Source organism: Lontra canadensis, unplaced genomic scaffold (assembly GCF_010015895.1).
Source record: "Lontra canadensis isolate GAN:19392208 unplaced genomic scaffold, GSC_riverotter_1.0 scaffold28, whole genome shotgun sequence".
Taxonomy (NCBI): Eukaryota; Metazoa; Chordata; class Mammalia; order Carnivora; family Mustelidae; genus Lontra; species Lontra canadensis.
In genome coordinates, this window is record NW_022631022.1 from 8845161 (window position 1) to 8989339 (window position 144179).

Here is a 144179-nt window from a genome sequence, read left to right on the forward strand (position 1 = left end):
AACTTCACCAGCAGACGTCCCCTCAGGTCCATTGGTCAAGAATTATTGGATCCCATGCCAATGCCCTAGTTACAGGGAAGCTGGGGAGGTACCTTTCTGACACTGCAGCCTCTGAAATGAGAATCAGTTTTGCCAGCAGGAAAAAAATACGAGAAAATAGAATGGTTCTTGAGTAGACAAGAAATTGTGTCTACTATACTGTGTGTTTTCTGGTGAAAAGCATGTTTTCTTTACTTTTTAAAAAATATTTGGTCTTTTCGTATAGCTTCAAGTAAGCATTAAGTAAATCTGTCAGTGGCAATTCAATTGCTTCTGAATGTGTTAGGTTTATGAGACCGTGCTTCTATTACTTTGCAGCCATGAGGAGGATGTTTGTTCGTGTTCTCCTGTGTTTTTGATAGGCTGACCACAGACAGCTGTATTCCAGTACCTCTGGGCTGATAACATCCTGCATTGACTAAAGATAGCAGTAAGTTTTAAGATAAATGAATTTTGATGAATGAATGAATGAATGAGATACCAGACTTGTAGCAGAGGTGATATGATACTAAGTCATTGAAGTCCTATTTTTTATGATAATAACTAGCATTTGTATAACACTTTATAGTTAGAAAAGCCACTTATTCGTATATCTTTCTTACTATCCACATAAAGATTGTGTCCATTTACTTAAATGAGTGAGGACAATGGGAGAGGCTCTCTATCCGGCACTCCAGAAAGCCTGAGACTAGACAGGTAAGCACTCAGCCTCTGGAAACATTGTCAACAAGGAGCTGGGCCCCAGACACTGGCCTACAGCTCAGAACAGAGCTCCAGTCTCTGGGGGGAGGAACAAGAGCAGGATGAGACTTTAGTCCAAAGGGAAACTTCTCTAGTAGAAGATTAACAGATGAGGACTGGAATCAGGACGAAGGGAGAAATCTACAAATGAGATGTAAGACTCAGGGGTATACAATAAACCCAGAAGGTTCTAAGTAAACTTTGAGATGAATGGATAAATGAATTTTGATAAATGAATGAGTACCAAACTTGTAACAGAAGTGATCTGATACTAAGTCACTGCACATGGATCTAGAACCTAGTATTATTCCTGGGAACTGGGGGCTGACTGCATCTATAATGAGGGATCAAGTGCACCATTGGGGAATGAAAGGAGGAACAAAGCCAATTAATTCGGAGTTTGCTAAAAATATAAGTTACCTGGGAAGCTTCTTAATTACGCAAGTTTTCAGCCACCTTCTTAGAAATGGTGATTCAGGAGGTCTTGTTTCAGGCAGAGACATTTTTTTCCTTTTTTTTTTTTTAGACTTTATTTATTTGACAGACAGAGATCACAAGTAGGCAGAGGGGCAGACAGAGAGGAGGAAGCAAGCTCCCTGCTGAGCAGAGAGCCCAATGTGGGGCTCGATCCCAGGACCCCGGGATCATGACCTGAGCCGAAGGCAGAGGCTTTTTAACCCACTGAGCCACCCAGGCGCCCCAGGCAGAGACATTTTTAACAAGAATCCTAAAGTGGTTCTAATACTGTGGTCAATGGAATCATCTCATATTCCTAATTAAACAGTAAATTTAGGAGCCAACAGAATGCCTTATATTCCTTCTGTATCCCCCATAGATTTTAACTGTATGATGTAAATGTTCAGTATGCATGTCGATTGAAATCCCTAACAGTTTATTTTTCTTTTTTTTAAAAGATTTTATTTATTTATTTGACAGAGATCACAAGTAGGCAGAGAGAGAGGAGGAAGCAGGCTCCCCGCGGAGCAGAGAGCCCAATGCGGGGCTTGATCCCAGGACTCTGGGATCATGACCTGAGCCGAAGGCAGAGGCTTTAACCCACTGAGCCACCCAGGCGCCCCAAAAATCCCTAACAGTTTAAGTCACTTGGATTGACCATTTAGGATTATCGTAGAATCACCTGCTGAAGAAGTTAAAAGTACTCACTAGCTTAATGCTAATTGGTTACTCCCATCTTTAAGGTACTAGACATTATAGGGGAACAAGAGGTGAGTGGAACAGAGTCTGCATTTGAGATAGTTACAAAGTAATGGGGTACATGTGTAATTTAATACAAAGCAGAATTTGATGCATGTTATGATATGAATAAAAGTGCTGGGAGAGAGGAACAGTTAGGGAAGTTCAGCTATGCCTTGAAGAACAAAGAAAATTTCAGTAGATGATGGAAAAAAGAAAGGTCATTTCACACAAAGGTGTTCACTCATTCATTCATTCAACAAATGTTTACTGAGCCCCTGTCATGTGCCAAGCACTGTTCTAGGGGTTAGATATAGAGAAATGCACCATACCATGTCCCTGTTGATATTCTAGGAAGGATGGGAGATAGCCAGTAAACAAATAGTAATGAGCTAGTATGCTGTAGTTGATAAATACAGTCTATCTCTTGTGTATGGCAGCTATGTAAAAACTGAATTGAAAAAGAGAAAAGAAAGGTGGGTACAAGAGGGCCAGTTAGGAGACCAAAGAAGAGAGGAAGACATGATAAGAATCAGACATATTACATGACAGTAGAAATGGAAATAAATCAACTCAATGGAAAACCCGTAACACTAATAGGATAACAAGAAAAATAAATACGAGCAAGTTAAGGATTTGATGACCTACAGACCTACATCCTCACCCCCCATGCTGTCCATTTTCACCATCCTTAGAATATGGTCCCCAGAACTTCCCTGTCTTCCCCATGGCCTTCGAAATGATATGAAGGGATGACAGTAGATGCTCCTTTCTCTCCACTGGGCAATCTGCTTCTATGGGGCAGATCCCCTTGGATCCCTTTTCCCAATTATTTGTCTGTAAGGCAACATAGAGAGTATAGACCCAAGGCGCTGACTTCAAGAACTCATGTTGTATCAGGATAACCAATTATAAAACACAATGGCAGGGCACTATGGAAGCTAAGCAACTGATTAAACTGTTCTGTTTTCAACCCACAATATAGGTTTTTGGAAGAAGTATTGAGTCAAGTTGTTTTAATTGAACTATAAATGGCTATTACCTTTGTTTTCACTGTTATGCCCTAGATACTAACCATATATGAATGGAAAATGGAAGGAAAGGAAAGGAAAGAAATAGTTTTTTAGTAATTAAAGAGATTAAGTAATTAAGCTGAATTTTTATAAATGGAATCAATTTGAATACTCTTAGGGTGTTTGATGGAAACATGTCAGGTATAAAATAATGAGCAACCTCTAAAAAGACCAGAAATTCCATTTTCCTTCAATTACAAAATAAATGTTGTTCAACATTTTATAGAGTATAACAGACGTTCACATGTATCTCACATGTCCTGAAGTTTAGACTCCAAGTAACAACCTTGTGAAGTGGTCCCTGTTACCTCCCCATTTTTACAGATTGAGAAGCCATTCCATGAGGTCAAGTGACACAAGGTGACACTGCTAGGAGGTGATGGGCATGAACTCTGGGTTCTATATTTCACTCTTTTAAAGAGTCCCTCTTCCCTCCCTATTTCTATGAATATTAGATCTGAATTTGTATATATATTGAGTTTGCTTAAAGCTAGATACAACTAACTTTTAGATAGATAATTATCACCTCAGAAATATTAAAGGGCTTTCTTGACAAATATACAGCTTTCCATGTCGATAAGATGCCAAAAGGTTATGGACAAGTTAGTCAATAAACAATTTTTAAATTATTCAAGTGTACCTTACTTTATCCATGATTTTCTAAAACACATGAGAGAATTTTATTATGTAAAGAAACCCTCTTTTCCCTTCTTTCATGAATGATTTTTTTACCTAAAAACATAAAAAAAACATAATCACAGATCAGGCTTACAACTGCCGTTGCATTCATGAGGGTTTTAAGTGGTAATCAATCAAGACCAGTGCTGGCAATCTTAAGCAGAGAGATGATATTGGAAGGTTCTTGGTGGCTGACCAAATCAAACAGAAGGCTAGAGAATCATGCTTGAAAGCTAGGCTACAAGAGAGCCAGGTAAACCAAGGCCATCCCATGGATGCAGTGGCCTTTCACCACCCATAAGAATGATCTTGGCCTCCAAACTTCCCTTTGCTTGTGCCTCCACTCAGTCGGGATCCAAAGTCCCGGGAGCAAATGCCTTGACTGCCCAAGCCTACCATGGCACTACCAGAAAGTTAGTTGAGGAAGAACTGGGTCCCCTTAATTTCTGTTCATGTCCAGAAATGGACATGGACATGGAGAGGGGGGAGAGAACCCTAGGAATTGCCCTCTCACGAAGACTAGCTACAATGTTGAATTTGCCGGAAAGGGAGATCAAGACAGATACTGAAGGGGGAGGGTGGAGTGCTGCGTAATGGTTTGAAAAAAAAAAAAAAAATTTCAGTCCAAAATGTCATCACAGTATTGTGTATCATACTTAATGTGGTGAGAGGCATGAGAATATTTTCTGACAATAAGAGATTTAATTAAATAAATTATAGTTCAGTTTATATAATAGAATCCCCTAAAACTATGAAAATGATTTTAAGGAAAAATATTTAATGATCTGAGAAGATAGTTATTAAACAGTGTTAAGAGAAAAAAATAGATTATAAGACAATATTTAAAAGAGGATCCTATTTTGTAAATAAGAACAATGGAAGGAGACCTCCCCCCAAATTAATAGTAGTTATCTCTGGGTAATAGAATTAGGAATGCTTATCCCTGTCATACAATTGTATTGTTTTTAAATTATTAAAAGCTAGTTTAATGTGCATATTTTTTTCATTAAATAGCTACCTCAATTTCTTTTGTTTAAATATTCATATCCATTGTTTGTCTTAAATTGTGCATATTGTATATGTGCATAAATGTATATACACATATATAATACATACATATATATAGTATGAGGATGGGGACATATATATACATAGATCGATCAATTGATTGATAGGTTGATGTAGCTACACCCACTTCCTTTCAATATTTTACTAAAACTGCTCAAGTGTAAACTTCCTGAGGACAGTGGCCATGTCCTCACTCCTTCGAATCCTACACAGCACTCAGCACACACATTATACATATTAAGTACTTAGTTATTATTTATTATTGAGGAAAAATTTTACTGGCCAGTAAAAGAGCAATGTGGGGATTTTTTTTTTAAAGCACTAGTCATGTTTACATCCTGATTTCAGTGTTTAACAACTGTGTCCTGAGTGAGTCACTGCATTCTCTGAGCCCTTGTGTGTGAAATGGTCAGAGATAACCTGGAGGTGCCTATACTCTTTGACTAAGGTACTCCCGTTCTCAGAATTTATTGTACAGGTAAACTTGCATTCTTAAGAAATAATGTCTTTATAGGTTGCTTCATTGTAGCCTTGTTTGTAACCACAGAAGTTCTTGAATAATGTAAATGTCCATCAATAAGGAACTGATAGGATAAATTATGGTACATGTACAATAAATGTACAATGACATCATGAAAGGGACTGGAGAAGATCTATTTGTATTGATAGGGGAAAATCTCTAAGATATATCGTAAGTGCAGAACTGTGTGTATAGTATACTTGCATTTATCTTTAAAAGGGTAGGAAAGAAGGGCACCTGGATGGCTCGGTTAGTTAAGCAACGAACTCTTGATATTGGCTCAGGTCACGATCTTGGGGTCATGAGATGGAGCCCTGCGTCAGGTTCTGTACCAGGTGTTGAGCCTGCTTAAGATGCTCTCCCTGCCCCTCTCCCCCTCCGCTCCGCCCTCCCTCTCACTCTCTAAAATAAATGAAATAAACAAATAAATGAATAAGTAAAATTTAAAAAATAAAAGGGCAGAAAAGAATATATTCATTTACATTCATATGCATAAATTAGCTCTAAAGAAACTGATAACATTAAGTACCTGTGAAATATCACAAACAGCTGGTGACATTAGTTGTATGTGGGAGGGTAGCTGAGAGGCTGGGGGACAAATGTGGCCGGGAGAGGTTTTCACTCTATACTTTTATACTTTAAAAATTTTTGAAATTTATGAATATATTCTTATTAAAAAAATAAAGACTACGATTTAAACTGAAGGGATTAAAAATAATGAAACACTGTTATAAAATACCTTGCATGTGGCTGGCACTTAGATACCAGCGTCCAACAGATAAGCTACCTGCCATCTCCGTGAGTAGTAGTGATGTAAGGCTACTTGCTTTTTTTCCTCCCAACATTAACGTTGCTCTCTCTGGTGGAGATGCCAGGAATTGCAGAATAAAAATTGAAACCTCGAACTCATGATTAAAGAAGTAGATTGTATACCTACATTCGTCTCCCTGAACCACTCCAGTCCGTGACTTTCCAAGGTAGCTCTCAACCTGGGTAGTCTGGCGCCTGAATGCTTCCCATGGCACACAAAGAATGAATAATATAGGTGGTCACAGTGGCCCACGGTGCAGCTCAGTTTACACAGACCTGTGAGTGTATCTTATAAAACTTTCACATGGTATATTTTCAAATAGATAACCTAGAAATAAATGTCCAAATATTGTCCGATGATCGAGGCAACTCAGCTGCTGCTATACAGCCACAAGCGTGATTTGTAATGAAGATGACTAATTCTAACGGCTTCCACCATGTAAGATGTCAAAGACAGTCAGTTGTACCATTCTCTGTGAGTTGATGTTTGTGTTGCTGAAGGAGTGATATTCCATCTACGTCAGAATTCTTCCTAATGTGGACCCTGGTGAAGCCTCAGGAATTTTTAAATCCCATTAGCACTATCCCCACTGGCGGGGGAGCTGACTTAATTGGGAATCAACACACATTTTGCACCTCTTTGGGAGGGAAAAAAACTCAGGACTTGGGTATGATTAACAGAAAACACTCTGTATGGCACCATGAGGAATAATTAAGCTATAAATTTCATCTGTTTGCAAAATGAGAAACGCCTTTTCTTTAAAAAAAGAAAGAACGAAAGAAAGAGAAAAAGATCCACACTTTTCCCCCCAACTTTATCTGTCTAGGTAAATATAATTAGGTAATGGATGATGATTTGTTAGCATTTTATTTCCTGTGTTTGCAAGGGCATTAACAGTGATCAGAAAGTGCACAACAAATATGGTCAGTTTCTGATTTTCAGAGGCAAGAACGTGACTTTTGAGAATCAGATGGGCAAGAAGCAGGCATTCTTGCAAATTAACTCTTCCTGTATTCTGAACAGGATCAGAGAGACTTTTGTCTTAGCTGATTTGCATGCACTAATTGCTAGTGCTGAGTAAATGTGGAGTGATCACCTACACAATTACATTCATAAATTAATATTTTTACTTCGCAGTTATTTACACACAGGAAGAAAGAGTACAAATAATTTTAAGGCTGTGTCTACACTTACATAATGAAGTGGTTAATTAAAGTAATGAGCTAGTTAATGACAGGCCTAGAAATTTTTCATGAAATATCCATATAAGGGAGGAAGAAATGTCTTTGCCTGAATAATTCTCCTAATTGCCTCAACATTTGATTTCACTTTCTATGCACAGAGACAAGCCCTAAATGACACTTTGGTTATGAATCTGAATTATCCTTTGATTTCTTGTGGGCGGTGTAGATGCCGAGGCCACCTGCCAAGGTAACAGGACTAAACCTGAGGTGTCCCACAGAAAAGGACCCCACCCCGGAAGCTTTGGACCCAGGCTGATGCAGGCAAGCACATGGTGTCCTGAATGTTCAGAAATGGAAGCCTAGGCTGGGTCTAGAGGAAATCAGTCCTCAACTATCAATACCAAGGGATCACTTTATCACTCCCAGCCCAGTGTGATCCACTCCAATGTTAGAAGGACCCATCCTTACTTGGGAGCTCTGATCCCTTGGTCCAGTAGACCTCTAACCTCAGGACTTGGATATGATTAACAGAAAATACTCTGTATGGCACCACGAGGAATAACTAAGCTAAAAAATTCATCTCTGTTTGCCAAATGAGAAACACCTTTTCTTAAAAAAGAAAGAAAAAGAAAAAAGAAACCTAACCTCATTACTGGAGGCCAAATTACCACTGAATGCTTTCTTCACATCTGCACTTCGGTGCCTGCAACAAACCCTAATAACCTGGGTTTGGACAAGTGCCTCACTCCCTGGGAAAAAGAGGTAGCGTTTCTCCACTTGAGTGAACACACCCCATCCACCCTGCTGCTCATAGCAGAACTCTAGCAGTCATCCTTGATTCTCTGCTTTTCCTCCTGGTGATCTAAGCCACCATCATCTCTGACGTGGGTCAGTACAGCAGCCTCCTCACTGATCTCCTTGCCTCCCTCTGCTTCCCCCAGCTCCACCATGATCACCAAAGCCTATTCTCAAAGCAGCAGTGAGAACAGTTCTCTAGAATGTACATTGAATCATGTCAGTCCTCTGCTCAAAACCTTGCAAGGACAAGAGCTTATACTACGGAGTGCACTCCGGGTCTGGAAGCATGTAGAAGAGCTCAGTAGTTCGGCTTCTATGGAATACCAAAGAGTAAAGTACCCAAGAAGAAGTGGGGGACTGAAGCTCCTCTCACTGTGTGAAGCCATGACTGGGGTGCATCTCCTCCCCACTCCTCAAGCTCAAGAATGCATTGGCCCAGGGATATAGTTTAGAGGAAAATGAGACTCTAGGGAGGAGAAAGGACACAGACAAAATTTCTCGATCTAAACCTAATCCAATATTGTAATTTGTTAGTATTCCCCTTCCCTGGTGTACACACCTTGTCTAATAATTCCTACACTTGAGTGTTGATGGGATATCACAATCATAATTAGGTTATGTTTTATGGAAGAGTTTCCTCTAAGAAAAGTAGATTATTTTGGGTGGACATGACCTAATCTCATAAACCCTTAATTGGGATTAGGCTCTGTTTAGAAAGAAAGATTTGAGACAATGAGAAGGATTTGATGACAGGGAGACTTTCCATTGTTGCATTTGAAGATAAAAAGGCCACCTGTTGAGGAATAAGAGTGGCCCCGAGGAACTGAGAACATCTTCCAGTTGACAGCCAGTAAGAAATGGGAACCTGAGTCCTACAGCCACAAGGAATTGAACGGTGCCACATAAGCTCGGAAGAAGGCCCCAGATGGGAAAGCAGCTCAACCAAAACCTTGATTCCCACTTTGTGAGACCCTAAGCAGAGAACCCAATCATACTGTGTCTAGACTCCTGACCTACAGAACTGTGGACTAATAAGAGAGTATTCTTTTAAGCCACTAAATTTGTGGTAATTTGTTATATTAACAACAGAATACTGTTTTATGTAGATTAGTTTAATGGCCATAAGTAGGTCTGATCGTAGTAGAAAGAATCCAGAAGACACCACACCAGTTAGAAATTGCTACAGTAATCTAGGATGAGATGATAAGGCCTGGACTGAAGTGTTCACAGTCAAATGAGGAAGAAGAAACTAGTAACAGATTGTGAAGGAAGAGTCCAGTAGACCTGGTATCCACAGAAAAACATCCAGAAATGGTAAACTGTTATAGCAATGATTAACTGGACAATTTATTGGCAATCAATCATGAACCTCCTTCTGATATCTTTCTTGTGACTCTGTTGGATTACTACTGAAGTATTCCACTTGATTTTTGTGTGTGTTTGTATTAGGTTTTCAACTAGGAGACAAGATCCTTGTGGACAGAATCATTTGAACTTCACTGAACTGACCCATAGAATCCAATGTTAACAATATGAAAAGATTTCATTAAATTGTAAGGCACTTCACTGCATACCTGTCAGATTGGCTCAAATCAGAGCAGACTGACAATACCAAGAAGGGTGCAGAGCAACTGAAACTGACATGCATCGCAGGGGGAATGAAAGGTGGTGTAGCTACTTTGGAAAACAGCTTGGCAGTTTCTCATAAAGTTAAAAATAGACTTACCATACAACCCAGAAACCATTCTTGGGTATTTAACTCCTCCAAAATAAAGACATATATACATACAAAGCCCTGTACTTATATGTTAGTAGCAGCTTTATTCAAAATCACCAAAAAATGGAAACAACTCAAGTACCCATCAATTAATGGATAAATTATCGTATAGCCATACAATGGAATACTACTCAGCAATAAAACAGAACCAACTACTGATACATACAACAACATAGGTAAATCTCAAAAAGCATTGTGCTAGAAGAAAGAAGCCATACTCGAAAGACAACATGCTGTCTGCTACCATTTATATGACATTTTCAAATGGCAAAACTATTGGGACAAGATGTAGTAGGTCAATGGTTGCCAGGTGGTAGGGTAAGGTCAGGGAAAAGGGAACTTCTCAGGATAATATAAATAATCTATGTCTTGTTTGTGGTGGTATTTTCTTTCTTTCTTTCTTTCTTTCTTTCTTTCTTTCTTTCTTTCTTCCTTCCTTCCTTCCTTCCTTCCTTTCATCTTTTAAGATGTATGTATTTATTTTAGGGGCAGGGGGCAGAGAGAGAGGGAGACAGAATCCCAAGCCGACTTCCCACTGAGTGCAGAGTCCAATGTGGGGCTCAATCTCATGACCCTGAGATCATGACCAGAAACCAAGAGTCAGACACTCAACTATCTGCACCACCCAGGTGCCCCTGTGGTGGTATTTTCAAGTCTATATACATTTTTCGAAATGTATGGATCTATACATCTAAATGGGGTAAATTCTAATATGTGTAAATTATACCTTGATAAGTCTGACTTAAGGGAAAAAAGCAAGTGAAAATTACAATACACCAACAAGCACTCTATAATAGCTTTATTATCTGTCTCCTGAAATAGGACCAGAACTTTAGAGCTTTTTAAAGTCAGAGGCAAGGCACAGTATGTAATATCCTTTCTCTGAACTCTTACCCCAAATTCAGCAAGAAATACATATCTATTAAATTAAGAAAAATAAGTGATTTGTACACAAAAATCTGACCAAAACAGCAACAATGGTGGTACTACTGAGGAAAATAAGAGAAGAAAATACTTCAACAGCCCATGTTCTGTAAGGGCCTACTTAACCAGAGAGATTTCATCTCAGTTAAACAGTGATTTTGTTGTTTATGCAGTAAAACTTAAACTGACCCTGCACCCCCCCCCCCCGCCAGAGGAACTTACTTAAAAGCAAGTCCGGGAAACCGGATATAGTTGACCAGTCCCTCATATCAGAGCCCAGAATACAAGGATGAGTCAGGCCAGGTGGAGACATCCAAGCAGTAAATCGCACATACTATCTCCCTAGCTACCATAGAATGTGGGCCCCGCCTTTTGGGCGCCAATTCTGACCAAGGTGATAGGCTAGTTCAAATTGCTACTATGGGGTGAATTGTAATTCAGTTGGCCACCCGTGTGTGAGCATGACTATACAACTTTCTCTCTGTGTTACAATCTCATTGGCCACCTATGTGTGGCCATGCTCAACCACATGGCCTTTGCTCTATAGAAGTTAGTCTGTGAGGCTGGGAGGGGTCGCTCTCTCCATAAGGGACAGTCCCGACCGGTCAGTTTGATTCTCGGTGCTGGCGCGAAGTAAAGCTTTGCTTGACCTTTGCTTTGTATCAGTTTTGCTCCTTTGATCACAGACCCTAACAGTTCAGGATGATAAAGGGGTCTAAAAGCAAGGAGGACCTGCCAAACCCAGAGAGCATATTTATGCAAATGTACACCAGGGCTTCCAATCTGTTCTTAGCACCACGTGGTAGCATTCCTCCCTCCTCTACTCTCCCTGGTGCCATGTAGCAACAGCTGCTTAAACCCAGAAAGAGTTCAGCACTACTCCAAATACAGGACCCTGGGCGATGTTACCTCTACTTTCCATAACTCAGAGAGGTCTCTTTCTGCCTATAGGCATACACCGGTATCTGTGACAGGTCAAGTCTTAGGAAGGTCCGTGTAGCTTTCCCATGTTCATACTCCTACTGATTAAATGCAGACACAACTGGTAATTTCCTATCTTATTTGCCCTGACTTGAATGTAATTTCTGTATAAAGAGAGAGAGTAGATTATTCTAAAGTTCGTCTCCAATCTTAGGGAAAAGAAGGACTATTGACCTTGTTCTCTTCTTAACATTTCACACTCAAGCACACAAAACTTCTCCAGGTACCCAAGTGACACAGTGGAGGAAAGCATGTCAAATGAGATTGGTGTCAGGTTGGAGCAGAAAGGAACACTAGTACTAGTCTTAGCAAAAACATCAAAGCTAACAGGTTATTAGAAATGAAAGCAAGGGAGCCTGACTGCTTCTCGATAGAACATGTGACCCTTGATCTTGGGGTTGTAAGTTTGAGCCCCTACGCTGGGTGTAGAGACTACTTTAAAAAAATCTATTTTTTAAGAAAATAAAAGCAAGGGGCACCTGGGTGGCTCAGTGGGTTAAAGCCTCTGCCTTCGGTGCAGGTCATGATCCCAGGGTCCTGGGATTGAGCCCCACAGCGGGCTCCCTGCTCAGCAGGGAGCCTGCTTCCCCCTCTCTCTCTCCCTGCCTCCCTCTCTGCCTAATTGTGATCTCTGTCTGTCAAATAAATAAATAAATAAAATTTTAAAAAAGCAAAAAGAAAGAAAATAAAAGCAAAAGACTTCTATTTGAACATGTGGCACCTTACATGTTCAGAGAGAGGCAGGCATTTATTTCCCTTCTGCTATGTTGGTTGTCTTGGGTTTCATCTTTAAATTTAAGACAGGGGTATAATTTTTTTAAATGATTATACACTGTTCCCTTTGAGAATAAGAAATTTGAATTTAAAATTAACAATATTTCCAATATGTTAAAAATTAACTACTTCCCATGTTCAATATTTTCTTAAATAACGATTGTATGTAACAGGCCATTCTGAAGTGTAATAAACGATGTCTTCTAAATTCTACTAATGGCACGCATTACTTATGACCCTTTCTGTAGCAATAGCCAATAAAAAAGATCATATTTTCAGTATATACATATCATTTTGAAGACTCTAACATTCAGAAGTGAGTCAATTTATTTAATTTATGGGAAGATGAAAACCACTCTAGGAATAACATTTTATGAGTCTACCCTCATCAATATCTGATACCTTAAATTTTCTTTTTAAACATCTCCATTTTCCATTGTCATGTTTGAATTACTTTTATTATTGTATTTTACCTATTTCAATGTCTATTTCTTTTCTTCTATAAATGAATTCACCAGTTGAAGTCAAAATGAGCCTAGAAACCCTTGAGATTTAGAATACCCTTGAATTACCATAAATCATGCCATTAAGAAAAATCAGATACTGCTCTCTCTGATAAGAATTATGGTTACATTTTTCTTATCATTAAATTTGACTTACTAAAAATAATCTTTTAACAGCAATAAAAATGGAAGTAACATACTAAAAATGGGCTATTCTTATTTTATCAATTTAAAATTTCTAAACAATTTGAATGCTGGTATGACTGTATTTCCATCATTCCCTCTGCTTGTTTTGCTTGAGAAAAAAATATGCCCATTGGAAATATACATGGAACAGAATCTATACATAAATATATATAAAATGAAAATAAATATATATATGCATATCAGCAGGCAGAACTGTAAAATGACTCTGTAAGACCTATAGTACTGGAAATGCTTCAAATACCAGTGATTAGAAATTTATCAGAGTATTTTTTTTTAATTTAGAGAACAGCATAATTAATTTCAGATAAGTCTTTATCTGAAGGCTGGTCAATTAGTCTGGTCAATTAGTCCATGAAAACTTTCTTCTGGTTTTTCATTCATCAGTTATGCTGCCCCATTTGGCATTTTATAACAAATTAGAAGAATAAATCCAATTTGTTATGATCCAAGCATTGTGTTAACAGTGTCTAATTTAAACCCCAGATTGAAAGACCCACACATTTGCCTTCTATTTGAGTGGATGTTGAGAAAAAATGAGAAAAAGAAATATGACTTTATTTCATAAAAACTAAATATCATCTAAAAAGTTAGTTTATTATCTATGGTTAAATATTTGACCCTCATAAAGAAATTGCATGATATGCTTTTGAATCACTTTCTATCATTAATTACATTAAACCTTCAAGCTTTCACTCTCATAATTCTTTTCAATTCCCACTCATCCCCTTCAATGAATTTTCCCCTTTAACTAGTTCAGTTTAATTATCATGTACACTTTTCCCAAACTGAGTTGTGTACTCTTCATTATAAATTTTGTATTTCCATAGAATAAATAAAATTATTCTTGCCCTAGTAACCTAAATATGTTACAAGAGTAGATATTAAATGTGTTGCAGAATTTTTAGGATTAGACATCAAAGACAAGAATTGACACCAAGTTTTAAGAATTTTATGGTAAAGTTTTGTGATGCTATACTCTGGTCCCAATTCATGGCTGAGAAACTTAGAGCAAAATAACCCAGTATACAGATCAACAAATAAGTAACCAAGCCTGACATAAATGCCTTGTTTCTTATGAACATGTCTCACCTCACCTATAAGATGTTCAGCTTTTCTGGGACAGAGCCAAAGTAACTCGCCCCACATCTAGCATATGCCTAGTAAATATTAGGGAATAAATGTTTGAGTTGGTTTTTTAAAACCAATGAATCTTTGCCCCATATGTTTATTTAGCCCAGAATGTAGTGTTCTGCCATTAAAGATGTACCCCTACTAAGTTATGTGCACATCTTATGACTTCTACACAAGTCTCACTAATCAACTAACTTCAGGGGTGCCTCATTGGCTCAGTTGGTAGGGCATATGACTCGATCTTGGGGTTGTGGGTTTGAGCCCCATGGTGGGGATAGAGCCTACTTTAAAAAAATCAAAAAATAAAATCTTTAAAAACAAACCAATTAATTTCATTTTCTATTAAGCCCCTGAGTTTGTTTCTTCAATATACCTATCATGGGGGACTGAAAATGCTTTTGCTGCCCTTTTCTTAGATTTTATGTCAATCTTCACAATACAGTACAAAACAGAACATTTCTTTTAGAAAACTTTTGTGCCTGACTTACTCTTTTTGCTTTGACACGAAATTTCACGTTTTGTGCTTGTAGAAAGAAATAAAAATTATTTTAAATGTGCGAATGAAATGAAGACCAACAAAAACTGTTCTCTGCATTGGATAATAGAGTTTTAATGTATTTCTGCTGTCGGTTTGGTGTATTTGTGTGATAATTTTATGTGACAGTGTAATTAAATTGTAAAACAATTCCCATTTCCTATGTATTTTATCTATTTATCATCATTTATTTCTTTACCTTCTTTTTCTGCAATAAATATTATTGTAAGGAGAGTTAAATAAGTTAAACCAATGCAATTACTTTTACAGATTGAAATTAACTTCATATATCAATTTGTACACATTTATACAGAGTACCCTCAACTTGCCCAATATAAATAAATGTGTTTATTGCAGTATATTTATGATGTCACTGTGGTTTCCATGTTTGCCTTCCTTTTGAGTGATGATCTATATGTTTAAACTTGACATTTTAACAGTATTTTCAAACAATTTCATTCATTATCAAATAACCATTTATTACACTATGGCAATTTCATACAATTTACTGAACCCTTTAGACACTCCTAAACAATGATTTATCAACCAATATACAGATTTTAATGCTTATCACAGCAAATATAGAAAGTAACATTAAGTAGTGACTTGACAAGAGGTAACTAAATTATCTTTTTAAAAAAATCTTGATGAGTCATGTTTAGTAATAGCCTGTATGCTTTTATAGCTATACTAGAAATTAAGAGAATTATATTAGACTTTTTGTTCTTCATGCAGTAAGATGGTTAATTATAAAACCTGTATAGATGTCAATCTTACAACCTCATATGTTGATTTTAAAGGCAAAAAAGAAGGAAGGATATTTTAGAAGTTTTGGTTGCTGACCTGGTTGGTAGCTTCCTATATCTGGGCTTCCCCATAGAAGGGATAACATTGCTGCTCAGAAAAGGTGCCTCTGGGTGACAAATCTGGGGTGATCCAGATGGATCTTGTGTGAAACCAGGGGTTCCTTACAATAATCCCATCCACCTGCTGCACACAAAACGCATCCAGATCAGTCTTGTGAGGTCTGACCAGATCATCCTCCCTGGAGCAATCCCACAGAAGTTATGTTGTAAAATGTATTGAGGGGAAAATTCAATTTCTCCACCCAAAGGAACCAGGTAGAGGGCAGAATGTTGTCTTTGTAGGATCACGTAGTTGATTCAATGAAGGCTACCGTCCTCAAAGAAGCCAAGAGAAAGTTTAGGTTTAAAAACAATTAACAAGGACAGAAAGGGAGGAGAGAGAAACAAGACAAGCTTCCTTTTAAGTACGATCATTTACATGAAACATTAAACCTGATAAAGGTTTCTGTCAGTGTGTGGGAGGGTCTGTATTTCTTTAGTTATCCACATCCAGAATGAATTAATTTGACACTAATTGCAGAAGGATTAAATTTATTCAATCTCTATAGACTCCTCCTTGACTATTAAAATTAAATGAAGATAAAAATGAATTATTCTTTTCTAGATCAAAAATTAAACACCAAATCAATTTACGAGGATGTGGGGGACAATGGGCAGTGAAGACCACAACCTGTGACTTTTTGTTCTGAAATAAATTGAAATGAGAAGATTATTTTTTGATAGACTAATTTAACAAAAAGATCCCTTATTTCCAAGGCCCCTGGGACACCTTTGGAAAACATACTCTAGCTATAAGAACTTAAAACATATCCGTTTCTACTAATACTTTTAAAAACTATATAGCTGTGCCAAGAAATTAGCTTGCTAGAGAACGTCTTTTTTAATAGTCAAAACCCAAAAAGAATTATTACAATGAAAAAGCGGAACAAGCTTCAAGTTGTCTCCAGACAACTTCAAGACCACGGATGTCTGTCCCTCCACATCAGGTAAGAACTGAAGCAAAAACTATTAGGAGGAGACTGTCTCATAAACTAAACTGAAGGAACTCCTCATTTTCAGAATGCTCCTTAAACAAAAATGATCACCTCAGGGCAATGCCTGAGATTCCCCGAGACTATCATCTCTTTCTTCATCTGCCCTTGTCTCTCCTAGTCTTAGAAAAAACATAGAGCCTATGAGGTGTGGCAGGAAATCCTCAATGGTCGGGTTGGAATTGTAAAGGAAATTTGCTGACTCTGAACTCCTGAGTTCAGGGTGTTATCTATTGTATTTTGCAAACCTGCAAACTATAAATACCCATTTCCCTGGTAAATATTCCGATTCTTTAAAGTATCTTTCCTATCACCTGGCATGGATTTGATGTATGCATTTGGATTGGGGGTTTTTATGTCTTTTTTTTTTTAAGGCAAGACAATAATACGAAAGGTGTGTCATTTTCCTGTGTTTGTATTTAAACATCCAGGTGACATTTGAGTGAATTTCTAAAATGTAAGGAGAGGATAAACCCAGCTTTTGGCAAAATGCTCAAACCACGGTCAAATGAGTTTTTGGTGTACCATATGAATTAGGGACAAGGAAATTGAAGATAGGGAACTTGCCCAAGGTCACAGAGACTGTAGCCCGCTAAGGACTAGAATGCTGCTCCTAATCCTAGCCCAGTCCCTGGCCTTCCATTGTAGTGTAAAGTTTATGTGTTAAAACCTCTCTGAAAAATAATTGCATTTTAACGTCAATCAGTGTTGTAAGCTAATTGAAGAAAGACTAATAATGTAATTTCAGGCATTAGTCATCTTACTAATTCAGATTCGCCCCATACTCTCTCCTATTCCAAACCACACACAAAGCATACCAGATACAAATTTTAAATAGTGTTTGTCAGATGGAATAGCATCTCACATTTATATATATGGAAAGTCCCTCATATTAATGGGTGACCTGCTGAAGAGTTAGTACTCCAAAAGCAAAAAAAAAAAAAAAATCTAGAATTTTAGAGATTAAGGACCTTATAAAGATGATAATTCATGGTAAACTTCTGTCATTTCATGTCTCCCCATTCCATAAATACCTGAAACTGGAAAGTGTCCATCTTTTTCTCAGTAACTATAATTTGGTGCTTTAGCAATTATAAAGGGAAAAAAAGTGTTTGTCTTTAAGCATCATAAGGGAGCCATGTAAATGAAAAATAATGTTACAGTATTAATATTTCTCCTCAGTGGTACAGCCACTCATTAAAAAGAATTGGGTGGGGGGCGCCTGGGCGGCTCAGTGGGTTGAGCCTCTGCCTTCAGCTCAGGTCATGATCTCAGGGTCCTGGGATCGAACCCAACATCGGGCTCTCTGCTCAGCAGGGAGCCTGCTTCCCCCTCTCTCTCTCTGCCTGCCTCTCTGCCTGCTTGTGATCTCTGTCTGTCAAATAAATAAAATCTTAAAAAAAAAAAAGAATTGGGTTAGTACATTTTACATGAATTTTTACCCGTGCCATTTTAAAATATCAATAATGATCTGGATTCTCTCACTTGAGGTAGTTACTTTTAGGAAGTAAAATATTTTTGGAAATACATTTGTAGAACACCTAGCCTATTGCCATAGTGAATGAGATGACATCACCTTTTAATTTTTATATTTGTATTAAATTAAAGTGCATACATGTATGCATAATTGTTAGCACTTATTAAATAAAAATGCCTTATATAGAACCATGTTAGCACTTGGCTTTGTTAATTAGAATGTAATTCCCCAGTGACCCAACAATTGTGTATTTTGAAATACATCTGGGTTTTTGTTTTTGTTTTTGTTTTAAAGATTTTATTTATTTATTTGACAGACAGATCACAAGCAGGCAGAGAGGCAGGCGGTGGGCGGGGGGGGGGGGGAAGCAGGCTCCCCGCGGAGCAGAGAGCCCGATATGGGGCTTGATCCCAGGACCCTGAGATCATGACCTGAGCCGAAGGCAGAGGCTTTAACCCACTGAGCCACCCAGGCGCCCCTGGTTTTTGTTTTTTTGGTTTTTTTTTTTAAGATTTATTTATTTGTCAGAGAGAGAGAGAGGGAGGGAGAGCATGAACAGGAGGAGCAGCAGGCCGAGAAAGAAGCAGGTTCCCCACTGAGCAGGGAGCCTGAGGTGGGACTCAATCCCAGGACCCTGGGATCATGACCTGAGCTGAGGCAGATACTTAACTGACCAAGCCTCCCAAGTGTCCCGGAAATACACCTGTTTTCTTGAAACAAAAGATTGTATTTTGACTCTAAAAATGCAGAAGAAATGGTAACTGCTTTGGTGAATGACAGTATTATTATCTAATTTTGTATTCATCTGGTTGCAGGTGTTAATTATAAATGACTACAGAACAGTTCACCTTAGTAAAGTCTCACTTTTATTTATCCAGCTCAGGAAGAATTTCAGAAGCATTATCTCTGGTAAAAATCATCATCATCGTCAGTAGTCAATCAATCAAACTGCTTTTTTCTAATTGGAGGCTATCACTTATTTGTATGTTTCTAAATAGAGATGTCATACTGAGAGAAAGAAGAGTGAAATCTACTTCCCCCTTCAAAATTATCTCTATTTTAGTAATAAACCAAGCATGGGATACCATGTCTCAAGTACTTTTGCAAGAGCATTAATTAAGAAGGGGAGCGTTTTGTTTTGTTTTGTTTTTTGTAATGACCCCTATTCAGTGTAGATGGGTCTCTGCCATCTTCTTTCAAAATGTCAGCCATGATCTCCAATTTATTGTTGCTATGATATGGCCAAATTTTGTTTTTTTATATGACAAAGTATATACCCTCAGATACTTTAAAACTCATATTTGTTATTCCTTTTATGACATTGCAGAAACAGCTTCACAGAAGACTTGAATATGGACTCTAAGATTTGTTCACATTATTAGTTTTAATGAGTAATCTAAGGTAGGTTTAGACTCTTCTAACTTATGTTGAATAAAATGCACATCCTCTCTCATCTTCAACGAACATGGCTCACTCCAGATCTGAGCTCTTGCTCTCATGTGACTTCAACCCATAACCTATTTCCCTGAATGAGGCGAATACTTAAAGTCCCATGGACAAAAATTCTCTGGCAAATTAGCCTAGTTTTCCTCTTGAATGGCCATAATCTAATTCTGCATGTGGAAATATTTCTTAAAAATGTGTGCTGCTGTTTCCCTCTATGTGCTCTGTGAAATGTGGAAGTATCTTGCAACAGTGATGTGTAATATATGTGTGCAATCCAATTTGATTTTCTGAAATGAAGCACAAATTCTCTCTGGAATAATTTCTTTTACTGGTTCATTGTCGAAAAGAAACTTGTCACCAAGCCAAAGATAAAACTGCTGCTGGGTTTAGTTTCGAATTTTATAAAGTGAATAAGTGAAAAATATATATACATGCATTTCAGACTCGAGTTATGAATAATTAAATGAATATATAATTGTATCCAGTTTTACCCTCAAGCTCAACCAGCAAAGACATCTTCAGTCCATGTAAAAAGGATACTTCACATTTTTTTCAAAAATTATGAGCGAGCTGCCAAACAACACTGAATTTATATGCTCATAAGCAAGAATAACAATCTATCTATAAAATTATACAGTGGGGAGTGCAGCATTATTCAAGAGTTTTGTTTAATGTACATTCTGCCTTCTAAAATTTGAATTTACACAAGCATTTTCCTAGTGTTGTCTGAAATGTCTTCTTCATCATCTCTCACCCTACCTCTCTGATCCAACGTTGTAGTGGGGGTGAGAAGCAGGTAGACTCAGCACTCTCTAAGTCTGTTTTGGCTGAGCGCTTTTGTTTTGATGTATGAAGTATGCAAAGTAACGTGCATGATTTTAACACACATACCAAAGTATGTATTCAAATGCCTCCTTCAAAGTGGTTCTCTCAGAACTTGTCCTAATAATGCCATTATTGTGAGGGACATCTTTCAATCTCTTCTTTTGAAGCAGTTATAAACAAATAATTGATTGCGTTTCCATATTGTTCATTATATTGGCTCTGAATAAATTCTTAGCGTTAAAAAAATACCTCCCCCTTTCGTGTGGTCAGCTTATTTTTGATACTGGCCATTCACACCCATTTATCCTCCCACTGCGGGGGCTCCAGTCATTGGAGAAGAGGGGGCAGTTCCTAGAAGCCTCTGTGCATTTGCATATGCCATTCCCTCTGGCTGGAAGATCTTCGTTGTATTACTAAGCCAGAGATAACCTCCTTCAGAAAGTCTTCCTTGACAGGCCCCACTTCCCCCTGCTCCCCTGCCAGCTGTTTAGCTCCCTTCTATTTAGCTGCACTTGGGAAATTCAAATGTCACCTTAGTCCACCAAAGGGTTTTACCATGTTCCTTTGCCCTTCTCCTGACCTAGTCCGAGAGTCCCTTGCAAACAGACACTCTGTCTTTATTATCTGTACCCTTGGGGCCCAATAGCATTGACTCATAATATGTTCATTGCAAATTTGTTCACTGATGGTTTGTGAAGGAATACAAACGTTTGTCAGAATGTTTGTGAATGGATACTTGAATAACATCGGCCACCTGAGATGACCTCTTTGAAAGTAAACTTTCATTTGATTGAGTCCTCGTCAAGTTTAGGAATTACTGGATTATTCCGTGAATGATGTTAGGCAAACTAGTTTGTCAGTTTGGCAAAATCAGATTCCCTACCTCATATCATAAGCAGATAGACAAAATTCCGATTGAATTTAATGTTACTGGTTTTTGAAAAAATGAAACAATAGGGGCGCCTGCGTGGCTCAGTCTTTAAGCGTCTGCCTTTGGCTCAAGTCATGATCCTGGGGTCCTGGGCTCCCTGTTCAGCAGGAAGCCTGCTTCTGCCTCTCCCTCCCTCTCCTGCTTGTGTTCCCTCTCTCACAATGTCTCTCTCTACCAAATAAATAAATAAAATATTAAATTTAAAAAAATCTTAAAAAAAATCTTAAATAAAATCTAAGCAACTATAACTACTTGTCTAATTTTAGGATGAGGAGGGACTATTTAAACATAATGCTAAAGCCCAAAACCACAAGGAAGAGGTTGATGGTGGTTCTGAGCAAATGTATCACTTTATAGATGGTATGTTCTAAAGGCACATTTTTTCTTCTGAATTATTTTCCAACTTTTAGGATTCTGAATGTATGCCAATTCAAGGAGTCACACAGAAGAAAACAAGTGATTGTAAAAATATACTGAAGATTGTCCAAAAAATCTGTAAACACAGGGAAAACTTTTATTATCTTTTTTAAAAAAAAATTTTTTTAAGATTTTATTAATTTATTAATTTATTTGAGAGAGACCATGAAAGGGGAGAGGTCAGAGGGAGAAGCAGACTCCCCACCGATCAGGGAGCCTGATGTGGGACTTGATCCTGGGACTCCAGGATCATGACCTGAGCCGAAGGCAGGTGCTTAACCAACTGAGCCACCCAGGTGCACTTAAAAATTTTTTTTTTAAGATTTTATTTATTTATATGAGAGCAAGACAGTGAAAGAGAGCATGAGAGGGGAGAAGGTCAGAGGGAGAAGCAGACTCCCTGTGGAGCTGGGAGTCCGAAGTGGGACTCGATCCCAAAACTCTGAAATCATGATCTGAGCCAAAGGCAGTTGCCTAAACAATTGAGTCACCCAAGCACCCTAATTTTTTTTTATTATACTTTTTTCAGGCTAACAAATGCATCCATTGCTTACAGGTATTTCACCTAAAAGCTGAAAGAAAATATATGGAGCATATTATTTGAAAATATAACTAGTGTGTTGTTTGAAAAATCAGCCTTAGGTTTCTGACTTTTTGGTTTGTAAGTATGGTTTTTAACTATTAAAAAATGGAGCAACCTAAATGTTCAATAAGGAATTGTTAATACATAAATTATCCATAATAAAAATGATGGTGTTGAGGAGTTCAAGATATATTTTGACTGACCTGAAAAGGAGTTCAGGATATATTTTTATTTTTTTCATTTTTTATTTTATTATATTTTAAGTAGGCTCCACACACAGCATGGAGCCCAAGGCAGTGCTTGAATTCATGACCCTGAGATTAGACCCGAGTTGAGATCAAGAGTGGTAGGTTTAACTGAGCCACCCAGGCACCCCCACAGTATATTTTTAAATGGAAAAAAAAAAAAAAGATTATAAACTTTTAGGTACATTATTTCATTTTTATAAAATATATGCGTTATTTATATTGTTACATGTATACAAAAATCTGAAAGGATATACATAAACGTATTAGTTACTATCTTTTTTGCCTCATCTATAGTTTCAAACGTTTCAACAATAAATATGGGTAATTCATGAGATGGGGATAAAAAGACAAATCTGGAGTGGATTATTCATAACCAAAGCAAACACTGACCAAACTTACTAAACAATAAAATTTCTGAGATGAAAAAAAAAAAAAAAACAACAAAGATCGCAAGAAAAGAAAAAAAAAAAAAGACAACTATATATGATTTCAAATTATTTGCTGCCACCTTTTGAGGAATGCTCCTCATTGCAGGACAGAAACAAGCAAAATATGGAACTATGAAAATTCTGTAAGTGAAGATGAAATCGCTTACATATGCATGATCCAAGAAGTTGCTTAGCTAAAGCTCTGTTTATCAGTCGATCCGTTTTGTTTTCTCTGCCAGCTATTTATCAAAACTGCTAGAACAGGTGGAAAATAATATCAAACATACATGATTACAATGTGTCAAGCACAGTTCTAGTAGATAGCGCCTTATCTCACAAAAATCCTAGGAAACAGATATCATCTTTACCTGTTTTTATAGAGGAGACAGAGAGTTTCGCCCCCTGCCAACATTAGACAATGTTGCCAAAACGGTGTAAACCCGGGAGCTGCATTTCCGGTCAATGATTTAAATTCTTGAGCTTTCAGTTCCCCGTCAAGCACCCTCCCCCCCATTCTCAAATGCATTGAGCAGAGTTGACTGCTGCCTTTGTCGGGATTAGTGGATAAGAATTCCTAAGAATTCCGAGAGGGATTATTATGTTCTCCAAACTAATCTTAGTTCCTTAAAGCTGGGGAGCAGCATTGTTACTCCAAGTACACAGAGCTTGGTCCTTCTGTTACCAGTCCACGGCCAGGCAGGAACGGAAGTTGAGAGTAAGCATTTGGAAAACTTTTTGGTAACTTTACAGGTAATATATAGCTGTTGACTCTAAGGATAAAATGTTTCTAACATTTTTATCTTATCTTACCAGAGCATGGACCACAACTAACTGGTAATTCAAAAAATTAATCTGATAGCTCCCTACATATAGTCTGGGCAGCACTGTTGTATTCACCCTCGAGAATTTTCCAAAATTCTAAGGATTCTTCTGAGGTTTAGTTTTCCAAAATGAGGCTTCGGATATTTTCCCCTCCCATATCTTCACCCATTTTATCCTATAAAATTGTTTTAATGATCACTAAAGCCAACATTAATAATGTAAAAATATCTCTGAGTCTCAAAGGCCGAGTACCAAGGTAGAGAGGTACCCAGGTACCAAGTTACCCAGGTGGGATGCGGGGTTGCCCCCAGGCGCGTGCGCGGACGCGAGTCCGGGACGGTCAAGGGGGCGGGGCAGAGGCTAGGCGGCTCAGAGAAGCCACGCCTCCATCTCCGCGGGCCGCCGCGCCTGAAGAAGGCCGGGATACTGTCACTTCCGTCGGTGCCGCACTCTGCATCCGGGTCAGCTGCTGCCGCAGCAGCTGTAGACGGGGGACTGGGCCCGGGTCTCCGCTGCTGTCCGAGGGGAGCGGGCTCCTCTCGGCGCTATCTCCTGCGCCCTGGCCGTCAGTCCCACGTCGCCGGCCTGGAGCGGCGAAGAAGACGAGGGAGCCAAGGCTTCCTGCGGGGTGAGTGCGGCCGGGGAAGGCTGGGCACGGCGGGTCTGGGCTGAGAGCAGGCCTGGGGTGGGCGTCGGAGGGCTGAGTGCCCACCGGACAGCCTGAGAGAGGAAGCTCAGAGGGTTATCCGACGTAGGGGGCGCCCGGGAACCTGCTCGCGAGGCGCTTCCCGGATCCCCGCCCAGTTTAGGCCCCCGCCCTTGGCTCGGCTCCTGTTTGCCTTTGCTATCCTTGTCCGCCCCCCGGCCATCCCTTTTCCGTTTGTGCTGTTGTGCTCGGGATGGAACTTACCCCCGTCTCGGCCCCGCTGCACACACCCTGGTCTGGGTGCGGTGACCGGCCACTTTGGTCGCGAATGTAAAACCAGCGTCAGTTGTGGTACAGAACAAAGAAACTCGGACGTTTGATGTGCCCTGTACCCTCGGGGAATAGACACGGAAGCGACATTTGTAATGAAGGCTTTAGTAGACTTTTCCTACGTATAAAAGCCGAGTTCCCGCGTGGATTCAGACATAACTTTTTGCTTAATGGTTTGGGTTTTTTGGGTGTATCTGATGCAGATGCAGGTGTACTAGATCACCTCCTGTTAACTTTATTCGCGTCTACGACGTTGCTTTGAAACTTCCCTTGTCTGCCTGTTGCGGGAGCCCTTTGAGAGCACGGCTTTTGCCCTGTTCATCCTGGTAGTCCTAGTGCCTTCCTTACAGTTAATTGAATGAAGTGTGATTGCATTTTAGAGTTGCTTTTTTTCCAACCTCTCCTTTTTGATTAGGATCTCTATTTCTCTTAATGCCTAGTTTCTTAACTTTTTCAATGAAACATACTCTTTTTCTAAAATTTTATAAGAATTTCTCAACTTGTAAATAAGATAACGTTGATAACTGAAATTACCCAATTTAGTTACCTCCTATACTATCTTCTTGATGAACGCTCACTTCTTTTGCTTAGTTCTTGTCATTTTACATTTCTTCTAAACTATTCTCGTTCTTCATAATCTCTTTCTATCATAATCTCTTTCTATCGCAGCCTAACATTGTTGGGCTTATACAGGAAGTATGACCGGTCCACTTCTGCAAACACGAATCTTGAACTAGATCATAAGTCAGTGCCTTTGTGATCTTTAAGTGTTAGAGGACCTTTGAAGTTAAATGTAACCAAATCTGGCATTACAGGCTTACTCTGTATAATGTTCCCAGTGAACTGGAAACAGTGTGCTGTATTAGAAACAGTCATTTGCCTCATAATGTAAAACCGGGATAATAACACCAGTGTTTTTGTTGGAAAAACATTGTTTTTGATGTTTTGTTGATTAGAACATATAGGGATGATGAATGTGCAAGTGGTTAGTAAATGTGAAAAGGAAAGTGGTTCCCTTCATGGCCTCTGCAGCAAAGCCTGTAGGAGCAGCGATGGAGGAGGGCATCTAAAAAAGGAAGTATATATAGCCAGTTCTGAAATATTAACCGTGGCTGAAAATTATCTTAAGCTTACATTGTATAAAGCAGAATACTAGTACAATATGATGATAGTAGTATTCTACAATTACAATTTTATACTACAACAAATATGTATAACTACAATAAAGTGTCAGAGATCAATATTAGACTTTAATCTTCTTAAAGGTCTTAGAGCTTCTCCAGTATGTTCTGCATAGTGATCATAAAAGTACTGTTTGTAGGTGGCATAATTATCCTTTGCTTTATTTTCACAATTTTGAGAAAAGTCAGCAGCATTGTAATTTTTCTCGAATTTTTTGTGTTAACGTTTCAGGTAGAGTATCTCATTTTGTTCTTTTTTTAAATTGAGGTACAACTGGCATATAAAATTATATTAGTTTCAGGTGTACATAAAACAATGATTCGATATTTTTATATATTGGGAAATGATCACCACAATGAATGTATTTAACATTCATTGGCACACATTAAAATTTTTTTGTGATGAAAATTTTTAAGAATTATTTTTTTTAGCACCTTTCAGATATGTAACACAGTATTAGCTGTGATCACCGTGCTGTACATTACATACTTAGAATTTATTTTATAACTGGTAGTTTGTCCCTTTTGACCCCCTTCACCCATTCATCCAACCCCATTCCCTCTGGCAACCACCAGTCTGTTTTCTGCATCTTTGAACTTGGTGTGTGCGTGTGTGTGTGTTTTAAGATTCCATTTATAAGTGAGACCCATCTTGGCTATTGTAAATAATGCTGCAGTGAATATGGGGCTGCACATGTATCTTTTTGAGATAGTAATTTCTTTTCCTTTAGATAAATACCCAGAAGTGGAATTGCTGGATCATATGGTATTTCTGTTTTTAACTTTTTGAGGAACCTCCATACTGTTTTCCGTAGTGGCTTTACCAATTTAAATTCTTGTCAACAGTTCACAGGGGCTCCTTTTTCTCCACACCCCTGCCTACATTTGCTCTTCCTTGTCTATTCAAGAATGGTCATTCTAACAGACGTAAGGTGACATCACATTGTGTCATTGCATTCTTTTTTTAAAGATTTTTATTTATTTATTTGGCAGACAGAGATCACAAGCAGGCAGAGAGGCAGGCAGAGAGAGAGAGAGAGGAGGAAGCAGGCTCCCTGTTGGCAGAGAGCCCTATCCCAGGACCCTGAGATCATGACCTGAGCCGAAGACAGAGGCTTTAACCCACTGAGCCACCCAGGCGCCCCATGTCATTTCATTCTTAAAAACCCACATGACCCTGCTCTCAAGGAAACAGTGACAAGTATTTAAGATTTTTCTGGACGTGTTTTGGTGATCTTTGTAAACATATAGACTGGCCTAAAGTATTTTCCTATAGCACTTCCAGTGTTGCCAGCCTCATAGAGAAAAGCGAACATAAATATTTACAATGAAGCCCTTTTGTTTAAATGGAGAAGTGAAAGACTTGCCCGGGCATTTCCTTCTGCCAATAGTAAGTGATTTCAGCATAGATGGTGGTTATCAGCACCTATTCCAGCAGCACTATTAAACTACATAATAGTAAAGTTGCATGTAAGATTACAATTTATAATTTAGACAGTTGTAAATATGATTTTAATATTTAATTTTTGCTTCTATTGCTGAGTTGCATAGGGAAATCCTCTTCATCTTGGTTGAATTTACGACCACATTTTCCTACTGACCCAAGTTGTGTCAGTAGGTACTCCATTTTTCTTGATTATTAACCTCACTGAGGGATCAGCAAGTGTTCTGAATTTATCTGAATTGGTGTAAATAATCATGTGGTCTCAGAACCACAAGTATGTTGAGAAATCAAGTAATTCCTGTTGCATTAGGTGATTTTAACAAATGGCATCTTAAAGTGTTATTTCCCCATTCTAATTGACCAAATTTATGAACAAAAAATGGGAAACAACCACAGTTCATTGTGAGTCAGCATTGTCCTGATTTCCTTCTCAGTGGTTGTGCTTATATTGCTCCTTTCTTGTTTGCTTCCTGTTCTTACAGCTGCTGATGATTAAGCCCTTCCAAGAACAATACTCTCTCAACTGTTTGAACTTTTTGTCTACCTAGAGTACTTTTTGCCCTACCGTCTGTGCTGAGATGGTTAAGAGTGAATCTATCTGTATCTCTCCTAGGTTCTGTTTAACTAGCTTAAATAATTATCCCTGAACTAAATATCCATGTCCATGTGCTTTGTGTATTAAAATCACATGCTTCAATACGATTTTGAAATAAAAGTTTAATAAATCAGCTGACAGACCTGAAGGACTAGGGCTTTCTATGTTTAGAGGAGTTTTCAAGTGATAGACTTATTCAAATGGTGGAGGAACTAAAGGACATGGTTTGTCTTACAGAATTTCACAAGTTACGTACTTTGTCTTACAAATAACGAATGATTTTACCAACAGAAATTGATAATTGCATATGTGTGGATTGCCCTAAATATTTTCATTACACTTTTTGAGGGTAAAACAACAGGAAGCCTGTTGAATAAGAAAAATAAGCCTAAGGGGTAGAGCAAAACAAAGCCTGCTATCCAGTGCCCTACCTTACAATATTCAGATAACTAACATTTACAGGCTTATGTGCCAGACACCATGCAAGGCGTTGGGAATATAGTGATAGCAACTTTCAATCTCTGCCTTTAATTTTGAGATACTGAATATTTTTCTGAGTATGGGGGGTATTTTATTTTTTTTATTTTTTATTTTTTTAAAAATATTTTATTTATTTATTTGACAGAGACAGAGATCACAAATAGGCAGAGAGGCAGGCAGGGAGAGAGGAGGAAGCAGGCTCCCTGCTGAGCAGAGAGCCCGATGTGGGGCTCAATTTCAGGACCCTGGGATCATGACCTGAGCGGAAGGCAGAGGCTTTAACCCACTGAGCCACCCCAGGCACCTGGGGTATTTTTTTTTTATTTATTTTTTAAAAGATTTTATTTATTTATTTAACAGAGATCACAAGTACATAGAGAGGCAGGCGGGGGGTGGGGAGCAGGCTCCCCGCTGAGCAGAGAGCCGGACGCAGGGCTCGATCCCAGGACCCCAGAGATCGTGACTTGAGCTGAAGGCAGAGGCTTAACCCACTGAGCCACCCAGGTGCCCCCACCTGGGGTATTTTAAACAGACAACAAGAACATCTGATATTTTTCCAACACCTGCAAAAAGGCGAGACAAAATAACATAAACTTTTTCTGATTATTGAATTTAGGAAGTACATTAGTTTACTTTAGAGTGATTATAAAAGACTTAAGAAAAAAATTGAGAAGTACTGTGAATTAAAAATTTGGAAGAGACAGTTTTCAACCTTTAGTAATAGAGTGTTTCAGTCTCACAGGAGCATTAATTTCTAAGGGAATAAGCATGAAGTATTTGGGTTTGTTGGCCACAATTTGGGGGTCTTTATACTAGTTCTGTGTCCAAAATATAAGAGATTGGTAAGATAGGTATCTCTTTTTTGTTTATTTTCTTCTCTACAGAAGTTGCCATCAGAGAACAATCAATGATCAGTGAAGACTGTGTTGAGGTGTAGACTGTGTATTAGAAACAGAGAATGTGGTAAATTAAGTTAAGATCACTGTAATTTAGGTGTGTTTTCCAGTAATTTCTCAACATTGCCCGGCTCAGTGTTTTCCCAGAGAATTAAAAATGACTTACTCACATATATAAATACTGAGTTTTCCAAGCAAATATATTGGTGAGGAATAGAGCATTGGCCATTTTTTCTGCCCTTGAAAGTGGGTCCTCGAAAATTTAAACCTTTTGAGAATGTGTGAAACCGTTCCTTGAGTATAAGTAAGAATTCAAACTGAGAAGAGAGTCTCCCAGTCTTGGCAGAGATATAAAGTTAGTTTACTATGTAAAAATCTAACACTTTAGAAAATTATCAGTGTAATTTTGTTGTTGTTCTAAGCATAATGCTTTTTCTGTACAGCTTTGTACATCTTTTGAGCGTTGTAATGGCAGCAGATAAAGCAACTGTAAATCATGACCACATCTTTGTTTTATTTTTTAATTTGTTTATTCCAATATAATTAACAGTGTTGTATTAGTTTCAGGTGTACTGTGTAATGATTCAGCAATTCTGTGTGTTACTCAGTGCTCATGATAAGTGTACTCTTAACCTTCTTCACTCTTCCATTCATTTCCTACCCGCCTCCCCACCAGTTTGTTCTATGTATTTAAGTCTGTTTTTTATCTTTCTATTTTGTTCATGTTTTGTTTCTTAAATTCCACATATGTGTGAAATCATATGGTATTTGTCTTTCTCTGATTTTTTTCACTTAGCATTATAGCCTCTAGATCAATCCATGTTGTTGCAAATGGCAAGATTTCATTCTTTTTTATGGCTGAGTAATACTCCAGTGTGTGGTGGCATCATGTTTTTGTTTTACAAAACTAATTGAAGTGAATGGCTGGCACCATTTGTTTTATTTGAAAAGCATTTTTAAAGTTATATATACATGGTTTTAAAAGTCAGATAGGTTAGGATTCACTATGAAAAGTATCAGTCATTCTCCCCATCTCACTTTCTTCTTCCACTGGGACCAATCACTTCTTGCTTTGTTTTTAATACTTGTAGTGTTACTTTTTATCTCTTAAGAAACGCATGTTCTACTGCTTAAAAACAAACAAAAGAAAACAAAAAAAACCAACTTCAGTCATCTATTGACTTGCTCTAATGCAACTGAACTAAATATTAGCTCATTTGTACCTCTTGTGCCCTGAAGTTGTCACAGTTTTTGTGACATTAATCCGCTGATTTTTATGACTTCTTAAATGATATACTTAAACTTCCAGGTCTTATTCCATCAACCAAACCAATATCTGCATTCTTCACTTTGTAAAGTGAGAATGTCGGGACCAACACCCCTCCTTGGACAGACTGAAACTAAAACTGAATGGCCTAGGTGAGCATGTGTAATTGCATGAACAGAAATAGTCATTAAGTCCAGTGTCTGAAAACTTATGCTGAACTACATGGGAAAAGTTTAGTGTAGATACAAAGCAAATCAAAATGTAGCATTCATTTACTGGATAGTTACTGAGTAGCCTTTTTTCAGTGACTCTGGAATGATGGAATTGAAACTACAGAAATGGAAGTATAGAAAACAGTGCACATATTAACTATACTTCAGTTTAAAAGTGTTAATTATAGGGGCACCTGGGTGGCTCAGTGGGTTAAGCCTCTGTCTTTGGCTCAGGTCATGATCCCAGGGTCCTGTGATCAAGCCCCACATCAGGCTCCCTGCTCAATAGGAAGCCTGCTTCTCCCTCTCTCTCTCTGCCTTTTCCCCTGCTTGTGCTCACTCTCTCTCTGTGTCAAATAAATAAATAATATTTTTTAAAATGTTAATTATAGGGCACCTGGGTGGCTCAGTTGGTTAAGCAACTGCCTTCGGCTCAGGTCATGATCCTGGAGTCCCAGGATCCAGTTCCATCCACATCGGGCTCTCTGCTTGGTAGGGAGTCTGCTTCTACCTCTGACCTTCTCCCCTCTCATGCTCACTCTCTCTATCTCAAATAAATAAATAAAATCTTTTAAAAAATATTAATTATACGTCAGTTTTTAAAAGATGCAGCACACATACCATTTGGCTTTACTGAATCATGAATGGAAATGCAATTTGCTAGTGTTCAATTTCTAGGATCAGCTTCTATCCAGAGGACAGAAAATTTAATTATGGGTCCAGAGTAGAGAATATATTTACTTTTATTCCTTGTGCCTCACCCCCCCCCCCCACACACACACCTCAGATTCTTTCTACGTAATTCACAAAACTTAGTAAAATTTAAATCACAACCTGGGACACACATTCATATATATAACTGAAAGCAAATATTTTCACTACGCAATACCCTTACTACAAATAGTACTTACTTTACTAGAATATATATACCCTGGTTTTCATTCTAATTCTTTTTTTTTTTTTTAATGGTAGTTGCAACCCAGTAAATTGATTCCATGACCAGGGTGGAAATGTGAATGAACTAAGGTATAAGATTATTGCACCTTTTTAGCAGATAAAAAGGAACATGGAAAATATGTTGTCACAAATTTTCCTCTTTTCCCAGGGCATTGGCTCTCCGGATTATCAGGAGTTTGTAGTTGATATTGAATCTAAGCTGAGGATGGAAGGTGTGGAACTTAAAGAAGAATGGCAAGATGAAGATTTTCCAATGTGAGCAATGCTTTCAAATGAAAACAGATTTAAAACAAAACTTCAAAATGTCTTTACTAAGATGTCACTTATTAAGTGACTCTTGAGCTTCTTACAGAAATCCAGTGTCAAAAGGTGTTCATTTGATACTAGAAAATGGAAGTTCCTTTCCAGCAGTTAGACGAATTTTCCAATATTTTATTGTCCACCAGATATATATGTGGTCTTCCCATAATCTTTATTTTTGTTTTCAACATTTAAATGTAAAATGTTTGCTCTTATAAAAAATGCTTAAATGTGGTATTTCTTAAATGAGTCTGAGGGGTTCCTGGGAGAAGGGAGTCTTTAGATGTCTGTAAGAATTGTTAAATTTTATGCTTCTATTTTAAAAGAAAGCTTACTAAATAAGGGTTTTTTAGATTATCTGGCCAGCTACTTTGACACGTTTGCATTTGTAGTTGTTTTTGTATGGGTACCGTTAAGAGAAAAAGGGCAAAGGCAGACCATATTAAAATTGTGCTTTCATACCATCTTGGTCAGAAGACCATCTCAGAGCATAGGAAGGTCCCTTAACAGTGGGAATATGGACAGCTGGTGGAAGTACCAAGTCACTACATAGCACATGGTGATAATAGGAATAATACGGAAATGCTGAGCTCAAAAGAATTGTAGCCATCGTTGCCGTCCTCTCACGTGAGGGACCGTTTACCTTCACCACACATTGTATTGTATTTCACGTTAAGCTTATGCATTTGAGTTATATTTTTTTTAGGTTGTTTGTAATTTTTAGGTTTGTTTTGTAGTTGTATTTAAGAGCAGTTACATAAGGAAGTTATATCTGCTTTTATGTGTTACTTACATAAATATGTAAATCATCTGACAGTCTGAAAATTTTGTCTTTAAAAGTCGTTTGTAAATTACTGAAGCTTAAGAAACCACTTTATTCAGTTTTCCACATAATTGGTTCTATGAGATATTTTTAATATCTCTTTGAACTACAAAAAAGTTCTTTTAATTTGTGAATTAAAAATTTTGTCTGTATTTTCTAGACCTTTACCAGAGGATGATAGTATGGAAGCAGATGTATTAGCTGTAAGTGGACCAGAGAGCCAGCCTGGTAAGAACTTGGCACTTGAGTTTCAATGAAACGGTAGACTTTGTGCTATTTTTTTTAACACATTCTTTGTCAAGGGAAAAAAGTATACTAACTTTTTATTCTATTATATGGAGCCAAAGAGTAAGTGAATGTTTAAGAAAGCATTTTTTGAATGCTTTGGAAATTTAACATTACAAAAACATACCCTTGGGCTTGGGAAATTTCTACAGTAAAAGGTTGAGAGGAGATCATTTTTGGTGGTAAGCTGACTATAATGTTTGCCTCTATTACTTAAAAAGGTATATACTTGCTGGAATGTGTTGTCTTTCTATGATGTAGAAGCAATAACGATCAAAATCTAAGGTTTGTAAATTAATGCTTTGGGATTATGTTTGATTCATGTTATTTTTCTCAAGAATGAAGTGATTAGAATTTTTCTCTTATTCAGAGCACCTGGGTGGCTCAGTCAGTTAAGCATCCTACTCTTGATTTTGGCCCAGGTCATGAGATCAAACCACGGGTTGGGCTTTGTACAGGGTAGAGGGGGGCTGCCTAAGATTCTCCCTTTCTCTCTGCCCCTCCCCCTGCTCACATGCTCACACTCTCACTCTCTCAAAAAAATAAATATATTTTTAAGATTTTTATTTATTTACTTGAGAGAGAGGCAAAGAGTGTGAAAAAGGAGAGAGCTCATGAGCAGGGAGAGGGACGAGAATGGGGGAGAAGCAGACTGCTCACTGAGCAGGGAGCCTGATTCACCGCTGGATCCCAGGACCCTGAGATCATTACCTGAGCCAAAGGCAACTGCTTAACCGACTGAGCCATCCAGATGCCTTAAAAAAATAAATATTTTTAAAATATTCAACTTGAGCAAGTAAACATTCCTTCTAATCTGTTTTTCACTTTTTTTTTTTTTTAAACCCATTCCATGCTCGCTAGAAGTTAATGGAAATAAAGTAAGAAAGAAACTCATGGCTCCAGATATTAGCCTGACCCTGGATCCTAGCGATGGCTCTGTGCTGTCAGATGATTTGGATGAAAGTGGGGAGATTGACTTAGATGGCTTAGACACGCCATCAGAAAACAGTAATGAATTTGAGTGGGAAGGTAAATGTTTCAGTGTTTGATCTTTATTAATGAATGTTTGTCTCTCTATACGTATGTGTTTTGTGAATAGTAGTCTCATATTAGGATAATTGAAAAACTTAAAACTTGATCTTGAACCTAAAATCAATGATTAAGGGATTTTGTTGACATATGAAGTTACTCTTTTTTTAAAGTTCCTGCTATATTTTGTTACTAAGATGGGAAATTCTGCTGGCACTGAATATTCTCATGGCTTTCAAAACTGTTTTTAGTAGATTACATGGGTGGCTTTATTTTCTATCTTAATTGCCCAGTATTGTGAAGTTATGTTTTTTCATGCTGCTCCCAAAATATTGCTTGATTGTTATGGCATGTTCTTTATTTAGTCAATCAGCTAAGAAAAAAAGCTTTGAAGAGACATGTAACTTAGGAAATATGCTAAAAGTAGTTAGGGTTTGCAGAGAGGGAGCTTTGAAAGGAGTTTTTTTAGGGTGATTTTTTAATTAGGTTTGCCTGATAGTACTGCACTATGTGAACAACCATCTTGAATTAATGTGTACTCTTAGTCCCCAAACTTTATATTCCTTATTATTAGTTATTTAGAATTCAAAGGAATTGGCATCTGTTTTGCTTTGCATGTTTTCTTTAATTAGATAATTTCTGTGTATAGTATCTTTATATAGTTGTTGGTATATCCAATGATTTTTACTTGAAAGCAGTGTTTTAGCCCTATGTGTCTTATCTGCAGTAAAGAGTAAGATCCTTGATATACTGTATCTTTGTTCCTTTTCTCTTTCCTATTTTACTGGTTCAATGAGCAGTCCAGTAATAATATTTTAAAAAGATACTGAAATAGTTTTCTGCCTATGTGTTTTGTCTCTTCTTTCTTTAATGCTGCTGTAGTCATTTCCTGGAAGGATATTTTCCGTTAACAGCTTTATCTTGGAAACAAACAACTAACATGCCGTAGGTTTCCCTTCCCCCATCTTTTGGTAAGGACTACAATACTAAAATTTCGAAAATCATTACTGCATTTAAAATCTGCTAAAGTGCAGTCTTGAACTATAAATTACACCTAATCATTGGTGCTTCTGCTTTGGCTAATGTCAATTTAAAATAGACGTTTGCATGTACACATCAGAATATTATCAGTAAATTTCTGCTCAATAAACCTGATCAAATGAGAAATAATCATCGACTGGTTAACCACTTTCTATCTGGTATTACAGTGTTTGGGGAATAATTTATGTGCTCAAGAACAAAAAACCAATTTGCTCTTAGTTACTTTAAATAACCCATAGTGGTAACTACCAAGAACAGTGTTGTAAATAAAATCTGAACAGCATTGTAAGGCCAATGTACTAAGATTCTGATGGCCATATGAATTATCTTTTTTGAACTTATGCACATACATTGCGCTGTGAATTGCTTTCTGAATTAGCCAATACAAAAAAAGTTATTTCCAAAAACATAAAATGGCTTCATTATCAATAACAAGCCTTTTCCTCTGTTACAGAAGAAGTACTTAAAATTCCACGGAAGGTATAATGAAATATTCTCTGAACAATCTAATTAGATAGTAAAGTGGTTAACATGTAATTTGATTTTTACTGTACAAATAACAATTTGTGATTCAAAAACCTTTTATTTTGACAGATGATCTTCCAAAACCCAAAACTACTGAAGTTATTAGGAAAGGCTCAATTACTGAGTACACAACAGCAGAGGAAAAAGAAGATGGACGACGCTGGCGTATGTTCCGAATTGGAGAACAGGACCACAGGGTTGATATGAAGGCAATTGAACCCTATAAGAAAGTTATCAGCCATGGAGGTAAGAGCTGTCAAAGAGCATATTTTTTAGTGCAATATCAAAAATGTAAATGCCTAAAGAAACTCTATCTTGAGTAAAAAAATGTATATATAGTGAACATTTATCATGTCATTTTAGAAACAACAGGTTTGAAGTAAAAGGATAAAACTAAATTTAAAAATCATTAGTACATGCACACAGTATATTCAGAAGGTATAAGGATATACAGTGAAAACTGTTTTCCACCTGACCTCTAGACAACCCCCAAACTGAGACTTTCTCTCCTTTTTTATGCATTTATAATTTATATATATTGAAATGGTATAATCCTTTTTTGTAGCATTTGCAGTTTTTCCCCCAGCTTCATGACATGTAATTGACATATTGTTAACTTTAAGGTTAAAACGTGTTGATCTGATACAATACATACTGCATAATAATTACCATTTCTTTTTTGTGGTGAGAACATTTAGGATCTATTCTCTTAGCAACTTTACACAATACAGTATTACTGTGTAGAGTCGTTACGCTGCGCATTAGATCCCTACAACTTATTCATCATATAACTGTAAGTTTGTACCCTTGACCAACATATCTTCTTTCCCCCTAGACCCTGGTAAACACCATTTTAGTCTCTGTTTCTAAGTTTGGCATTTTTAGATTCTGCGTATAAGGGATACCATACAGTATTTGTTTTTCTTCTTTCTGACTTTTTCACTTCGAATCTGAAAGGTAGGATTCAGTGAGTTTTGACAGGTGCCCATATAACCATATCACCTACAGCTAGACATGTAAAACATCTTCATTGCCCCCCAAAATTCTCTCAGACTCCTTCCCAATGAATATCCCCCTCCAGTAACCACTATTCTAATATCCGCCCCCATGATTACTTTTGCCTGTTCTAGAATTTTGTTTAACTGGAATCATATAGTGTACCCTCTTTTGTTGACTTCTTTTTGCTCAGCATGTTTTTGACATTTATCCATGTTGTTGCTTGTGTCTGTTGTTCATTCCTTTTCATTACTAAGTAGTAGTTCATTGTATGGATAAACCACAATTGGCTTATTCATTTTTCTTTTGATGGACTTATGAGTTGTTTCCTATTTGGGCCATTATGATTAAAACTGCTTTGAACATTCTTGTACTTGTCTTTTTGTGGATATAAGTAAAACCTGGCATTTTAAACTATGACTCTTATTTTACATTAAAACCCTGAATAGGGATGCCTGGGTGATTCATTTGGTTAAGTGTCTGCCTTCTGCCTTTGGCTCAGGTTATGATCCAGGTGTCCTGGGATCTTGCCCCACATTGGGCTCCCTGCTCAGTGGGGAGCCTACTGCTCCCCCTGCTTGTGCTCTCTTTCTCTCTCTGGCAAATAAATAAATAAAGTCTTCAAAAAAAAAAAAATCAAACAATAAAACCCTGAATAAATCATTTAGTTTTACCATATAGTATAGAACTAGTCCATTCCACATTTTTATGGAGCACCAGATTTGCATATTTGTAGGATATCCAAAAATACAAGGCTTCGTTTCTTAAATTACAAGTCAGATAGGAAAAGCTATGGGAGTATGATTATAACTTCTAACCATCCTGACTGTGCCATGTATAGAAGTTTGCCTAGACACTGTAAATAGCGTCAGAACGTTAATGGTAGTCAAAATGCAAGTCACTCTCTAGAACATTTCTTTCTTTCTTTCTTTCTTTCTTTTTTTTTTTTTAAGATTTTATTTATTTATTTGACCGACAGAGATCACAAGTAGACAGAGAAGCAGACAGAGAGAGAGGAGGAAGCAGGCTCCTTGCTGAGCAGAGAGCCCAATGCAGGGCTCGATCCCAGGACCCTGGGACCATGACCTGAGCGGAAGGCAGAGGCTTTAACCCACTGAGCCACCCGGGCGCCCCTCTAGAACATTTCTTATTACACGAAATCCTAATGCAAGAAAGGGGACCACATAGGTTAAACAGATTGGGGTTTTTTTTGTTTTGTTTTGTTTTTTTAATGTAGAGTCCTTTCTACTTAATTAACTTTCTGCCAAATGCATTCCCGTCTGTATTTCTATAGTCTTCATTCATCTGAAAGCAAATCACTTGAATGTTTGCATTTACATTATTCCGCCTAATTTAATCCTATTCAGATGAAGAAAACAGGATAATCTGGATCAGGAAGTTCACAGTCTTGCATTAATTCAGCCAGTTCATAGGAAAAAAGTTGTGAGACCTGCCTCATGGTTTAAACCTAGTATCTTTCAAAAAGAGCGCTTTATTTATATTAGGGGGAAATAATTAGGACCATTTTATGCTATTGAATTATCACAATGTGTTTTGTGACTAAGAGATTGAGATAGATGCTAATGTACTTGAAGTGTTTAAACCTTTTCAGTGCATGTTTGTAAACAATGGAAATGAAAGTTAAAACAATGTTACTAGATACTAGAGATTATAATAAACATATACATTTTAACATTTTTCTTGAGTTAAAATTGTCCAAGATGTAATTGTAGTTTTCATTAATCTAGAATCTACAAAATGCTAGGCATATTTGAGTGTAAAAGTATTTTTTCAGAAGCATCCACTTTAACCATAACTTGCATAAGAGTGTTGCAGATGTTTTCGTATTACGCCTGCTTGGATTATATCACTTCTTTTGTCTATTTACTAAAGTAATACTGGCTTTCTGATTATGCTACTTTAAATGGGTTTCTGGTTTTTATGCCCACTATTTCCTCTTCAGATTTTATTCTCATTTTGAGAAGAGCGGATTTAAAGATCTATAAGGCTCTATAAGGTTAAAAACGAAACCATGTTTTTTGATCAAAAAATTTGTGGAACATGAACCACTATAATCTGTCAGCTGTACAGATTTCCTCTGGAAAAGTAAAATCATGCTGGTGATTTTATCTTTGACTTAATTTTCAGGATATTACGGGGATGGATTAAATGCCATTGTTGTGTTTGCTGTCTGTTTTATGCCCGAAAGTGGTCAGCCTAATTATAGATACCTGATGGACAATCTCTTTAAGTAAGTATACCTTCACAGAAAAATGTGGACAGAATTCTGGGCTAATTAGATCTCCAGTTTAAGGAAGTGAACTTTGCCTGGGAGAAGATTATAATTATCCCCATTCCAGTTCTTTAAGTCCTTATTCTTTGGCATTATAAAAGTATGCATTTTCCAACTCAACAGGAAAATTGTCAGTTTAAAACTGGAATGGATATTTCAGATTATCTGTTCTAACTTCTTTATTTTACATTAAATGTAAAGAAATTATTTTTATCTCAAAATCATATGGCTAAATGCATTTACTCCCAAAAAGCCAAATGTAACTGAACCGACTCAATTCTACTTCCACAGAGTCATTCTATTTCTTAAGTTAGTGGTGTTTTAAAAAAACTTACTGGGAAAATTTCAAACTTACATGAAGGTAAAAGAAGTGTATTGAGTATTTGTGTATGAATCAAACGCTTCCACAGTTAAAAGGTTTATACTTCATTCCCAAAATGTATACTCTTCCATTGTATAACTTAGAAACAAGTCCCAGAAATCATGTCAGTTCATCCATAGACTTTTAAACGTGTATTTCTAGAAGGTAACTCTCTTAGAGTTACATGTTCATAATACCAACTAATACAGTTCTGAAATTTTAATTGGTTTTGCTGTCATTGAAGGGAAGGAAGAGCATTATATAATTTGGATAATTTTCTTGGTTCTGCAAAGCAGTACTTAAGGCTTAAACTTAATTTGTCTTTATAGGTATGTTATTGGCACTTTGGAGCTATTAGTAGCAGAAAACTACATGATAGTTTATTTAAATGGTGCTACAACTCGAAGGAAAATGCCCAGTCTGGGATGGCTCAGGAAATGCTATCAGCAAATTGATAGAAGGTATTGTAAATACACATTGAAAGCTAGTCTGAATAATTTTTATAATAGCTTTATTCAATTTTATTTCCTGTGGTCACTTAAGAGCACTATAAATTATATTTGTAAATTTTATAACACGTTTCTGTTTTCTCAGTTCAGTATTTTAGAATATCATGAAGGAAATTAGTTTTGATCTGTTTAATAAAGAATAATTCCTTAAAACAAAACTATAAAATAGTCCTTTTTTTCTCCTTATTTGAACCACATTGAACATTTCCCTGTAACTTGTGTTTTGGGAAAGAATGGAGAACTTAATACATTTCCTATTTTAGTACATTCTGAATTTTGCCTAACTCATAGTGCTTAGCATATTTTATGGTTTTTAAGATGCTTAGCCATCATCTTACTTTGGAATGAGCTCTAGGGAGTGTATTCTCCTCAGAGTTAGTCATCAGTGCTAATGGAAGGAACTTAAAATCTCCAGTTGGTTTGATTTAAGCTATAGCTAACTTGAACTAGTTTAATGAACTCAGATTCATTAATAGGTTTCTCTAAATACCTAAACATGGCATGGGCTAGTTCTTACGATTAAAAAAAAAAAAAAATCCTTAATGGTCACTTTGCTTAAGTGTGGAATATGCATAATAAAACAGCAGGATTTTTTTGGTCAAAGTCATTCAGGGTAATGCCAGTAATTTTTATTCAGAATTTTAGACTCCCTAAGAATATGTTAGATCTGATTTACATTTCCTATTCTTGTGGCATAGTGCCTTTCATGGTGTTGATGAAATGAGTACCAGTTCCCCTCTCATCCTGAAAAATGAAATTTCGTATTCGGTATTGTCCTCTACCCCTGGTTGACAGAATTCTAAAGACAAGTGAATATATCCAGGAGACATTTAACGACAGGCTATACTGTGGACATAAATTTAGCCAAATGCAGTAAAGCTCATCTCGTAGCAGTAAAAAAGACCATCAGAATTCAAGAGTGTATTTCCTTGTCTTTAGGAATATCACATCTAAATGAACTTCTGGATGAGGAGTGTGTGTGTGTGTGTGTGTGTGTGTGTGTGTGTGTAAAGTTGCACATACTTAATGATGCCTTACCTTTTTTCCTAGCATTAGAATTTATAGAGCTTTAAAATTTTTGTTTCCTTTCCTTTTCTTTTTCTTTTTTTTTTTAACTCCAGGTTACGGAAAAACCTAAAATCACTAATCATTGTACATCCCTCATGGTTTATCAGAACACTTCTAGCTGTCACAAGACCCTTTATTAGGTAATTTTCTGAGAGTCATTGACTTTAAAAAAAAAAAAAGAAACAAAAACACCAGCTCCTTATGTGAATTTCTTGTCAGTTCTGTTGGTCAGAATATTGAGGTAATTATCTTTATTTTCTTCCATAGCTCAAAATTCAGCCAAAAAATTAGATACGTCTTTAATTTGGCAGAACTAGCGGAACTTGTCCCCATGGAATATGTTGGCATACCAGAATGCATAAAACAGTATGTTTTGTTTTATTTCTTTAATTGTATTGGATCTTTATATATTGATGTGCAAGAGGTAAATATTTTTCAGTACTCATCCGGATTTTTCACTTCCTGTATGATAAATATTTTGTAACTGCTCTTGTTTTTGTAACTAAGGAAAAGGGAAAGAAGCCATTTTCCAGCACCTTCCCCATACTGTTTTCTTCAGGCCATCACCTAAGGAAGCAGGAAGGATTATTTCTGGTTGTAGTTAATTTTTATTTTTAAAGACTATTTCTTTTTAAAGACTATTTACAATCTTAAGAGGTGGTTTCCTGATCAGTCAGTACTAAAGAACATTCTCCAAACTTGAACATGCTGTTCTCCAAATTTGAGTAAATTCATCCATGCGCTGAATAATCCTATTACTGGCGAAATATATTATTTATATCAGCCTAACCTTGGTTCATTTCAGTGGCTGAAATATGTTCTGTTTACTGAATTCACCTCCCATCTAATTTTTTAAAAGGATTTGGTAGAAGGCTGTTAACATAAATCCTTGAATATCGCTCTCCTGTAATGTCGAAAAAGTTTTTTGGTCTACTGGTCTGAGGTTTAGTCTGTTGAATGTGTCAAAGCGAGATTTCTTAGAACAATTTTGACTTTCTACATAGTGTGTTAATAGTTTTGGTTTTGCCTGCAGACTTATATGAGTTTATTGTTAGTGCCTTTTTTTCAAGTTTTGTTTATCTTCATAACATGTATATTTACTGAAATAACTCTTCCCTACCAAGGTATGAAGAAGAAAAGTTTAAAAAGAAACAAAAAAGGTATATGCACACCTTGACTGGGTTGCATCTAGACTAGTCCATTTGCATTGCACAGACTAACTCTTCCTTATTGGTTGGTTAGCTTGTGGACAAAGATAACAGCATTTGTAAATATAAACATACCCCAGAATTCAAATATAGAGTGAATCTGAAGTCCTGATGCTGAATATAGCTTGGATTCACCCTGTTCTAACATCATGTATTAATGCCCATTAGGAATTAAAGGTCATAGCCCCTCCTCACTCCTTCATGTTATATGTACTGATCGCAAAACCAAAGAAACTGCTAAGAAAACTATTTGGAAAACCAGTCACCTCTAAGACTTTTTTATTTGTTTCACCATATTACTTAAATGTCTAACTAGTGCTTTTGATAAATATATATGTACTCTTCTAAAGAAACAGTTTATTTCCCTGGGGTTTATGAGTATATTTGCAATGCACATATTCTTTGGCTAACCAACATTGATTTCCCTATACGCTTAAACAGCCTGCTAACCAGTCAAATTCTACATATGATAAAATACCTAAAATTCAGTAATATACCGTTAAATAGTTAAACACTCTGCTTTCCATCTTTAATTTTGAATACTTCTGCTTTGAGCATAACAAACTATTAGCTATTAATATCTTGGCATAGAAGATGAAAGGCAAGGTATAAAAGAGTTACCATTTTAAATAGCAGTTTAGAACAATGTAGGATTTGGAGCTGACTTGTTAATGGATTTTTTTTTTTTTTTAAATAATGACAAATTAGCAAAACAGCTTTAGAACAATCTTTCTTAAGGTGAGAGATTTGTATGTAGTTATTACCATTTTGACCATTCTAAGGAAACAATTATAAGGAACTAATTCTTTGAACACATTTTGACTGTGTTGATGAGCATGAATTCAGTTGACCATGTGATGGAACCATAGCTTTACATTTTTATAGGACACTTAACAGTTTAATGAACATTTTATTTTTCATAAAAATGAGAGAGATGTAGAGATGTGGATGGTAATTTTAGATATTGCTGATTTTTTTTTTCCCTTTCTAGGCACTGGTGTACACTTGCCAGACAGATAACTGAAATTAAAAATACAATCTGTAGCTGTATAATGAAGCCAACTGCTTCATGGATTTCAAAATGAATTGCCTTTGTTGATAAAATCCACTGTATTGTGCCTTTTTACAAAGTTCTTAGTATTTAGTTACCTGGAATTTAGGTATCAGAAAAATAGTGGAACTATACTTTTTATTTAATATATTGTTTGATACCTACCAATACTATTTTATCTTTTTTCTTTTTTTTTTTATTTTTGTCTTGTTTAACTGTAATAGAATCACTACGTATATCTTTCAGACACTTGTTAGTTTTGGCACAGTTTGTTAGTCTTAAAAAAAATAAATCCTTGTCAGCTTGAAGATGGTAACATTCAAGTTTTAAAAATAAAGGAGCATTTTTTTTTTTTTTTAAAGGAGCATATTTTTAAAAATGTAACAGAGACTGTGTGTGGAGGTGCTTACTTAAGGTGACATCTCTATGATGAGTACTGGGCATAAGGAGGATTCAAAACTCCGTGTGCACACACGGTAGTGTCAAATGTTGTAACTGTTTCTTTCAAACGGCTCAGTGCAAGTGTGGCCGGAGAGAGCGCAGCTGTTAAAGTGTTTGAATGTAGTTGAAAAATCAAGTAATTGTGAAAATAGTTTGTAAGAACTAATTTAACAGATTTCAGATGTTGAAAAGACCGGATGTATATTGCATGCCTTATTGAGACTATATACCTCTTACATTTTTGATACCAGCATAAAAAATGTTTTTAAATGTTATTAATTTGACTTTACACAGACCAAGACTTTTAGTTTCATTCACTAATGTTCAGGTGCTCCTAGTAATGGGTGGTGATGATCAAAAAATGGAAACAAATGTGAAGAGTATCTTCGTATATTGTACCAAGTTTTAAACTCCCCTCCATCAGTAATTCAGACTAGTACAAAGAGTAATAGACTGTTGTACATTATCTTTAAAGTGTTGTTTATAGTTGTGTTGTAATTACATAATTCTTCTAATCCCCACTTGCCTAAATTTTGATAGGTCTCTATGCAACCCATTCTAATTCAGTTCGATTTTTAACCACATCTAGATATTTCCAGTTATTTGATGGCTTCTTACTATCAAAATAAGTGAAAAGCATTTATATTCTACGTATACTAATAAATAATTTTGGAGAATCGTTTCTGTAAATATGCATTTTTGTCACTGAATTTAAAAACATGGATCATTTGGTGGCATTAGTGGCATTTTAGTATTTCAGTTAACGAAATCATTTTTGAGGGAGTTATCTTTCCTGCCACTCTCTAATCAGTTAGATCCCAGCCATGCTACAGTTTAAGATTTTAATATACCTGTTGCAATTTAACTTTTAATACAACTCTGAGCATTTGTATGTACAGTATTCAGTAATCTTCAAAGAAACAACAAGCACATTTCTTGCCAGTGTCCTCTTGTCTTTAAAAATTATCTTTCCTGGTTGGGGAAATGTTTGGTAACCTTTTTACTATGTCTGCTTCTTTGCAAAGCTTTGTTTTTAACAGAATAATATTCTATGCTAAAAGTAGTCACAATTTTTAGAAAGAAAATTGTTTAGTTGCTAGTGTCTTATTATCTCTATTGTTTTTCATTAAACAGAGTTGATCAAGAACTTAATGGAAAACAAGAAGAACCGAAAAGTGAACAGTAAGTTTGGTATCTAGTCCAAACAAGAATGAAGAATGTACTGATGAAGCAGTGCTCTTTTTTGCATTTAGAATGCATTTATTGGCCCTGATTTTTATGTAACCTGTTACAAAATTGACTCTTCCTTACTGGACTTTTGTATAAGGGACTGTTCACTGCTGTATTGGTTTGCAAATCTCTTGAATTTAGCTCCTTATTAGCTAATTATATTGTAACCATTTTGTATTTTATATTGCTAAATAGCAGAGAACCACACTTTATATAAAGCAGTTTTTGCATTTGTTTGTTGAATGATGCATCCTCTTCAGTAGACTATTTATATGCCTAAATGGTAAAGGAAAGAGATAATATATATTTTTGTTTCTGAGCAATATTTTTTAATGTATACCTGTCTTGTGGAAGAATATGTAGGTAAATAAGACCATGATTTGTAAAGTGCATGTTTGAATTTTTGTTTTTGTAAATGGTTAGATACATTTCCTGGGTAACTTAGAAAACAGAGTTGCTCATAAGGTGAGGGACAGTTTAAACTGGTTCTTATGAATACCCAAAGGTCATGTACATAATCTAAGTAGATTAATACTCTCCTAAGCTTTTTTCCCCCCTCATTTATTACTGTTTCTTAATTCAGAAGCACAGATACAAATGTATTGCATACATTTTCCTTTTTAAACTTTAAAGACAAGTCAAAAAGCCATTTTTAGAACTACACAATTTAAGAGGCTAAGCAGTGGGGTTTGTATATATTTTGTATATATGGAACGTTTTATCTTCTGGCCAAAAGTCAGAACTTTATAAAAATTTTAGGTCTGTTCACTAATGTGAAATAAGCTTGTGTGTCCCGGGTATCACTCTCCAGAATTTGTGAGTACAGTGTAGTGTTCAGAGAATGTGATGAGTTACTCACTGTCACCATTTTTCTGTAGAAAATAGGAGCTGCTTTTTAACTGCTCTCAGTGTGGGCACTTTACCAAAATACTTCTGTATCGGTTACTGAAACTTGATAGCAGAGGTAGGTGTTTGACCTTGTGGAATCATGTTGACAGTACTGTAAATTTAAGTTATTTTGTAAGTCTTAGAGCATCATTACATTATGCTGTTTTGGACAATATGGGATATAAGCATATAAACTTTTCGTTTAATTTGGTAAGTACCTTGACTCTACATTGAAATACATTGTACTGAGGTGCCCAAACAGAACTTAATAACCCACAAAATCATCCTAAAACAACAGATTGATCTGATAGTATCATTCGCTTGTGTGACTCATACACACGTGGAAAAATTAGTATCCTCCAAGTTTAAGGGTACTACCACACCCCAGCCCTTCCTGTAAGGTAATTTATAAAAGAATGTGCTAGAATAGCAAAATGAAGCAGATGAGAGCTAAGCTTTTAGGGTTTATTCTGTCCCAGACTGAACACACATGTGGCTTTTACCATTGCCATTTTTCATATAAAGTTTCTACTAAAAAAGAGAATTTTCCTTTACTTTTTGTCCTCTTTAGTTATAGACTTGGCATGCTAAACTAAGTCCAATTATAGGAGATGCTGGAGGATTCCCAGGATGAGGTGTTCCTCAGCAGTCTTCTGACTTAACTTGGATCCAACAGCCATAGGCAGATCCTAAACTGATGTTATTATATCAAATAAAGCCAAAACCATTATTGCTTGCTCAAACCTTAGAGAAAGTTTGTGTTGAAAAAGCAAACTAACAACAACAACTTAGGCATTCCTTCTGAATTTACCATGTGAGAATTATGAATAAAGGATCAATGAATTTAATTGTGATTAGAGTCTATATTCATAGAGCTCTTTAAGCAGTCCTTTCTCTATACATATTTATCCTGTTCAGAATTTGCTGAACTTCTTACATAGGTGGTTTTCCTCCACATAAAGTACACAGTTCTTCAGGGTCAACAATTTATTGCATTTACTCACTTTTGCTTTTGCAAGCATTGTCCCTAACTATAGATACAACTTGTTGCAAAAGTGGTGCATGTTCCTAAATATTTTTTTAAAGTACAAGTAACCTTTAATCTGTTAGAATATGAAAATTCAGAGGGAACAGTGGTAACACTTGGGATATAATGAAAGGCATGTGTTGTGAATCAGTGGATTAAAAGACACCTGCTCTACCGACACCTTAATGGAATCTGGTATAGGGACATGCCCCATAATAAATGTTTCATAACTGTAAGTAGGTATTGTAATTTATCACTATGTGACATTCCTCCCATAGCATTCAATTTTAATTTTCCATTGCTGATTGTAATGAAAGTACATAAAATTGTATTATCTGTCTTCTGGGGTCATGGATCTAACTTAACTGGTTTAATTTTATTTTTGCCACTATATTTTGTTATCCTTGCGCTCGAGTGTCTCTTTTTAATCCAAAGTTTCTCATACATATAATTTGCTTTTGTTCTGCTTGGTTATATTCCTAAGTAGCACCAAGAAAAATGCTACATTGGCCTCCTACTTGAAGCTTAATAGCCTTTAACTCAGTTGATGGCATGGAGAGGACAGGATCCTAAGGAGGGCCTAGTGGGGTAGTTTGAAAGGAAGATAACAAGGAAGTAAGAGAAAGAACTTCAGAGTTTAGAGTGGCTGTTACCTCAGATGGCACTGAATGTGTCACTGTTACGGGATGTACCGCGTATGATAGCTCTTTGCACCATCTAACAGGCTTTCTTGTGTCCAGCAGGAAAAGCTGCAGTCTTCACATAGAATATGTGAAATAAGACTGGAGTGAAGAGTGCAAAGGCTCACAATACCTCTAATGAGAATTTATATTTTCTCTGCTTTGTCTCTTCATACAGAAGCAAATTTGAACAGAGAGGGTCAACAATTACAGTGCTCAGATTAAAGTTTAGGGCTGGATTATTTTTCATATTTTATGAAACATAAGCATTAACATAGTCTTCCAAAATGAATAGCACTATTTGGTAACTGCACTGAATACTGAAATTTGCTGATTGTATATCAGTAGCTAGAATTTCTTCAACTACAACTTCAGAATTTAAAAAAGTCATGGATCTGCTTTTTGATAGAAACTTCTTGTAGATGATTATAGTGTTACTATTTGGCTGTTTTTATGTGAGTGCTCAGGGAATTTGGAAGTGTTTGATTTAGTGCAGAAGTGGCTTTTTTAGATTTCTTCAATTGAGAGGTAAATTAGCATTAGGGTGTTATTGGTTAGAACAGGCCAGTTTCTTGTTGAGATCAGTAAAGGTGTGTATATAAGGTGACAGTAGCTTCATTCTTTTCCCTGTGTTATATGTGGAAATGGCTAACATTGCTCAGTCAGAAGGGAGAAGATGGGCTGAAAGTAGAAATTTGCTAATCCATTCCATCATGTTTTCTTGCTTATTTTTTTTTCAAATATTTAGATATTTAAGAAATGGATCACAAACCTCAAAAGGAAGGAATAGAGGAGAGTTAATATGCTTATTAGTTAGATCAACTATTCTGTTAGAGTTTATCCTTGTCACAGGGAACAGGAATTGTGTGATTGGAGTCACTGGGAGAAAGCCTGAAGAATTTGGACTCGCCCGAGAAAGTCAGCTGGTAAGGGAAGTGGGAGATTTCCTACTCAGTGTTCTAATAGTACAGAAGAATTACCTGGGATCCTTTCACTCACCTTTACCCTGGTCGCAAGATTCTGAATGAATAAGAATCAGATCAGTTTCTTTTGAAGTTCTAAATGGTACTTGAAAATAAGAATTGTGTTGAACATGAGGAGTGACAATAAAATTTGAACGTAGCTGTTATTTTGTTGCAACTGTATATGATAGATCTATTTAATTTCTTATGTTTTGAGAATTACTTTTAAGAATGCTATGAAAAGTTCGCCTAAAGCACTTACACACCTGATGAAAATCAAGGGTTTAATTAAGGTTTCAGATCGATAAAGAATAATATTGAGCTGTTTGCTTCATATAGCTATCTGATTCTATCTTGTAAGACCTTCTACAGGAGATTAAAACATTTACATTTTGAATCTTTGTGCTTTCACAATCAGTGTGGCTAAGGAGGAACTTGGAAAATAATACCAATTAGCTATTCCACTGCACTTTTTATATACGAGCTTTCTAAAGTTACGTCCCTTAAACCATTTATTTACATACTAGCAAATGTTGGAGGTGTGTTCAGGGCCACTGACTTGCACAGTCCATAGGACACTATTCACATAGAACACAATTCAGAGTGAATTAGACGTCTACACACTTGGATACAGATTTCAAAAATTCAGGTATCTTTTTTAATATAAGTTCACATGCTGCCATTTAGACAGAGTGTGCTGTGATCATTTCACTACTATTCAGTTGATGTTGCCTAGCCTGGTGCTGTCATTTTACAGTGTGAGAAATTCAGTTCTGATGACTGTGCAAGATGTTGATGTGATTCCTGTAAGAAATAATAGGGTTGGTCGTGATTTACTAAGGAGATGTAATATTTTATTTTCCTTTGACTTGTTAGGAATATGGTAACTTGTGTCCTGATTTGTTGCACATCATATTTTTGCAACATTAATGAATTTAAATAAATTAATTGGAAAGTTTGTTTTTGACTCATTTTTATCACTTTTTTTTTTTTTTTTTTTTTTTTGGGGTCTTTTGTTTGTCTTTTAAATGTTTACACTGAATTATAAGCCTTTCAAATAGTTTAAGACTTTTTGTTTCTGTAGTCTGGGTGCTACTTCCTGTTCTTCAAGGGCATGAAGTATTCATCCTGTTTTAATTTTAAACGTTACCTTAATTATCACACTTTGTATTTTATAATTTAGAATCATTTTAGTAGTGGGTAATCCAACAATAAAAGTTCAATAAGAGGCTGAAAACATGCCATAAATGAGACTCCGTTCTGCTTATAGGCCTGCTCAGAGAGTGAGTCTATTTGGTAACACTTACGTATTTACTCCTTAATCACAGTTCAGCTACTTAATGGCAAACAGCTGTACACATATTGCTGCCTTTAATCCACATTTAGGATACCATTTGGATTTTTTAAAACCCAATATATATTGAAATGTTTGTCTTCCATTAGGTACAAATTTTAAATACAAATTCTCCCACATTAAAATTCTTCAGGAATCACAAGCGCTTGCTGGGCTAAGTGAATTGCAGCCCTGTTTTGAGTGGTAAGTCCTGCTCTAATCTTCACAATTTGTCTTCAATTTAGTATTGCAGCGTCTTCAACAGTATTACCTAGAACATACTTAAGGCATAAAGTGTGACTGCCCTAACATTCCTAATTGTGTATCTAACAGTGGATAAGATTAATCTCTCAAAGTTAGAATTCCCTTATGCATGATTTAGCAAACCTGGTGAATTACTCGGAAAGGAAGCAAGCTCACCTGTCTGGGGCTTGAAAGCCGCCGGCCCCACGCCCCTCCTCCCTCCACACCCCGCCCTCCCCAGGCAAGTCTGGAGTGGCGCGTCTGAGCGGGGCTGGGCGGGGCCTCCCGGCCCACTCTCCTGTTGTCACTTCCAGGTTCGGCGAGCACTTCCGGGTCGTTGGCACAGCTCTGCGGCTCCCGCGGCGGCCGAAGAGGTGGTCGGGAAGTGGGTGCTTCCTGCTGGACTGCTGGCTGCTCCGCTTCAGCCAGCTCCGCGGCGGGAAGCGCCTTCCCCACAGGTACTTGGTGAGCCGGGCCCGCGCTCCTTGCGGTCCCGAGAGGTGGGGCTGCGGTTGGTTGGGTCTTGGAGGGCTTCGCGGAGGGCAGGGGCCCAAGGTGGGCCCGTTACCGACTTCGCTGCCGGGTGGCCCCCGAGGCCGGTACCCGAGAATGAAAAGGGCGGGAGGCGGCGGGAGGCGGTGGCAGGCGGTGGCAGGCGGTGGCGTCCTCTGCCGGGAGGTTTGTGGTCGTCGGGGCGCCAGCCGAGCGGTCCTGGGGAAGGTCCTCAGCCCAAAGCGGGATTTTTAGCCAGGTGAATGTCTTTATGCATCTAGGGTTGTGTTGTGTTGTTTTTGTCAAATATCAGGAGAGCGCATTCCGTGAGTGTCTCATTCCTATGCTGCTTGGCTTATTTGAAATCTGCCTTAAACTTCAAGCCAGCTCCCTCAGGGTAATGAATTTAAACAGGACTAGGACTACAGAGTTAATTCCGAACGTGGAGCCCTTGTAATTTTCTCAACTGCAGAATGAAGGAGCACGAAATTGATGTGGCGGATACCAGATCTAACAGATTTGAGTATTGCATAAGAAATTTTTAAGAATCTAAGGTCATTAAAGCAAGTAACTTTAACAAATGTATAAATAACTTAGAGCTCCCTTTTTAAATTAGTATTTATTGAGGTATAATTGACACATTAGTTTCAGGTTCGTGTTTTCGTTTCCGTCTAATAAATAGGAGAAGCGGAATTGCTGGATCATTTGGTAGTTCTATTTTTAATTTTTGAGGAACCTCCATACTGTTTTCCACAGTGTTTGCAGCAGTTTGCAATCCCGCCAACAGTGCACAAGGGTCTCATTTTCTTCACCTTCTCGCCAGCGCTTATTTCCCGTCTTGTTAATAGTAGCCATTATAACAGGTGTGAGGTGATATCTCATTGTGGTTTTAATTTGCATTTTCGTGAGGATTCGTGGTTTTTGTTTTGTTTTGTTTTGTTTTGTTTTTTTAAGATTTTGTTTGTTTATGGGGCACCTGGGTGGCTCAGTGGGTTAAAGCCTCTGCCTTCGACTCAGGTCATGATCCCAGGGTCCTGGGATTGAGCCCCGCATCGCATCGGGCTCTCTGCTCGGCAGGGAGCCTGCTTCCCTTCCTCTCTCTCTGCCTGCCTTTCTGCCTACTTGTGATCTCTGTCTATCAGATAAATAAATAAAATCTTTAAAAAAAATTAAATAAAAAAGATTTTGTTTATTTGACAGAGATCACAAGTAGGCAGAGAGGCAGGCAGCTAGAAGGAGGGAAGCAGGCTCCCCGCTGAGCGGAGAGCCCAATGTGGGGCTCGACCCCAGGACCCTGAGATCATGACCCGAGCCGAAGACAGAGGCTCTATCCACGGAGCCACCCAGGCACCCCGAGGATTCGTGGTCTTAAACATCTTTTCATATGTCTGTTGTTGACCTGTATGTGTTCTTTGGGAAAATGTCTGTTTGGATCTTTTCTGCCCGTTTTTTAATCGGTGAGTTTGCTGTTGAGTTGTATGAATTCTTTATATATTTTGGATATTAGCTTCTTATTACATACATGATTTGCAGATAGTTTCTCCCATTCAGTATGTTGCCTTTTTTTTTAATGTACTATTATGTTTATTTATTATTACTTTGAACCTCTTTATTTGGCTGTATGACTTGTGTTCAAAATTCCAGTTTCACTTGTCCTCTCTCTTTAATATTTAACTCTTATATTGTGTATGTAGCATATATATAAAAGTCAGTATTTTGAATGATTCAAACCTTCTATGTCTGTTTTACATCAGCTCCCTCTACTATATTGTGTCCCCAGCCTTACAACTACCAATCTGTTCTCTGATTCTACATGCTTTTTTTTTTCCCCTTTCTGGTTTTCGATTCCACATGTATCCAGTATCATACCTATTTGCCTTTCTCTGTCTCACTTAACTTCATTTAATGATAATGCCCATTACATCTATAAATGGCACGATTTCATTCTTTTTATGGCGGAATAATATTCCATTGTGATATATTCCCCACGATTTCTTTACCCATTGATGGACACTTAGGTTGCTCCTGTAGCTTGGCTATTATAATGTTGCAGTGAACATATATATTTCTTTTCGAGTTAGTGTTTTCATTTTGGGGGGCTAAATACTCAGTAGCGGAATTGCTGTATCACATGGTGGTCATGTTTTTAATTTTCTGAAGAACATCCACACTGTTTTCCATAGTGGCTTTACCAATTTACATTCCCACCAGTAGTGCACAGGGGTTCCCTTTTCTCCATATCTTCACCAACGCTTGTTATTTCTTGTCTTTTTGATAATAGCCATTCTGACAGATGTGAGGTCATACCTCATTATGGTTTTGATTTGCATTTCCCTGATGATTAGTGATGTGGAGCATCTTTTCATGTGTCTGTTGGCCATCTGTATGTCTTCTTTGGAAAAATGTCTTTTAATATCTTCTGCCAATTTTTAAATTGAGTTGCTTGTTCTTTTGCTCTTGAGTTGTATGAATTATATATTTGGGATATTAATTTCTTATATGAATTGCAAATTTTTTTTCATTCAGTAGGTTGCCTTTTTGTTTTGTTGGTTTCCTTTGCTGTGCAGAAGCTTTTTAGCATGAGGTAGTCCTACGTTTGTTATTTTTGCTTTTTTTAAATTTGCTTCTGGTGTCAAATTTTAAAAATCATAGCACCAGTGTCAGGGAACTTACTGTAACTGTGTTTTCTCCTAGGAGTTTTATAGTTTCAGGTTTTACATTCAAGTCTTTAATCCGTTTTGAATTGATTATTGTGTATAGTGTATAAGTTAGTGGTCTGGTTTCATTCTTCTGCATGTGTTTGTGTAGTTATCTCAAGACCATTTATTGAAGATACTGTTCTTTCACCCAATAGATGGTCTTGACTTCTTCATTCATTGAGCATCTATGCATGGGTTCATTATGGGGTATTAGGTTCCGTTGATGTGTGTGTCTGTTTTGTGCAAGTACTATACTGTTTTGATTATTATAGCTTTCTGATATTGTGGGATCAGGGAGAATGATTCCTCCAGCTTTGTTCTTTCTCAAGATCACTTTGGCTATTGAGGGTTTGGTGGTTCCATACAAATTTTAGGATTGTTCTGTCTCTTTGAAAAATACCGTTGGGATTTTGATAGGGATTGCATTGAATCTGTAAATTGCTTTGGGTAATAAGAATATATTATTAATATTAATTCTTCTAACCCATGAGCATGGAATGTCTTTCCATTTATTTTGTCATCTTCAGTTTCTCTTCTAAATGTTTTGTAGTTTTCAACATACAGATATTTTCTCTCCTGGTTAGATTTATTTCTAGGTATTTTGTTCCTTTTGATGCAGTGGCAAATGTGATTGTTTTATTTCTCTGGTAGTTTTGTTATTTTACCTTTTCCTTTCCAGTTTGGATGGCTTTTATTCCAATTTCTTGCCTAATTGCTCTGGAAGGACTTCCAGTACTTTGTCAAATGTAATAATTGGGCAGGAATCTTGTCTCATGATCTCAGAGGCAAGGCTTTTAGCTTATCGCTATTGACTGTGGTGTTAGCTATGGGCTTGTCCTGTGTGGCCTTTATTATGTTGAAGTATGTTCCCTCTAAATCCACTGCATTGAGAGTTGCCATAAATGGATGTTGAATTTTGTCAGATGCTTTTTCTGCATGTATCGAGATAGTCGTAGGATTTTTATCCTTTATTTTGTTAATATGGTTTATCACATTGGCAGATTTGATGCCGTTGAACCATTTCTCTACCCTCAAATAAATCCCCCTTGATCATGGTGTATGATCCTTTTAATGTATTGTTGAATTCAGTTTGCTAATATTGAGGATTTTTGCATGTATATTCATCAAGGATGTTGGCCTGCAATTTTTTTTTCTTGTGGCATCCTTGTCTGGTTTTGGTTTCAGGGTAATACTGCACTCTTCAAATGCGTTTGGAAGAGTTTTCCTTTTCTATTCTTTTTTAATGATTTATGTATTTATTTGAGAGCGGGAGAGAGCATGTGACTAAGCGCCCAAGTTGGGGGAGGTGCAGAGGGAAAGAGTCTTCATTCAAGTAGACTCTCCACTGAGTGGGGAGCCCAATGTAGGGCTCAATCCCATGACCCTCCTCTTCTATTTTTTGAAAGAGTTTGAGAAGGACTGGTGCTAATTCTTCTTTGAATGTTAGGTAGAATTTATCAGTTAAGCCATCTGAACCCGGACTTGGATTTGTTGAAAGTTTTTGTTTACTGGTTAATTTGTTTACTGGTAATTGGTATATTCAGATTCTCTATTTCATCATTGTTCAGTTCTGTGCTTTAAGGAATTAATTTCTTGTAGGTTGTCCAGTTTATTAGCATATAATTGTTCATTGCAGTCTTTTAAGATCTATTTCTGTGATGTCAGTTGTAACATGTTTTTCATTTCTGATTTTATTTATTTGACTTTTTTCCAGGTGAATTTTACTAGAGCCTTGTCAGTTTTATCTTTTCAAAGAGCCAGCTCTTTTTATCATTTGGAATTGCTAGTTCTTTTAAATCTCTATTTCACCTCTTTTTTTTCTTCCTTCTGCTTATTTTGGGCTTCATTTATTTTGTGTGTGTTTTTAGTTCCTTGAGGTGTAAAATTAGATTGTTCGTGAGACTTTTCTTATTTCTCAAAGTAGACATTTATCAATATGAATTTCCTTCTTACAGCTGCTTTTGATGTAGCCAACAAGTTTTTCTTATGTCTCAAGGCATTTTTTATTTCTCTTTGATTTCTCCTTTGACCCATTGGTTATTTAGTAACATGTTGCGTAATCTTCACACATTGTGAATTTTCTAGGTTTCTTTGTGTAATTTCTAGTTTTGTGCCATTGTGGTCATATGAGATGTTTGATATGATTTCAGTCCACCTAAATTCATTGGCTAGTTTTGTGGCCTAACCTTTGATCTATCCTGGAGAGTGTTGTGTGTGCACTTGAGAAGAATGTGTATTCTATTGCTTTTGGATAGAAGGTTCTGTGTATATACATGTTAATTCATCTGGTCTGACATGTTTTAAGACTGATGTCTCCTTACTAATTCTCTGTCTGGATGATCTAAACACTGATGTAAATGGAATATTGAAATCTACTATTATTGTATTGCTATTTATCCCTTTAGGTCAGTTAATACTTTTTTTTATATGTGTAAGTGTTCCTATGCTGAGTGCACCAGTATTTCCAAATATTCTCTTCTGTGTTGGATGGACCCCTTCATCATTATGTGACATACATCTTGTCTTATTACAGTCTTTATGTTTAAGTCTGTTTTTTTTTCTGATATAAGTATAGTTGCATTAGTTTTCTTTTGGTTTCCATTTGCATGGAATATCTTTTTCCATCTCTTCACTTTCCATCTGTATATGTTCTTATATGTAAAGTGAATCTCTTGTAGGCAGCATATAGATGAGCCTTGGTTTTTTTTAATCCATTCAGCCATTCTCTGTCTTTTGATTGAAGAATGTAGTGCATTTACAGCTAAAATACTATTTATTGGTATGTACTTATAGCCATTTGTTAATCGTTTGCTGGCTGTTTTTGTACTTCTTTTCTTCCTTCTTGTTCTCTTCCTTTGTGGTTTGATGACTTTAGTGGTATCCTTTATGTTTTGTGTTTTTACTATAGGTTTCTGCTCTGTGATCACCATAGGCTTACATATAACAACTTATATGTCTATAATAGTCCATTCTTTTTAAGTGTAAGTAACATACAGTGTTAGTTTCAGGCATACAGCATATCAGTTTGACGGTTTTATACATTACTCAGTCACCACGATAAATGTAGTCACTGTCACCATACCGATGTTATTACAGTATTGTTGACTATATTCTCTATGCTGTACTTTTCTTCTCTGACTTATTTTATAACTGGGAGTTTATACCATTTACTCCCCTTTATCTATTTTGCCCATTCCTGCCACTGGCCTCCCTTCTGGCAACCACTAGTTCTCTGTATTAAAGAGTTTGTTTTGTTTTGTTTTGTTTTTTTTAGAATGCTCCTGTAGGTGAAATCATACGGTATTTGTCTTTCTCTGTCTGATTTATTTCACTTCCCATAATACCCTCTGGGTTCATCAGTGTTGTCACAAATGACAAGATATTCTTTTTTACAGCTGAGTAATATTTGTTTATATAGATCACAGTTCTGTAGGGAGTTTTGAGTATGATTGACACACACAATGTTACATTAGTTTCAGGTGTACAGCTAGTGATTAGGCAAGTTGATACACCTTATGTTCACAAGGGTAGCTACCATCTATCCTGTTACATTGCTTTTCAGTATCATTGACTATATTCCTTATGCTGTACCTTTTATTCTCATGACTTACTCATTCCATAACTAGAAGCCTGTATCTCCCTCTCCCCTTCACCCATTTTATTCAACTCCTCACCCCTCTTCCCTCTGCCAACCATCAGTCTCTGCTTACCCATCTGAGTTTGCTTTTTGTTTATCCATTTGTTAGGTTGTGTGTGGTGGGTGTTTTTTAAAATCTTTTGTTTCCACTTGTGAGTAGAATCATATGGTATTTATCTTTCTCAGTCTGACTTATTTCTCTTATTATAAGACACTCTACCTCCATCCATGTTGTCTTAAATGGCATGATGCCATCCTTTTTTATGGCTGAGTACTAGTCCATTGTGTGTATATATACCACATTTTCCTTATCTGTTTTGCTCCAGATGGACACCTGGGTTGCTTCCATATCTTGGCTATTGTAAATAATGCAGCAACAAACATAGGGGTGCATATATTTTTTCAAATCAGTGTTTTCAATTTTGGGGGTTAATACCTACTACTGAAATTACTGGATTATATGGTATTTTTTTTTCCTTTTTTTTGAGACCCCTCCATATTGTTTTCCACAGTGGCTGCCCCAGTTTACATTCCTGCCAACAGTGCAAGAGGGTTCCCTTTTCTCCACATCCTCTCCAACACTTGACATTTCTTGTGTTTTTGATACTAGCCATTCTCATAGATGTGAGGTGAGATCTCATGGTTTTGATTTGCCTTTCCCTGATGATTAGTGATGTTGAGTATCTTTTCATGTGTCTATTGGCCACCTTCTTGTATGTCTTCTTTGGAAAGAGGTCTATTCAGGTCTGCCTAATTTTTAACCAGATTACTTGATGATTTGGTGTTGAGTTATAGAAGTTCTTCATATATTTTGGATATTAACCCGTTATCAGATATATCCTTTGCAGAAATCCTCTCCCCCTCACAAGGTTGCCTTTGGTTTTATTGATGGTTTCCTCTGTTGTGTAAAAGCTCTTTATTTTGGTGTAGTCCAGTAGTTTAGTTTTTGCTTTTATTCCCTATGCCTGAGGAGACCTATCCATAAATAAGCTGGTAAGGGTAATATCCAAGAGATTACTGCCTATGTTTTTCTTCCAGGAGTTTTATGAATTTCAGGCCTCCCATTTAGGTCTTTAATCCATTTTCTGTTTATTTTGTGTGTGGCGTAAGAAAATGGTCCAGCACCATTTATTGAAGATTTACTTTATTGCCCATTGTATATTCTTGCCTCTTTTGTGATAAGTTAATGGACTGTAAAAATATGGGTTTATTTTTGGGCTCTATATTCTGTTCCATTCATTTGTCTGTTTTTATGCCAATACCATAATGTTTTAATTACTTTAACTTTGTAGTGTAGATTGAAATCAGGAAGCATGTTGTCTCCAGCTTTGTTCTTTGTCGGAGTTGCTTTGGCTATGTGGGTTTGTGTTGTTCCATATACATTTTAGGATTGTTTGTTGTAGTTCTGTGGAAAATGAGAGTGGAATTTTGATATGGATTGCATTGAACACGTAGATTGCTTTGGGTAATATGGGCATTTTAACAGTATTCTTCCAACTCATGAGCATGGAATATCTTTCCATTTATTTTTGTTGTCTTCAATTTCTTTCTTCAGTATTTAATAGTTTTTGTGTACAGGGCTTTCACCTTGCTTAAATTTATTTTTAGGTATTTTATTCATTTTGATACAATTGTAAATGGGATTGTTTTAATTTCTGATAGTTCATTGCTAATTTACAGCTATTGTCTAAATAACTCTTAGACTGTTGCCAAAAGAGTATGACACAAGATTTGGTACTCCTACTTTGTCAGGTGTATATCTCCATTGGGACCTCTCCTTGTGTTTTTTAACTCCACCCCACCCACCCACATACTCAGTTTTTTGCCCTCATTAATTTACTGAACAGATATTTATTTGGCTTCCGTTATGAGTCCGTTACAGGTACTTGCTTTACTTAAGTGAACAAAACAGACAAAAGTCCCTGTTGGAGGGTGTAGAAAGTAATTACATAATGTGTTAGGTGATGGTGCCATCAAAAAAGGAAAAGGGGGATTGGGAAGTTCCAGAGTGGAGGTGGAAGTTGGTATTTTAAGTACGGCCATCAGTGTAAGCCTCATTAAGTACATATTATACTTGAAGGAATTAAAAGAACCAAGTGGATACCTGGAGGAAGAGTATCCAGGTAGAAAGAGCCGCCTTTACAAAGGCTTACATAGGGAGGTACATGTCTGTCATGTTCTAAGAATAACATGGAAGACAGTGTGTCTATAGAAGGGTGAGAGCAAGGGAGAGATCCTAGGTAGCCAGATTTTTTTTTTTTTAAGATTTTTATTTATTTGACAGATAGTAGGTAGAGAGGCAGGCAGAGAGAGCGGAGGAGACAGGCTCCCTGCTGAGCAGAGAGCCCAATGTGAGGCTTGATCCCAGGGTCCTGGGATCATGACCTGAGCCGAAGGCAGAGGCTTTAACCACTGAGCCACCCAGGTGCCCCGGTAGCCAGATTTTATAAGGATTGAGTAAAATGGGAGCCATGGGAGGTTTGGAGCTGAAAAGAGATATGGGCTGCTAGGTTGGGATTAAAGTGTAGGGACAGCGGGGAAGCAGGGCAACCTAGTAGGAAACTGTTTCAGTAATCCAGTTGCAGATGACCATAGCACAGACCAGGGTGATAACAATGGAAATGGTGAGAAATGGATGGATCTTGAATGCATTTTGAAGATAGAGTTTACAGGATTTTCTAGGGATTGGATGTAAAGGTGAGATGAGGGGAGTAGGGGAGAATTTCAAAGGTTTTTGCATAAGCCCATAGAAGTATGGAGTTCCCTCGCCTGAAATAGGAAAGACAAAAAGTAGAGATGTTGAGTAGGCAGTTGGACCCAGGAGTTCAAGGGCAAGGTATAGGAAAAGGATAAATCTGTGAGCCTAAGAGAACAACCCAGAAAGCGTCGTGTCCCAGAAGCTAAGCCAAGATCCTTTATCAAAGAGGAGGGAGTAATTAGCTGTGTCAAATGATTAAGTCTGGAGAGGACTGAGAATTTTGGGTTAGCTTTACTAGTGCCATTGGTGACCTTCACCATCTGTTTATTTTGAATGTTGGAGGCAAAAGCCTATAAGGAGTGAGTCTATGATGAGTGAGTAGAAGAGAAAATGAGAGAAAAGGAATGAGAAGGCACTGAATACAGACAACTCTTAGGAGCACTGCTGCACAGAGAAATATAGTGTAGCTAGTGAGGAAAGGGAGTTGAGACTTTATTTATTTATTTAGGAAGATGGGAGAAGTAGCCACCTGTTTGCTGATGGCAATAATCCATAAAGATGGGAAATTTGACGATAAGGGAGAGGAGGACTAATTATATTGTTGGGACGATATTCTTGAGTGTACTAGAGAGGCTTGATGCAGAGATAGAAAGATTGTATTTGCATAACAGCATGGATAGTTTGGCTATAGTGACTGGCAGGCAGGCAGAGTATGTGGTTACAGATACTGGTAGATGGTTTGATGCCATTTTGAGAGTCTGGAAGTTTTCATTGCTTCATTTTCTTCAATAAAGTAGAAAACTTTGTATTATACTTAGACAAATTTATAATATTTAATAATAGCATTTAGACATAGCACCAAGTGACTTACTAACAAATACTTATTGAATACATACTCTCTACTAGGCATTGTTCTAGATGGTAAATATATAACTGAACAAAGTCCCCATCCTTATGGAACATCTCTTTCAGTGGATGGAAACAATAAGCATATATATGTCAGCTTCAGTGAATGGTATGAATGAAAATAAAGTAGTATAAGGGGTAAGAGAGGTAGTTCCTTTTTATAGTTGGCCACAGAAGTTTTTTCTGATGAAGTGACATTTGAGCAGAGGTCTGAATTAAATCAGGGAGTGAGCCATGAAGGGATCTGGTGAGAACATTTGAACCAAAAAGGACAGACAGTGCAAAGACCCTTGTGCAAGACTGTTGCCATATTGAAAACCAGCAAGGGACCAGTATGATTGCAGCAGAGGGAATGAAGGAATAAGTGGCAGAAGGTTAGTTCATTGAGGTGATGGAGGACCACAATCATGTTTTTTACTCTGAAACAGGATGCTGCTATTGGAGGTTTTGAATAAAGGGGGATTGGGGTAATTTGTTTTGATTTATGTTGCAAAAGGCTCAGTGTGGCAGCTCTAGGGGCAGGGGTTTTACTGGCCATGGTAGAAACCCGGAGACCTCTTACGGGGCTATCATAGTAATCTTGCTGGTAGATGATGGGGACTTGATGGTGTAGTACTGGAGATGGTAAAAGTTGTCAGCTTCTGGCTATACTTAGAAGAGCTGAAAAGATTGACAGATTAGATGGAGAGTGAGAGAGAAGGTAATGTCGAATGTAAAATTGCCGGGGCGACTAGATTTACTGTTTACTAAGGTGGGCGAGGTGAGGGTAGAAAGGGTTTGGAGGGACAGTACCAGGAATTCCGTTTTTTATACATTTCATTTGAGCTACCTAATTGGTATTTCCATTCATTGGCAAGGAGGCAGCTTTATATAGGGCAACAAGGGGAGGACTGGAGATAGACATTTGGGAGTCATCAGCAGATAGCCTAATACTAAGGGAGTTAAAGCATCTAGAGAAGACCTAAGAAGCCTTAGGGCACTCAAGTAGAAGTAACATACCTGCAGAGGGATGGGCCAAAGAAAACAAATACAGTAGTATCCAGTGAGTTAGGAGGAGAGAATGAAGTGTGGGGCCCCAAAAGCCAAAGAAAAGGTTTCAAGAAAGCAGAAATGATCTCATATCAAGTGTTCACAGGTATATAATGTGAAGACTGATAACCAGTCATTATTTTTGCTGAGTTTTGCCTGATAACTCCCTGTATATGTCTCCTGTCCATCTCTAAGCTGAAAGTGCCACGAGGTCAGGGATCTTGTGTATGACTTGTAGCTCAGTATTTGTTGAATCTCTACTACTGGCCCCCTATTCAAGCCCTCATCTTCCAGTACATTCACCCTGGCATCCCTCCTGTTGGAACAGATACATTCATGCCATCTTCTTCATACTTAGACCTTAATACTGTGGGACAACTTACAGTTCTCTCTACAAACTGTACCATTTTCATACCTTTCAGCCTACGATGATCTGCTTTTGCTTGGCTAAACTCTAGCTTAAATAATCAGAAAGCTTTTGTTAACAAGTTCACTCAGTCCAATATACTGTGTACATCTATCATAGTGCTTATTCTCTACTGAGTTAATTGCTGTTTTGTATATCTGTTACCCTCTGTAGAGTATAAGGTTTTTAGAGTCCAGGAGCATATTCTATCCATCTTCCTCCTGCCTAGCACAGTGCTGTCTTCTTGGTAGGCACTCTATAAATACCAAATGTTAATTAAGGAATAAAGAAAATGAAGTGGAGGGCATTCACATGTGAGCCAAACATTGTCTGGATCACTGACTGACAGTAAGGAGAAAGAATAATAGTACACAGTAAATTGATTCTAGATTAGGTCAAAAGGCAGACTTTTAATAGAAATGGTAAAGATGTACCTTTTAATAAGTATATGTATGCTTTGTATAAAGAAGTACAAATGCCCATGTCAAAGTAACAAAAAAAAGAAAAATCATTTTTAATGTTCTTTGTGTTAATTATGTAGCAGTTTGCAATTATTACGAGTTATAATAGCATATATTAGGATGTATGAAGTAGACTATATTACATTCATGGTTTATAATGTTTAATACTTTCATATTAAATTTTTAGGACATCAATGCAAGCCTGAATAGGAAAAACAATTTCTTCCTCCTAAGCCATGGCATATCAATTATACAGAAATACAACTTTGGGAAACAGTCTCCAGGAGAGCCTTGATGAGCTTATACAGGTGGGAGACTAAAAACCAACTTTTACTTAGATGAGTCTATAATAAGTTTTGTTAGATCCCTTCTCTCAGGCAAAGTGATGAGGTTAAGTATCTTAGAATCTTTGACCCAGCAAGTCAGTATTTATCCCATCCTGACTACAGGGCATAAAATATAATGAAGATCAAATGACATGGTTTAACATGCCCAAATTTTCAAGGATTTTTGTTAAACATAAAAATTGAGATTATTGGTTTTCTCTTACTTATAAAGCATAGTCTCTGTAGCTTTAAGATAATTTTAGATCATTTGATAGTCTTTGAGATTTAAATTTGAATCTATATTTCAGTTTTAGGAGAAGTAACCTTTTAAAATAAACTCATCTAAGAACATAAGTATTTCCATTTGTTTTCATACATTTTATGAGCTTTGATGAGATTAGGTTTTTAAAAAAATAGATTACTGGGCCTGCCTTTTTTTTTTTTTAAAGAAACTGCATTCCTTCAGTCGATCAAATGCCTCTTTCCAGACACTGTAAAAGAGTGATAGAGTCTTGTCCCGGGAGTGCAACATCACTGCATGTTTTCTTCTCCAAATTATGTTTGTGTTAAGATAGTGCAAGAAAATATGGTCAGGCTTTTACTCCTTAATTGTCAGTATGTTAAAGAATAAGGGAGTCTAATTTAAGAGGCTCTGGTTAACCTCAGTTAAATTTTAGATGATAATTCATACATATTTTGTCTTTAATGTCCTTCCCTAAAAGGATTTATGACCTTTACTTTTTCTCAGTCTCAACAGATCACCCCCCAACTTGCCCTTCAAGTTCTACTTCAGTTTGATAAAGCTATAAATTCAGCATTGGCACAGAGGGTCAGGAACAGAGTCAATTTCAGGGTAAGGATATTTTACTAAATCTAAAAGCTTGCACCGGTGGTTGATAACAACAGTGCTTTTAAGAACCCCTTCATATTTATGAATCATAAAAGGAAGCGATGGTTTAATTATACTTTACTTTTAAATGACCTCCATATTAAGTTTATCCACTTAATGTGAGACAGTTGTTTTTAGATTTTTATTCCATTGTTTCACAAATAAGCTTATGTATGTTTGGCTGCCTTCCCTGAAGAGTTACTGAGATTTCAAGCACCTGAACCATTACCTGCAGGATTGAAGGTAAGTGACAAAGTACTCCCTAAAGCTCCCTTCAGTTTTTCAAACTCTGGTCTTCACCCATTCCATGGAAGTGCGTTCATGTTGCCTCCCACCGACTCTTATGAAAACCTGAACTGGTAGTAGATCATGGTCTCTTCTGATAGCTTGATCTCATTTGAACAGTAATCCCAAACTGAACAAAATTGTCTTTCTCAACTTGATGGTAAAGTCAAACTAAAAGCCCACTGAAAGTATCATGGTTAAAGAAGTAGTTTTACCACATTGATACTGATATTGGTGGAGTCAGATATATAACAGTGTACAATGATATTTAGTTATATATAATATTTATGCTTATGTTATTTTAAGGGATACCATAGAGTAGAAATTAAAAGGTTACACTATAGGAAAAGAACATAGAGGTTAATTTGCTTTTAAGAGAACCATAGCGTTTGGGGGTTTTCTTAAAGTTTTGAACTAAAAATTTATTCAGCAAACACTTCAGTGCCTGTTACATACCAGGCGTTGTTGTGGATATTGGGTTGGCAGAGAACAAATTTAGTGAAGGGATAAAGCATGCATGTTATAAAATGTTTCACATGCTTAAAAGTTATCTGGAGTAAAATGTATCTTTATAAAATTTTATCAATAGGTTCTTGAATTTTTAACATTTTGGCAAAAGTAGGTTGCTGTGTTATACAACCGTGTGTACAGATCTGCCAAGATGCTTTAATTTGAAATCAATCCATGTTGATACCTGATAGTTTTCTAGTTGTATTATCATCCCTCTCCGGTTCCTTTCAGCATAATTAGACATTTGCATTTCTCTGGCATAATGTTTGGTAAGTTTGTGTATTTTCAAAAAATTAGGTTTGAGCAGATCTGACTTTACCATTCTTGTTTTTTCTTTTCCTACTGTTCTAAGCTCAGGCTTTCATTATCTACCTCTCCCATTATAGCAGACTTGATCAATTTTATGTCCAGAAAGTTTGCAAATAACCTGTTTTGCTTGGTGGGATATGTGAGAAAGGCAGAAGAGATCACACATTGGTTATTTCTAATTTTCAAAGGCATTTGGCTAGATCACATTGAAATTCATATTGTTGTAGTGAATTTTACTGACCCGAGGGCTCATTGAAACAATACTCTTAGATAACGTGGTAAATTTTTTTTTTGTTTTAAATCCTCAAAGGAATTTCATATAACTGAGATCATTTAGTAGAATGTTACAGGGCGGAAAAATCTCCTTGAGTATGAGAATTAAGATTTTAATAATTTCTAATTTTTAGGGAGAACATTTCTTTTAAAGAGTCAACGTATGCTTTTGCTAGAATGTATGCTGGCAGGTGAGAGTTATGATTAATGTTAAAATACTAAACTTCTGATAGTAAACATTAAAAGATTTAATGGTCAAGAAAAGTCACCCTCTAAATTCCCTGTCTGTTCCATTTTCTACAATAAACAAGATACTTTAACTGTAAGAATGTTGCCCAGTTGTAGATTAATGTTTGAAAAAGAAACAAGTATTTATTAAAGGTGCATTCAAGATACTGTTTGCCAGATCAATTACTGTGGAAATCAGTTACTTGACCAAAGCCCAATATCAGAATTATTTTTTAATATTTAAAAAGTTCCTTCCAAAACATTTTTTATTTTAAAAGTGTTGATTCTTGAGTTCCTATACTTGATTATGACTTTCTTATGAAGACAGTGAATAAGATATTTAAATAACTAAACATATTGTAATAAAGATTTTATATTTATTAGGGATTCTAGCTCACTAAACAATTCTAAAGAGAGGTGTGACTCATCAGTTAATTGTCTGTGTTCAGCTCTGGTCATGATCCCAGTGTCCTGGGATTGAGCCCTGCCTGTGGCTTCCTGCTCAGCGGGGAGCCTGCTTGTCCCTCTTTCTCTGCCTCAACCTTCACGTATTCTAGTGCATTCACTCTCACACACACACAAAAAAAATGCTTTTGTTGGTTCAAAAGCATTTAATATAGCAATAAAATAAGTGAAACATTTATATAACAATTTCAATATATATTTGAAAGTGAATTGTCACACACTAGGCATAAGTCCCGATGACATGGCCTTGTTCAGATAATTGGCATAGCAGTCCCTAATTAGATGTGACAGTAACATTACACACAAGTTCAGGGATGCTAGAAATGAACATTAAAATTGGCATTTGGCTGTGTGGCCTTCTAAAGACTCAGACCATAGCTAAGGAGATCTTTTTTTTTTTTTTTTTTAATAATTCTTTGTTAACCTAATAGTATGTCTTATGTGGTTTTCCATGCATTAATCTTACCACTCCACTGAAACTCTTCTTGCCATGCCATTGCTAAACCTCATGCATAATTTGTGATATTATTGATTAGTCCTGGCTTCCATTCTCTGACTCCTCTCTTTCTCAGACCCTTTGTAGTTTAATTATTGGTATTCCTTAGGTTTAGCTAGGGCTCCACATAGTTTCTGAATGAATGCTTCCAACCCTGTGGCTCTAAAGTCAATAGGCTTATGCGCCCAAGCTTTCTTCTACACACCAGCTGCTTATTGCACATGGTGATTTAGAGTGCACTGTTACTGGAGCCCGAATCTTGAGGGGTTACAAATTTTGTCTCCCCACCATAGCCAATTGGTTGAGGAATTTTTAAGATTTTACTTATTTATTTTAGAGAGGGTGGGAGAGGAGCAGAGGGATAGGGATAAGCAGACTCGGTGCTGAACGCAGAGCCCAACAAGGGGCTCAGTTTCATGACCCTGAGATCATAACCTGAGCAGAAATCAAGAGTCAGATGCTCAAGCAGCTGGGCCACCCATGTGCCGCTCTCCATTTCTGTTGACCTCTTTGCTGCTGTAATAAAGCCACTCTCACCTCTCTCATTCAGGCATCAGCTGCCTCAGCCTCCAGTCCACTCTGCCTCCAATCAACTCTTCCTGTTATCAGGAGAAATGCAAATCTGATGATACTACTTTGCTCAAAATCTTCATTGACCTAAGACTTTTAGGATAGAGCAAAAGCTTTCCAAGGTTCTCCAGGATCTTCTTCCCCTTGGAACTTATTGTTCCCTTTATATATGTGTTTTCCTTTCCACTGTCCCACCTCTCCCTTGACTTTTACTCATTTTTCAAAACTTAAACTTCAATTTGTGGGAGAAGCCTTCTGTGCCCCATGTGTTCCATACCCTTGGGTGCCCCTAGCTTATTACTCTTTCATGATACTGCTATACTATATATTTTCTTACTTTAATACTCTCCCCTGCTACCCGAAGCTTGTTGATGACAGGAATCATGTTTGTATGCTCAGGGCCTAGCATAGTCCAACAAATAGTAATGACTCATATTTTAAAAATTTCATTAAGTCATTCATAGCCATTATAGTTTCCCTGATCCTTCTCACTTGATAGAGCACTAGATAGACTGTAGCTTTTACTATTATGGGTACCACTGCAGAGAATGTTTTTCTGAATTGAAGGTTTGGGGCATATAAATCTCTTACCAATACTAAATTTCCTTTGTGAAGATTCCATGTGTATGCATGTCTCAAGTTTTGATTGTATTCGGTTGGTTCTGTCCTTGCACTTTCACCCCATTCTTCAAAAATTTCTTTTTAATGTTTAAGCACATATTCCTGCTCCTAAAAAAAATAAAAAATCATTTGCACAGGACAGTCATGTAGTTTCTGGGGTTAATAAAGTGATTCATCTGAGTGAAGCACAGGTTGAAAATTGAATGTTTCTGGGTAGTCCCTGCTTCTGTACAAGTTCGGAGTTAACACATAAAATAAAATGCAGTAGACCCTTGAACAACATGGGTTTGAACTGCATGGATCCACTTAGATACAGATTTTCTCAATAAATACAGTACTGTAAAGGTATTTTCTCAACTTTCTTTTCTGTAGCTTTACTGTAAAAATACAGAATATAATGCACGGAATGTTGCAAATTGCATTAATTGAGTATGTTATTGGTAAGGCTTCTGGTCAACAGTCATTAAATTTGGATGGAATCTAAAGTGGTGTGTGAATTTTCTACTGTGAGAGCGGTGAATTTTTGTCATGTTGCCACAAGAGGGCAGTAGAAGTACAAATTTAAATTTCCTTTCAACTTTTCCGTTTCAGGTAAGTTCTAAGTTGCAGACTCTTCACAGTGCTGAAAATAGTCTGCTAACTACAGTATATAACTCCTAGTAAAGTTACATAGGGTGGTTTTTTAAAATTATGGGGTGAAGATCTTAAGGTAAACATTAAATTGCCCTGCTGTTTTAAGAATTAGGTAGTTGGTAGCTGAGTTCTCAAATTGCTTTGGGGGAAAAATGACTTCATGGTATATCTAAATGTTTTGTTTTAAAGGGCTCTCTAAATACATACAGATTCTGCGATAACGTGTGGACTTTTGTATTGAATGATGTTGAATTCAGAGAGGTGACAGAACTTATTAAAGTGGATAAAGTGAAAATTGTAGCCTGTGATGGTAAAAGTAAGTGTTTACCTAATTACTATGAAAGCAAAGCTGCTTGAAATCTTGTTCTTGTGAGTCTTTAGAAAATCTTTGCCTGAAATTATGGGGGAAAATGGCTTCCATCCCAGCTAGATTCTGAATTCCTGATCTCAATTCTCAAACAGTCCTCTCAATGACTTTAGGTGTGAACATTTCATAGGACATGTAGACTGCCTCCGCAGGTTAAGGGATTTTTCCCCCCATGTCAGTTGCAAATTTGAAGTGTTTAATTTTTGAAATTTATCCTGGTTTCTGTGTTGCTGGATGCCTATACATTTTATATTTTTAAAGTAATGATTTAAAGATTTTAAAATAACTAAGAACCTTATCAGGTATAATTGTAAATAATCATTCCTGATCTATCTGTGCAGATATATTTTCTGTGGCAGATCCAGGACCTTGTTTAAGTCAAATGTTTCAAAACCTATACATCTTTCTCTTCCACGATTAGCTATTTCCTTTTTGCTGATTATATTTTAAATATATTTTTACTTTATGATCTGAACCATTTGTGTCTAGACAGCTGTTCTGAAATACAGAAGATTATAACTCTTTAAGAAGTGGAGTTTTGAAAAGCAAAAGAAACTGTAGAAATACCTTAAATTTCTCAGGTTTTGTTATGTATTTTGGGTTTCAAAAGAAATAAGCTAACCAATGAAAAACTGTAAAGAAGATAGAAAAGCATAATTTGCAACACCATCTGTAGATAACATCACTTACTTTCGAGTCTTATGTATCTGTTTTTACAGTAATATACATCCACATGTATACACATTTGCCAATACATCATTTTTCAGGGCTGCATAAAATTATACTTTTGCCCCCCTCCCTTTTTTCCCCAAAGAAGTAGTCTCTTTTGGGTATCAGAAAGTGTCCAAAACTTAGCAACATTTCAAGGACTCGCACTTTTCAGGTTAGCTAGGAGTAATCATTCTAAGAACTTTAAGCAAAGATGACTTTTTAACATAGTTATCAAATACTTTGCTTGCTATAATGATAGAAAAGATGTAATTTTATAGTTCTGGATTACAAGATGTTAACATTTCTGCATGTCAAATAATGTATACTTGTTTCATATTAAGTTTTTACCAGACTCTGGAATTTGGGTATTAATTTATAACTTCAGTATCTCTGTCAAAAGACCAGTAGTGGTCAGTAAAACTTGTACCTACGGAAATTGTTCTCTGTCTGTACTTTCCAGTAGCCACATATGGCTCTTAAGCATTTGAAATGTGTTAGGGCAACTGAGAAATTTAATGCTTTATTTTTGATTTAATTTTATCAGTTAACTAATAGCCACACATAGGCAGTGGCTACCATGTGGGACATTACAGATACTCTTGCCTAAAGATGCAAGATTAGCTGTTTTTTTTTTTTTCCAAAATTCAGTAGATGAAAAGTAGCAAATCAGCCTTACTTATTGCCATAGCTTCTGAGAAGTTTGCCCCACTTCCAGCACATGCCAGCACATGGTATTAACTGATCTTGAAGAAAAAACTGTTGAGTGTTCAGGAAGAGCTTCAGTTGTGTTCCACGTATGCTGTCAGCAGAAAAAAAAAATAATCTTAGAATGTTTTCTTTCCAAAAGTAAAATATAAAAAGTTTGGCATTTAAAAGTAGAAGTTCAAGTAACAGAAAAACTACCATTCCTTAGTGACCAGATAAATGAGTGCTACTATGAAGTAAGCCCATTTTTTTCTAAAAGTCAGCTTTCTGACATAGGAAGAGTGATAGTGGCTGGAATTTTGGTATGTGCCTCACCAGGAATTAAAATACAATTTTCTTCTGATTATGTATGTTATGGTCCTTTGTGGTTTAAAATTTGAGAACAGTAGAGGACCTGATAGGAAGAAATGGTCATGTAATAGCCCTAGGAACCAAACCAGTATAACTTATATAATGAACCAAATAATACAATTTGGTTTTTCAGTAGCATAACTATGGAGAATTAAGAATTCTCCTCTTACCTATGCCTTAAATAACTTTCAAGTTCTCAGGGCAGTTCTTTGATCAGCTTCCCTCAGGTTTACCTTCTCTACTTCCCCACCCCTCACACCACCATTAGTTCCTTTTTTTTTTTTAAAGAGATTCTCAAAGTATTTAAATTTTAAATTGCTCCTTGAATTTACTTTCTCTCCTGTTTCCTAGATACTGGCTCCAATACTACAGAATGAATAGAAAAAAAATGGCTTTTTTATGCCATCTTCTATTGTTGTTCATCACTTTTTGAAGAGAAGCATAGAAGAGACTTTTTTTTATTTATTCTAGCATTGCGGAAATGACTACACTGTGCTATACATACTACCAGAAGTCCAACAGAAAGAAGCTTATAACTATAGCCTCTTACATTACTTTTTCAGCATGAAGAAACAGAAGTTTTTTTTAACAAACATTGTTGCCTTCCTAAGAACATTCTTGAATAAACTCATTTTAAAACTCACTGTGAGTAATAAGTGGTACAGCTATTAAGCTAGCAATATGAGGATATTAGATAAGCATTTGCACCATCGCCTTACAAAGGAAATTCATTCTCTTCACTGAAGGGAAGTGAGTTTCTTCTGGATTGGGATAGGTCTTTTTTAAAAATATAAAACCGAAGTACAATTCAATTAGGAAAAGTTAGACAATCTTTATACAGCTTCCAAACCAAAACTAAAAAAAACCTAGCAACATGAAATAGTCTCTACATGACATGTAAATAATTTGTTAAGCTGGCCATATTGGTCGTATTTCATACATTTTAAAATTACCTACATCTTAACAGTTACTAGACTTCCAATAAAAAGTCCTACCAAATATATGCCATATCTTTGTGTACTTAAAAGAAGTTTCTTTGTTTGTCAGTATATATAATGAAGAATGTGGCTTTTCTAAAGTATCAGAGGGAGAATATCAGGTACCGGGTAGGTTAAGTAACTGAAATTCAGCAGCTGACGATAGATGAGTCAAGACCAACTACTTTTAATAAGGACGATAGATGAGTCAAGACCAACTACTTTTAATAAGGATCTGACACTGTTTATCTTTTAGTGAGGGTAGGCTCTCGAGGGTCCCATCCTGTGGTCACCCGCAATTAGTGTGCCAAAGCCACACTGGGATGAAAAATTACCTTTTTCTCTCTCTCTGAAAGTTAATGCTGCTGAGAGATAAGAGTTGGTGGTAATCTTCAGGAAACTAGCTTTTTACAAACCTATTAAAATGGTAAATGGGTTTTTGTATTACACATAGTCCCTCTTTTTTCATTTGTAGAAGCACATTATATAACAAGTGTCATGTTTTAAGCAACCACAACTCAAGTGTGATCACTTTTCCCTTTAGCACCACAGACTTTGTAATATAATAGCAAGCATAACTGACTATTACAAGTGAGACTAAGTGCTGTATGTGTGACCTAGATTTTCCTGGATGAGCGTCAAAACAACCCAGAAGACATTTGTTCCCTTTTTACAAATTAAGAAACCACCTCAACCTCTCTGTACTACCAAAGGGTACATAATTAGGACTTTCCTCAATTGCAATTAATCACAACCAAAGCCTTTTTACTTTGGAGGTTCGACATAATGCTTAAGGGATAGGTGTGTTGATGATAGTAAACAGTAGTGGTAGAAATTTCTGGTTCTTAAAGACTAAGTCATGATTTAAACTTTTTTTTTCCCCCCTAGTAATAGTCACTGAGATCTTACAGAAGGAAGAACAGGGCTGGAGTTGTACACTTGCTTGGGAATTTAAAATCCTGTAAATGGTATCAGTAGATTGTGTTTCTAAGAAATGGAGAAGCATTTCTCCTCCCCGGGTGAGGACTTTGGTGTAAGATGTGGCTGACTGACCTGACCTACTAACTGGAGTGATAATGACATAGGCCACGCTCTAGGTGCTTCTGTAGTATTTCCTCAGCATGTTAGTGTGATCCTTGACTCCCACATGACAACTTAACGGTTATCTTTGCAGCCCATTCTAGTCATCAGTTCCTGGGTTCTCATCCTAGCGTTCCCTACCACCCAGCATATAATCTGCTCCAGTCAAGTTTGGTTATGTCCATTTCTTGCGGCTTTCCTTCTACAAATCCGTATCCTACCAAGCCTTCAGAACTTACACACAAATACGGATCTCCTCTTACAAAGGAGGCCTTTAAATACGTGAAAAGACGCCACAAGCGACCGGAAGAACGTGCTCTGTTTCACTGCTCCCTGAGGTGCTCAATCCAGGTAACGTCATTGGAACTTCATTCCATCAACTGAAGGCTGTTCTTGTGCTTAGGTTAGTCACCATAACCTTTTGCCCGGGCAGGGCTGCAATAACGCCAGCTCACGTTTCCTCCTGTCCGTCCTCATTATTTGCATACGCCTCACACGGCTGACATTTTTATTTCAGTAGGTGTTCTGATGGTCCCACACTTTACTGGGATTGCAAAAGGGTCACAGAAAGAACTCACTCCACTTTGTGCTTTCCCAGCTGGCCACAGGCTCCAATGACAGTAAGTTTACTTGCCTGTTAATGTGGGAGAAGAAAAAATCCATTAGTTTTTCTACTGTTAGGACTAAGAATAAAAGCTGGGCTTTTGTGGTAATGTATCCACTATAGATGCATTACCAATGCTACTTTAACACCCGAATAGTGGGCAGAGTATCCTCTTTGACTTTAGTGGCTTGGTCATTGTTTGACTTGTTTATTTTGATCTATCTTCAGCTAATTTTGAAAAAGACAATTTCTCTCTTGGTAGATGTCAATTACAACGTGAAGGTAGGTTTGCCTTCAGTCTTAGTCAAATTATTTTCAATTAATAGGAATTAGATTCCTACTAATAGTAAAATTTTGAAAATTTACATACATGTGTCATGAATATATTTTTGAATATATTCATGAATATTTTTTCAACTGGAGAGGTCATTATTTGTAGCCTAGTTATGAAATTTGGACTCAATAAAAGAGCACAGGGTAAGGGAAAGTAGAAAATAGAGTTGACACGAGAATGAGAGCACAATACCAGAGGTCGTGAAAGCTGGACAGGGGAATTCTTAGCCTTGAATGGTCTTTGGGGAGGGGAGACACATGAAGAAAAGCTGAAATAATGCAGGAAGATAGGAGCATCCACTCAAGAGTTAAAATTTGGCCTAGACAAATACTTTGGGAATGCAAGATCTCCAGATCAGGGAAATTTCACCCAAAAAATCAACAGAGCTGAGAGTTCAGGGTGTTAACAATTATATGGACATCCATCCAGACCTGCTGGCCACGACATGATGAGGTTCACAGATCAGGGACTTCAAAGCTTATGGAAGCTCAAAGATCAACCAGAGAATCCAACCTCATTCAGTGCATTATGAAGTTAAAATCAAGAGGGGGTCTGCTTCTCCAAGCCCAAAAAGCCAGTCAGGAGAGCTAAGTATAAAACCCCAAAAGCTATAAAACTAGGGTACAAGGGGGCGCCTGGGTGGCTCAGTGGGTTAAAGCCTCTGCCTTCAGCTCAGGTCATGATCCCGGGGTCCTGGGATCGAGCCCCACATTGGGCTCTTTGCTCAGCAGGGAGCCTGCTTTCTCTTCTCTCTCCCTGCCTGCCTCTCTGCCTGCTTGTGATCTCTATCAAATAAATAAATAAATAAATAATCTTTAAAAAAAAAAAAAAAAAAGACTAAGGTACATGAAAAGACTAGGTGTCCTTTACAGCATCTCTTATTATTTAAACATCTTTGAGTCCTTGCTGATGGATAAATAAGATGTGGTGTGTATTTCTACAATGGAATATTACACAGCCATCAAAAAACCCAAAGTCCTGCCATTTGTATTGATGTGATTGGAACTAGAGGGTATTATGCTAAACGAAATAAGACCATTATCAGGATCTCACTCGTGGAATTTAAGAAACAAAACAGGATCATAGAGGAAGGGAAGGAAAAATACGATGAAATCAGGGCACATAGGTTGCTCAGTCATTTAAGCATCTGTCTTTGGCTCAGGTCATGATCCTGGAGTTCTGGAATTGAGCCTCCCATTGGGCTCCCTGCTCAGCAGGGAATCAGCTTCTTGCTCTGACCCTGCCCCCTCTCGTCCTCTCTCTCTAAAATACATTTAAAAAAAATAAAATCGTAAAAAGAAAGAAAGAAAGAAATCAGAGGGAGATAAGCCATAAGAGACTCTTACTCACAAGAAACAAACAAGGTTGCTGGAGGGGTTTAGGGGGAGAGGGAGATGACATAACTGGGTGATGGACATTAAAGAGGGCACGGGATATAATGAGCACTGAATGTTATAGAAGACTGATGAGTCACTGAACTCTGTCTCTGAAACTAATAATATATTAGTTGAATTTAAATTTTAAAAATATATTTTTAAAAAGGCCCTGCTGCTATTCGTGGAGGAGCATATTACATGGAGTTGTCCAAGTGAGAATGTAGTCGATCAAAATCCATGCTTGCTACTAAATATTTTTGAAATTACATGATGCCTGGCATGTCAAAAACAAATGAGGGAAGTGATAGGTGTGAGGGGGATATTAATAAATTAACCATATGGGGCGCCTGGGTGGCTCAGTGGGTTATAGCTTCTGCCTTCAGCTCAGGTCATGATCCCAGGGTCCTGGGATTGAGTCCTGCATCAGGCTCTCTTGAGTGGGAAGCCTGCTCCCTCCTCTCTCTCTGCCTGCCTCTCTGCCTATTTGTGATCTCTGTCAAATAAATAAGTAAAATCTTTTTTAAAAAAAATTAACCATGCATTGATAGTTGTTAAAATTCAGTAATAGGTAAATGGGATTCATTATACTCATCTATTTGAATATATGTTAGAAAATTTCTTTCCCCCCCCCAAAGACAATGCTTGTACTGTGTAGCATTGGGCCTAAAATGTTATATTTAGGGCTTTTTAACCGTTGTTTGCTGTGTCCACATCTTGCCATCATGGCATAAGGAACCCACATAGCAATCTCATAACTCACTTACAGCTTCTCTAGACAATAATTGCCATCTGCCTTCCAGGACCCTCCAATAGATTTTAGAGCCTTTGTCAAACCACTCTAAAAACACCCTCTAACTTGGTGAAAATTCACCCAGCTATTTTGTTATTTTACGTGCTGTGATAGTAAAAGGATCTTAATTTCCTAGTACATAGGTAGATAGGATTTGCATGGGGTTTGGGACAAAGCACTTCACTTTATAATAGGTACAGGAATGTGGCAACGTGCAGCAAAGAATTCATTCAGTTAGTTCAACAGCACTGTGCAGAAAGACCCAATAATATTCTGTCTTGAATGTCCCAATTCTTACTTTCTGATTCTGTGAGCCTCTGAAAGTTCTGTTCCAGACGAAACTGGTTCTTTTGCCACTGGGCAGAGATTGGAGATTGTTCTTTCCACTTCTGGAAATGCATGAGCAAGTAACCAAAACTTTGCCTAAGTTAAGGGGGTGGACACACATGCTCTATGCTTTTTTTCCCCTGTGATTTTACTCGTAATCCCCTGTGATTTACTCATAAGAATGCCAAAGCATTCTTTTTTTTTTTTTTTTAAAGATTTTATTTATTTATTTGATAGAGAGATCACAAGCAGGCAGAGAGGCAGGCAGAGAGAGAGGAGGAAGCAGGCTCCCTGCTGAGCAGAGAGCCCGATGCGGGGCTCGATCCCAGGACTCCGAGACCATGACCCGAGCCGAAGGCAGCGGCTTAACCCACTGAGCCACCCAGGCGCCCCATGCCAAAGCATTCTTAAGAAAAAAGCTAGAGGCATTATGTTCCCTCCTTTCAAACTATATTAACAAAAATACAGTAATCAAAATAGTACGGCATGGAAATAAAAATGCACACATGGATCAATAGAGCAGAGAGCCCAAAAATAAACCCGTGCAAATACATTTAGTTTATGACCAAAGAGCCAAGAATATACGCATGGAGACAGGATAGTTTCTTCAATACATGGTGTCGAGGAAACTGAATAGCCACATGCCAAAGAATGAAGCGCAGCCACACCACTCTCTTCTACCGTACACAGCAATGAGCTCAGGGGCACCTGGCTGGCTCAGTAAAGTGCAGGACTGTGCGTTCAAGCCCCACACTGAGTGTGGGGATTACTTGAAATCTTGAAAAACCTCAAAATGAATTAAAGACTCAAATGTGAGACCTGAAACCATGAAACTCCTAGAAGAAAACAGGTGGTAAACTCCTTGACATCAGTCTTGGCAGTGATTATTTTGGATCTAACTCCCAAAGCAAAGGTAACAGGAACACCTGGGTGACTCAGTTGGTTAAGCATCCATCTCTTGGTTTTGGCTCAGGTCATGATCTCAAGGTCATGAAATCAAGCCCCATCCATGTTGGGCTCTGTAATCAGCGTGGAGTCTGCTTAAGATTCTGTCCCTCCCTCTGTTCCTCCCCTGCCCCTTTTCTCTCTCTAATAAATACATAAAATCTTTTAAAACAAAAGCGAAGGCAACATAAAGCAAAAACAAGTGGCCTTATACAAAACAAAAAACTTCAACAGAAACCAACTAAACAACAAGGCAACCTACTGAATGGGAGAAAATATTTTCAAGTCATATATCTGATACGGCGTTACGACTCAAAATATGGAAGAACTGGGGCGCCTGGGTGGCTCAGTGGGTTAAAGCCTCTGCCTTCGGCTCAGGTCATGATCCCAGGGTCCTGGGATCGAGCCCCACGTCGGGCTCTCTGCTCAGCAGGGAGCCTGCTTCCTCCTCTCTCTCTGCCTGCCTCTCTGCCTACTTGTGATCTCTGTCTGTCAAATAAATAAATAAAAACCTTTAAAAAAAAAATATGGAAGAACTTGTAAAACTAACAGAAAGCAGTCCAATTTTTTAAAATGGGGATTTACAATAGACATGAAAGACATATAAATAGTTAACAGGTACGTGAAAAGGTACTCAGTATTACTAATATCAGGGACATGTGAATCAAAATGACAATGAGATATCCTACCCCATACCTGTTAGAATGGCTTTTATAAAAAAAAGCTTTTATCAAAAAAATAAGTGTTAGGATGTGAAGAACTTCTGTGCACCATTAGTGATAATGTAAATTGGTTCAACCATTATGGAAAACTATATGGAAATTCCTCAAAATATTAAAAATAGAACTCCCATATGACCCAGTTATTCCACTTGTGGTTATTTACCCCATGTTCATTGCAGCATTATTTAAATATTTGAGACACAGAAATAGCCTAAGTGTCTGCTAATGCATGAATAAAGAAAATGTAATTGTGTGTGTGTGTGTATACACAAACATACGTACACACACACACAATGAAATATTCAGGCATAAAAAAAAGAAGGAAATCTGCCATTTGTGGCAAGATGGATAGATGGATTTTGAGAGTTACACTAAGTGAAAAAAAATTCTTTATGATTTTACTTGTATGTGGAATCTAAAAAACAAATTCATAGATACAGAGACTAGATCACAGGAAGTAGGTGTAGGTGGGCAAAATGTTCAAAGATGGTCAAAAGGTACAAACATCCAGTTATAAATAAGTGCTAGGAATGTAATGTACAAGATGGTGACCACAGTTAACAACACTATTGAATATTCGAAAGTTCCTAAAAGAAAAATCATAAAAGTTCTCATCACAAGAACATAAATGTGTAACTGTGTGGTGATAGTAGAGATTGGGGTTTAGATTGGGGGTTAGATATTAACTTCTAATTACTCAGGTAATTAGAAGTTAGCAGAGTTTCAGAAAGGAATTAATACAGTGCGGTCCCCCGAGAATCTTCATGGAGTACATAAGAAGAATGACACTCTACAAGTACAAGATGAAGCTGTACTTCAACTTGTACAAGATGACACTCTACAAGTACAAGGAGTGAATGGGGGTTGAGGGTGATTAGTTGTAAACAACAATTTCCAGAGCTCACATAGGACCAGGAGCCAGAGTGCAGAATCCTCAGTAGTCACCCAGGGTAGGGTATTAATAGAGACCCCAGAGGGGTCATGCCTTAGTAGTAGCCATAAAATATCCCTAGAGTGAAGGCTACTTTAGCTTAGACCCACTCTAGCAAAGATGCTTTAAATACCAAACTATGGAAAGAGCCAAAATGCCCTTCAACAGACGAATGGATAAAGAAGATATGGTCCATATGTACAATGGAGTATTATGCCTCCATCAGAAAGGATGAATACCCAACTTTTGTATCAACATGGACGGGAATGGAGGAGATTATGCTGAGTGAAATAAGTCAAGCAGACAGAGTCAATTATCATACGGTTTCACTTGTGGAGCATAAGGAATAACACGGAGGAAGGACATTGGGTGAAGAGAAGTGACTTGGGGGAAATCGGAAGGGGAGATGAACCATGAGAGACTGTGGACTCTGGGAAACAAACTGAGGATTTTGGAGGGAAGGGGAGTGGGGGTTAGGTGAGCCTGGTGGTGGTTATTATGGAGGGTGTGTATTGCATGGAGCACTGGGTGTGGTGCATAAACAATGAATCTTGGAATGCTGAAAAAATAAAATTTAAAAAAATTTACAAGATTCTAAGCTGATCCACAAATAACTGCTAAAACAAAGCCTGACATTTACGTAAACAAAATCCAGATCCTCAATAATGTAACATAGTGTCCTGCATCTAATCAAAGAATTACTGGACATGTCAAGAAGCAGAAAAATGTGACTGATAAAACTGGAAGAAAAAGTAGTCTATAGGAAAAGACCCAGAAAAGGCAGGGATGATAGAGCCAGCAGACAAGAATATTAAAACAGTGCACCTGGTGGCTCTGTTGGTGAGGCATCTGCCTTGGTCCCTGGGTTATGGTCCCAGGATTCTGGGATTGCATCCCTGCATTGAGCTCCATGCTCAGCAGGAAGCCTGGTTCTTCCCCTGCCTCTGCCTGTGGCTCCTCCCTGCTTGTGCGTGAGTGCTCTCTCTCCATCGGGTAAATAAGTAGAATCTTAAAAGAAAAAAAAAAGGTTAAAACAGCTCGTTTTGTACAAGTATTAAAATTATGAGAAAAAAATGTTTTAATCAAATGGAATAGAAATAAAAAATAAATGTAATAAAACATTGGATAAATTAATAGATTAGACACTACAGGAGAAAAGGTTAGTGAAATGGAAGACTTAGCAATAAAATCTATCCTGAATTTTTTTTTTTCATAAAGGGTGCAAAATGAAGAAATAATGGCAAATTTTTAAAAATGTGATGAAAACCATAAACTAACAGTGAAGAAGCTTGATAAACTCCACACAAGATAACCATGCACATATTAATGTACTTGCTGAAAACCAGTGATAGACATTTTTAAAAATAATAGGAGTAAGAACCATTACATTACCACAGAAAGAGATAACAAATACTACAGACTTCTTACAAACTATGTAGCTAGAAACAAAATCTTTAAAGTGTTGAAGACCATTTTACAGCCATTAGGACGGCTATTATCAAAAACAAAACAGCACAAAATACAAGTGTTGGTAAAGATGTAGAGAAATTGCAGCCCTTGTGCACTTGCTGTGATTCTAACAACAGTACAGCTACTATGGAAAACAGTATGGCAGTTGCCCCCAAATTTTAAAGTAGAATTCCCATATGATCCAGCATTTCTACTTCTGGATATATACCCAAATGAATTAAAAGCCGAGACTGAAGAAATATTTGTAGACCACTGTTCATCACAGCATTATTCAGAAGAGTGAAAAGGTGAAGGCAACCCCAGTGCCTATCAGTGAATGAATGGGTAAACAACTGTTATATACACATACAAGGCAGTATCATTCAGCCCTTGAATGAAATTCTCACACATGCCCCAGCACGGATGAGCCTTCAGGACCTTGTGCTAAGTGAAATAAATGAAAGCATAGATATTGTGTGATCCCACTTCTGTGAGGTACCTGGAACAATCAAATTTAGACAGAATGGTGGTTACCAGGGCTGGGGGGCTGGCAGGATTAGTTGTTATTAATGGGTACAGAGTTTTGTTTTGCAAGAGGAAAAAGTTTCTAGGCTATTGGTTGCAAAACAGTGTGATCCACTTGAAAATGGTTAAGATGGGGGTGCCTGGGTGGCTCAGTGGGTTAAAGCCTCTGCCTTTGGCTCAGGTCATGATCCCAGGGTCCTGGGATCAAGCCCTGCATCAGGCTCTCTGCTCAGCAGGGAGCCCGCTTCCTCCTCTCTCTCTGCCTGCTTCTCTGCCTACTTGTGATCCCTATGTGTCAAATAAATAAAAATAATAATAATTTTAAAAAAGAAAATGGTTAAGATGGTAAGTTTAATGTGACGTAGGGGGCCCTGGGGGGGTGCAGTCAGTTAAGTGTCTGACTCTTGATTTTGGCTCAGGTCATGATCTCAGGGTTGTGAGACCAAGCCCTGCATCAGGCTCTGCACTCAGAATGGAGTCTGCTTAAGACTGTCACTCCTTCTCCCCACATCGGGTGCGTATGCTTGCTCCATCTCCAAAATAAGTCAGGGCGCCTGGGTGGCTCATTCAGTTAGAACTGTACCTTCTGCTCAGGTCATGATCCTAGGGTTCTGGGATCAAGTCCCACATCAGGCTCAGTGGGGAGTCCACTTATCCCTCTCCCTCGGCCCCTACTCCCTGCCTATACTTGCACGTGCTCTCTACCTCAAATAAATAAGTCTTTTAAAAATTTGTTATGTATATTTTGCCACAATTTTTTTAACCTTTAAAAAAATAATGCTTAGGGGGGCACCCGGGTGGCTCAGTCATTCAGCATCTGCCTTCAGCTCAGGTCATGATCCCAGGGTCCTGGGGTCGAGCCCCGCATCGGGCTCCCTGCTTGGCAGGAAACCTGCTTCTCCCTCTCCCACTCCCCCTGCTTGTGTTCGCTCTCTTGCTGTCTCTATCAAATAAATAAATAAAATCTTTTCAAAAATATTAATAACAATGCTTAGGGGAAAACCGGTGTCTTCTCTCTACCTCTCCTGACGGTCTGTTCTACTTGAGCCCCACCGCTTCTAAGGAGCTTTCCTTCACCTTTCTATTTCCCACGTTTCTCAACTTTCCCTGAATTCCTGAACCACCCTGTTAGGTACTGAATTATCTACTCGTTTTGACAATCTGTAGGACCCCTGAAGAAAAGACTGCCATCAGCTTGCTTGGGGTTCCCCAACTGTTAAAGGAAGTGTATCAGTCAGTGTCCAATCTGTGAAAGAGAAACCACATTATTTCAAACGGAAGGAACATAATACAGGGAGTTTGTTACAAAGGGCTTCAAAGGGCTGGAGGAACAAAAGAGGAGAAGTAAGTGCATCTGACTACTAAGGAGGCAGCATACCATCACTACTGCTGGAAGGAGCAAAAAAGCAAACAGACCCACGGTCACCACCACCGAGGCCCCGACTGGGGAGCCACGCTGCCTGACCAGCAGGCAGGAGGCCTACCCCCGTGAGCCGCTGCCACCGCCCTGCTGGTCCAGCTCTCCGGCTCCCAAAGCTGTCCTTCCATTGCTTGTGACACTCCTGGAAGTTGTACGAAAAATGGTTTCTTCTCCCCGACAACGACTGCCTCTCAACGTTTGGACAAAACAGAAATCCAGCTGCACGGATCTGGGGCATTGTGGCTTGTGGGTCTCCTGCCGCAACAGCGAAGAGGAAAACACGGGAGAGGTGATGCAGAGCTGAAGGAGCACCCAGCACCATCCTGTACCTACTCAGCATAAATACTCATTCTTTTGCCTCTTTAGAGATTTACACACACAAAAACCTTCTTGTACAAAATACACTTAATCTGTCCCCCAACAGAAAGATGAGGATCCCACTAGTCACTGTGAACATCTGGGTGATGATAATTCTAGTTAAGTCAAACCAGCCCCCCCCATATATGCTGAAATCTTAAGACTCAATGGTAGATCAGTTACCACCAAAATTTTACATTTAATAGAAGAGAGGGGGAAAGGTAATTAACATGTGCAAATACGTAAGAAAGAAACAGCTGGCATAGTCCTCATTTTTATAAATCAAATGGTTATCTCTGATCCTTTTTTCTTTTTTCTCCCCACAGCCCATATCATTTTCCTGTCACCCTCAGTCAGAATCTTAGCTGGCTGGGGTTCTTTACCTGCTGGGGAGACCCTACACTTAATTCCTGAAGGATTGAAGTCCTTATTGATTCTGGCTTTGGTGAGTCGCTGTGGCCTTCCATTATCTTCTAACAACTGAACATGGAAGCACTATGGAAGCACGCCAGAGAGCAGTCTCCATTGTTTAGCAACAGTCACATTTCCCTCGATAATCGAGACTAAGCACCCCAGTCAATACAATAAGCACCTTTTCCCATTGGTTCAGTGGCACAAGAACCCAAAATGCCCAAATGGGAATCTCATTTCCAGTTCCTTGAGGGCACTGTTCATTTCCTAGTGGACAGATTTCCTCCCTTGGGAACCCAGCCAGCAGATCCTGAAATTGTAGGTACAGAAACCAGAATTCTGGGAGCAGGTTATTAGATTTAATTTTGAGAAGAGTCATTCTCACTGTCCCCCACCCGATTCCTGCACCCTTTGATTCCGTGTGTCCACTCACTAGCAAAGAGCATTCCTAATACCCCAATTGTGGTTCATAAATACCATTCATTCTTCAAACAAACAAACAAACAAACAAACCCACCTCCTTGCAGAATGGCTGATTAAAGGTAAGGGATGAGAAATACATAAATAACCTGGAAAGCCTTCTCATATCAGGAAGTAAGGTGGTCATCAAAAAACCACTGGAGTCCTATCAAAAAGACACAGAGCTTTGGGGATTTAAAAGCCCAACTTTAAAGGGCTCTCACCAGCTTTAGTAGACCGTATAATGGCCCCCAATGATATTGGGTCCTAATCCTTGGAATATGTGTTTCCTTATATAGCAAAGATTTCTCAAATGTGATTAAGGATTTCAAGATGGGGAGAATATAGGATCATCAGGATATGTCCTAAATGCAATCCTATAGGCCTTTATGAGAGGGGTACAGAAGAAGATTTGCCACACAGAAGAGAGAGCCACGTAACAATGGAGGCTGAGATTGGGGTGATGTGGCTGCAAGCCAAGGACTGCCGGCAACTGCCAGAAGCTAGAAGAGGGAAGGAACAGGTTTTCCCCTACAGCCTTCAAAGGGCGCATAGCCTTGTTGATGCCTTGATTTTAGGCCAGTGAAACCGATTTGGGATTTCTGGCCTCCAGGACTATGAATACAATTTCTGTTGTCTTAAGCCACCCAATTTGTGGTAATTCGGTACAGCAGCCACAGGAAAGTAACACATGGGTGCCTGGGTGGCTCAGTGGGTTAAAGCCTCTGCCTTCAGCTCAGGTCATGATCTCAGGGTCCTGGGATCGAGACCCACATCGGGCTCTCTGCTCGGCAGGGAACCTGCTTCCCTTCCTCTCTCTCTGCCTGCCTCTTCGCCTACTTGTGATCTCTCTCTTTCTCTCCGTCGAATAATTTTTTTTTTAAAGAAAAAAAGATGGAGCATTGTGAGCATTGAAATAATTATTTTTAAACCATGAGTTCAAAATGATACCAGTATGCACTAGGGTGCCTGGGTGATTCAGTGGGCTAAACGTCTGACTCCTGATTTCAGCTCAGATCATGATATCAGGGTCGTGAGCACGAGCTCCCCATGAGCTCTGTGCTCAGCAGGGAGTCTGCTTGGGATTCTCCCTCTCCCTCTGCCCCTTGCCCCCACTGCACTTTCTCTCTCTAAAATAAGTAAATAAATCTTTCTAAAAAATGATACCAATGCCCTCTCTATGTACACAAATTTGTCAGTAGGTAAACTATTCAGTGTTCAAAGAGCTGACAGTGGAAAATAACTGTACTTCAGTGGAAGGATACAGTTAGAGAAGTTTTGCTTTATAGAAAAATTTACAGAAAGAATTAAGATGTCTCCATTTTGCAATCCATTATGAAATAGCAGCAATGACCATCAATGGCTACTAAGACAATTAGGTAAGGGAAGGTTATGGGGAATTCACAATCAGGCTGGCAATGTCCAAACCCCACAGTTCAATCAATCCCATCACTTAAAAAAAGAAAAAAGAGAAAAGACATATGTGCCTCCTCATAGGACGCAACAAGAAATACAAAATACCATCTATGACATTTTCTTGACAAAATTTCAAAACTGAGTCTGCTGAAGCCTAGATCTAAGTACCAGTTTACAAGAAATATTTGGGACAGGAATATGTTCAGTGATCAAAACTGATGGCATCCTATCAGCAGAATCCCAAATGTAGGGAACTACAGAGGGAAAACACCTAGAGCTTGCTCAACAAATGGCCAAAAATACCCCCAAAAAGTGGAAGGAGAAATCTTTAATTAAAGATTTAAGAGCTTTCAAATGTCACCATTTCCGTAAACCTTAAGAGACTCCTTGAAATAGAACTAACTCCTCACTTCGAAACAGCACATGAAGAACATGACTCCACACACTCCCCCTGGCATCACCCCAACGTCATCCCATCCCCCCACCTTACCCCTGAAATTTCACGGCCCATCATTAGGATCACGCCCTTGCACATAACATCAACTCTTTCGCCCCACTCCCCACCCGTACTTGCTGGGGTAAATCACAAACCTGGGTAAACCCTGCTCTGTATGCTTGTACTCTTGGGGCTGAATGCGGATGAATGGCTGATTTCTTGTTAGACTCACTCTCCCTAATGCCATTGGATCCGTAATGCGGCCTGGCATCCTCTTTCACCCCTCGGTCTAGCTTCTCGTCCAGTTTCCAATTTGATCCAATCATACCTTCTCCTCTTCCCAAACACTTCCAGTATCTCCTCCCTCCTCATCTGCTAAAATCATCTTGCTCTTTATTTCACTGAACAAAATAAAGGTAATCATCAAAAGAGAACTTCCAAGACATCCAAATGGCTAATTAACATCGGAAAAGCTACTTAATACTTAACATCACTAGTCATCAAATGTGAGGTAAAACCACAATCTGATACCACCACCACTCATCAGAGGAGCTAAAGTGACAAAGCCAGAGGGTAATATAGGCATTCCTCAGACAGTGCGAGTTGGGCCCCAGACGATTGCTATACAGCAAATATTGCAAGAACGCCAAATTTTTGTTTTCTAGTGCATCTAAAAGTAACAATTATGCTACACTGCGGTCTGTTGGGTGTGCAACATTATGTCAAGAAAGGAGGAAGGAAGGAAGGAAGAAAGGAAGGAAGGAAAAACATACCTTAATTTCAAAATATTTCATTGCTAAAAAATAAAATGCTAACCAACCTCTGAGGTTTCAGCCAATTTTTGCTGGTGGAAGGTCTCTGACTCGATGACAGCTGCTGACTGAGCAGAGTGGGGGCTGCTGAAGTTGGGGGGGACTGTGGCAGCTTCTTAAAGTAAGACAAGGACGAAGTTTTCCCCCTCAGTTGACTCTTCCTTCCACAAACAATTTCTCTGCAGCTTGCGATGCCGCTTGATGGCGTCTCACTCACGGTACTTCTTTCGACATCGGAGTCTGGCCTCTGGCTGCTGCTCTATCAGCTGAATGTGTGGCATATTCTAAAGCTTTTGGTGTCGTTTCAACAATCTTCACAGCATCTTCACCAGTAGCTTCCATCTCAAGAAGCCACTGATCCCCATAACAAATATGGTAATAGTGAAAAAGTTCGAAGGACTGCAAGAATTACCAGCATGGGACACAGACATAACGTGAGCAAATGCTGTTGGAAAAGCAAATGCTGTTGGAAAAGACTCCCTCGAAGCAGAATGGCGCAGAATGGCCACAAACCCTCAATTTGTGCAAAAAACAAAAACAAAAAAACAAACAAAAACAGCACAGTTCAGAGAAACACAAGAAAGGAAGGGATGCCTGTGGTAACGAGGAAGCAAATGGAACTTTCATGCCTTGCTGGTGGGAGCTGAGTGGGTATGTCGTGTTGTAAAACGACATGACACTTCACTAACGTCCAGCGCGTGTATACGTAGGGCCCATGAGTTTCTCCCCTAGCTGTGTACCCAACTGAGACATATGCATGTCTATAAAACGGGTTCCAGAAGGTTCGCAGAAGCCTGACTCAGACAAAAGCTGGAAACAGCCCAAATGTTCCTCAACACTAGAAGGGAAGAAGTATGGTACAGTCGTGGGATGGAGTGTTACACAGCAGGGAGAGCAAGTGAACTACCGCTATACCCAGCAACATAGGTAAGACTCACAAGGAGGCGAAAGAGCCATAAGCATGAGAGGATATAGTACTTACAAGATATGCAAAGGCAGGAAAGGTCATCTGTGGTGTCTGGATTGCTGATAATGTTCCGTTTCCCGACCGGAGCCCCAGTTGCACAGGTGGGTTCGCTTTGTAAAAATTATTGAGCTGTAGATTCGGGATTTTTGTACTTTCCTGTAGGTGTATTTACACCTCCGAGAAAATGTTAAAGGAGAGAAAGACACCCCACAAACTGACACTACCACACGGACCCATCTGTGGGCATCCAAGCCCAGCCTCCCTAACGTCACTCCTGTTCCTGGGGGTGAACTGTTGTTCATGCTTCCATCAAAGACAGGCCTTTCCTCCTGCACCCCCACAGAACTACCCCCTCTCTTCACAAGGATGACACTCTGGTCTCCCGTCTCATTCCTATACCTTTTCTCTTGACTGGATCTTTCCCATCAACCTACAAACATGCTATCACTTTCCTCATTTTTGAGACCACCTTCTCATCCCTCAGTTACTGTAGTTTTTCCCCTTCTCTAGGCTAAAGCAAAACTCAAACAATGATCTATACTTGCTGATTCCAGATTTGTTCTAATTTTCTCTTTGAACCACTCCAATCATGTTCTCACCTGCACGCTCCACAAATGTGGATATCATCCAAGTCACTTCTGCATTGTTGAGTCCAACAGTCACTTCTTCATCCTCATCTTCTGTGACTTTCAGCCGCTTTAGGCATGACCATCAATTCCCTCTTTCTCAAAGCACTTTCTCCTCTATGCTTCCAGAACATTCTACGACACTAACTGCTCCTTTCCAACTTTCTTTGATTCGTTCCGCCCTATCTCCCTGACCTCTCATTTTGAAGAGCCCCAGAACTCATCTGGGGGCCTCTTCTCTCTGTTTTCTCCTTTGGGACTTCCATCCAGTGTCACGTACACACTCTAAGTGGAAAAATGCCAACAAAGGGTCTCCAGCCCAGATCTTTCTCCTGAACTCAGGTTCCTCACGCATTTGTCTCCTCAGCACCTCTACCCATGTCTAACAGGCATCTCCAATTTTGTACGTGCAACATCAAACTCCTGTCTTCCCCAAGAACCCACTCACAGATTTCCCATCTTGGTTAATGGAAACTCTATCCTTCCAAACGATGATCAGGACAAAACCCTTAGAGACATTTTTTTTTTTTTAAGATTTTTATTTATTTATTTGACAGAGATCACAAGTAGGCAGAGAGGCAGGCAGAGAGAGAGGAAGGGAAGCAGGCTCCCCGCTGAGCAGAGAGCCCAATGCGGGGCTCAATCCCAGGACCCTGGGACCATGACCCAAGCCAAAGGCAGAGGCTCAACCCACTGAGCCACCCAGGTGCCCCACCTTAGAGACATTTTTAACTCCGCCATTTCTCTCATAAACAAAGTCAACCTGTCAGCAGATCCTCAAACAACCTTCAGAGCATTTCCAGAATCTGACCACTCACACCATTTCCACTTCTTCAACCCTGGTCTAAGCCACTATCACTAGGTGCCAGGATTATTGCCATAACCTCCTAGCTGGCCTCCCTGCGACCCCCGCACTAAACCCCCTACCAGCCTGTTCTCGGTGCAGCATCAAAATGTTAACCAGATCAGGTCACTCCTCTGCTCAAAACCTCCGGTGACCTGTTTCGCCCAAAGACAAATTCCATGTAATAGGTTACCAGGGCCCTCACAGTGGACCTGTCTCCCTGCACTTTTACCGCTTCTCCATGTACACTAGCCTCTTTGCCATTCCTCAATGGAGGCTGATGAGCTCCTGCTTCAGGGCCTTGCAAGTCTCCTTTTGGAGACTAGAATGCTCCTCCCTCATTTATCCTCAAGGATCATTTCTCCATCCTCTTCAGATCTTGACTCAAATGCCACTTTTTCATCAAGGGCCTCCCTACCCACAGCATTCACCATGTTACACACTCTCCCTCTGCAACCCCACTCTCCTAAGGTCTCTATCAGTTCCTTCAACTTCTCCCTAGCACTGTCTCCTTCCAATATACGTATGTCCATATATAGTACTTATCTGTTTGCAGTCAGTTTCCTGCTAGTATGTGAACAACAGGGGCATGAGAATTTGTTTTGCTGACTGCTGTATCCCCCAGCAAGAACAATGCCTAGTAAGTAGTTAAGAGCTTAGTTAATATTTGTGGAATGAACACAAGAGTCCTATCAATCCTTGTCGTACACTCAAGCTTCATAGAAATGGGAACTATATATACAAAGCAGCTTTGTCATAAATGACTGAATGGAAAGGCAAAGAACAGGCCTTCAGTCCAATTAAGGTACTTAAAGCACGCAGTGTACTTTAATTGTTCTTCCCATTTTTATTTTTTTAATTTTCTTTAAAGATTTTATTTATTTCTTTAACAGAGGGAGAGAGAGAGAGTGAGCGAGCTTGCGCACAAGCAGGGGAAGCAGTAGGCAGAGGGAGAGGGAGAAGCGGGCTCCCCGCTGAGCAGCGAGCCTGACCCTTGGATCATGACCTGAGCGGAAGGCAGATGCTTGATCGACTGAGCCATCCACGTGCCCCTGTTCTTTCCATTTCTTTTTTTTTTTTTAAGATTTTATTTATTTATTTGACAGACAGAGATCACAAGTAGGCAGAGAGGCAGGCAGAGAGAGAGGAGGAAGCAGGCTCTCTGCTGAGCAGAGATCCCGATGAGGGGCTCCATCCCAGGACCCTGGGATCATGACCTGAGCAGAAGGCAGAGGCTTTAACCCACTGAGCCACCCAGGCAACCCTGTTCTTTCCATTCCTAATGCAAATACTTGATCTCCCCAAATTAATCAGGCCATCTGTTTCCAAACAATGTTGGGACTGTTATCAACCACCTTTTCTTCCTTAAATTCTCACTCAGTCAAGAGCAAAGATTACAGTAGGCAGAGTGTGCAACAAAAATACAGTTATTAAAGCAATGCTTACCAATTCAAAGAGAGGAAATATTCAGACCTTGAGAGGTAATACAAACATCATTGCTCAACTCACTTATGATTTTTCTTGATCAGACAAAGGTTAAAGCAACAGATATGATTCAGAGGGAAGGAAAAATCAACAGATACGATGGTTTAATCGCACGATTTCTAAAATACACTAAACAAATGAAGGAGGAATTTGACCCTTCTGATAGGAAGACCTCATGTTATTAAATGAAAAGCACCTCCTATTCACCCGAATATATTTCTAGAGACAATTTATATGCTTGAAAAATTCCAACAACTTATTCCCCCCATAATGACACGCTCACATTTTTATCTTTTTAATTTGTATTTTTTAATTACAATTTAGTTCCCACGAACACTTAGAGAAGAGGTTGACCATGAGACCGAAGACCTGAGTTCTCTTCTCAGAACACATACACTCAGGGGAGCATTTCTGCGCACTTCCCACAGCAGCAGGGTACCACCTTCCAACCCCCACCCCCGCAATCAGAGGAGGAACAAGGACAGTCACAAAGGCTAGTAGGTGGAGAGGTCCATGATCCCCACGGCTGGGGACAGACCTCACAGGGCTCATCTGCTGAACACACATTTCTTCACCGGTCACTTCTGGTGGGGTTGGGAGGAGATAAGGAGGACGCAATACTGCAAGGTAGGTGAGTAAGGTATGGCAGTGCCTGTTACCAAAGGACTGCAACCTTACAGAAAGGAACAACTTATAAGTAGAAGATGCACTGTGTCAGACACCGTGATCACCGCGTCAGAGTACGTGGGTTGCAGGGAAAGTCTATTGAGGGAAAAGTTAATGAAGTGACTCACAATCGGAGATGAACGCAGTGACATCATGACCTCATAGGATCATTCAACTTACATTAACCTGTGTATACATCCCTTTTCCAGAGCACAGGGTGTGCAGAAGATTGGCTGTACTAAGATACGCCTGTCTCTTTATAGAACATCCCTCGCCCCTCACAGAAGAGTCTGACTTGCAGTTGTCTGACACTTGTGTCTGGAGCTTCAGAAAGAAACCTTCCATGGAGTAACGTTTACGGGGCGGGGGGAGGGGAGAACACACACACAACTGTCTGCCCACGAGGAAATGGACAAATCCCAGAACAACGCACAGTGACCCTTCCATTCATAGACATAAGTAAGAGTTTGGACCAATGAGGCCTAACTTGGGATGCCCAGACTTCCTGCTTTAGCTAGACAGTCCTAGTCCGTTCTTGCTGTTTGAACAACTATGGCGACCTTACCTAAATCGCTATTATCTTTGTTACAGAACATTAAGCTCTGGCTGTGAAGCGTGCAAAATTAGTGCTGTAACTGCTCCGAAGTTTATACGGGTGGTCAGATTGGTTGAATTGCCCTGCTTTTTCCCTTACGGACAAGTCATGAATCTGTCCATGTAAGCGAAATGAGGGAGGCTTTTAATAAGGAGAGAATCAGTTCTGTCCCTCTGTACTCTTCTGAGTCTGTTGTCCAGACACCCCCCCATGTCATTCTGGAATAACGGAGATCCTCTTAACAGCCACCAGGGATTGTAAATGTCACAAATAGGTACAAGAAAAAGTTTTCCACTCTTACCTTATTTCTGGCTTAGTAGACAAAAAGTAGAGGTAAGGGCTTTGAATCAAGAGCTATTTATTTTTAAGTTGATAATACAAAAGGCCCTCTCCTTCCATTGAAGTCCCACCCCACCCCTACTACCAAGTCTAGAATTATTAGAACCAGCATCTCCACAGAGTAGAAAAGCAGACACCAAGCATTCAACGGAAATCCAGGGTCCCCTGCCACACTGCCCTCCCTTCCTCTCCCAAACAGGTGGATCTTACTCTGACTGTGAGAACGTCAGTGGGGGAGCTATTAGGAATGGGGTGAGTGCACATCCAGCATTCACCCGGGACAGCAACCCCCTGACTTGGGGATGCCAAGGATTCCAGAGCCCCGGTCCCCAACCCCGCTGTCCCAACAGCCCCCTAGGAATGTTTGCATGTTTTCTTGCCCCACAGGTAGCACTGCTCTGACAGGGCATCTCAGAGATCAGTCCCGTAGATGGTCTTATAACGTAAGTACTCTTCTAAGCACTGAAGAACGTTGTCATCCACCTTCGGGTCAAACTTGTTAGCCAAAAGGTGATGGTTTTGAAGAATCCAGTGCAGGTCCCCAGTCCCATAGACACAGACAGACCGCCGGTGGGTTCCCGAGCAAGGTGCATACGGTGCCCCGCTACGGACATCTCCCTCATAGCTCTGCCACTTGACCAGCCTGGCGATGGCTGTCATGTCGGAGATGTGAAACTTGGGGTGGTACGGAATAGAACCCGGCATCCACGGTGCACGCTGAAGGGTGGCCCACAGATGCTCATCGGGACTATAGGTGTCTTTCGCCCACTCGATCAGTCTTTGGGACTTGGGGTTCTCCAGGACATGCTGGACAAAGTCTCGAGAAGCCACAATATAGGCATTCCCTGTGAACATAGGTATATTATCTGGCGGGGGATCCTTTATCTTGCTGGTTATGGACAGTGTGTCTGTCACCTCATAGTGATAGGTCCAGCGAGACCTTTTGTACTCCGTAGGCTTTTCTGACTCCATACTGTTCTTCCCATTCAACAACTTGAGGGCCAGGACCATCTCGGCATTGGTCTTTATAGGAAAGTCCGTCCCACACGTATTCAGCAAGTACTTCCACGGCACTGAGCTCTGGAGCAAGTCCTCCATACAGTTCAGGTCGGCCTGCACTCTGGACCAGGAGGCATAAACCACCCGAACCAACTTACTGGCTATGAAGACATTTGGGAAGCATGACACAATCGCCTTGACTGCCTCTTTGAACGTTTCTGGGGATTTCTCATCCACGTGGACACAGTATACATTCTGAGGGGCATACAAAGCTCGCAGCAGTCTTTCAAAGTTCTCTATCTTCTCATGGACCACCATAGAGTACGCGATAGGGAAGTCTAACTCTTCTTTGCTCAGAGGGAACCACAGGAACTTCCGCTCAGCCTTAAAGTGCTCACAGTCTCTGGTCATGTTCAGGTAGTCAGCGTCTGTGAAAGGCTCCCGCTTCTTCTTGACCTCTAGGTTGTCCAGGAGAGCCTCCGTCACCGCTTGCTGGTCCCCTCGGATGATTCCAGAACAGTTGATGGTTCTCTTCGCTGGCAGCTTCAGGGACTTGTACAGGATGTCCCTACAGTGCTGGCTCTGAAAGACCCGGGACTCCAGATCCACGGAATCAAAGTCACATTTCAGTCGGAAAGAAAACCTCAGAGCAACCACAGCCAGCAGCATATAGCAGCCCAGGGCCCACAGGTGATGCTGGCGGCAGAGCTGCTTCTTCCACCAAACCATCTTCAAGGAATGAGAAACCAGTGGAGCTGGGGCACAGGGAAGGAGGAGGAGGATGGGATCCTTGGACAGAACAAAATGCCTTCGATTACAAACAAACCCTGAATGTATTCACAGGAACATCAAGCTCAACTCCAGAGGGATGGCAAAAAGGTATTTCTTCTCTATACAAATATCCTCAGTCAAGACCTGCCTAGGAACCTCTTACCCCTGGCTTGTTGACAGAGGTCTATAATCTGACCCTACAAACAAGCCGTTCATGCCGGAATCGAGTTCTGGATCCACCTCCACCCCAAGAGACAAGGAAAGGGCACAGAACAGAGCACCTGCTGTCACTGGGGTGTAATGAGTAAGAGGAAATCCCTGCCTGCCTTTTTTTCCTCCACCTCCCCCCACCCAAACCCCCGCCAAAACCCTGTTTCTAGTATAGCTCTTATCTGGGGCTGAGAACTTCTAATCAGTCTAGGGAGACACTCCATGAAATTCAGACTCTCAAGCATCTGTTCTACAAATCCAAAGATTTAAAGTCTCTTAGGAGAAAATGTACCAGGGCACCTGGCTGACTCAGTTGGGAGAGCATGAAACTCTTGATCTCGGGGTCATAAGTTTGAGTCCCACGTGGAGATTATTTAAAAATAAATAAACTCTTAAAAAAATAAATAAATAAGATAAAAGTACATTTCTTGCTCTTGTTTGGCAATTCGTGCATTGGGCTGTTTGCACCCCACAGAATTCACTGGTTAGATGTGGTATCTAGCCACCCTTCTTTAAAAAAAAAAAAAAAAAAAAAGTTCTTAAAGAAGTACAAAAGAACTGGATATGATCCAACAAATGCATTGTAAGCATTCATATAGATAACTCAGTCTATCCAAATTCAAAATATATCTACAGTCAGAGACACACAGAGCTATGCATATACAGTAGTTAATGTGTGCTTTGTAAGGGCCAAAAATATTTCTCGACATTGTCCAATTTAATCTTCGCAATGTACCTGAAGTATAGTATTCCTAGGCCTCTTTCACAGATAGGAAAACAAATGCTAACTAACTTACCAAATGTCATGTATATTTTAAGATGCAAATATGGGACTTATCCCCATACCCCTTCTCCCCAGTTTTTTTTGTTTTGTTTTGTTTTGTTTTGTTTTGTTTTGTTTTTGTCTGCAAGCCCAATACTTCTTCCTCCAAACCAGTCACCTTTTAAATAATACAATACAGGGTTCTGGATCCCATCAAAGAAAACCAGATGCTATAGAGAAAAAAAAAAAAATCCTTACTGGAGAGAAACAAAATGTGACAAATCCTCCTGACAAAGACTGTTTTCCCTTGTCATGTCCTCTTTCTAAGCATAAGGTGGTGTCCTTCTTGGTCATAACTTTTTACAGGAAACTAAGAAGAAGGAAGAATGAAAGATTAAGAAAATTCTCACCTTTTTAAAATAGCTTTGTTCTTGCTTAGGAAAGATCACTTGCCAGGGTGTGTGTGTTTCCAAGGGAAGATTGATTGGAATCCGTGGAAGCAAATGTGAACACCATATCCCCTTCTTCTAACCCCTCCAAAATATGGTATCTGATATTTATGGGATGTCCACGACCCGTCTCAGGCTCCTTCTCAGTCTCTGCAAAGGAGAGAGCAGCAGGCGGCTCTATCACGCACCTTCTAACTTCCTGCTCTCAGACTTGAGCACAAGCTGACGGAAAGTCAGGAGCACATTCTCAGGCACTAGTCATTCAGGGAGGTGAATAAGGCAGGAAGAAAATGCTGGCTGTCTATATACAAGCAGGTGTTTTTTTTTTTTTTTTCCTTAAGATTTCACTTATTATTTGACAGAGAGAGACTGAGCACCAGCAAGGGGAGCAGCAGACTCTCTGCTGAGCAGGGAGCCCCGCACAGGGCTCAACCCCAGGACCCTGAGATCCTGATCTGAGCTGAAACCAAGAGTCGGATGCTTAACTGAGCCACCCAGGTGCCCTGCAAACAGGTATTTCAACCAGAACAGCCCAGTTTGTAACCATGCTCTCCTGCCACAAAACCATTCATAAACACCTGTCAGTGCTCACACAAGAACTTGAAAGCTTTCTCACTTAGCAGGAACCATAGAAACACAGGTATGCCCTTGCCTTCTTTTGGCCTGGAAACTAAGTTACTCCTCTTTTTTCCCCTGAACATTACAAGAGTGAAGCAATTAAAAAACAAAACAAACAAACAAAAAAAACCACACCCAAAACCCAAAAAACGAAAAAGTGTTTTTTTTTTTTAACCTTAAAAAAAAATCCTTAAAAACCAGTTTGTTCTCCAATGGCAACTGCTTTAAAAAAAAAAAAAAATCCATTTGCCTGCCCTTCATTACTGTTTAATGTGAGCTGTAGAAATACCCACAGGGTTCCAGTTCTCACTCACTAATGTCTGAGTCTAGGGTCTTGGCAGTGGAAGAAGTGGACCTTCAGTGAGAGCCCCACGGGGTGGTTTGGACAATACAGGGTGGGAAACGCCTTCTTCAAAGCTGCTGTCACTGTTTGCCAGTTTCTCTCCTGAACCCAGCCCCCACTCTAACAAAGCAGCATTCCTGGCCAAATACTTGAGAGGGCAAATTTAATATAAAGAACTTAAGTAGCTATAAAGTTAAGTAGATAACTGCAGGGCAGAGGGAGGCTGTGTTAGGACACCCTAAATTAGGGAAGTAGCAATTGCTGGAGGTAGTTACCATTCCCAGGCTGGAGGAATGAAGACAAGATTTGGGAATTTTTTAATTTAAAATTTGGGAAGATGGGTGCCAACAAGCTGAAACGCAAGACCTCTGAGATGGGTATGCCACCAACTATTCAATGGGGACTGGGGTCTCTGACCTCAGAGGAGGGCCCCCAGGCTGAGATCCCAACCTCTCCTGAGGCGGCTGACGTCTTTGCCCACCGTTACTGTAACTGGATTCAGTGCAGTTACATAAAGAAACTGCCTCTGGGAGGTAAACAGGCGTTGACATGGTGATGCTCACAGAAGCAGGAAGTAGACAGGAAGCAAGCAGGAAATCCCGCCTTCAGTCCCACTGGCTCCCTCCAGCGCCCCCTCTTGGCCGAGCCTAATAGGGGGCAGAGCGGGCAATGCAGAAATCTAGCTGATTCCAAAATGTGGGCTTCGTGTGAGGGCAATAGCATAATAACGGAGATCAGTCACAGTTGCCTTATTCCTACAGGAATTGTTTATGCGGCCTCCAGTACAGCCTAGGGAACTTAGGTCTTTTCTTTTTTTTAGGCCTCTTCTTCCTGCTTCTGACTATAGATAGAGACAGACCAATGGCAGGGGAGCTATATAGGGTCATCTGTGTTCCCACTTTTACTGGCCCCACTCCTCGGGCTCTGTCTTCTCTCAGCTTCCATCATTCAGAGTCTGTGTGGCTCTCGGTTTTGAGCTGTGACATTTCTGAGGCAAACATAGTTAAAGGGCAAACGCTGGTTCAGGTATCTGAATCTACAAAACTCTCTCCAATTTCTTTCTATGTGACTTTTCTTCGATGGGCCCCTCAAAGTCCCACCTTCTTTCCCATAAAAATCATATCATAGAATCTCTCAGTAAAAAGAAAATATTCTGAATATTTGATTAAGGTAACCAAAATAAGTATCCACTCTTGTTAAATATACGCTAATATAATATTAACACATCGTAAAATAAGACAAAATCAGAGAGGGAGGCAAACCATAAGAGACTCTTAACTCTAGGAAACAAACTGAGGGCTTCCTGAGGGTTTGGGGGAGGGGGTAACTGGGTGATGGACATTAAGGAGCTCATGTGATGTAATGAGCACTGGGTGTTACATGCAACAGGTGAATTGTTAAATTCTACCCCTGAAACTAATAACACATTGCATGTTAAATGAATTTAAATTAAAAAAATTAACAAAATGTAGATATAGCTTGTTGAGATATTCTACATATTAGTAATACCAAGTGGGTAGTAGTTACAGGCACACCTGGGTTTTGGCAAGAGAGCGAAGTCTGAATCCTGGTTCTGTCACTTTCTAGCTGCAGGATCACAGCAAATGATGTAATCCGTCTATGCTTCACTGACTTCCTTTGTGTAACTGGGACAGATACCAATACCTATTTTATAGGACAGTTGTGATGATTAAACATGATAACACATGGCTTAATATCTGGCATATGCAGGCCATTGAGGAAGGTCACAGAGGCTCCCAAGCCAGCCCTCAAAGGCCTCTTGTACTCACAGAATAGCTCAAGGAGGGTACTAGTAGCATTCTTAAACTGTGGACCAAGCAACAGTATTGATGCTGGTAATGTGGCCAGAAGGGCAGACCAGCAAAAAGACCTGAGCTCGTCCCCTTCTCCATGCCCTGTTAGAGACTGTGTTGTAAGTGGTGGGCGGGAGCACTGCAGGGAGGAGGGGTGAGCTGCAGCTGAGACCTGGAAGGGCAGGCGAGGGGACAGGATGGCTGGAGGTACAGGAAAGTCATGAGCCAGGCTACCTGTAGAGATCCCTTGGACTGATATTCGGCATGGTCACAGCTTCCACACTTTAAGTCCATGCTGGCCTTGAGGAGAAGGTAGAGCATAGGCAAGAGGGAGGGCTCAGTCCCAGAGTGCCTGGGAGCCAGGCTGTTTTCAAGGCAGGAACCCAGACCCGGGGCCCAAAGCCCCATCATTAGGACTTCTTTTACACCTGCTGACATAAGAAGGCAGAGCCAGAGGATCCTGGAGGCAAAAGTGTCTGAGAGTTCAGGATGACAGGAAGATAGCTAGAAGTCCCAAGCACTGAAAATGATAAGAGCACTCACCTTTCTAGACTATCAAAAATAAAAGCAACATGAAACCAGATCATAAGACTGTCCAACACAGGTCTGAGTTCCCAGGATGACCGTAGCTATCTTTGCTACTTCAGAAACAGTAAGACTCACGAGTTCAGCCTCCCCACCGGGCAAAAAGCTTTGCTTGCATCCCCTGAGCTCTGAATCGTAAATCCTTACATATCTGCGGGAAGGGCCAGGACTTCTACCAAGAGGGAACGGAGAAACTTAGTCAGGCTCATCAGGGTGAATCTGGAAGAATCCAGTGGAGTTTAGCATTAATGCAGATGGAGGTTCAGGGACCCCCACAGTCTTAACAATAGGGTCAGAGGAGGGTCAAGGTAGCCAGAATCCAACCCCTTTATTATTATTTTTTTTAAGATTTTATTTATTTGTCAGAGTGATAGAGAGAGTACAGGCTGGCAGAGAGGCAGGCAGAGGCAGAGGGAGAAGTAGGCTCCCCTTGGAGCAAGGAGCCCAAAGGGGGACCCGAGCCCAGGACGCTGGGACCGTGACCTGAGCCAAAGGCAGCCGTTTCATGGACTGAGCCACCCAAGGGTCCCAGAATCCAACCACTTTAAACTGGATTCACAAATTGGCAGATGGCCCCCTTTCACTTATTTTACGGGATGGTGCTTACCTCTGGGAGGTATCAGCTTCGTCTTCTCATTAGGCTGCAGCTCCCGGAAATCACATCCTTTCTCGCTCCGCGCCCAGCACGGTCGACATGAGAACTCTAAGGCTTCCCAGAAGAGAAACACGACCTGCGGCCCGCGGAGAGCAAGGGCCACGTCCCTGACTGATGGAGAGGAGAACGTGACTCAGGGAGGCAGACGGAAGAGCAGATAAGCAGGCAGTAAGCCAAGTTAATGTATTACCGATCCGCCAGAGCTGGGGTTTGAAAGGAGCCAAAGGTTCTGAGGGATGGGGTTGCGGTGCTTTGAGCTTCTATCGCAGGTTCTACGTCAGTGGGTTCCTGGGGGAAATGGGGCTGTGCTATCCGGCCAAACAGAAGTAGTTAAAAGACCCAACAGGACCAACTCTGTCTCAAATCAGTGCTGGCAGCCTGCTCGCCAGGCCCTTCCCCTGCACACGCCCCACAGCCCAGAGCAGAAGGGAACAGTGATTCAAGAAAGAAAAAGACACCGCCTCACCCCCAAAGAACTCAGTCTATACCTATTTGTTAAACGCAGAGACTTTCCAGAGTACGAAAGAAAGCCATGTCCTCAGGGGGACACAATCCCACGGGCTCCTTCCTGCTCACAGTCCCAAGGCAGACCGTCTGCTGAATTGTGAAGAAGGACGTATGTGCTCCCTCTGCCCCCAGCCCCCCAACTTTGGGTGGAGCTGCCCACTCCTCAGCACCACAGACCCAGCGGGGAGCCACAGCAACTTGTTCTATGGGCTCAGCCCTAAACCTGTCAAAACGCACTTGACCTCTGCGGCTTCCTGAGCTCCTGACTCAGCTCTGCCTTCCCACCCGGCCTAGCGGGGCACCCCGCAGATGGTAGATTCCCCCCAAATGTTTCCTGAATGGACAGCTGCCTCGGTGTCCCTGAGAGGGTGCTCTAAGTACTAGAGCCTTGGATCTACGGCTTACGGCTCTGAGGCTGTCCCTTGACCAGGACAGTTTGGAGCCCTGTGGTCCACGGACCTGTGGATTTCTTACAGTTCGGTAAAACAGGATGCGTGTTCTCTCTTCCTTACGAGGTTCTGCATAACCTTTTCTCTTACTCTAGCTTACTCTAGAGCAAGCATACAGCATACAATACACACAACATACAGAATACGTGCTCATCGACGGCTGATGTTATCCGTAAGGCTCTGGTCCACACTAGGCTATTAGTTAAGTTTTGGGGGTGTCGGAAGTTAGACGCAGAGTTTTGCCTGTGTGGTGGGGGGAGGGGCAGCACCTCTAAGCCCCAGTGCTGTTGAGGGTCACCTGTAGTTACTGGAACTACTGGGTCGAGACTCCTGGACATAAGCTGTGCACGAAAATGGGATCCAGCACGCTGAAGAGAACCAAAATCTGAACAGGAGTCAATGGATTAATTTTGCTTAGGAAACGTCCTCCAAAATAGCCTGCCAAGGGTGCCTGGGTGGGTTAGTGGGTTAAGCCTCTGCCTTCAGCTCAGGTCATGATCTCAGGGTGCTGGGATCAAGCCCTGCATCGGGCTCTCTGCTCAGCAGGGAGCCTGCTTCCCTCTCTCTCTCTGCCTGCTTCTCTGCCTACTTGTGATCTCTCGCTGTCAATTAAATAAATAAACTCTTTTTTAAAAATAACCTGCCAAAAGAGATTCGGAAGCATGTTAATGATGGGATCAAGGTGCCTCCCACTGTGTCCTTAAGAAGGAACCTAAATGGAACCAACAATAAATGGTACATGACATGGCAGCGCTTCCCGCATTTACCCCACTTAACAGCTGTTGACTGAGGAGGTTGCTAAGATTAAATGCCAGAGATAGAGTTAAGACCGTCTCTACTTTTGCGGCACATGGGTGGCTCAGTGGGCTAAGCATCTGCCTTAGGGCTAAGGTATGATCCCGAGGTCCTGGGATCGAGCCCCAAGTCAGGATCCCTGCTCAGCGGGGACCCTGCTTCTCCTTCTCCCTGCTTGTACTCTCTCTCTCTCTCTCAAATAAATAAATAAAATCTTAAAAAAAAAAAGTCTCTATTTTCAGGGTGCTCATAGTCTTACGTGGGAGATATATGTGAAAATAGATAATAATGCCATGTGTGAGTGCAAACAGAGGTATGCAATGGATATACCAGATGCCCAGAAGTTAAAATGCCCAGGAAGATGCCCCTTTCCCCCCAGCTCTTGTGCTCTGCCTTTGGCTCAGGTCATGACCCCAAGGTCCCAGGATTAAGCCCCGAGTTGGGCTCCCTGATCAGCAAGAAGTCTGCTTCTCCCTGCCTCTCCCTACCCCTGCCCTGGCTTGTGCTCTCTCTCTGATAAATAAGTAAAATCTTTTTAAAAAATTAAAAATTCGAAAAAGAAAAAAACAAACAAAAATTTCCAGATAGTATATAGAATATTTTTATGATACCTAAGTGAGGAAGTTTTTTAGTATTATACCAAGACCATAAAATTATAAACAAAAACAAGACAGATCTGACTATATGGAAACCATAAACAAAAATATCACTGGAAGTGAGAAATAGGACTCCAGGGAAAGTTCTTCAAAAAGGAGAGGCTAGGGGCACCTGGGTGGCTCAGTGGGTTAAAGCCTCTGCCTTCGGCTCAGGTCATGATCTCAGGGTCCTGGGATCGAGCCCCACATCAGGCTCTCTGCTCAGCGGGGAGCCTGCTTCCCTTCCTCTCCCTCTCTGCCTACCTCTGCCTCCTTGTGATCTCTGTCAAATAAATAATTTTTTTTTAAAAGGAGAGGCTAATATCAGAAAGGATAAATACCCACCATTTGCAACCACCAGGATGGAACTGGAGGGGATTATGCTAAGTAAAATAAGTCAGTCAGAGAAAGACAATTATCATATGGTTTCACTCATATGTGGAACATAAGAAATAGCACAGAGGATCATAGGGGAAGGGAAAGAAAACTAAATGGGAAGAAATCACAGAGACAAACAATGACAGACCCTTGACTCTGAGAAACAAACTGAGGGTTGCAGAAGGGGAGATGGACAAGGGAATGGGGTCACCAGGTGACAGGTATTAAGGAGGGCACATGATGTGATGAGCACTGGGAGTTCTATGCAACTACTGAATCACTGAATGCTACATCAAAAACTAACGATGTACTGTATGTTGGCTAATTGAATTTAAATAAATTTAAAAAGAAAAAGGAGAGCCTAAGCCCTTCTTCTTTTCCTTCTTTGGGAACTCATGAATGCAGACGTAAATGGCTGGAGCTTCAGCAGCTATCAAAGACCTAAAGGCAACATTGAAAATGGAAGCCATGAGTTGAAAGTAATGCCATGGCGCCATTTCACCAGTTTTGAAGTACCTACTTCTAGGTTTCATTTATAGAAGAGAGAGATAACTTATGTAGCTACTACTTTTTCATGTCTCTGATATGAGCAGTCATTCACAAATTCCTAACTCATACAGAAGAGGTTTCTTAATTCAGGGACATCTAGAATCATCGGTATGAAAAAGGGACATATTTCAGGGGAGTAAGGAGAAGGTGGTCTGAAGCCTGCAGAGTACAGAACAGGAGCTCTAATTCCCATTCTCTCTACCACTACCTCCTTCATCCCCACACCACCGTCATCATCTCTTGTTCCTTATGAAAAACACAGTTCAGGGGGCACCTGGGTGGCTCAGTCAGGTAAGTGTCCGACTCTTTATTTCGACTCAGGTCATGATCTCATGGGTCATGGGATCAAGCCCTGTGTTGGGCTCCCTGCTCAGTTGGAGTCTGCTTCTCCCTCTGCTTCTGCCCCCACTCGAATGCCTACACACATACTCTCTCTCAAATAAATAACATCTTAAAAAAATTAAGATATGGGTATCCCCTATTTTCCTCATACTACATACCTACTTCACTTTATGACAGACCTATGTTTGTGTTAAATCCAAAGAAGATTTTTACTTTTACAAAAAAGACTGCTACTATACTACTGTAGATCTTTCAAAAGAGCAAAATGGCTTAACAGAAACTCAGAAAGCAGGGGATACTCTTCCCTTTACACCATGTGGCTTATGAGAGTTTTTCCTGGGGACACTCTACTTTCACATAGTCGGGGGAAACATGTACTCTCGTGGGTTCTAGTCAACTTCCCATTCATGTGGCCATACTTATTGTCATCTGTGCAATCTTGAAAAGATAAAGGGCATCCAGCACCAAGCTAATCCAATTATACTTATGGGAATTTTTTTTTAATTAAGGGACTTATTCACTTGTTGGTTCTGTGAAAGAGCCAAAACCAGGAGAGGTTAGAAGGTGGTACTTGCAAAGGGAGATAGAAGTGACACTGGAAGGACTGAGGGCAGGCAGAAAGCAGAAACACACAGTGACAAGCAAATAGTATTAATTGTGGGACAATCAGGAAAAACCTGCTACACAGTCAAAGAAAGCCTTATTCTTTCTTAAAGCAGGTGGGATCCTAATGCCAAAGGAAAGACATACATACAAACATAACACTCCTCTGGAAGGTGTTGAGTGAGGCCCGAAAAGCTCGGATTAATTGGCAGCCCATTCTCCACACCCATGAACAGAAATATTTTCTTCTCTGTTCTCTGCAATGGGAGCAAATGGGGAACAGGATGATATCCGGGATTTATGCACAAAGTCAATTTCCAGGGACTGTCCAGGGCACATTCAAACTCATCACCGACTTCTGCAAAAATATTCCTCTCCCTCACCCTGTGATTTTAATTAGCTACCTGGCTTCTCCAGGCCTCAGTTTCCTCCCTGTGTTGGAACTCTAACCCTAAGCCTTAGCCCTAAACCCACAAACCCCGAATCTGAAAGACCAGCTCTCTCAATTCAGAAATTCTCTGATCCTGATGCCTGGCTTCTCTGTCCCGGGAGCAGCATGTCTCAGCCATGGTTCAAGAATCCTTAACTGGCAGCAGAGCTCACCGAGGAAGGAAGGAAGGAAAGAGGAAGCAACTAGAAGTGAGGGGCCAGCTGGGAAGATTCTGGAAATGGAAGCCCATGTGGAAATGAGGAGGCCCCAGCCGGGTCAGTGACAATGGGGAGAAGAAGAGCAAATAGAGAGAGACGGGAAGAACTGAAAAGCACTGCAGGGATAGATCTGAGGAGACTTAAAAACCAAACCCGAAAGCTTGGAGCCTTCCAACCCAAAGTTCACTGTGGTGACCCCAGGTCACACCAGCCCAGGGGGGAAAAGTCAGTCGTGCGAAAGTATAATTTTCACAAAATGTCAAACTGACTCTCCACACATATACACCGAACATGTACCAAAATCTTATTCGACTCACTCATTAACGAGCGAGGGGAAGGAAGAAGGTCCGTGTGGCTCGAAGAACATCCCGAGAAGCTGACTATGTGTAGACATTTATAAGGAAATGTTAGAACAAAATTCCTAGTTTAGACACAGAACCAGTCAATGCCCCTGAGAGGATAGAAGATCCTAATAGTGGGGATCTGCCTTCTACTGAACAGAAATGAGTGGCCTCTCTACACACCAAGACCTGGAAATTACCAGGTAAGTTCACGGAGTCTGAGGCCTTAACTAATAGGAAATAGGAAAACCAAATACATACTCATTCTTCTAAATTAGTGGTTTTCAACCAGGACAGAGTTTGTCTTCCAGGGGACACTTGGTATTATACGGAAGCATGTTTGGTCATAACTCAGCACGCTGGTAGCCAGGGGTGGGGAGGCCCTGGCGGGGTGGGGGCGGGGGTGATTGGCACCTCATGAGTGAAGGTCAGGGGTGCTGGTAAACACCCTACAGTGCACAGGACAGGCCCCACAACAACAAATTATCCTGCCCCAAGAATCAACAGTGTCAAGCGTGAGAGGCCCTGCCCTAGATGTTTAACTAGCCCTTCAGGGTAAAGAATGCGTCATCATTGTGAGAATATGCTGCCCAACTTTTTTTCTTATTTATAAGTTTTATTTTATTTTTTTAAAGATTTTATTTATTTACTTATTTGATAGACAGATCACGAGTAGGCAGAGAGGCAGACAGAGAGAGAGGGGGAAGCAGGCTCCCCGCCAAGCTGAGAGCTGGATGCAGGGCTGGATCCCAGGACCCTGAGATCATGACCTGAGCCAAAGGCAGAGGCTTACCCCCCTGAGCCATCCAGGTGCCCTGGTAAGTTTTAAATACTTTTTATTAACAGTAACAATCAGCCATCTGCCTTCAAAGGAAAGTAGGGTTTGGGGGTTTTGTTTTGTTTTAGATATTATTCTTTTTTACAGAAAGAGAGAGAGCATGAGTGAGCAAGCAGGGGTGAGGAGGGGCAAAGGGAGAGAATCCCCAAGCAGACTCCCCATTGAGCACGGGGGCCCTGGTGGGGCTCCATCCCACAACCCCGAGATCATGACCCCTGTCAAAACCAACTGAGCCACCCAGGCGTCCTGAAAGTAGACTTCTTTTTACAAACGTTTCACCCAAGTTTTTTTTTTAAGGTTTTCCCTTAACCAGAAGGACAAAAGAAAAAGTCACTTAAACAGAATGCCCCTCCCCATTCACTGGGCATTTGGTCTTATTAAGCTTGTCTAGCAGGTGCTGTTCAAAGAAGACGGCATTTTTTTTTACAGAGCATGAAAGTACCTGTAGATTTCTTAAAAACAAGAATATTTAACTGAAAAGAAAGCAAGAAACCAAAAACATGCTCTGATGCAAGTGGATGAAGCTGACAGAAGTGACAAAGGTACAGGTCACAGGATGGACAGAACTGGAAGAAGACAGTTGTGCCAGTGCCACTCCAGCAGACCCAATATGAACACATCACCTTCCCTCCCGTTCCCGCTCCAGCATGAGAGTTCCAAACCTCTGCCAACGCCACTGTCCCCTCAAGCACCAAGACCAGACCTTTCAATTACATCTCGGGCTCTTCCTCTTTCCTTCCCATCTGCAGGAATTCATACATTGCATGTATGGAGCAATTATTGGTAGGCACTGAGCACAGAAAGAGCAGTAGGCAAATTCATCTTTCAGCAGATTGCCAAGACCCTTGGATTCCTCCTTGATTAGCTCTCCATCCTCACCTCTCACCCCTCTTCTTGTTTTCTCCTTGCTTCAGGCTCTGAAGCCACAGGCTTCTATTCTTCTGCCCCCAGTAGTTTCTCCTGCCTTCAGATCATCACTCTGAAGCATAGTTCTGCCCATGCAGATGCCTGCTAAAACCAAATCCGCAGGAACTTCCCTCTGCGTGCGCTCAGAGTATAAAATGCAGTCACCTACACTCCGCAATCGGGCTTCTTCACACTTAACTCCCAGGCTTCCTCGCTCAGAGATACTGCCTCGTAAAGCACCATTCATGGCTCCCAGGACAGATGGCAGCTTATTTTTGACAACTCCTTCATCTGTAGATATAATAAGGCACCAACCAATATCTCTGTCATGCTAGATAAATGTTTACTGGCTCCAAAATAAACATTCCTAGTGTGAAAACAAATTATGATCATCTACAGCATGTCTTCGTGAGACAGTTTTAGTAGGTTTTTCATTTTAAAAATAAATTTTGATACTTCTAAACATTTAAAGGTATAGTTTTAAAAAACGTAAATTTAAAGTAATAAGTTCTTTGGGGGGGAAAATACACAAGCTAGTGTCTATGGCAGTGACTTGTATTTTAACCTGACAATGTGGCTGGAATAGAATAGATAAAATGGAACAAAATGGAAAACAATATATACTTTAAATTACTACATATTTTCATGCAGTTGTGAGGCAAATCATTTGGTTACATTGGTAAGCAAATTCAATTAGTAACTGATAACTCCTATGAATAATTATATATAATTTAGGCAACCTAGAAGGAATGAATAAATTCCAAGGAACATAAAACCTACTAAGACTGAATTATGAAGAAATAGAAAATCTGAACAGACCAATTACTAGTAAGGAAATTGAATCAGTACTCAAAAGCTTCCCAAAAAACAAAGGTCCAGGACCAAATGGCTTCCCTGATAAGTTCTACCAAACATTTAAAGAATACTTAACTCTCCTCACACCATTCCAAAGTTGGAAGAGGAGGGAACACTTCCAAACTCATTTAGGAGTCCAGCATTACCCTGACATCAAAACCAGGCAAGGACACTACAAGAAAAGAAAATTACAGGCCAATATCCCTCATGAACATAAATGCAAAAACCATCAACAAAATATCAGCAAACCAAATTCAATACTTTAAGAGAATCATATACCATGATCAAGTGGGATTTATTTCAAAGATTCAAAAATGGTTCAACATCTGCAAATCAATCACTGTGACACACCAAATTTAAAAACTGAAAGATAAATATATGACCATCTTGATACAGAAAAAAATTTGATAATATTCAACAATGTTTTCTGATAAAAACTCTCAACAAAGTAGATTTCAAGGGAATATACCGCAACATAATAAAGGCCATATATGACAAACCCATAATTAACATTTTACTCCATAGTGAAAAGCTGAAACTTTTCCTCTCTGAGATCAGGAATAAGACAAGGATTCACACTCTTGCCACTTTTATTCAACATAGTATAGAAGGTCTTGGCCAGAGCAATTAGGCAAGAAAACAAAAAAGGCATCCAAATTGGTAGGGAGACAAAACTATCTGCAGAAGACATGATACTATATACAGAAAATCCTAAAGTTTCCACCAAAAAGGCATTAAAACTAATAAATGAATTCAGTAAATTTCAAGACTTATATATAGAAATATGTTGCATTTCCACATATCAATAACAAAGTAGCAGAAAGATAAATTTTAAAAAAAAATCCCATTTATACTTCCATCAAAAGGGAATAAATTTAATGAAGGTTAAAGAACTGTACTCTAAAAATTACAAGACTTTGATGATAGAAATTGAAAACAACACAAATAAATGGAAAGATATATAAGCTCACAGATTGAAATAATTGAGATTGGGGACTCTGGGTGGCTCAGAGGGTTAAGCCTCTGCCTTCAGCTCAGGTCGTGGTCTCAGGGTCCTGGGATTGAGCCCCATGTCGGGTTCTCTGCATGGCAGGAAGCCAGTTTCTTCCTCTCTCTCTGCCTACTTGTGATCTCTCTCTTTGTGTCAAATAAATAAATAAAATCTTAAACAAAAAAGGAATTGAGATTGTTAAAATGTACATACTATCCAAAGCAACCTACATATTTAATGTAATCCCTATCAAAATACCAATAACATTTTTAACAGAAAAAATAATCCTGAAATTTGTATGGAACCATGATAGTTTGATGGAACCCATATAGCCAAAGTAATCTTGAGAAAGAACAAAGCTGGAAGGATCATAATCCCATAGATTACAAGCTATGCTACAAAGCTTAACTAATCAAAACAGTATAATATCAGCACAAAAATAGACACAGAGTTCAATGGAACAGAAGAGAGCCCAGAAATAAACTCACACGTATACGGTCAACTAATCTATGACAAAGGAGGCAAGAATACACAGTCTCTTAAAAAAAAATGACACTGGGAAAACTGGAGAGCTATATGCAAAAGAATGAACTGGACCAATTTCTCATGATATACACAAAAATAAAAAGATGGATTAAAACTTAAATGTGAGACCTGAAATCATGTAACTTTTAGAAAGAAATCAAAGGCAGTAATCCCTTGGACATCAGCCTCGAAACATTTTTCTAGCTATGTCTTGTCAGGCAAGGGAAACAAAAGCAAAAGAAAGGAATTGGGACTACACCAAACTAAAAAGCTTTTGCACGGTGAAAGAAGCCAGCAACAAAATGAAAAGGCAACCTACTGAATAGGAGAAGATTTTTGCCAATGATATATCTGATAAGAGGTTCATATCTAAAATATATAAGGAAGTCATACAACTCCACACCAAAAAACAGCCTGATTTTAAAAATGGACAGTAGCACCTGGGTGGTTCAGTGGGTTGGGTGTCCAATTCTTGATTTTGATTTAGGTGATGATCTCAGGGTTGTGGGATCAAGCCCCTCCATGGGCTCCAGACTCAGCACAGAGTCTGCTTGAGATTCTCCCTCTCCCTCTCTCCCTCCCCCTACTTGCACTAAAATAAATAAAATCTTTTTTAAAAAATGGACAGATGACCTGAATAGACATTTTTCTTTTTTCTTTTTTTAAGATTTCTTTTAGAGAGTGAGAGAGAGAAAGCAAGTGGGCAGAGGGGCAGAGGAAGAGAGTCTTGAAGCAGACTCCCTTTAAACACAGAGTCCAACCCAGGGCTCGATCTCATGACCCATGAGATCATGATCTGAGCCAAAACCAAGAGTCAGATACTTAACAGACTAAGCCAACCCAGGTGCCTCCTGAATAGACCTTTTTTTTTTTCTATAGAAGACTTATAGATGGCCAACAGACACATGAAAAGATGCTCAACATCACTAATCATCACAGAAATGCTAATCAAAACCACAATGAGGGGTCACCTCACACATACCTGGTTAGAATGACTAGTATCAAAGAGTTAAATAACGAGTACCTACTAGGATGTGGTGAAGAGGAAATTTTCATGCACTGTTGATGGGACTGGTAGAGCCACTCTGGAAAACAGTATGGAGGTTCATCAAAAAAACAAGATAGAAATGTCATATGATCCAATAATTCCACTACTGGATATTTACCCAAGAAAACACAAACATTAATTCAAAAAGATATATGTAACCCTATGTTTATTGCAGCATTAATTACAATAGCCAAGATATGGAAGCAACCTAAATGTCCATCAGTAGATAAATGAGGAAGATGTGGTGTATATATATACACAAATGGAATGTTTCTCAGCCATAAAAAGAATGAGCTCTTGTCATTTGGGGCAACATGGATGGACTAGAGGATATTAAACTGAGTGAGATTAGTCAGACAGAAGAAGACAAATTCCATATAATTTCACGCGCGCACACACACACACACACACACACACACACAAAACAGTCACAGAGAACAAAGTGGTGGTTTCCAGAAAGGAGGGAGATGTGGGGATGGGCAAAATAAGTAAAGGGGATTAAGAGGTACAAAGTTCTAGTTATAAAATGTCAGTCATGGGGATGTAAAGTACAGCATGGGGAATACAATTAATACTGTAATAACTTTGTATATGGACAGGTAGTAATTACACTTCTCATGGTGAACACCATGTAATGTGCAGAATCACTAAATCACTATGTCATACACTTGAAATTAACATTGGGTGTCACATACACTTCAATTTTAAAAAGAAAAAAAGGGGCGCCTGGGTGGCTCAGTGGGTTAAGCCTCTGCCTTCGGCTCGGGTCATGATCCCAGGGTCCTGGGATCAAGCCCCGCATTGGGCTCTCTGCTCCGCAGGGAGGCTGCTTCCTCCTCTCTCTCTGCCTACTTGTGATCTCTGTCTGTCAGATAAATAAATAAAAATCTTTAAAAAAAAAAAAAAAAGAAAAAGAAAAAAGAAAAAAATGTGGTATTTATCTACAAGACCATTCAGCCATAAAAAGGAAGGAAATCTTGCCATTTGTAAAAACATGGATGGAACCTGAGGCCATTATGCTAAGTGAAATAAACCAGAGAAAGACAAAAACTGTATAATCTCCCTTATTAGTGGAATTTAAACAAAACAAAACAACCCCCAGAATGGGAGGAGGTATTTGCAAATGACATATCAGATAAAGGGTAGTGTCCAAAATCTATAAAGAACTTAGCAAACTCAACAACCAAAGAACAAACAATCCAATCAAGAAATGGGCAGAAGACATGAACAGACATTTCTGCAAAGAAGACATCCAGATGGCCAACAGACACATGAAAAAGTCCTCCACATCACTCAGCATCAGGGAAATACAAATCAAAACTACAATGAGATATCACCTCACACCAGTCAGAATGGCTAAAATTAACAAGTCAGGAAATGACAGATGCTGGCGAGGATGCGGAGAAAGGGGAACCCTCCTACACTGTTGGTGGGAATGCAAGCTGGTGCAACCACTCTGGAAAACAGCATGGAGGTTCCTCAAAATGTTGAAAATAGAACTACCCTATGACCCAGCAATTGCACTACTGGGTATTTACCCTAAAGATACAAACGTAGTGATCTGAAGGGGCACGTGCACCTGAATGTTTATGGCAGCAATGTCCACAATAGCCAAACTATGGAAAGAACCTAGATGTCCATCAACAGACGAATGGATAAAGAAGATGTGGTATATATACACAATGGAATACTATGCAGCCATCAAAAGAAATGAAATCTTGCCATTTGGGACGACGTGGATGGAACTAGAGGGTATCATGCTTAGCGAAATAAGTCAATCAGAGAAAGACAACTATCATATGACCTCCCTGATATGAGGGAAAGGAGATGCAACATGGGGGTGTTAAGGGGGTAGGAGAAGAGTAAATGAAACAAGATGGGATTGGGAGGGAGATAAACCATAAGTGACTCTTAATCTCACAAAACAAACTGAGGGTTGCTGGGGGGAGTGGGGTTGGGGGGGTGGGGTTATGGACATTGGGGAGGGTATGTGCTATGGTGAGTGCTGTGAAGTGTGTAAACCTGGCGATTCACAGACCTGTACCCCTGGGGATAAAAATATATGTTTATAAAAAATAAAATTAATAAAAACAAACAAACAAACAAAAAACACAAAACAACCCAACTCAGGGATACAAAGAATAGATTGGAGGTTGCCAGCTGCAAGATGTATGCGGTGGGAGAAATGGGTGAAGGTGGTCAACAGGTACGAACTTCTAGTTACAAGTCCTGGGGATATAATGGAGAGCATGGGAAACTGTAGTTCTTAACATTGTATTGTGTATTTGAAAGTTGCCAAGAGAGAAGTTCCTAAAAGTTCTTAACACAGGGTGGAAAAGATTTGTAATTCTGTGAGGGGATACAAGTGTACTAGGCTTATTGTGGTGAAAATTTCACAATATATACAAACTCCAATCGTCATGTTGTACTCTGAACCTAATAATGTTACGTGTCAATTGTACCACAATAAAACCACTACCACCACCCAGCCACAACTTTACAGCCATGAGATCATGAGCAAGTTGCTTATTCCTCCAAGGCCCAGTTTCCTGTCTCCAGAGTGGTATTTGTCTGGGAGGAGATGGTGAACAGGGGTAAAACAGAACCACTTCATAGAGTTTTGAATTTAACAAGACCCTATGCCCTCCCAGTCATAGAGTCTCCATCAATAAAGCGCAATGTTGATTATTTTTGAAACTTAGTATCTGATCAGTTTAATTAAATATTACCTTTTCTTTCACTGAATCCATCTTACCAAGACAACCTTCCTACAGGCAATTTGCTACTTAACACTCTGTACAGCACAGCTGCCACAGAATGGAGGGGAGTTAAGTGAAGCTACACACCTACCTTTTTTCTCAAGCTGTGTGTGTAAAACCCAGCAATGAGCGGGGAGGCAGTAAACGTTTACTGGGCTGGGAGAGAGACTGAGCTAATGCAGTAGTTGAAAGGCATGAAAGGGTGGGTGTTTAACCCTGCTCCTCTCACTTCAAGGGAAAACCCACAAATCAAAATTCCAAAGCCATTTCTCAGACAATGCTGAAATGTAGCGGTGCCAAGTAAACACAGAAGTCCCCACCACAAGCACACTGGTCATTTCTGGTGAATCACTGCCTAGATAAGGCAGTCAAGTAAGTCCCATGAAAGGGAAGGGATTAAGACAAAGGGAAATTTAAGTAAAGTCTAAAGTGACCATTTAAATCGATCAGCTGGGAATAGTAGTAATATTAATATGTAAATAGGACTGTCTAGGTATGGTTGACCAGATGGACCTTCTGGCCAGCTGCAATCCCATCATCCTGTGTTGGCTCTGGCCATGGTCTCCTGAGACCCAGAGCGAAGGAGACAAATGCATCTCAAGAAGGAGATGACAACCAGAAATGTCTCACTTAGAAGCTTGAGACTACTTTTCATGTCTTTTCCTAATACCACATTTCTTCGAAGTGAAGATGCTGTTGATCATGGGATAACATCATTATTTGATGAGCCACCAAGGAAGAACAAAGCCTGCCACTAAAGCCAAACACAGAGCTTTCTGCTCATTTAGAATGTTTACTTTATGCTCAAAGAGCTCCTTCAGACTTATTTAGGCCCAAATAGCCTACAACCTGTGCTCAGAATCTTGCTCTCTCTGGGACAGTTACCACTGACAGTAAGTTTGAGGCTGTTGAAGAACAAGGGGGTTTAGTGGGTTTTTCATACTGGGCTACATTTGTAGTTTTGTTTCAGGCTCAACTGAATCACTTGTGTCTGGAAATTGAGCAGCTTCTATTCGAACTCAATAGAAAGTTTCTAACAGATGACTGACCAACTCCTTAACGATAGCTCAAATCACCTAAGTCAGTGCTTTGAAGTCTGTTCTGAAGAATCTGGCAATTCTTCCTGCTTCCAGGTGCAGTGCTTCGCCTGGGAAAGTACAAGTAAAGTTTTTATGGCCTCATAGCTAACCCTCTTTCTAATCTCTCATAAAATACTTTGTTGGTGTCTTACAAGAAAATATAAGCCTTTGGTCATTCCTCCAACAATGAACATTTGCTTCTCTGATATGTAATCTATGCCCTTGTACCTTTTTGTGATGCCATATAGTGGTGATGGCTTTATGGATGTGTGTGTGTGTGTGTGTGTGTGTGTGTGTGTGTGTGTAGAAGAGTAGAAAGCGTATACTTGGAATAGGTTTCCTTTACTGTATGTCTATTAGATCTCAGTCAAGCTGCTTTTTTAAAGACATTGTAAATCACTGACAGATGAATAGATAAATAAAACATGGTATATACATGGTAGATACATACAATACTTAAAATTTTGATCAGTTTCCAATTCAGTACCACAGATAGTCCTTGACAGCTTCTGGACATGCAAAGAAGGCAACATGTTTCCTTACACCACACACAAAAATAGACTCAAAATGAATGAAAGACCTAAATGTGAAACAGGAATCCATCAAAAATCCTTGAGAACACAGGCAGCAACCTCTTCCACCTCAGCCACAGCAACTTTTTCCTAGAAACTATCACCAAAGACAAGGGAAGAAAGAGCAAAAAATGAACTATTGGGACTTCATCAAAATCAAAAACTTTTGCACAGCAAAGGAAACAGTCGACAAAACCAAAAGACAGCCCAGAGAATGGGACAAGATATTTGCAAACAACACATCAGATAAAGGGCTATTATCCAAAATCTATAAAGAACTTATCAAACTCTACACCCAAGGAATAAATAATCCAATCTAGAAATGGGCAGAGGACATGAACCGACATTTCTGCAAAGAAGACATCCAGATGGCCAACAGACACATGGAAAAGTGTTCAATATTACTCAGCATCAGGGGAATACAAATCAAAACCACAGTGAGATACCACCTCCCACCAGTCAGAATGGCTAAAATTAACCAGTCAGGAAATGACAAGTGTTGGTGAGGATGCGGGGAAAGGGAACCCTCCTACACTGTTGGTGGAAATGCAAGCTGGTACAGTCACTCTGGAAAACAGCATGGAACTTCCTCAAAAAGTTGAAAGTAGAGCTATCCTATGGCCCACCAATTGCACTACTGGGTATTTGCCCCAAAGATGCAAATGTAGTGATCCAAAGGGGCACGTGCACCTGAATGTTTATGGCAGCAATGTCCACAATAGCCAAACTATGGAAAGAACCTAGATGTCCATCAACAGATGAATGGATAAAGATGAGACACACACACACACACACACACACACACACACACACACACACACACCGGAATACTATGCAGCCATCAAAAAATGAAATCTTGCCATTTGCAACAACATGGATAGAACTAGAGGGTATTATGCTAAGCGAAATAAGTCAGAGAAAGACAATTATCATATGATCTCACTGATATGAGGAATTTGAGAAACAAGACAGAGGATCATAGGGAAAGGGAGGGAAAAACGAAACAAAATGAAACCAGAGAGGGAGACAAACCTTAAGAGACTCTTGGTTTCAGGAAACAAACTGACAGTTACTAGAGTGGAGGGGAGTAGGAAGGATGGCGTGGTGGGGTGTCAGACACTGGGGAGGGTATGTGCTATGGTGAATGAATCACAGACCTGTACCCCTAAAACAAATACATTATATATTAATTTTTTTTAAAAGACAACATGTTTCTACCCTTAACCTGCTGCTTAATACTAGATAATGTACATTCTATTATTTTTCATAAATATCCCCAAATCCATCATCATGTCTAGGTAGGAACTATAGAAAGAGTTGCTCCCTGAGAGGAAGAAATCGGCCCTTCTAAAATAACACATAAGTCTGAGCAGGTAAGATTCATGAGTGGTTCAAGAAAGTGAGATAAGCTTTTAGAGACATAACGGACCCTTTGTGACTTACTAACAGTGGAATCTTTTTCAAATGCATGTTAACTGCTTTTTCAAAGAGCCACTTCAAGTTTGCTAACTTAGAATTATGGGGGCCATCTTTTCCTTATGGCATAGCACAAAATCTGTTTGCCTTACCTCAACACTATTTCTCCTCTACAGATACAAGCCAACACTCTGAAGGGATCTGAGGTCATAATCATCGAGAAAGTAAGTTCTATCATTCTGATGTGGTGAGAGACTGGTCTGTAGGGGCTGCCCAACTAACCAGTCACTCCTCTCCAAACTTCCCGTGAGGCAGTTCTAATGAGTCATCTCAGGGTATTGTACCATTTTGAGTCTGTGGTCTTTTTGTCCTACAGCAAACACAGCACAGGTAGAATTACCTTTTGTCATATAAAAATTGTACAGAGGATTCTAGTCAGTATCTCCATTCTTCTCCTCACACAGGCTCGTGTGGGTGTTTCTCACCCTGTGGGGATCATTACTGATGGCGCCCAGACTGGGTTCTCTTGTTTCCTGGTAATTATCAGGAAGTCAGAGCTTCTATCTGGTCTCTCTCATGACTGGGCCCTTCCCCCCCATGAATAGTTCCTCAGCTCTGCTCTCAACTGTGCTGGGGTGGAAGACTGGGGGGCAATCCCTCCTGATCTACTAGCCACCACTTGAGGCTCCACTTCTGTGAGAAGATGGCATGCCTTCTCCTCAAGTACCAAGGGAAATTTGACTTTGTTGTCCACCAAGAAACCACCCCACAACATTGTCCAGGTAGGTCAGACTCCATCGAAATATTTGGAAGAAACTCAAGGAAATTTAATGTAGAAGGGGTGTAATTAAAACTATGTCCAGAGGGGCACAGGGGTGGCTCAGTGGGTTAAAGCTTTTGCCTTCGGCTCAGGTCATGATCCCAGGGTCCTGGGATCGAGCCCCACATTGCCTGGGCTCTCTGCTCCGCAGGGAACCTGCTTCCCCCTCTCTCTCTGCCTACTTGTGATCTCTATCTGTCAAATAAACAAATAAAATCTTTTATAAATAAATAAATAAGTAAAACTGTGTCCAGAAAATTAAATTCTTCACAAAGCCCCCTCCCCCAACTCCTAATTTAGATATCCTGCTTACCTTACCTCTGCCTTCCATCCAAAATACCAAGGCCTTGTACTTGTAGGGATTGACTTTACTCCAGTATTCCCCGCCTTCTGCTTGCTGTATATTTTCCACAGATGATTCCTGCACCTGGAATCATACCTTGGAATGTGTGAGGTGGAAATGCTGGGGTTTGTGGCTCAGCAGGATATTTGGTGATACCCGTCTTTCACCCCCAACCCTTCAGAGTAGACCCTGCAGGTGTGATTTTCAGACACTCCACTTTCTTCCCTGAATAGTCCAACACACAGCACACAGAGAAATGCCAGTTCTGGGACAATACAGTATAAATCTCAAAGGAGGGAGAAAATGTGCTTCCAGTTGTCTCAAGCTTTCCAAGCACCTCCCTCTCACAATAAAGCCAATAGCTATAGTACACAAAGCAGCTGTAGTTCTTTCTCTTTGTTCCCTGCTTTCCAAAAGGGGCATAAGCTGATTAGAATAATGCCCTAAGTCTTGCAAATTTGGAAGTGAAAGTTTTCAAATTTGTGGCACAAAAATGTGACATTTTTTAGTCCAATATCTTCTTTATACTTTCTGAGGGTGTGTTTGGGAGGAGTGTTGAAATAATTTTATCATTCTAGGTACAGATTGGATAGTTAGACCATATTATTGCCCTTTTAAAAGTTTGATATTCTTCTGTCAGGATATGAAGAGAAAAGAAAAGGGATGTTTGTAAAATTTCTATAAAGATGTCATTCTATATTGTATATGGGGTATCTTCTATACAATTACGTAAATTATACACACATGAATTATGTGCATAACAATTACATACATATTTGCATGTACATATAAGTATGTGGATGTGTCCAAGTATACATGTGTATAGCACTATATAGCTGTTCAAGAATATAAGCACTTTGAATTCCAAGTATATTAGCCTGAGGTAGATCCTTAACTGAACTAAGGAACCCTAATTTCTAGGAAATCGCAGGTTCTCCAAGCTTTCCAGCAAATTCTATAAGAGAGTGGGAACCTTCCACAGAGTAACTGAGCCCTCTGAGCAAAGACTTCCATGAATGGTGCACATGGCTTCTTTATTTGGGGTCTCAGTGTGAGCTTGTACTGTGTTTGGTCTGGGAGGCTGACCCATCTGGGCTTGTCTGGAGGACTAGTGTTAAGGATAGGTCAGGCATCTGTATGAATCATTGAAGAGCCTGGGGAAGGAGGATAATTATCCTCCTAGAAGTTGGAGAAGGACATTATGCTTAGAAAAGAAAGAGCAAAAAAGGACACTGCCTCCAGGCCCTCGAGAAGGGGCACTTTTAAATACAGAAGAGAATCAGGTGCTCAATTTCAGCAACCTCCAAGTGCCAGTTCAGGGCCTGTGAGCTGCAGACACTAAATGGGAGTGAGCACGCAAAGCCACGGCTTGGGAAAGTGCCTGTGAAAGATGGAGGCCACGTGACCGGAAGTAACCAGGTGCTTTCAGATGACAAATTAGGTCCATCGCTTGTCAATTGGAAGGGTTACGGAGGAAGAGCACTGGTCTACAGTGCAGTTCCCAAGACCTTCTGACCAGGATGGTAGCAAGTCCCCAAGTCTAAGTTGCCTATTAGAAGAGTCCCGCCCTAGGCAGGAATAGGCAGGCCTCGTTCTCTGCTCGTGCTGGCTGGGAGCAGCCATGGGCAAGGGTAGCCTCACCATTCACAAGGTTGTCAGTCAAAGATGCTCCCTGCAGCTCCTCTGAACAGGTGACATGAGTGGGGCACTCCACAGCCCGTATGTAACCATTTCTTAAACTTGTTCAGGGAGCAGCCTCACAAGTTCCCCGGGGGCCTCTCTTCCTGAAGGGAAATAGAAGAGGAAGGGTGGTGGGACGAATTACTGTTTGGTTGCACGATAGACCTGGTACTCACCTTGTCCCTCATCTACAATCCACTCTACACCACCTTCACCCTCATCTCTCACCTCACAGCAGAGGGCTGTGGGAAACCAAGTCCCTGCTCTTGAAGATCCAGCACCTGTATCACATGGCAGGAGACCCGGCACAGAAGTAGCATCTTGAAAAACACCAAGGTTATACGTGAAGGAGATTTACTGATAATTTCAGGATGTATGCCAGAAGGGCAAGGATCTGGAGATTTCTACAGGAATAGAAGTACTGACAGGTGCGGTTTTTCTTGGCCTCCTTCAACCTAGATTGCCAGAGGGTCGTAGAAGCTACTTCTGACACTCTCCATCCATCTACCCTTCTAGCACTGCTTTCCATATCCCAGCATTCCCTACAAACCCACCCTAAATGATCTCCCCACCTTAGCAGGTTCCCATCCTGCCACATCTAGTGGGTAACCTCATTTGGGACCAGCATCTCCCCAAAGTGATTACTGCCCCGCAAGACCCTGTGGGCAGCCCTGGCCAGGACTGTTATCCCCCCACCAAAAGCAACTCCTGCCCTAGGGAGGTGGTAAGCTACCCCTCCACCACCAGTATTCCCACAGTAGCTACAGCCAGGCCTCTCACGTAGCCAGGCCTGAGACAGGCCCTCCCCACCAGTACATCTCCAATAGTTGTGACCAATCATTGCACACGGCCATGCTGAGGGCTGACTCCATCCACCAGCACAGCTGCAATGACTACAGTATGGCTTCCCAGCCAGCCACACAGGAGATGAGTCCTGTCCACAAGAGTGTCAGCAACAGTTGTGGCTCACACATAAGAGGAAGGCACAACAAAAATCCAGCCCACAGAGGGGACATGCCTAGAGTGCTTGGTTCTAGTGACCAGGGAAGATTTCACTACAGACACCATAGGGTGCCTTCTACACAAGGCTACCACTTTCAAGACCCAGAAATGTAGATGACCTAATACACAGAGATAAATTAGACAAAATGAGGAGACAGAGAGGTATTTTTTAGGTGAAATAAAATAAAACTAGAGAAAAAGAGCTAACCCAAATGGAGATAAGAAATCAATCTGATAAAGAGTTCAAAGTAATGGAAATAAAGATACTCACTGGACTTGAGAGAAGACCTGAATAAACTCAGAATTTCAACAAAGATAGAAAATGTAAAAAGTTACCAGTCAGAACTGAAGAATATAATGACAGAAATAAAAAATACACTAGAAGGAATCCATAGAGGATACCAAAGAATGAATCAATGAGCTGGAAGACATGGTAATGGAAAACAACCAAGCTGAACAGCAAAAAGGAAAAAGTTTTAAAAAATGAGAATAGGGTATGGGGTACCTGGGTGGCTCAGTCAGTTGGGCATCTGTATTTGGCTCAGGTCATGATCCCAGCATCCTGGATTGAGCCCCATGTTGGGCTCTCTGCTCAGCAGGGAGTCTGCTTCTCCATCACCCTGCTCATGCTTTCACTCTCATTCTCTTGCTCTCTCTCAAATAAATAAATACATTTTTTAAAAAAATTAAATTAAAAAATGAGGATAGGATAAGTGACCTCTGTGACATCAAGCATTTACATAATAGGAGCCCAGAAGAATAAGAGAGAGAAAGGGGCAAAAACTTATTTGAAGAAATAATAGCTTAACACTTCCCTAGTTGGGGAAAGGAAAGAGACCTCAAAGTCCAGGAAGTATAGATAGTGCCAAACAAGATGAATTCCAAAAAAGTCCACAATAAGATATAATGGTGTAAAATAAAATAAAATAAAGATTAAATCTTAAAAATCACCAAGAGAAAAGCAAACAGTTATATACAAGGAAAACCTCATAAGGCTATAGCATGATTTTTCAGCAGAATCCTCGCAGGCCAGAATAAGGTGGCACATTCAAAATGTTGAAAGAAGAAAACCAAAGCAAGAATACTCTATTCAGCAAGATTATCATTCAGATTGGATAAGAGATCAAGGGTTTCCCAGACAAACCAAAATTAGAGGAGTTTATCACCACTAAACCAGCCTTATAAGAAATGTTAAAGGAACTTCAAGTGGAAAGAAAAGGCCATAACTAGAAGAAAATCATAAAATGAAAAAATACATCAGTAAAAGCAGACACTCAGTAAAAGTAGTAGATTACTCAGAGAGCTAGTATGAAGAATAAACATAAAAGTAGTTTAATCAATTACATCTAGTAATCCTTAGTCAAAGGATGTACAAAATAAAAAGATACAAAATATGACATATACATAAAATGTGGAGTGGAGAGTTTAAAAAGTAGTTCTTCTAGAATGTGTCTGAACTGATCATCAACTTAGTATCGATTGCCATATATATCGGATGTAATATATGAACCTCATGGCAACCATAAACCAAAGACTTATCATAGATGCACACAAAATAGAGAAAGAAAGCCAAGCAAAACACTAAAGAAAGTCAACCACAATGAAAAAGATCAAGAAGAAACAGAGGAGAACTACAAGAACAGCCAGGAAACAATTAACGAAATGGCAATAAGTACATACCTATAAATAATTACTTTAAATATAAATAGCCTAATTGCTCAAATAAAAAAATGCAGAGGGACAGAATGAATTTTTTTAAAACCTATCTATATGCTGCTTATAAGAGACTCATATTAGACCTAAAGACACATACAGATAGAAACTGAAGGGACAAGAAAAGATACTCCACACAAATGGAAGGGAAAAAAAAGCTGAGGAAAAAATACTTCTATCAGATATAATGGACTTTAAAACAAAGACTGTATAAGTGACAAAGAAGGGCATTACATAATGATAAAGGGATCGATTCAACAAGAGTACATAACAATTGTAAATATTTATGTACCCCACATAAGAAAACCTAAATATATAAATATTAAGACATAAATGGAGAAGTTGACAGTAACATAATATTAGTAGGGTACTTTAACATACCATTTACCTCAATGAATAGACCATCCAGGCAGACAAATCCATGAACAGTGGCTTTGAATGGCATATTAGACTAGATGGACTTAGCAGGTATATGCAGAAGGTTCCATCCCAAAACAGCAGAAAACAAAATCTTTTCAAGTACACATGGAAAATTTTCCAAGATAGATCACATTAGGCCACAAGACAAGTTTAAATAAGTTTAAGAAAATGGACATCATATCAAGCATCATTTCTGACAATGGTCTGAAACTAGAAATGGATTAGAAGACAAGAACTGGAAGAAACATGAACACGTGAAGGCTAAACAACATGCTACTAAACAGTGAATGGATCAATGAAGAAATAAAAGATGAAATAAAAAAATACCTGGGGACAAACGAAAATGGAAACACTACATTTCAAAATCTTTGGGATGCAGCAAAAGCAGTTCTAAGGGGAAAATTTATAGAACCAGGCCTACCTCAAGAAACAGGAAAAATCTTATTTGAAGGAACTAAAAAAAAAAACAAATAAAACCCAAAATTCATAGAAGGAAGGAAATAATAAAGATCACATGCAATAGAGACTTAAGAAAATTAGAAGAGCTTAATGAAGCCAAGAGCTGGTTCTTTAAATGGGTACACAAAATTGATAAACCTTTAGCCAGACTAATGAAGAAAAAAGGAGAGAGGATTCAAATAAATAAAATCAGAAATGAAGGAGAAGAGGCTATAACCAACATCAAAGAAACACAAAGGACTATAAGAGACCATAATGAAAAACTATATGCCAACAAAATTGGATAAGCTAGAAGAAACGGGAAAATTCCTAGAAACACAATCTTTTTCACTGAATCAGGAAGACAGAAAATCTGAACCAACTAATTCATTACTAGTAACAAATTTGAATTGGTAATCAAAAAACTCCCAACAAGAGCAACAACAATGTCTAGGAACAGGTGGCTTCACAAGCACATTCTACCAAACATTTAGATTCTCCTCAATTCTCCTCAAATTATTACAGAAAGAAAGAGGTTTCCAAATTAGTTTGAGCACAGGATTACCCTGATACCAAAACCAGACAAAGATACTACCAAAAAAAAGGAAAACATAGACCAATATCCCAGATGAACATACATGCAAAACTCCTTAACAAAATATTAGCAAACTAAATTCAACAATACATTAAAAAGGATCATTCACCATGATCAAGTGGGATTTATTCCAGGGATGCAAGTTTATTTCAGTGCATTCAAATCAATTGACATGATACACTGCATTAGTAAAATGAAGGATACAAATCATCTGATTATCTCAACAGATGCAGAAAAAGCATGATGACACTCCACATTCATTTATGATTAAATGTGGGTATAGAATAGAGGCCATATATAACAACACACAGCTAATTTCAGACTCAATGGTGAAAACTTGAATGTTTTTTCTTCTAAGATCAGGAAAAGGATAAGAATATCACCCTCACCAATATTATGCAACATAGTACTGGAAGTTCTAGCCACAGCAATCAGACAAGAAAAATAAGTAAAAGGCATCTGAAATGGTAAGAAGTAAAACTGTCACTGTTTGCAAATGACATGATACTATCTATAGAAAACCCTAAAGACTCTACCAAAAAAACTATCAGAATAAGTGAATTTGCACACCTGGGTGGCTCAGTTGGTTAAGCAATTTGCCTTCAGCTCAGGTCATGATCCCGGAGTCCTGGGATCAAGTCCCACATTGGGCTCCCAGCTCCACGGGGAGTCTTCTTCACCCTCTGACCTTCTCCCCACTCATGCTCTCTCACTCTCTCAAATAAATAAATAAAATCTTTAAAAAAAAAAGAATAAGTGAATTCATTAAAGTCACAGAATACAAAATTTATTGGAATCTGTTGCACTTCTGCACAGTAATAACAAAATAGCAGAAAGAAATGTAGAAAGTGATTCTATTTACAATTGCATGAAAAAGAACAAAATACAGATAAATTCAATTAAGGAGGTGAAAACTTATACTCTCAAAACTGTAAGACATTGATGAAAGAAATAGAAGGCAACACAAATGAAAAGATATTCCATGCTCATGGATTGGAAGAATATTGTTATAGTGTCCATACTACCCAAAGCAATCAACAGATTTAATATAATCTCTATTAAAATACCTTTTTTTCACAGATCTAGAACAAATAATCCTGAAATTTGTAAGTAACCATAAGAGACCCTGAATAGCCAAAGCAATCATGAAAGCTAGAGGTATCAACAATCCCAGATTTCTAACTATATTACAGAGTTTTATCAATCAAAACATTATGGAATGGGCACAAAAATAGGCACATAGATTAATGGAACAGAAGCAAGAGCCTAGAAATAAACCCACACTTACACGGCCAATTAATCTATAACAAAGGAGGCAAGGATATATAATAAGGAAAAAGACTGTCTCTTCGATATACGGTCCTGGTAAAATGGACAGCTATATGCAAAGAATAAAACTGGACCATTTTTTTACACTATAAACTCAAAATGGATTAAAGACCAAGTATAAGACTTCAAACTACAAAACTCCAAAAAAAAAAAAAATTTGGTGGTAAACTAATTGACATTGGCCTTAGCAACATTTTTCTGGATAGGTCTCCTCAAGCAAGAGAAACAATTAGGACTACACCAAACTAAAAAGCTTTTGCACAGCAAAGGAAAACATAGAAAACATACAGAAGGAAAAGGCAACCTATTGAATGGGAGAAGAGATTTGAAAATGATAAATCTGATAAGGGGTTAATAGCATATATATATGTATATATATACATATATATGAACTTATATATATATATATGAACTTATACAACTCAATGCCAAGCAAACAAGCCAAGTAAAATATGGGCAGAGGAATATAGACATTTTGCCAAAAACAACATACAGATGGCCAAAAGACACATGAAAACATGTTCAACATCACTAATCCCCAGGGAAATGCAAATCAAAAACACAATGAGGTATGATCTTACACATTTCAGAATGGTTAAAATCAAAAGGATAAGAAATAACAAGTGTTTGAGAATGTGGAGAAAAATGAACCCTTGGGCTTTATTGGTGGGAATGTAAATTGGTGCAGCCACTCTGAAAAACAGTAGGGAGCTTCCTCAAAAAAACTAAAAATAGAAGTACCACAGGATTTAGTAATTCCACTTTGGGTTATTTACAAAGAAAATGAAAACACTAATTCACGTGCTCGCTTTGGAAGCATATATACTTAAAATTGGAAAACACTAATTCAAAAAGATATATGCCCCCCCTATGTTTACTGCAGCATTATTTACAGGGCCAAGATATGGAAACAACTTAAGTCTTTTTCAGTAGATGAATAAAGAAGTTGTGATATACACAATGGAATATTAGCCATAGAAAACAATGAAATCATGCCATTTATAACAACATGGATGGACCTAGAGGGTATTATGCTAAGGGAAGTAAGTCACAAAAAGAGAAACAAATACCATATCATTTCACTTATATGTGGAATCTAAACAAACAAAAATAAAATAGAAACAGACTCATAATTATGGAGAATAAAGTTGGTAACTGTCAGATGGATAAGCATCAGGAGATGGATGAAATAAGTAAAGGGGATTACAAAGTGCAAACTTGCAGTTACAATATAAATAAGTCATGGGGATGACAATTACAGTGTAGGGAATATAGTCAATGATATTGTAGCAACTATGTACTGTGACAAGCAGTAACTACACTTATGGTGAACATTTTATAATGTTCATAATGGTTTAATCACAGTATTTTACACTTAAAACTAATATAGATCAGGTAGAGTTCAGTTCAAAAAAGGTAAGGAAAATAAGAAAATATACATGTATCTACCTTTTCTTTTTTGCCTAGAAATACAGAAAAGACAAACCAGAAAATAAAGTAGTTAAGTTAGAAAGGAATGGAAGAAGGAAAAAGATGAAAATGATATGGAAGGGACACATCTCTGAGTATATCTTTTTGAACAGTTTTGATTATTAGAAATATGATGTTTCATATGTCAAAAAATAAAATTATATTGTGGGGGAATAAAACTAAACACAAATAGAAACAAATAAACCTCCATATATTTCAAGAGACTAACAATGTCACACGAGTGTGGTGGTGGGAAGAACTAACCCAAGTGACCTGAATGTAGCACTTGGACTAGGTATCTGTAGGCAGAAGACAAAAGAGCTGCAAACAAATCTTGATTTGTTTTTAGTAATTTTGTTTTTCACAGTGGTTAAGTATGGAAATGTAAAATTATTTTATGCAAATTACAGGTCTGAGGAAATGAGCAATGTGAAAGATATGTTGGATGTTCTTGGGAACCAGGTTTCTCACTGTGGTTTTGGGAACTATAGACATAGAATAAGAAAAGACAACTTTGTGGGGTAGGGGTGCCTGGGTGACTCAGTTACACATCTAACTCTTGATTTCAGCTCAGATTGTGATCTCAGGGTTGTGAGATGGAGCCCCCTCATTGGGCTCAGCGGGGAGCCTGCTTTTCTTCCTCTCTCTCTGCCTACTTGTGATCTCTGTCAAATAAATAAATAAAATCTTTAAAAAAAAAAAAAAAAGATTTCAGGACAGGGATTTGCCATTTCTAGAATTTATGCCAAAGGCAGTTTTGTAGATAGAGCTGGACCACCAGGTCCTGTCCAGCCTCAGGCTAAGCTACAGAGCTTGGCTTCTAGGGATCAAGGGTCAGAGCAGCCAACTACTTGCCTCACTGTCTCAATTCTAGATTCTTCCATGGGTTTCACAAGTGCGCTCTGGCTCGTGCGCGCTCTCTCTCTCTCACTCTCCCTCTCTCTCTCACTCTCCCTCCTTTTCCTCCCACTTCTGGGAATGGCAAAATTTCTCCTGTGCTAATTTATCACTCCACATCTATGGCAGTTTAGGCAAGCAGAAAAAGTCCCTCCATGTGTTTCATGTTTTCCCTGCTCCCCGAGTTCCATGGGACAAGCAAAGACCCATAGGCTATGCCAAGGCCACCAAGGTGCAGAGTGGCTAAATGCCACACTACCAGTGGGCTGGGTGTCCCACTCAGAGCTCTTTTGATTCCAGTTTTCAGTGGCTTCAACCTCTGTTCCTAATTTTTGTTTCCTTGGGGGCAGTGTGGGGGCTCACATGTGCTTTTACTACATTCCCCATCGATACCCCTTTCCTCCCTTTGGCTCCCTGACACCTTCCTGGGAACTTCTCACTTTCTTCCGTCACTCCTCCATGAGATGTAGCCCTTCTGCAATAGCAAAACACTGGAAATGACCTAAATATCTGCATTAAAGGAAGAGTTAATAAAGTAGCCTGCATCGTTACGAAATACTAAACAACACAAAATGATCACTGTGAGACTCATGGGGAAGTGGATATGAGAGTAATAAAAAATAAAGACAGGTAGGGGCGCCTGGGTGGCTAAGTGGGTTAAGCCGCTGCCTTCGGTTCAGGTCATGATCTCGGGGTCCTGCGATTGAGCCCCGCATCGGGCTCTCTGCTCAGCAGGGAGCATGCTTCCTCCTCTCTCTCTGCCTGCCTCTCTGCCTGCTTATGATTTCTCTCTGTCAAATAAATAAATAAAATCTTTAAAAAAAAAAAAAACAGGTAGAAAAAAAATACAGAATACAAAACTGTTTGCTCACTATAATTATGAGATTGTAAATTATATGCATTTGCGTAAAGCCTGAAAGAGAACCTGAAAAGCAGAGACTCATTTCCTTTTGTTATTTTTTTATATTTACTTGGTGCTCGCCATGTGCCAAGCTCTGTTCTAAGGGCTTTAGAAACATAATTTACTACTTACTAAAAGGTTCTTAGCATTTTCCCTGTTTTCTGGATGAGGACAGAGAGGCTGAGGGTTACACAGCTAATTGGTGCTAGAACCAGGATAGATATAGATATATATAGATAGATAAATAGATAGATATCTATATATATATATACTTCTATGTTCACTGCAGCATTATTTATAGTAGTCAAGATATGGAAGCAACATAACTAGGTATCTATCAATAGAGGAATGGATAAGGAAGACATGGCATATAGATATCATGGAATGTTATTTAGCCATTAAAAAAAAAAATGAGATCTTGCCATCTGTGACAAAACAGACAGACCTAGAGAGTATTATGCTAAGTGAAGTAAGTCAGAGGAAGACAAATCCCATATGATTTCACTTATATGTAGAACCTAAAACAAAACAAAACAAAAAGCAGAAACAGACCCCCAAATACAGAGAACAAACTTATGATTGCCAGAGGGAAAGGAGATGGGGGGGTGAGAAAAATGAGTGAAGGAATGAGGGAGATATAGACTTCCAGTTATGGAATGAGTAAATCATGAGAATACAAGAATATAAGTCATGAGAATACAAGTCAGTGGTATTATAATAGGGTTGTATGGTGACAGATTGTAGCTACATGGATAGAGAACACGGCCTAATGTGTAGAGTTATCAAATCACTATGTTGTACACCCGAATCTAATGTAACAGTGTATGAAGCTACCGGAGCATGTGGGTGGCTCAGTTGATTAAGCATCTCACTCTTGATCTCATCTCAGGTCTTGATCTCAGGGTTGTGAGTTCAAGCTCTGCATTGGGCTCCACCCTGGGGGAGAAGCCTACTTAAATAAATTAAGTAAATTAAACAATTTAATTTAATTTAATTTAATTAATTTAATTTAAATATAAATAAATGTTTACAAAAAGAACCTAGTGTTTTGCTTACATTTTCTTCAGAATGTATTTATAGATAAGATGATAAAATGTCTGGCAATACTTCAAATTAATAGTGAGTGGAGGTGGGGATAGAGCAGAATTGGCCAATGGATTCATAATTATTGGTGTATAATGGGTTCATGGAGATTCATTTTCCTCTTCTACTTTTATATATAATCCTTAATTATGTATACTTAAAGTCCTTCATTATGAAGGTTTTTAAAAGTACATTTACTATGAAAAAATTATATTCAAGGTCACTGATGTAATACTAATATGATTTCAAGCCTCAGGGACTATTTCTTCAGAATATTTAATCATACATGCCATAGAACATAATAATGAACAAATCTGATTTTTATGGTACTTGCTTTTTTAATCCCAAATAGAAACTATTTCAAGTGGAATTTTAGTGATACAGGTTTGAACTATCAAACTATACATTTCAGGAGTTGAAAACAGTTCTCATAAATTTATAGCAAGGATGGGTTAAAGATATTTAACATCACTAAGGGAATCAGCCAGAGAATGTGGAAATACATAATGAATAGAAAAATAATACAGAAATAAACTTCCTGGTTCATGTTTTACAAGTTAAATAAATTGTTAATCTTTCAGGTTATCTTTTCTAATAGACTATAATCACTTGCATCTTATTCAGAACAAAAGTCAACAAAGAAAATTCATTTTTTGGAGTCTGGGCCCTAATCAATGGTAAATAAGGGGCTAAGATCACATGTTTCTGACTCAGATGACTTAGCAGGTATCCGGCAATGCTGTAAGTGTCTGATAGGATATAAAAGGACATCCTGTGCTCTCACTGCCTCATTTCTAAGTTGTGGATAGTTTCCCTTAATAGGATCTCACTTCCCAACAACCATAAGCATTACAGTTTGCTGTATTACATAGTCTCAACCAGAAAATTACATACCAGATTCTGCATGTTACTTGACTTCGGGTTTGGTGAAATTGGCAAGCATTTTAAATGCATTTTTTGTGGGATGCCAGAGTGACTCAGTGAGTTAAGCCTCTGACTTCTGCTCAGGTCATGATCCTGGCATCAAACCCCAAGTCAGGCTCCAAGCTCAGCATGAAGTCTGCTTCAGACTCTCTCCTCCACCCTCCCAATCATTCCCTCTCTCTCTCAAATAAGTAAAAATATATATTTTTTAAAAAGGAAAAAAGAAAGCACTTCCGTAACTGGTCTGGAGGAGCCAAAACACAAACCACCAGCACTCCACCTGCAGTGTCCCAGAATGCAGGTAAGCTGACATCTTCGGTCTGTTTTTTCATCTGTGAAATGGGGATAATTCCTACCTGACCTCTCTCATATGTTTGTTCTCCTGCTCATTTAAGTCAAAATACATGAAGCAAGCACTTTGAAGCAAGAATGGCAGATTACCATAAATTGGTGCCATTATTGTCATTATTTATTCTTACTTTTGGCCCAGAGTCTAGACCTATGTTTATCCCCACTACAGATATAGGAACTAGGCTCTAGGGTTCATTTTTTTCTAGAGTGTTACCTGAGTCGGAATCAGAATATGGTGAACAGATCTGTTTTGCACCTACGCTGGTCACATACAACCCACACTGCCTCAGTTTGCACCTATTAATTTAAAAGTGAAAATTTTATAAGTCTACCTCCAATCCTTACAAACTTTGTAGACCAGGACCACCATTCTCTCTCTGAATATGAGCCTTCAAGGGATCCTTCCTGTCATCCCCAGGGTTTTGATTATTAGGGAAAGAACTCATCTTCTTGTTTGAGGTGGGGATGGCAAATACAAAAGCTGTTAAGTGAAAGCTAAAGCATCCTTCCAGGGACTGTCTGGAGCAAGAAGCATGGATGAGGCAAGCACAGACTCCGGAGAGATAGGGAGACAGGTTCCTATCATCTGGAATCTGGATAGTCTCTGAAACACTTGCAGTGGAAAACCCAGTGAAAGACTTTCTCTCCCCCCATATAGAGGGGATAACTGTGTTTTCTGGGGGTAAAAATGGAAGGTGACCACTGCCAGCTGATAATTTGGGGGACCTCTAGACTACATGCTTCTTATCCATCTCAGACATGCCCCTTTCAAGCTGCTGCCTGTATCCTCTCCTAAGATTTCTGGCCCTCATGCTCTTGATTTTCCTATCACACCTGTCCAACAAAACTAGGAGGGATGTCCAAAGTGGTGGCAAGTGAGTGAAAGGTTCAGATGACTCTTGCCCTGATATCCTGTTACAATTTTCATGTTCATTTCTTTTTTTTTTTTTTAAGATTTATTTATTTTACAGAAAGAGATCACAAGTAGGCAGAGAGGCAGGCAGAGAGAGAGGGGGAAGCAGGCTCCCTGCTAAGCAGAGAGCCCAATGAGGGACTCGATTCCAGGACCCTGAGATCACGACCTGAGCCGAAGGCAGAGGCTTAACCCACTGAGGCACCCAGGTGCCCAATGTTCATTTCTAAGATAAAAAATTCTACCTAAACACTTTAAAGTAATGAAAAATATTACTGTGAAAGCAGATGTTACAACTCACACCACAGCAATACAAAGGGTCAGGGACTACTATGAAAAATTACAAACCAGCAAACTGAACAACCTGGAAGAAATGGATAAATGCCTAGAAACACACAACCTAGTAAGACTGAGTCTTGAAGAAACAGAAAATCTGAACAGATCAATTATTAGTAAGGGGATTAAATCAGTAATCAAAAACTTCCTAACAAAATTCAGGATCTGATGGTTTCAATGGTGAATTCTACTAAATATTTAAAGAAGAATCAATAGCAATCCTCCTCAAATTCTTCCAAATTATTTTACAAGGCCTCCTACCCTGATACTAAGACCAGACAAATTCACTACAAGAAAAGAAAAATTGCAGGCTAATATTCCTGATGAACATAGATGCAAAAATCCTCAACAAAATATTAGCAGCAAACCAAATTCAGCAATACTACAGAAAGGTCATACACCATGATCAAGTGGGATTTATTCCACAGAGGCAAAGATAATTCAACATTCATTCTCATCCATGTGATGCATCATAAGAACAAAATAAAAGAAAAATCATATGATCATCTCAGATGCAGAAAAAGTATCTGTCAAAATTCAACAGTCACTTCCAATAACAACTTCCAGCAAAGTGAGCATAGAAGAAACATACATCAACATAATAATAATCAAATATGACACACCCACAGCTAACCTCATACTCAATGGTGAGGAGCTGAAAGCTTTTCTTCTAGAATAAGTAACAAGACTGGGATATCCACTCTCACCACTTTCATTCAGTATAGTACTGGAAGCCCCACCCAGAGCAGTTAGACAACAAAAAGAAACCAATGTCATCCAAATTAGAAAAAAAGAATAAAACTATTTGCAGATGACATAAAACTACATATATAGAAAACCCTAATGACTCCACCAAAAAACTGTTCAAATTAACAAATTCAATAAAGGTTCAGGATACATTAAGAAGACAGTCCCAACCCTCCCATACTCTTGGTGGGAATGCAAGCTGGTGCAACCACCCTGGAAAACATCATGGAGGTTCCTCAAAAAGTTGTAAATAGAGCTACTTTACAACCCAGCAATCGCACTACTGGGTATCTACCCTAAAGATACAAACGTAGTGATCTGAAGGGGCACGTGCACCCGAATGTTTATAGCAGCAATGTCCACAATAGCCAAACTATGGAAAGAACCTAGATGTCCATCAACAGATGAACGGATAAAGAAGATGTGGTATATATATACCATGGAATACTATGCAGCCATCAAAAGAAATGAAATCTTGCCATTTGTGGCGACGTGGATGGAACTAGAGGGTATTATGCTGAGTGAAATAAGTCAATCAGAGAAAGACAATTATCATATGATCTCCCTGATATGAGGAAGTGGAGATGCAACATTGGGGTTTGAGGGGTAGGAAAAGAATAAATGAAACAAGATGGGATCAGGAGGGAGACAAACCATAAGAGACTCTTAATGTCACAAAACAAACTGAGGGGGCGGCGGTGGAGGGGAGTTGGGGGGGTGGGGTTATGAACACTGGGGAGGGTATGTGCTATGGTGAGTGCTGTGAAGTGTGTAAACCTGGCGATTCACAGACCTGTACCCCTGGGGCTAATAATACATTACATGTTCATTAAAAAATAAAAAACTTAAAAAAAAAAAAGACAATCTCATTTACACCTGCATACAAAAGAATAAAATACCTAGGAAAATTTACCCAGGACGTGAAAGACCTATATGCTGAAAAATATTAAGAATTGATGAAAAAATTGAGGAAGGCACAAATCAGTGGAAAGATATTCCATGCTCAAGGACTGGAAAAATTAGAATTGTCCAAGTCTCCAAATTACCCAAGCAATCACAGATTTAAGCTATTCCGTATCAAAATTCTAATAGCATTTTTCATAGGAATTCTAAAGTTTATGTGGAACCACAGATGATCCCACATAACCCAAGAAATTTGGGGGGAAAAGAACAGTTGGAGTCATCATGAGCCCTGATTTCTAACTATATTATAAAACTACAGTAAGTAAAACAGTATGGTGTTGGCACAAAAAACAGGCACATAGATCACAATGGAACAGCATTCCATTCAGAGCCCAAAAATAAACTCATATATAGAGAGTCAATTTATGACAAGGAGCCAACAATATAGAATAGGGAAAGGACGGTCTCTTCAACAAATGATGTTGCTAAAACTGGACAGTCACATGCAAAAGAATGAACCTGGAACACTACTTTACACCATACAAAAATTAACTCAAAATGGACTAAAGACCTGAATGTAAAACCTGAGACCATAAAACTCCTAGAGGAAAACATAGGCAGTAAGCTCCTTGCCATAAGTCTTTGCAATGATTTTTTTCAACTTGACACCAAAAGAAAAATAACAAAAGCAAAAGCACCTGAGTGGGACTACCTCAAAATAAAAATCTTCTGCACAGCAAAGGAAACCCCCAGCTGAATGAAAAGGCAATGTACTGAATGGAAGGAAATGTTTTCAAATTATCTGAGAGATACAGCCCCTAATAAGGGGCTAAGATCCAAAACATATTATGAACTCCTACACAGCTCAGGGGGCCTGAGTGGCTCAGTTAGTTAAGCATCTGCCTTTGGCTGAGGTCATGATCCTGGGGTCCTGGGATTGAGCCCCAAGTTAGTCTCCCTGCTCAGTGGGGAGCCTGCCTCTCCCTCTCCATCCCCCCAATCATGGGCTCTGTCTCTCAAATAAATAAAATCTTAAAAACAAACAAACAAAAAAGGAACTCATACAACTCAATGGCAAAGAGCAATCTGATTTAAAATGGGCAGAAAATCCAAACAAATATTTTTTTTCCAGGAAGACATACAGGTGACCAACAAGTACATGAAAAGATGCTTGACCTCACTCATCATCAGGGAACTTCATATCAAAACCACAATGAGATTTCACATCACGCCTGTCAGAATAAATAAAACCAAAAAGATAAGAAATAAGTATTGACAAGGATGTGGAGAAAAGGGAAAGCTCATGTACTGTTGGTGGGAATAGAACTTGGTTCTACCACTATGGAAAACAGTATGGAGATTCCTCCAAAATTAATATAACCTCTGTATGATCCAGGAATTTCACTTCTGGGTATTTCCAAAGAAAACAAAAACAGCAATTCAGAAAGATTTATGCACCCCTATGTTTACTGCACCATTATTTACAATAGCCCACATGTGGAAACAACTTAAGAGTTTGTCAATGGGGAGGAGTCAAGATGGCGGAGAAGTAGCAGGCTGAGACTACTTCAGGTTGCGGGAGATCAGCTAGATAGCTTATCTAAAGATTGCAAACACCTACAAATCCAACAGGAGACCGAAGAGAAGAAGAACAGCAATTCTAGAAACAGAAAATCAACCACTTTCTGAAAGGTAGGACTGGCCGAGAAGTGAATCCAAACCGACGGGAAGATAGACCGCGGGGGGAGGGGCCGGCTCCCGGCAGGCAGCGGAGCAACGGAGCACAAAATCAGGACTTTTAAAAGTCGGTTCCGCTGAGGGACATCGCTCCAGAGGCTTAACTGGGGTGAAGACCACGCGGGGCCAGTGTGGCCTCAGGTCCCGCAGGGTCACAGAAGGATCGGGGTGTCCAAGTGTCGCAGAGCTTGCAGGTATTAGAACGGGGAAGCCGGCTACAGAGACGGAGCCGAGGAGTGAGCTCACAGCTCGGGCTTACCTTGAACCGGTAGCAGGCTCGGTTGGCTCGGAGCGCGGCCGGAGGCCAGGCAGACGGGAGTAATAGGGCGCTGTTCTCTGAGGGCGCACTGAGGAGTTGGGCCCCGAGCTCTTGGCTCCTCCGGGCCGGAGACTGGGAGGCCGCCATCTTCATTCCCGTCCTCCGGAACTCTACGGAAAGCGCTCAGGGAACAAAAGCTCCCGAAAGCAAACCCGAGTGGATTACTCAGCCCGGCCCCTGGTAAGGGCGGTGCAACTCCGCCTGGGGCAAAGACACTTGAGAATCACTACAACAGGCCCCTCCCCCAGAAGATCAACAAGAAACCCAGCCAGGACCAAGTTCACTTACGAGGAGTGCAGTTTCAATACCAAGGAGAGCCGCGGAATTCCAGAGGAGGAGAAAGCAAAGCACGGAACTCATGGCTTTCTCCCCATGATTCTTTAGTCTTGCAGTTAATTTAATTTTTTTTTCTTTTTCAATTTTTTTTCTCTTCTTCTGCTAAATTTTTTTAACTTTTACCCTTTTCTTTTTTAAAGTTTTTTAACTAGTTTATCTAATATATATATTTTTTTTTCCTTTTTATATTTTTTTCATTATTGGTTTTCTTTTTTTATTTGTTTCTTTTTTCTTTCTTTTTTTTTTTTTTCTTTCTGAACCTCTTTTTATCCCCTTCCCCCGCCCACTCAAGATTTGGGATCTCTTTTGATTTGGCTAAAGCATATTTTCCTGGGGTTGTTGCCACCCTTTCAGTATTTTATTTACTCCTTCATATACTCTTATCTGGACAAAATGACAAGGCGGAAAAATTCACCACAAAAAAAAGAACAAGAGGCAGTACCAAAGGCTAGGGACCTAATCAATACAGACATTGGTAATATGTCAGATCTAGAGTTCAGAATGACGATTCTCAAGGTTCTAGCTGGGCTCGAAAAAGTCATGGAAGATATTAGAGAAACCCTCTCGGGAGATATAAAAGCCCTTTCTGGAGAAATAAAAGAACTAAAATCTAATCAAGTTGAAATCAAAAAAGCTATTAATGAGGTGCAATCAAAAATGGAGGCTCTCACTGCTAGGATAAATGAGGCAGAAGAAAGAATTAGCGATATAGAAGACCAAATGACAGAGAATAAAGAAGCTGAGCAAAAGAGGGACAAACAGCTACTGGACCACGAGGGCAGAATTCAAGAGATAAGTGACACCATAAGACGAAACAACATTAGAATAATTGGGATTCCAGAAGAAGAAGAAAGAGAGGGGGGAGCAGAAGGTATATTGGAGAGAATTATTGGAGAGAATTTCCCCAATATGGCAAAGGGAACAAGCATCAAAATCCAGGAGGTTCAGAGAACCCCCATCAAAATCAATAAGCATAGGTCCACACCCCGTCACCTAATAGTCAAATTTACAAGTCTCAGTGACAAAGAGAAAATCCTGAAAGCAGCCCGGGAGAAGAAGTCTGTAACATACAATGGTAAAAATATTAGATTGGTAGCAGACTTATCCACAGAGACCTGGCAGGCCAGAAAGAGCTGGCATGATATATTCAGAGTACTAAACGAGAAAAACATGCAGCCAAGAATACTATATCCAGCTAGGCTATCATTGAAAATAGAAGGAGAGATTAAAAGCTTCCAGGACAAACAAAAACTGAAAGAATTTGCAAACACCAAACCAGCTCTACAGGAAATATTGAAAGGGGTCCTCTAAGCAAAGAGAGACCCTAAAAGTAGTAGATCAGAAAGGAACAGAAACAATATACAATAACAGTCACCTTACAGGCAATACAATGGCACTAAATTCATATCTCTCAATAGTTACCCTGAATGTTAATGGGCTAAATGCCCCAATCAAAAGACACAGGGTATCAGAATGGATAAAAAAACAAAACCCATCTATATGTTGCCTACAAGAAACTCATTTTAAACCCGTAGACACCTCCAGATTTAAAGTGAGGGGGTGGAAAAGAATTTACCATGCTAATGGACATCAGAAGAAAGCAGGAGTGGCAATCCTTATATCAGATCAATTAGATTTTAAACCAAAGACTATAATAAGAGATGAAGAAGGACACTATATCATACTCAAAGGATCTGTCCAACAAGAAGATCTAACAATTTTAAATATCTATGCCCCTAACGTGGGAGCAGCCAACTATATAAACCAATTAATAACAAAATCAAAGAAACACATCGACAATCATACAATAATAGTAGGGGACTTTAACACTCCCCTCACTGAAATGGACAGGTCATCCAAGCAAAAGATCAACAAGGAAATAAAGGCCTTAAATGACACACTGGACCAGATGGACATCACAGATATATTCAGAACATTTCATCCCAAAGCAACAGAATACACATTCTTCTCTAGTGCACATGGAACATTCTCCAGAATAGATCACATCCTTGGTTCTAAATCAGGTCTCAACCGGTATCAAAAGATTGGAATCATTCCCTGCATATTTTCAGACCACAATGCCCTGAAGCTAGAACTCAATCACAAGAGGAAATTTGGAAAGAACCCAAATACATGGCGACTAAACAGCATCCTTCTAAAGAATGAATGGGTCAACCAGGAAATTAAAGAAGAATTGAAAAAATTCATGGAAACAAATGATAATGAAAATACAACAGTTCAAAATCTGTGGGACACAACAAAGGCAGTCCTGAGAGGAAAATATATAGCGGTACAAGACTTTCTCAAGAAATAAGAAAGGTCTCAGGTACACAACCTAACCCTACACCTAAAGGAGCTGGAGAAAGAACAAGAAAGAAACCCTAAACCCAGCAGGAGAAGAGAAATCATAAAGATCAGAGCAGAAATCAATGAAATAGAAACCAAAAAAACAATAGAACAAATCAACGAAACTAGGAGCTGGTTCTTTGAAAGAATTAATAAGATTGATAAACCCCTGGCCAGACTTATCAAAAAGAAAAGAGAAAGGACCCAAATAAATAAAATCATGAATGAAAGAGGAGAGATCACAACTAACACCCAAGAAATACAGACAATTATAAGAACATATTATGAGCAACTCTATGCCAACAAATTTGACAATCTGGAAGAAATGGATGCATTCCTAGAGACATATAAACTACCACAACTGAACCAGGAAGAAATAGAAAGCCTGAACAGACCCATAACCAGTAAGGAGATTGAAACAGTCATCAAAAATCTCCAAACAAACAAAAGCCCAGGGCCAGATGGCTTCCCAGGGGAATTCTACCAAACATTTAAAGAAGAACTAATTCCTATTCTCCTGAGACTGTTCCAAAAAATAGAAATGGAAGGAAAACTTCCAAACTCATTTTATGAGGCCAGCATCACCTTGATCCCCAAACCAGAAAAGGATCCCATCAAAAAAGAGAACTACAGACCAATATCCTTGATGAACACAGATGCAAAAATTCTCACCAAAATACTAGCCAATAGGATTCAACAGTACATTAAAAGGATTATTCACCACGACCAAGTGGGATTTATTCCAGGGCTGCAAGGTTGGTTCAACATCCGCAAATCAATCAATGTGATAAAACACATTAATAAAAGAAAGAACAGGAACCATAGGATACTCTCAATAGATGCTGAAAAAGCATTTGACAAAGTACAGCATCCCTTCCTGATCAAAACTCTTCAAAGTGTAGGGATAGAGGGCACATACCTCAATATTATCAAAGCCATCTATGAAAAACCCACCGCAAATATCATTCTCAATGGAGAAAAACTGAAAGCATTTCCGCTAAGGTCAGGAACACGGCAGGGATGTCCGTTATCACCACTGCTATTCAACATAGTACTAGAAGTCCTAGCCTCAGCAATCAGACAACAAAAAGCAATTAAAGGCATCCAAATCGGCAAAGAAGAAGTCAAACTATCACTCTTCACAGATGATATGATACTCTATGTGGAAAACCCAAAAGACTCCACTCCAAAACTGCTAGAACTTGTACAGGAATTCAGTAAAGTTTCAGGATATAAAATCAATGCACAGAAATCAGTCGCATTTCTCTACACCAACAACAAGACAGAAGAAAGAGAAATTAAGGAGTCCATCCCATTTACAACTGCACCCAAAACTATAAGATACCTGGGAATAAACCTAACTAAAGAGACTAAGAATCTATACACAGAAAACTATAAAGTACTCATGAAAGAAATTGAGGAAGACACAAAGAAATGGAAAAATGTTCCATGCTCCTGGATTGGAAGAATAAATATTGTGAAAATGTCTATGCTACCTAAAGCAATCTACACATTTAATGCAATTCCTATCAAAGTACCATCCATTTTTTTCAAAGAAATGGAACAAATAATCCTAAAATTTATATGGAACCAGAAAAGACCACGAATAGCCAAAGGAATATTGAAAAAGAAAGCCAAAGTTGGTGGCATCACAATTCCGGAGTTCAAGCTCTATTACAAAGCTGTCATCATCAAGACAGCATGGTACTGGCACAAAAACAGACACATAGACCAATGGAACAGAATAGAGAGCCCAGAAATAGACCCTCAACTCTATGGTCAACTAATCTTCGACAAAGCAGGAAAGAATGTCCAATGGAAAAAAGACAGCCTCTTCAATAAATGGTGTTGGGAAAATTGGACAGCCACATGCAGAAAAATGAAATTGGATCATTTCCTTACACCACACACGAAAATAGACTCAAAATGGATGAAGGACCTCAATGTGAGAAAGGAATCCATCAAAATCCTTGAGGAGAACACAGGCAGCAACCTCTTTGACCTCAGCCGCAGCAACATCTTCCTAGGAACATCGCCAAAGGCAAGGGAAGCAAGGGCAAAAATGAACTATTGGGATTTTATCAAGATCAAAAGCTTTTGCACAGCAAAGGAAACAGTTAACAAAACCAAAAGACAACTGACAGAATGGGAGAAGATATTTGCAAACGACATATCAGATAAAGGGCTAGTGTCCAGAATCTATAAAGAACTTAGCAAACTCAACACCCAAAGAACAAATAATCCAATCAAGAAATGGGCAGAAGACATGAATAGACATTTCTGCAAAGAAGACATCCAGATGGCCAACAGACACATGAAAAAGTGCTCCATATCACTCGGCATCAGGGAAATACAAATCAAAACCACAATGAGATACCACCTCACACCAGTCAGAATGGCTAAAATTAACAAGTCCGGAAATGACAGATGCTGGCGAGGATGTGGAGAAAAGGGAACCCTCCTACACTGTTGGTGGGAATGCAAGCTGGTGCAACCACTCTGGAAAACAGCATGGAGGTTCCTCAAAATGTTGAAAATAGAACTACCCTATGACCCAGCAATTGCACTGCTGGGTATTTACCCTAAAGATACAAACGTAGTGATCCGAAGGGGCACGTGCACCCGAATGTTTATAGCAGCAATGTCTACAATAGCCAAACTATGGAAAGAACCTAGATGTCCATCAACAGACGAATGGATAAAGAAGATGTGGTATATATACACAATGGAATACTATGCAGCCATCAAAAGAAATGAAATCTTGCCATTTGCGACAACGTGGATGGAACTAGAGGGTATCATGCTTAGCGAAATAAGTCAATCAGAGAAAGACAACTATCATATGATCTCCCTGATATGAGGGAGAGGAGATGCAACATGGGGGGTTAATGGGGTAGGAGAAGAGTAAATGAAACAAGTTGGGATTGGGAGGGAGACAAACCATAAGTGACTCTTAATCTCACAAAACAAACTGAGGGCTGCTGGGGGGAGGGGGGGTGGGGGGGTGGGGTTATGAACATTGGGGAGGGTATGTGCTATGGTGAGTGCTGTGAAGTGTGTAAACCTGGCGATTCACAGACCTGTTCCCCTGGGGAAAAAATAAATATATGTTTATTAAAAAAAAAAAAAAAAAGCCAAACAACAATGCATATAGTATTATGCCACCTTGAAAGAACAAAATATAAATTTAGAACTCTGTACATCATATCTGTGTATAAATATTATTTATCTGGAAGAGGAGATACTAAGACAGTAACAGTGTTTGCTTCAAGGGGGGAGGAAACTAAATATAAAATAAAGAAGGCAACAACAACAACAAAAAAAAAAAAGAAGCTACCAACCAATTTGGGGGCTTTCTTTTCTCTTGCTATTGGTTAACCTATCAGCACCTATGACTTTGAGTGACTCTAGTGATGAGCTAAGGAATCTAGTCCTTGCTTCTTATAGAGTAAAAGCCCTTGTGTAGCTAATTTAAGACATGACTATTTTTCTAGTAAACTTCTTTTTAATGAAAGGACATAACTAATTTTGCCTCCTTCAGGGTGATAACACCACTTGTGCTTTCAGAAGTTAATTGGGGGATGCCCATTTTAAATTCTTTGATACCACTGATGAATGAGAAATATACATGAATAATTTTCCTTTACTGCTAATGGGAGTTAAACAGTGCATATCATATGGAATAAAGTTCTCTTCCCTGCTATAATAATAAAAAAAAAAGAGTTTGTCAATGGATGAATGGATAAAGTGTGATATATATACATAATGGAATACTATTCGGCCTTAAAGGATAATAGGGGCGCCTGGGTGGCTCAGATGGTTAAGCGTCTGCCTTTGGCCCAGGTCATGATCTTGGGTCCTGGGATCGAGCCCGGAATCAGGCTCTCTGCTTAGCAGGGAGTCTGCTTCCCCTCCCCCTCTGCCTGCCTCTATGCCTACATGTGATCTCTCTGTCAAATAAATATAAAATCTTAAAGGATAATAGAATCTCACTATTTGTAACAACATGGATGGAGCTTAAATGCATTATGCTAAGTGAAAGGAGTCAGACAGATAAAGATAAATACTAAAATGTCTCTGTAATATGTGAAATCAAAACCAAACTCATAGATACAGAGAATAGATTGGTGGTTGCCAGAGGCAAGGAGTGGGGGCTGGGCAAAATGGGTAAAGGTGGTCAGCATGTACAAACATCCAGTTCTAAAATACATCCTGGGATTTAATGTGCAGCATGGGGACAACAGTTAATAATACTGTCTTGTATTCTTTTTTTTTTTTCCAAGATTTTATTTATTTGACAGACAGAGATCACAAGTAGGCAGAGAGGCAGGCAGAGAGAGAGGGGGAAGCAGGCTCCCTGCTGAGCAGAGAGCCCGATGCGGGGCTTGATCCCAGCACTCTGAGATCATGACCTGAGCTGAAGGCAGATGCTTAACCCACCAAGCCACCCAGGTGCCCCCTGTCTTGTATTCTTGAAAGTTGCTAAGACAGTCTTAAAAGTTCTCAATCACAAGAAAAAAATTTTGTAACTGTGTGGTGACTGATGTCAATTAGACTTGTTGTAGTGATGATTTTTCAATGTTATATATACTGAATCGATGTTGTATACCTGCAACTAATTAATGTTATCTCAATTTTTTAAAAAAGATTTTATTTATTTGACAGAGATCACAAGTAGGCAGAGAGGCAGGCAGAGAGAGAGGAAGGGAAGCAGGCTCCCCGCTGAGCAGAGAACCCATGTGGGGCTCCATCCCAGGACCCTGGGATCATGACCTGAGCCGAAGGCAGAGGCTTTAACCCACTGAGCCACTCAGGCGCCCCTGTTATCTCAATTTTTAAAAGATTTCGGTATGTCGCCAGATCTGGTAGGAACGTCTATAAATATTCAGCTCAATAGTGCAAAATTGAGAAGGTTTGCCTATAGCTGACCTAAGTTTGGAGGGAGGAAAACAATATTAAAACTGCTTGCCCTCCCTCTTCTTCCTATTAAAAAAAAAGCATATCCAAAAATATTAATAACCAAATAGTTGTTTCCTGATAAATCAAGTATGTTCTAGCCAAACTTTGAAAGTTAAAATTTAATACACTATATGAAAATATAATAGACACTATTCTGCAAAGCAATTAAAATTTTACCTAATTAAGCCGCTTATTTTTTTTTTTTAATTTAAAGGTTTATTTATTTTAGAGAAAGAGAAAGTGTGCATGAATGGGAGAGGCAGAGGGAGAGAGAATGTCAAGCAAACTCCATGCTGAGCTTGGAGCCCAGTACAGGGCTTGATGTCATGACCCTGAGATCCCGATCTAGCTGAAACCAAGAGTTGGATGCTTAACTAACTGCACCACCCAGGAGCCCCTAATTAAGCCACATCACTGAGGATGTGCATGGCAGTGAGGTGGATGGACAGCAAGGCTAGGCCCTCGCTTTAGTTTCCTTTCCTACCTAGAAAACATCTGAGACCTGCCCGCAGTGCTTGAAGGTGTCAGGCCAAACCTCAGTACGTGCTGGTCAATCCCCAGGAGAAACAGCCCAGGAGACACACTTGCCCACTCTGTTTCTGCGCCAACAGATTCATGGCCTGGTCCTGTTTTCTGCAATGATGATGATAAAAGTGCCCACACTGACCTGAGAGTGCTGCCTTCAGAAACTAGCAAGGAGGGGCGCCTGGGTGGCTCAGTGGTTCAAGCCTCTGCCTTCAGCTCAGGTCATGATCTCAGGGTCCTGGGATCGAGTCCTGCCTGCTTGTGATCTGTCAAATAAATTTAAAAAAAAAAAATCTTTAGAAACCAGCAAGGACATACCTACCCAACCTTTGCCCTCCCCAGTGTCTAAGCCAAGGATGGAGCACCAGATCCAGCCATGTGAATCTGGGGTACCCAGGGAGTGGCAAGGGCCCCATTATAGCTCTTGGACTTGATATGCACATCTGTCTACCCTAACTTACTTTCCTCCCTCTCTCTGGCCTCCATCAACTGCCCTAATGCACACAAACTCCAACTTAAGGAATGGGAAAAGGGAATCTACTTCAGGTGACCACATCTGCTCTATACTTGGAAGAGCTGGAAGAGGACAGCTCTGAGACCAAGCCGAGTCTGAGCTCAAGCAAGTGACAGAAGGAAGAAACATCTCCAGGCTGTCTGAGCTCCAGCTCTAGACTTGATCACCAAGGAGCTACTGTATGAACTTTGGGCAACAGCACGAGACCAAGAAATGTGCTTAGCTGCTGTGTGTCTGTCTGGGAGGGAACCCCACACAGCCTCCCATACATAAGAGAGGGTCTTCGAGGAGTGTCCAGTTAATTACAAAGAAAAAAAATCTGGTCCTATTGAGAGGTTCTACAAGAAAAGAAAAAAGAAAGAAAGAAAGAAAAGGTTAAAATCATCCTTAAAACAACTCTCCAGGTCATAACCTGTTCTATATTCACTCTTTCGATTACAACATGGGTGGGGTGGGAAGAAAGCATTCCCATCAGACAAGCAGACTTTGTTCCCTACACAAGATTTATTGACAAGCTGACTTTTGCTTGGAAGAATGAGGAGGTCTGGCAAGGCTTCCCAAGGAGAGATGACTGAAGCCGAGACCTGAAGCACTGATTAGATGAAGGAAGAAACCGTTTTCTCGACAGAGGAACAGAACATAAAAAGCTTTGAAGGTGCGACACCTGGGTGGCTCAGTGGGTTAAGCGGCTGCCTTTGGCTCAGGTCATGATCCCAGGGTCCTGGGATTGAGTCCTGCATCTGGCTCCTTGCTCAGCAGGGAAGCTGCTTCTCTCTCCTGCTCTGCCTGCTTGTGCTCTTGTGTTCTCTCTGACAAAGTAAAAAAAAAAAAAAAAAAAAGGTTTGAAGGTAAGAAGAAAGAGGGGAGCTTTCAACAGGACACATTCCAGGAGGCTGCAGATCTCAAATTGGAACAATAGCAACAAAGGTGGCTGAGTAGGCGGCTAGTTTATGAAAACCCTTTCTAAGCCAAAACAAGGAATTCAGACATTTCTTCCCGCGGCTGAGGGCAGTTACGAGCAAAGTAAGGCAATATAAGCTTCAGAACTTCCTGCCTTTTGGCTGGGTGGGGGTAAGATGGAGGTAAGACTAGAAGCAGGAGGAGTCAGGTTAGGAATACCTTAGACTAACTCACAGTGAAATAAAATCACCTGGAGAGCTACACTATCAGCACTAGCCTAACAGCTGGCCGTGGTTCCAAACACATCATACATACTGACCATTTACCCCATACAGGGTACAGGGCAGGCTCCCCCAAATGTGGCAATTTGTCATGCTGATTTTCAATAAAAGTTACTTAAGAAACAGCCAGGGCCAAAAGAACACACTGACCCTTCTTACCTTTGTCTCCAGAAAGCAGGAAACAGATTTCCCACGTGAAAGGTTAACTTCCTTGTACCAGAAGATTAAGGAAAAACCCTTATTACCAGGGATAGAGAATTCTGAGCCAAGAAGGCTGTACGAACAAACCTTGTTACTTTTTACTGATGACTACCCCAGCCCGAATTCCTTACTAACTGAACCTCATGATCTTAAGTGTTCTTTATCCTGTCAATTCTTCAGAAATTTATTGGGTTTTTTGTCCAAAAGTACATAAATTGCTTGGCTTGGTCATTTCTTTGGGTCTCAATTGCATTATTGGGCCTTTGTGAATATGTAATAAAACTTTATGTGTGTGTTTGTGAGGTGCCTGCGTGCCTCAGTTGGGTAAGTAAGTCTGCCTTCAGCTAGGTCATGATTTCAGGGTCCTAGGACCCTCCCTCAGGAGGGAGTCTATTTCTCCCTCTCTCTTGATTCCCTGCTGCTCATTCTCTCTCTCTCTCTCAAATAAATAAAATCTTAAAAGAAAAAAAAGTTGTGGGT

General features: G+C 39.3%; 3 protein-coding genes across 8 annotated transcripts; 2 read left to right on the forward strand and 1 right to left on the reverse strand.

Moving 5' to 3' along the window:
- The first annotated feature begins 24444 nt into the window (after window positions 1-24444).
- BNIP2 (BCL2 interacting protein 2) lies at window positions 24445-46285 on the forward strand. Of its 2 annotated transcripts, XM_032864816.1 has the most exons (11): window positions 24445-24640; window positions 32169-32275; window positions 33304-33371; window positions 34290-34457; window positions 36093-36269; window positions 39168-39270; window positions 40003-40134; window positions 41304-41390; window positions 41518-41616; window positions 42375-42410; window positions 45085-46285. In XM_032864816.1, exons 2-11 carry the CDS (start codon window positions 32226-32228, stop codon window positions 45134-45136), a joined length of 972 nt encoding a protein of 323 aa, XP_032720707.1. In that variant the 5' UTR covers window positions 24445-24640; window positions 32169-32225; the 3' UTR covers window positions 45137-46285. The 2 variants fall into 2 exon arrangements, with proteins under 2 accessions (XP_032720707.1, XP_032720708.1); XM_032864817.1 differs by lacking the exon at window positions 42375-42410.
- A 4342-nt stretch (window positions 46286-50627) lies between these two features.
- Window positions 50628-71023, forward strand: GTF2A2 (general transcription factor IIA subunit 2). The gene is made up of 5 exons (XM_032864818.1): window positions 50628-50771; window positions 62829-62949; window positions 63716-63820; window positions 68436-68562; window positions 70732-71023. The coding sequence occupies exons 2-5, from the start codon at window positions 62878-62880 to the stop codon at window positions 70755-70757; spliced, it is 330 nt and encodes a 109-aa protein (XP_032720709.1). The 5' UTR covers window positions 50628-50771; window positions 62829-62877; the 3' UTR covers window positions 70758-71023.
- A 20354-nt stretch (window positions 71024-91377) lies between these two features.
- Window positions 91378-98519, reverse strand: GCNT3 (glucosaminyl (N-acetyl) transferase 3, mucin type). Of its 5 annotated transcripts, none has more exons than XM_032864820.1 (3): window positions 98433-98519; window positions 94427-94615; window positions 91378-93061 (listed from the first exon to the last, which is right to left on the reverse strand). In XM_032864820.1, the coding sequence occupies exon 3, from the start codon at window positions 92999-93001 to the stop codon at window positions 91685-91687; it is 1317 nt and encodes a 438-aa protein (XP_032720711.1). In that variant the 5' UTR covers window positions 93002-93061; window positions 94427-94615; window positions 98433-98519; the 3' UTR covers window positions 91378-91684. The 5 variants fall into 5 exon arrangements, with proteins under 5 accessions (XP_032720711.1, XP_032720713.1, XP_032720710.1 ...); XM_032864822.1 differs by lacking the exon at window positions 98433-98519 and adding an exon at window positions 95908-95997; XM_032864819.1 differs by lacking the exon at window positions 98433-98519 and adding an exon at window positions 95877-95989.
- Window positions 98520-144179: the final 45660 nt, after the last annotated feature.

Bases quoted from the DNA above. Each gene is read 5' to 3' on its own strand.
- GTF2A2 (XM_032864818.1), top strand. From the start codon at position 62,878: ATGGCATATCAATTATACAGAAATACAACTTTGGGAAACAGTCTCCAG. The intron at 62,950-63,715 runs GTGGGAGACTAA...ACTTTTTCTCAG, and splicing joins GCCTTGATGAGCTTATACAG to TCTCAACAGATCACCCCCCA. The intron at 68,563-70,731 runs GTAAGTGTTTAC...CCTGTTTCCTAG, and splicing joins TGTAGCCTGTGATGGTAAAA to ATACTGGCTCCAATACTACA.
- BNIP2 (XM_032864816.1), top strand. From the start codon at position 32,226: ATGGAAGGTGTGGAACTTAAAGAAGAATGGCAAGATGAAGATTTTCCA. The intron at 33,372-34,289 runs GTAAGAACTTGG...CATGCTCGCTAG, and splicing joins TGGACCAGAGAGCCAGCCTG to AAGTTAATGGAAATAAAGTA. The intron at 40,135-41,303 runs GTATTGTAAATA...TTTTAACTCCAG, and splicing joins TATCAGCAAATTGATAGAAG to GTTACGGAAAAACCTAAAAT.
- GCNT3 (XM_032864820.1), bottom strand. From the start codon at position 93,001: ATGGTTTGGTGGAAGAAGCAGCTCTGCCGCCAGCATCACCTGTGGGCC.